Source organism: Lytechinus pictus, chromosome 17, assembly GCF_037042905.1.
Source record: "Lytechinus pictus isolate F3 Inbred chromosome 17, Lp3.0, whole genome shotgun sequence".
Taxonomy (NCBI): Eukaryota; Metazoa; Echinodermata; class Echinoidea; order Temnopleuroida; family Toxopneustidae; genus Lytechinus; species Lytechinus pictus.
In genome coordinates this window covers 18,462,181-18,606,359 of record NC_087261.1, presented here as the reverse complement: position 1 = coordinate 18,606,359, position 144,179 = coordinate 18,462,181, and the positions used below count along the sequence as shown (strand labels likewise).

The 144,179-nt window shown below is 35.7% G+C and overlaps 2 protein-coding genes and 1 long non-coding RNA gene across 4 annotated transcripts; 1 reads left to right on the top strand and 2 right to left on the bottom strand.

Moving 5' to 3' along the window:
• Positions 1–35,616: 35,616 nt before the first annotated feature.
• On the bottom strand, positions 35,617–73,130 carry LOC129280965 (mitochondrial enolase superfamily member 1-like). Of its 2 annotated transcripts, none has more exons than XM_064111922.1 (15): positions 73,101–73,130; positions 66,666–66,798; positions 58,826–58,934; positions 58,050–58,165; positions 56,779–56,865; positions 55,936–55,962; positions 55,599–55,639; positions 54,807–54,877; positions 54,158–54,240; positions 52,459–52,581; positions 50,202–50,336; positions 48,315–48,486; positions 42,773–42,872; positions 40,849–40,930; positions 35,617–40,287 (listed from the first exon to the last, which is right to left on the bottom strand). In XM_064111922.1, exons 2-15 carry the CDS (start codon positions 66,762–66,764, stop codon positions 40,180–40,182), a joined length of 1,353 nt encoding a protein of 450 aa, XP_063967992.1. In that variant the 5' UTR covers positions 66,765–66,798; positions 73,101–73,130; the 3' UTR covers positions 35,617–40,179. The 2 variants fall into 2 exon arrangements, with proteins under 2 accessions (XP_063967992.1, XP_063967991.1); XM_064111921.1 differs by lacking the exon at positions 73,101–73,130 and adding an exon at positions 67,283–67,362.
• Positions 68,363–69,527, top strand: LOC135157165 (uncharacterized). Its single transcript, XR_010296213.1, has 2 exons — positions 68,363–68,448; positions 69,358–69,527. It is a non-coding gene; the product is annotated as an uncharacterized LOC135157165 (long non-coding RNA).
• Positions 73,131–80,221: 7,091 nt separating the features above from the next.
• Positions 80,222–137,680, bottom strand: LOC129280176 (plexin-B1-like). The gene is made up of 35 exons (XM_064112068.1): positions 137,472–137,680; positions 135,349–135,489; positions 134,859–134,980; positions 132,396–132,525; positions 131,262–131,415; positions 130,848–130,947; positions 127,651–127,765; positions 126,740–126,877; positions 125,952–126,050; positions 125,156–125,255; positions 124,630–124,820; positions 123,971–124,125; positions 115,364–115,478; positions 114,694–114,827; positions 114,090–114,266; positions 113,020–113,119; positions 112,117–112,353; positions 110,320–110,508; positions 109,351–109,576; positions 108,938–109,080; positions 108,283–108,404; positions 107,752–107,817; positions 107,121–107,195; positions 106,594–106,660; positions 100,506–100,652; positions 95,950–96,103; positions 95,127–95,239; positions 93,839–93,938; positions 88,767–88,858; positions 88,296–88,388; positions 87,532–87,695; positions 83,611–83,758; positions 82,983–83,123; positions 82,248–82,325; positions 80,222–81,394 (listed from the first exon to the last, which is right to left on the bottom strand). Exons 2-35 carry the CDS (start codon positions 135,412–135,414, stop codon positions 81,362–81,364), a joined length of 4,284 nt encoding a protein of 1,427 aa, XP_063968138.1. The 5' UTR covers positions 135,415–135,489; positions 137,472–137,680; the 3' UTR covers positions 80,222–81,361.
• Between the last annotated feature and the right edge of the window lie 6,499 nt (positions 137,681–144,179).

Sequence of the window (144,179 nt, the reverse complement as noted above, 5' to 3'; positions counted from 1 at the left end):
GCCCTGTGTTAAAGTCAATGGCAGAAATCAGACTAACCTTATTTGTCAGTTTTTACCAGTTTTCTCAGGTAAAAAGTTTTATGCAACAGGCCCCTGGTGTACTTGTCTAGTAGTTGTTTTGGCTTTCAATGTGTTCCATAAGGGGGATAACTATCACCATGCACGTGCGCTCATGAACTCTGACCGCACTCCGACGAACGCGCACATTTTCCCAGCATTCCCACGTTCTGCAACCCCCCCCCAACATCAAAATGCTGCGGTTGTTTTTGTTTTAAGCGTGTTTAAGCCTGCCTTCAGTAATGAACAGTCATTACAACCAATCCCCCACACAGCCCAGAGGTGTAAATATCCAAACCCGGCTGTTAAAACATTGCTATACACCTCAAGGAACGAGGCTGCAAAAGGGCACCTCCTTCGTCAATAAACCCGAAACCAGGGCCACTATTACTTTCTGCCATTCGACCAATATTTGTTTTCACTCGGCGAGGATGGTTTAATACTGAAGATACAGATTTAGGAGGGTGTAAAGCTTAAAGAAGACCTTTCAAGCCCAAAAGGGTATCTCAGATGACAGTTTGGGACGATGCTTGTACCGACTTGAATTTTCTTGACTGGGACTGTGATAGGCCCTCTCAGTTTACTACCTTTATTGTGCAGTGTTCGGGTTAAATCCATTCACGCTTGTGAAGTCTTTAACCCTATGCCCTAAGAGCACTCGCCCACAAACTATCGGCTTCATTCACCCTTTTCCGTTTTCCTGAAAGTCCATATTCGTCATCTCAATTTCTTACTCGCTCTCCTCTATCGTTCTTTCTTTCTCCTTTTATTATCTTGCTAACTCTCCCCTCAATATTCCTCCCACATTTTAGTTCTTTCTATGTTTCTCTCCTATAACTTTATAACAAGAATTGAATTGTTTATTCCTTCCTCCTTCCCCTTATTTGCCTCCACTTCTGACTTTCTTTCATCCATATCCCCCTCTCATTTAAAAACACGATAGCACATACAGTTTTATATCAATCCTCGTAAACGCTCCGCAGCATTCCACATCCCCCCAACACACACACCCTAACACACCCTCATATACAATAACCTTTTCTTCTCTATGTATAATCTTTTTTTTTGCTCCCGTCTCTCCCCCTTTTTTTTTCTCTCTTTCCCTCCTTATTCTGGTTTTCCCAATATGAGACGCAAAAAAAAAAGAATAAATAACTATGCGTTTAACCCGTCATATACACATGTACACAGACACCATTCCACCCCAGCACACCTCACATTTATTATATGTACATTTACTCCCCCTTCTTTCGTTCTTTCTCTTGTTCTCTTCTATTCCTCTTCCTCCCCTATACCAGTCCTGATTTTCCCAATATGTGTCGCCAAAATCCAATATGTGTACGGTAACAAGATCACCACTGTACACCCATAATCCCCCGCAGCTTCCGATTGTATTTATTTTGGGGATAAGTTGCTCACCTCAGCTGAGGGCTCGGGCGAACCCCCTCAGGGGGGCGTGAAATCTAAACCCCGAAACATGTTCACTGATTAAGGGGCACTTCGATAATGGGATTAAATGTCTCTTTATTTCAGGAGGAAGGAAAAAAAATAGGAGATGAAGAAATAAAATAGAATAAAGAAGACAACAACTAAAGAAATCTAGGGAGCTAAGTTCAACGACTATCCATTCCATCAAAATGAGCCGTGTATGTCGAATGCACCGGTATGCAGTTGTCGTGTGTTGCAGAATTAGCTGCTTAAACTCGACTCATTGTAAAAATTGAATATCTGTGCGACTAGGGATCGGATCACTTTCACTACTTTAACATAATAGTCAAATCATAGGATGGGTCATTTTGAGGGAACGAAAGGAAATTTTGCGAACAATTACCGAATAACATTAAAGATAACAATGTTATATTTTGTTTTGTTAAGGATATCTTATTCCATTCTAGGCCATTAATCTATTCTTTTATTTAGGTGATGGGGGTAACCAAACTAAAGATAAAAAATATTTTTTTAATGTTTTTTTTTTTTTTTTTACTTCATTTCGTTTTGTTATTTGTATTCGAATTTTAGTCTTTCATTGATTTATTATTTTATTTAGGGATGGGGGTTACAATTGAAATCTGTGATTGGTTGATTGATTACGTGTACTTATTTAAGCAATTGGTTTCAATCTAAAACATATTGTTCCCTTATTGATTTATTGATGCGTTTTTACCAAATGTATACATTGACTTGATGTAAAGTCTGTTTCAAGATTTTTTTCCGGTAAATCATATTAAAATATACCACTCTTTCAATTCATCACTACATTACGTGAACGCCTATTTTCTTGAACTGAAATAGCAAGGCTGAAATAAACAAAAATGAATATATATATATATATATATATAGGTGGGTGTATTTTCCGATTTTATAGAAACATCTATTTTTATCAGATGCTTGGCGTAAATACTTATATTTGATTATTGAGGTTCATAAAATATTCTCTTTGAGTCAGGTGGCTGACCCTCGGTTCATTTTAAAGGCGTCAGTGTCGACTTGAACGTATCAGGGGTGTAACCCGAACTCGTAACTGCTTCATAAACCACGAGATAAAATGATGTCATTGGGCTCTGTCGATATCAGTAGAATATGACCATGAATATCCGTCAAAAGTAAAATGGCGATTATATATGAGCATTGTTATGCAACTGCACGCAACACTTAATGTCAAGAATCTGGGGGGACATACAGTATTCAAGAAGGCGCGCAAGAGTCGATAACTTTTTTTCCCTGGGGGGGGGGGGGGGGGGTTGCCATATCCTTTCATTCTCAGGATGAAATGCAATATAAAAAAATTGAAAAAGTATAATTTCCGTTTATTTGTGATGTAAGAATATTAGTGACAAATGGCATCCATCAAACAATGATAATTATGCACATCGAATACTGAGTTATCGTTACCTGCATGAGAGATGAGCCAGGCTTTCTACTCGGTGATTGGAGATTGGAGTGATTGGAGGTATGGTTAATAGCGCCTATTATGATTATGATTATATTTATTATATTAAAATACTATGTGCGCACTGTAAGTATAATGTTATCAGTATTATGACACTTTGTTTCTTTAGCAAATATTATTATTCCCCTATTTTTGTACTGCAGGCACTCCTTTGGGAATATACTTTGTTTCATATTATGTAACACATTAACGTAAAATTAGTACAGTTGTGGAGAATAAAGGTAGATTGAGGTTTCAACCTTGGTTCACATAGGTAAAACTGCATGTCCTTCACATTCGCCCTCCTACATTCATTTATTCAGGCATGAATAATAGCATGGATGGTCTAATGTTAGCGCAGTGTTCGCTAGAGAGGGGCCCTCGCTTCGGTCCATGTAGCAGGGTAACACGCACGGATGATACCTCATTTGCATAGATGTAGTTTCTCTGACGTCAACGAAGCAGATACAGTGACAGCGAGTAGACGCTGAGACTGGTCTGTACGCAAGAGGGCAAGTCTTCAGGAGTTGAGAGAACGATGGTTGGGTTTCTTCAGGCAAAAAAAAATGCAGAAAATAAGATAATAATAATAATTCTTGGAACCCTTCATTTATCTGCATCTATGTTGCGTTTGGTGTTGCTTGCAAATGGAATAGGCACATATAGAGATAATGAAGAAATAGTGGAGTATAAAACGAAGAGGGTATCTAAAATGATCCCTTAGTATTATTGGATACTCTCCCCTCTTAAATTTGAAAAACCTTATACAAATCAAATAGGAATTCAGATGATAAGAGAATTTTAGAGAGTTGTTTTGTGTTTATGTGTGTGACAGAAACATAAATGTAGAAAAGACAGAAAGACATAAAGAGAGGTTTAGAGAGAGAGAGAAAGAGAGAAAGAGAGGAGAAATTAAGACAGAGTATGTATGGGAGGGAGGGTGTGTGTGCGTGCGTGTGTGTGTGTATAAATGTGAGAGCGTCTCACATGAATGAGTTGTTAATAGCTACTTTCTCTCTCTTTCAAACTGTTACTGATAACGAATAAAATAGGCAGATAGACGGATAAAATCAGATCAGGAAAATCTGGTCAGAGAGATGCATACTCCCCTGCCTGCCCCCTCTTTCTCTCTCTCTCTCTATATATATTTTTTTGTCAAATCGTTTCCTTCTGGCCACCAGGGACAACGGAACTTGAATTTTTTAACGTTCAACACCGACGAAGTTTTTTATCTGTTTATGAAAACGAAAAACTGAGGAATTCATTACACAATTTGTCAGTTTTCAATTCGCATGCACTTTGTATGATGATAATGAAGACAGTCACTTTTTCCATAGGCAAGTCATTAGCATCAAGATAGTTTAAAAGGAAAACCAACTTTAATGAGGGTGATTGTTTTACCAGCCATTCAAAGGTCACACACACTAAGCATCATGAGTAAAATATTGAAACATTCTAGGTTTACTTGTGAATTTTACTTTCACATTCGTATCTTTTCGATCTCCTTCCGTCTCTTTACTTATCCCCCTCTCTAAATCTCTGTCTATTTCCCACTCATTCCCCCTCTTTATCTTTCTCTAGTCCTTGATCTCTCCTATTTTCCCCTTCTCTCCATCCATCCCTCTCTCTCTCCCTCTCCTCTTCTCTCTCGCAAGGATAAGTGCGTGCGCATATGAAGTTCCCATATTACACTCATAAAGCTGGATAAACACGATCATTACATCGCCATCGTAATCATCATGGTGCTGTGATGAGCTGATGATCGGCAAGGACATCGGAGAATGTCATGCCGATGATGAGACAAACAAGAGAGTTTTCGACGTCGACCGTTGTCGGAAAAAAGAGTCTCCGAGACACGTCGGCGTGATGGCTTCAAAGCTATGGATGTCGCGCGTTGCGGCGAACTTGATCAACTCGGAGGAAGTATTCGGCGTACTTGCTTGACGAGTTCGAAGGGTGTTATAGCCCGGGTGGGATGTTCTTTGGGAGTTTCCTCTTACATGATGCAGGACTGTCATTACTTTAAAGCAATGTGGAGGTAAACCAAATCAAATATGGCAAAAGAGAGAAGGGGCAAAGTTAGAAGCGAATACAATTTCGTTGTTTTATTTTCCTTATACGATTGCCAATAGACACTGATATGATTAGAGGACAAGTCCACCCCAACAAAGAGTTCAAATAAAAAGAGAAAAATCCAACAGGCATAACACAAAAAAAATTCATCAAATTCGGATGTAAAATAAGAAAGTTATGACATACCTGATCGGTATGCAAATGAGGGGACTGATGACGTCACCCACTCACTATTTCTTTTGTATTTTATTATATGAAATATGAAATGTTCCTAATTTTCTCCTCATGGTAATGTGAAAGAAGTTTTAGTTTTCCCTGAATAGGTGGAATTACCATTGTTTTAACAATTTATGGTTCAGTCAAGTTTGTTATTATTATCAAATTTGTAAAAATTAAAATATTGTATAATTCAAACAATAAAAACAAAAGAAATATTGAGTGAGGGACATCATCAATTATCTCATTTGCATGTCACTGAGTTATGCATATATTCATTTTGTGAAAAATAAGCGAAACTTTAAAATGTCATAACTTTCTTTATACATCCGATTTTGATGAAGTTTTCAATATTATGCTTGTTGGATTTTTCTCTATTGTTTCAAATCAACATTTTTTTTGGGGGGGGTAAGACTTGAACTTTATGGGATAACAGATGTTAAATAATAGGGGTCGCTATGGTTTTATGATGTTAAAATTATGACATTTCTCATAATTATGTTTTACCCTTGCTCATCACTGCTGCAGTCTTTAAAGTGGCAGACCCTGTTTGTAAGCTTCAGAATAGTACCCGATTATAATTATCCTGGACCTAGGTTCATGATTATGAAGCATGTCCAGTGTCACAAACAGTGGCACGTCAAACAAAACAAACGCTGACAACTGAAAAGCGAAGTATATAATGCATATAGCACGATCCTGTCCTTTATTCTCTTTTTTTACATCACTATCGATCACAAGCAGCTGCTAAATTAGGCAATTTTATCCCAAGTAGAGTACCAGACTTCCTTTTCGGCTCCGAAATACTGAAATGATACAAGAAAACACGCGTCCTATATATATAAAAATGAAGCTTCTTTGCAGAATAATTTCTATTACTGATGTCCTACGTCAATATTTGGAGGTCGACGGGAGTTCATATTTGTGTATGGCATTGCCAGGAAAATGAATAATACAGGCACAAGGTGGTCTTTTTCACATTGTAGTTTGAAGAATGAGCACCACGAAACATCCACATTGGAAATATAATTCCAAAGTTGATATAAAAAAATGTAAAGGCTTGTTTTATTTGTTTAAAGCTCATTTTGTATTTGTTCCCGATGTTAAGGAACGGATTTAAATGGATTTGATTATTTATGTTCAGTTTCGTATCAGTAAAAAAAAATGTAAAAAACGCTGTCTACTATGCACTTTTCAGTATTCGTTTAATAGTTTAGACAATCGTGCTTACTTTATTAAAGATTAATTATTCAAATTTAAACTTTATTATTTAACATTACAGTAGTCAAACAACTACTGTACAGTTTATATGGTAAACATGAAGCGCTGTGTAGTAACATAAATATTTGAATTTCGAGATCACTAATAATGTGGACATCTTATGTATAAATAACGCAAACAAAATGTTGTCAAACCTGTACAGCTTTCCAATATTATTACTTAAATTTCTACGTTATACTTAAATGCTCACAAGTCTATAAATATATTTTTTTCATGGAGGACATATAATATATATTTCATAAAATATCATGGACAAAAAGTTTGTACTATTATTAAAATATGTATGATTAGAAGTTTAGGGTTTATTTTAAGTACACAAACTGCGCACATGCACTCACTTTTAATGTATAGGTGAAATGTTAAATTACTTCACCATGGCAACTCGCATTGATACACAGAATGTTTTTTCATCCTGAGATAGCTTTGAAGCTGCTGAAAGGGATTACTCTTCAAGGTTCAAGTTGTACATGTACTTGTGTCACATCATAAATCCTGGTCGCAGTGCCAATGGGAGAATTTCCATAAAGTTAGTGATTTCGACATTTAGATGTTCATAGCTTTCTTATTATTTGTCCTAATCTTCTCAAACTCATTGATATTAATATTTCATTTTTTTTTCAGTTTTCATATAAGCTAGCAAATTATATGGGTTGCTTTCCTCTTCAATGTAAATATCTGCAGTGAACCACCTTATCATACAACTACATACAAGTGATTACTTTGGATATGAACCTTAAAGTTCAGAAACATTAAATCAGCACAAACCATCGATCAAGGCTTAGCATAAAAACACTTAACATCATAACAAGCGATTATCTAATTCCATTGTCTATGATATAATGGGAAGAAACCTTTGAGACCCATCTGCCCCCGATCTGTTGGTTTTTTGATAATGTTACATTACGATACAATATTGCCTTAATTACTACTGATTGTATATACTTATACCATGACTTTCTTATTCAGTTCCTGGAATGCAAATATTCAGCGGTACAAAGTAGCAATGTGGTTGTTTTATGGCCCTTGAATGCGCGCGTCTGCCTGCCATATTGCGGCAACATCCATCATGTGCGTGGAAATATGTAGGTAACGGCCAGATTTGGGCTCGGTAATACGAGCAATAAAGGGATAATGAGCGCGATAATCCCGCATCCATTTTGTCTATATGTCCCCCGCGAGAGAAGGAACTATATTAGGACGAAATCCTAGAGACAAAGAAGTAGAGAATGATAGGGAAAGAGTCAGAGAGAGAGAAAGGGAGAGAGAGTGAAAGATAAGGGGAGAGGGAGAGTGAACGAGAGATGGATAAAGTTTACTTTATAAGACTTGTGGTTGTTGTTTTTTTTACATCAAAATTTTCTCAAATCCAAAGACGCACTTTGGAATCCTCTAACTTCATATCTACCACTGATAGTTTTTTGTGTGTTCTGGCCATTTTACTTTATAATGGCACATAATGCCGTCTTTTGTCTGTGTTTTTAATAGTTGTTTCATTTCGAAATTTCCCCCATAAACTATTCGGTTTAAATGTTTATCATTCCGACAATTAAAAAATAGTACTGAAGAATCTAATTTCCGAGAATTTTGATAATTTCCGATAGTATATTGTTTTAGAAGAATCCCAATCGGATCCAAAAATACTTATAAAATGCTTACAAATACAAATGTTCAATTAGTTGGTTATCAAATTCAAATACGTTGATCAATGAAGAGAGGCTAATTGCTGTTTGATCGGAATACGTTCATATTTTAGATATTAAAAAAATGCACCTTGACTGCAGTAAATGTGGTAGAGAAATGCCAAACGGTCGCTCTATTAATATATGACCTGTCATAACTCTGTTAATACGAATTTGTTCTCTGAAAGTATTAATGTCTACATGTCAAAATAAATTATTAAAAACAATATTCTTCATACTGTCGAAATTTGAATTTGTAAAATTAAATCCCCCCCCTTTCATGATTGCATGGAAGTTTCACCAAGATTGCACAGTATGCACATCTCATGCTTGGATGAACCAACAACTTTGTTTTTTCGTTTTTCTTTGAATCTCTCACTGAATTGCTTCTACATTTAACCAGGTACCTAAGTGGCCGATCAATATTTACAAATTATGCACATTGCAAATTTTAGGAAAAAATATAAAATGTAATTTTAGTAACTTTTTGTCAGCTGTTAGATGACAGGTCACACATTTACTTATCTAACAATGTAAGAGTGTAAAACAACATATGCATCATCTTATCTCCCCCCCCAAAAAAAAAATTAATATATATATATTGTGAAATCATTTTAAAGTCAAATAAAAATGTTCGTCTTCCTTCAGTAAGTATCTCTTTAGCACTATTCGTAGGAGGTCATATGCCTGATAATATTATTTTCTTTATGATGACGTTACCTTTTTTCTGCAAAAAACCCATCCCCTTCATCGTATCTACTCCATCTTCTTCAATACTCATCAGTTAGACTCCCGAATTAGCGTTGCCCGAAGATCGTTAGCAGACGACGCGGCGTTGCATGACGGGACAGATTGAAAAGTAAATTCGGCGCGAAACCCTGATGCACGTTGCAGGTTAACGAGTACAGGTGGTCGAAAGATGACATGCGGCGTTTACAACTTTGCCTGGCTTGATGTCAATGCATGCTCTCAGGCACTGTAATCATTTTTCTTCGCCTGTACTTTAATAGCATTTGTCCGTTGAAAATTGCAGTGGATGTGCGTTGCTTAGATGATAGCAGAATAAAGTTGTGTGAACTTGCTGCGATGTCTTTTTCATAATCGCAAATAATTGAAAAGCTGCATTATACATTTGCAGGTGATCGGTAGTTGAAATGCCATTAACCCCCCCCCCTTCGAGGTCTTCTTAAAAGTAGCAATGTTCTCAAAACTACAACATAGCTCCTTTAACCCCTATTATTTTCAATATTCTAAAACGTAAGGAAAGAAGGAAATGTATGTTATAGACTTACAACCTCGACCGAAAAGCAAATTAGACACTTTCTATTGTTTTTTTTATCTCGGCATATTTCTATTTGAAAGAAGATTTTTTTTTAATCAATACAGGAATGTAAGTAATAAAAATTACTTACGCAGCCATGATACTGCGCATATGCAATGTTCATGCTCGGGGCGGCTATGGTGTTTGCCCTATCTCTCTTGACATTAAAAAAATAAGTTAACATATCTATCAGTATTATTAGCACTGAATTTATCAATATATCGCTCTTTTCCAAGACACATTGCTTTACCATAATAAAGAAATGTTTACTGCTTTCAGTAGATTGGTACAAGGCTAGGATTTTGGAGGCAGGTGATGCATGAATATAAAGAAACATGGGAAAGAAATACCCGAGATACAGACGATAAAGGAAAGACGAACAAACAAAGGAGAAGAAGAAAAGAAGATTAGATTCAAAATTGGGGCTTGAAGTTCAATAGTATTGACATCGCCTTGAGCAAAAGACAAACAACCCGAGACGGCAGAACTTCGAAAACATCTGATGAAAACCCGAAATCGAATCCATTATTGGCATCGGTGATATTGTCAGGAGCAACAAATCACAAAGTCAACAGAACATTGCCACCAATATTCAACAAATCAGAAGATAAGATGCAAACTTGTTAAGTTTCCTTCTGGTTAAAATACAAAGCAATTTCATTTCGCTCGTGTAATTCTAGGTAAAGTCCCATTGATGCCTTTTGGTGTTGGGTAAGAGATGCGATCAAGGTATAGCTGGTAGAGTGAGAATGGAGAGAGGGTGGGCGGGCTAAACTCCGTAAATGAGGATAGAATTTCTGGCGCGAGGGGAAATTCAAACGGAAGTTGCAATCTCTTTTCCAATTTCCATTGTATATTAACTGGAGGCGTGTCGTTAGCCTTAATTCAAGATGGTCGTATCAATGTACGATCAATCTAAACACACACACACACACACACACAATAAAACTAAATCATACGGGGGGGGGGGGGCAATGGTGAATACATTGAGTATAAGGTGATCACCACCTTTGTTTGCAGTGTACAGCCACAGTGAAAAGCATGACCTTCAAAAGCATTTTCCCTTTAAGAAGACTAGCATCGACCCAAAATTCATATACGCATAAGTAATGATAATAATAATAATAACTCACCTGCAATTGGCCTGTTAAGTTTTGAGTTCAAGTACAAAATGTACACAGATAGAAATAAATTGGTATTTTCAGCATTGTTCCTTATCTATTGCTTAGTTTTCGTAAACTTTTTTCATTTGTCTCTCTTGGAATGGGGGAGGGGGATGCGACAAAAAACACATGGAAACCCATCGCACATTTTCGATTGAAGCTTGTTTTTTATTGTTGCAAGAATAAAGCTGGAAGTAAATCAACAGAAGGAGAGCTTTATAACAGAAACAAGTTTTTCTTTTAGTCATCCTCAGGTACAAGTCGGTGGTAATTTCTCCCTTTTGTATATTCTTGTTGTCTTTTTGCCTGGAAAATAAATAAATAAACATAAGAAAAATAACCCTTGTAGTTTCATATTGATATAGGAGCCTTGTTTTAACATACAACCCATTGACGCAGTTGCCAATTTGAAGGAATTCGGTTGTTCAATTAGTTCTTTCCATGCAAACAACCCGTGATGTGGACGATGATGAAATTGACTAGGAAACCGAATCGCCTTAGCTACTCCTCCTGTTCTTCAAACCAACACCGCGTGGGGGAATTCTAGGCGGGACAGGGATAGCTGGTTTGAGTACAAATAACGTTCAGCACGGACAAATTTCTCAATCAGCGCACTGTCATTAAAGACCAAGAACAAGGAAAGGAGAAAGATAAGATGCACGGTAGATGGATAGAAGGTTGGGAGAGGAAGACTTGGAGATAGAATGAGAGAGGGATAAGTCTTTAAATGAAAGATGCTGTAAGCGCTCGGGGAGAAACGGGAGATGAGGAACGAAGCCGGGGAGAAGCGTCGCCCATGCGCGCTCCCGTACGCGATCGATAAGCACGCCGGTGAATTACTCCAGTCCCGTCTCTCTCTGCGCTAAAACACCTGCCGCAGTGGCCAAGATATGGCCACTGAAATACAAGTAGTGGTTTCCCGTTACGAAGATGGGTAGAATTAATCCACGCACTATGTTTGATTTCGTTTAAAGGATTAGATGAAACATCAAATATTCAGTGCCACCGAGAGAATAGTGAGGATGGCCAAATAATATAGCTCAGACTGTTCTTCCACTTTGTATTCTCTGACGTTGTTCATGGATCTTTAAAAGAAATCTGTCTCGACCGACTAACTTTTGCTAAGTCTTCTGCCCGTTATCATAACATTTTCTTCCATAATGTTTTTTTTTTTAATACATTTTTTCTCTCCCTTTGGCCCAATAATGGCTTAGAATCTTTCCCCATCAGTTTCTGCTGCTCTTGTTCATCCCATATCTCTCAATATGCCTTTATCCCTCTTCTATCTCTCAAACTGAATCCTCTGAAAACAATTCTCATTTTCAGAATATCAAACTTTACCTCCTACATCGCGCACTCTCTCGTTTTCTTTTTAATTCATATATCTGCTTTCTTTATATATTTCTTTCTTTCCCTACCTTGTTTCTTTTTTATTTTTATTATTCACTCCCTTTCTTCCTTTTTCTACCCCTTCTCTCTTACTCCCTCTTCTAATTTCTTTCCCAAATTTACTTCCTACATCCACTGCACTTTGGTTTTACCATTTCCTTTTGTCATTATATTGATTTTTTGTAATGCTTTGATTGATTTTTCATTGTTTACATAGTGTAGGTATTCTTGTACCTTTTTAATGGATGTGAATAAAGTGAATTTGAATTCGAATTTCTATAGTGACTGTCAGTTGATAACAAACGGGAGCCAGCTGAGTGCGTGACGCTTCCATCCATGCAAATATATGAACGGCATATATTACACACATAGACATGAAAGGATACATATATATCATGCACATCCTTACAGTTTATACATTCGCCTCCTGGTCCACTGCTAGAATCGCACTCATCTGGGGGCCATTTCCAAAGTGATGCAATTGAACGCAACTCCAAAAGTCAACCACAGCTTGATTTTCAACCAATCAAAAGCTCGCATTCGCGACTTGCGCTTGATTTTTTTGACTTGCGTTTAAACGCAACTCTGTATGCAACGTACCCCAGATGGATCTTCACATAAACATGACAACATGGTACCAGTTTGTAAATCATTCGTTGTGGTATGAAAATGAACAAGTGATGAGCACAATGGTAGCGAATATTTCCACACACTGCAGGGAGCACAAGCCCACAATCTGGAAACGTCGTGTTGGGTAAGATTATTCCTACGTTCCTCCATGAAGCCCCTATAGTAGCACCCCCCCCCGAAAAGATAACGATGGTGATGACGGTAATGATGATGATGATAATAATAATTATGATAATAATACTAACAACAATAATAACATAATATGGGAATAATTATAACAACAGTAATGACAACATTAACAATAATAATAATGATAATAATATAATATTTAATAATAATGATAATAACAAAAATAATAATATAATATAGGAATAATCATAACAACAGTAATGACAACATTAACAATGATAATAATGATAATTATGATAATAATAATAACAATAATGATGAATCAAAATAATAACTGTAAAATTTTTCGAATGTCTTTAGTTTTAACAAATACTTTAAGATGATATTATAACGAAATGAATAATTATGCCCTGTCCCACAATCCCAATAACCTCGACTAAAATACAATGTACTAACAAGTGGTATTTTCCTTTCTGCTTATTCTAAAACTTTGATTTCAATAATTGCTAGTCAATTTGAAATGCAACCGATACGAACCTTGTGAGTATGATTCAGTATGCCGAAAAATTAGCAATTGGAAAGCAAAAATAGACATGTGTGCCGTTTCATAAAGATTTATTGAAATAACAAATGAACGACCTTTTTATAACAGGTTTACTATCAGCCAATCATATAGAAGGATTTCAGTAGCTTTTAACTGTAATTGCAAAGTTGTTATTATTTCAAGTCTTATGGAACGGGGTCCTGGTCCATGCCCCAAAGCCCCCCCCCCCCCCCCGTACGCCGGTGATATTAAGACTTGTTATATATTACATGCATTCAATGAAAGACAATCCAGTGTTGGTCAGTTCACACCCCCCTTTAACAATAAAGCATAACCTCTTTGATCAACACTTACTGGAAAACAAGCCAACAAATAAGTCTATTTGAAGAGCTTGATTCCAAAAGGGGCTAAATCCACTTTTGACAAAAATTGATTTGTTGATATAAATATATGTATCTTAGACGTGGGAATCAAAGGCACCATATCGCATTTGATTTTTTTTTTAAGGTTAGTAAAAAATTTATTGGAAAGTTTTATTCCAAAAGGAGCTAAATCCAAAACAGTTTTATCCCAAAAGGAGCTAAATCCACTATGTGGTTATTTAAACTTGGTTAATTTTGCTACATGCTGTGGATACAATTTCAAACCATCAGTGCAATTTTTGATGAAAATAACAGAATTTTACTTTTTTAAGAATATTTTTGGATTTAGCTCCTTTTGGAATTAGATATCAAAACGTTACTGATCATAGAAAAGATGAAACAGATTTTTTTTTCTTTTTGTAATTTTCAATGGACAAACGTTAGAAAAGATGTGGAATGTACTCTGCTGGCAATATTTATGTGTTTCGTGTTCATTTTTCAGTATTAAGCATGCTTAAATTGGCAAAATGACATTCTACTAAAGTTTTGATAAAAAAGGAGCTAATTTCATGAAAAATTAAATTTACAAAAAAATCTTTAAAGATGATAACATATGCTAGATAAAAAAAAAAACATGATTTGATTAATCTAAGATCATAACGCTATCATATCTATAAAAAGAAAGCAGTAATTAAGGGAAAGTGGTGAATAAAAAAAAATTGATTTACAGAAAAATGCCAAAAGTGGATTTAGCTCCTTTTGGAACAAAACTCTTCATTTCTTGCTCATTAGCTGTATCCCTTATCTATATTATTTTGTTACGAGGGATTAAAATAGATGGAGGGCGAAGCGTGTAATAGCTCAAATTGCATCTTCGTTGTTTTAAAGAAAATACATAGCGATACCATCGATGTTTCTCTAAATCGTCTTGTGTTTCAAGATGAAAATTGTTTGCACCTGGAAAAAGATAAGCAGCACAAGAATCTATAAACAGCCGCGTTGCAACCGGGCTAGGTAAATATTGTCTTTCATTTAAGGTTTCAAATATTAGTTTGTACGATATCGCCTTGGTGTAATTGAATGCGTTATTGTCGCCCATGGCAGTCCATGGGCACGAGCTTAATATTGAAACAGCCCCCCTGCATGAGGAAAAAGATATACGAAAAATGAGAGAGAGATGAGAGGGAGAGATAAACGGGGAGAGTTTGATATATACAATGAAAGAGATAGAGAAATGCTTCTAGAGAGAGAGAGAGAGAGAGAGATAGAGAGGAAAGGGAATAGTGAGAAGAGAGAAAGAGATGGAGGGAGGGTGTGGAAAATAGAGATAAAAAGTGTGGAGGGTGGGGAAATGTAGTGTGTGTGTATGCATGTATAATGTATGTATATATACATGTATATATATATATGTATATATATATATAATATCTTAGAAACGATAAGCATAATTTGTGTACTTTTATATCACAAAACAATTGAAAATAAGCAAATAAAAGTGGTACTTAACATATGGATCTAACGGATGGATTAAAAAAATAAGTTTGGACAATTTTAACAACAGAATTGTAAATACAGCTCGTTTCATCATGAAAATGAATTATAGTGTAAAAATCAAATACTTGAAATTATGTCCAACATTAAAAAATAACACCCTTGCCCGACATTTATGAAAGAACCCTGCCCTTGCCTGACCAGAGATAAACGTCATGGAAATCGTTGACACGCTATATGACAGGCTGTAAAACACAAAACACTATATAGGCTACATATATCTATCTTGGATTCTTACAATCTTTCAAGTCAGGTTCAAATAGATTAATATGATAAATAATATACATTTATGCAATTTAATTCACCTCATTCTGAAGCCCAATAATACTAAAAATATTATAATACATTGGTATTGGTATTTATTTTCCATACCAGAATGTAAAAAAGAGAGATACACACATGGATAAAATAATGAAATGGCTGAATAAACCCATTCAGCTTTGTAAATATAACAGCGCTGTTCTTCCCTGGGGTATAGAACATAACGGTGAGGGATTTAGTTTACCTGATTGCTAGGAAAGCATGAATGCTTGTAAGCAAGCATCCAAAGGACCCACGGCTTAAGGTCCTCTCCGAAGTACCTGGTAACGGGGATTAATGACAAACGGTACTATAGTGCACCAAGTGAAATAAAACCCGGTTAACCGGAATACAAAACCCCCGCTCTACCGAATGAGCTGTACATGACAGAAAATAAAGTTACACATCCAAGTAAGATAACTGACATAAGCATGACAAACATTAATTTAAGAAATAACAACAACCATGCAAGAGAATACACCGATAAATCAAACTTGAAAAATGCAAAACTGATAATGAATCAAACTTGAAAAATGCAAAACTGATAATGAATACTTCATGGTTTTTTTTTCATTTCAAATATATTGTGCGTTGTTGCTCTGAACGTTTGCCGAGGAGGGTGGAATGGGTTTTATCAGCTTGATTTTAAGACAATTTAAGGTAGGTCTAATAAGTCAATCATAATCACGGACATTTTTTTTTGGATCTGAAAACATGTGAGATGAAACGCCCCTTACTCATGCAACCTGCCCTCTCTCTTCCTCCCTAACCTCATTCCTCCAAACCAAATTCAATTGCCTTCTTATGATAATTTCCATCTGCAGCAACAATTAGAGCGAAACGATGTAATGTCAGTTTGGCAGTTGTGACGTAAATGTAACGCAATGACACCTTTTCAATATTTCAAAATGACAGGAATGATCATTATTTCGACATATTGTACAGTGACAATTTAAATTTTGTTACAATTATGAATTTCTGTCACTCTAACGATTCCTCAATTAAGTATTTCCACCTCTTTTCCACTATTTTAATTCTAAAATTCAAATTGTTATGAATTTTCTTGTGAATTCAAATTATCTTCTTTCTGTATTAAGGGATAATTACAAGTTATCCATCTGTCGATAGTCTACCTTTATACAGTTCCCGTCTCTATTTATCTGTGTATTTGTCAATCCTTCTTCTTAGCCCTCTTCTTCTTTTTCTTTTTCTTCTTCTTCCTCTTGTTCTTTTTTCTTCTTCTTCTTTTTGTTCTTCTTCTTCCTCTTCTCCATCTTCTTCTTTTCTTATATTTCCTCTTCTTATCACCTTTTTTCCTTCTTTTCCCTATTCTTTTCTTCTCTTTTCTTCTTCTTCGTCGTCGTTGTCTTCTTTTTGGATATCATATTAACATGATTTCAGACACTATTAGTTTTCCGTGTCGTAAAAAAAAGGAACGTATCTCTTTAATAACAAAATGGGCTCCTTTGTAAACTTGTTCGCTTGGCCCAGTTCTTTCTCTCCATCTCTCCCCCTCACTCTCTCTTTCTTACTCCCCCTCTATATCTGTAGTCCCCTCTCCCTCTTTCCGACTCTGTCCTCATCAACCCTCTCTCTCTCCCCCTCTCACTCACTACCTGACTAACCAGACATTACACAAACGATAACACCTTAAACAATAACATCATATCCCCCATCTTGGATCACACCTTTTAATTCGATAAAACCCGGCTCCTACAAATTGCGCTTACTAATAAACAGGCCTAAATTAAGTTTTGAAGGAGAGAGGGCTGAGGTAGCGTCCTCCGCCGCGAGCAAGCGAGCGTCTATCGGATACCACCGCCACTGCTCCGGCGCGACTTGGGTGTCGACAGCCCGTTGAAGTTGCCAACAAGGCTTTTGGCACGGGGGAGACATTGTATTGGACTTAAAATAAGGAAAATGTAAGGTACAATATTTCAGAAATTCAATCAAAAATTAATATTAGCACTCTTGATACGATTGCATAAAATCCTGATGGTTGCCAAACTATGGCAAAGATCTCGGTTTATTGTAGAAGTAAGATTCTTAGCCCTTCAAGCCCCATCCCCTAACATGTCGAAGTATGACAAGATTATTTAAGCAAATTTTATTCCTTAGCCCTACAATTAAACATGAATTTACATTCTAGATGTTAAGTAATATTACCGCATAGTATATGGAACTAAATAATGCTTCATACTTCCACTGATGTGACATTGTTGTGATAATTGCATGAGAAAGAAAAAAAAAATCCTCCAATGGAGGGCTTATTATGATCTAAGTTAGATGTGAAACGATTATGACATACGGGACTCACTAACTGCTGACGTGTTTGATAATAGCCTATCCGAATTATATTAGTATGTTTTGTTCCAAATTCTTGATGCTCAGTGATGTTTATCTTGCAATAAAAAAACGAGGGCTTACATAATTGCAAGTCACGCAGTTTCAACTTGTACATGTACGTGAAAGGGTGAAATTCTCTCCAAAACGAGTCAAAGTCACCCGGAAAGTCACCCGTGGCCTAATCTAGTGAGTTAACTACCTCCGATGACTGAACAATTCACTTGATTTCTTCAAGAGAGTAGGATTTTGCATTAAATAACGACGCAAGTAAGGTTTGTTTTAGATGTCATTAAACAATAATAATGCTGACAAGTTAGCCTATTTTTTTACAGGTTCTAATCATTTGCCCGAAATATAAAATTCACATAAATCTCCCTAAGTCTAAAAGACTTGGGTTATGGTTGTGTTCGAGAAAAAACAGGATTTTTTTTAGAATTCAAATCAGTCATGGAAGAGGGAACAAGAGAGAAGAAAAAAAAATTCGGGGGGGGGGGGGGATTGATGTTGGATCCACATTCTCCTCCAGGTATAATGTGAACGGTTTACTTTGTTTCAATATTGAAAATTAACAAATGTCTCCACCTCATTGCTAATAATACAACAAAGGCCTTACCAACAGTATTTAAGCATAGTCTTCAAGCTTTTCTTTCGTCAAAAATGATTATTGTAGTCTTCTTCTTTTTAAAAAATAGTTTTATTATACCCGGAAGACACATATACGCCCTCTCTACAGGCCACCGCACACCATACGACTGATCTGCGACTCGATTTTGGAATAAAACGTTGTAAATTTTGATGCGAATATTGAGACATGGAAAATCTCACTGTGTGAAGATCTAAATCAAATACGTTTGATCAAATCTACCATCCTTATTAGAATAAAATCGAATTTAAAATCTAGTCAGAATGACGTCATGACAATCGTACGAGTGGCTACGATTTTAAACCAATTAAGCCTTTATTCCAAATAAAAGTTTTCAGTCATTCAAAAAAATTATATTAGTATTCTTTCAAAAGGGTAATTTTTCCTATTTCAGGACATACGCAAAATTCGATTTGTTCCAAAATCAGATCGATGACCAGTCGTAAGGTGTGCGGTGGCCTTAACGCACACATGCACACACCCACCCTCGCACACCCACCCACGCAAACATGAGCTGCTGAGCACACATATGCTTTGCCAAGTACACAGTTACTATGATGAATACTCACTGTATATCCATTGGATATTTATTTATTTATTTATTTATTGATGTATTCATATTCCACAATCATCAAAGTACATTTCGTAATAAATCATGTTTACAATGAAAAAAAAATGCATAACACATGCAGGATTGAAACTTACCAATGAAATGAAAAAAGGTGGAGGGGCCTACTAAAAAGCAAAGCTTGTAAAATGTAGACCCCCTATCAACATTTTATACAAGGGTAATATCATAGAAGTAGAGTAAAATAATCAGCAAAATTCTATAAAATTATATAGATATAAACACTGTAACACAAATGTATATACACTATATACAAAATTAAATATTGACTAAAAATAATCAATACTACCGTGGATAAGTATGAAGTTCACAAAATATTTGATTGAATCAAATATAACAGATGTCGTAGCTATATTATCTACATTAGATATTAAATAATAATATATAACCAGTGATGTCTTAATAAAAGTATTCGTAAATTATCAACAGCTTTGCGTTTGATTGCCAAACTTCAATACATCGAATCATTTTGAGAGTAAAACAGTATCTCGGAATGAAAACAATGTTACACAGTGTGATCATAGTGTATTCCCTTAGTGAACTACATGTATGTGGAAATATTACAACAATGTTAAAATGATCATATTCAACAGTGTGAAAATATCTCCACACCATGGACACATCGACAGTGTGACTGCTCACAGCATGTTCACATGGTCGACTATTCAAATGTGTGATTCAAACTGTTGAAATGCTTAATTTTGACAGTGTGAAGGTGATGTCAAATTGTGTTCCACACTGTCAACACACTGTGGGAAACTGTGGTTTTTCAGTAGGGAGTAGACTATGGTAAGACGTGATTCATTCCAATTCTCCAATTTAACAGTGTGAACAGAAATTCACACTGTGGACACGTCTACACAGTATGTTCTGTTTGGATCATATGAACATGCTATTACCGCTATTAAAAATGCTCAAATTTGAAAATAACATATCGTGTTCCACACTGTGTCCTTTTTCCGCTAGAGTGATCTCAAGTTGCGGACCGATCATTATGACCTTTAGGTCACAAGGGTCAGATATTTCCGAAGCTCTGAAGGATAATGTCTGCCCTTTGGGAATCTTAAGTCCCTCTACGTTGAACCACTTAAGAGAGTGTGAACTTAAAACTACAAGCGTAGCTCATCTTGCTGTTATAATACTATCGAATTTCTCTGCTACGAGAGCATATTAATGATAATAGGCCCTATAGCATAAGAGTCGCTTAGCGTTCATTCCAGACGTTTTTAAGGAATTGGTATCACCTGACAAATTTTTGCAATTAATTAACTTTTTGTTTATTTATTTATTTATTGTTATTAATTTATTTATTCTATTTTATTTTACGTTCGGAGTTACAACTTCAATAACACAGGTTTGTTTATGGGTTACTACAGAATATTGAAATTTTAACTATGAAAGTCTTAAAATGTTACTTCGTTATATTTAATGAACCAAAGCAAACTATGATATTACTGTCTTTGGTCCGTATTCCGAACACAGGCTTAATTTAAAGTAGTTGTTCTACTATGGAGAGCCAAATGCTTAACAATTCTATAAAAGTGCAGGTTCAATCAGGTAATTTGAAACTAAACATGCTAAACAGTTCTGTGAACAATGACTGAACAGAAAATTTCTTCACCATTAATGCATTTCTGCTCCCATTATGTGGCCTAAACTAAATGGATTTAAGATTACAAGAATGCGTTTTATCCAAATGGCCTATACACTCACGATAGTAAAAAAAACAGGGGCGACGGAATGTTTTTTTTTTTTTGGGGGGGGGGGGCAAAAGGGCTTCTATATTTATGTCAAAAGGGACACTGGTTTCAAACATTTTTTTTCTTTTTTACCGTCAGATTCATATGTTTCCTGCCTGAGGTTGCTGTGTGTGTCTTGGTCGTGTTGGTAATGTGAGTTTAGCAAAACATTTCCCTTTTTAAGGGAATTTCTTATTATAACAACGAAACATGAAATATACTTTAACGTGTTGGTGAGATTAAAACTAGGAACGAGGCTACAAACAAGGTTCGAAATTACTGAAAGAGGGGGTGCTATTATTTACACACCTTCTCTAGGAGTGGCATATGAGTTGAAGTGCAGGAGTGTTTGGAAGGTCTAATCGGCGTATCACAGAAGAGGTGGCGATGTTCAGCGCGATCGGGGCAAACATGGAGAAGAGATTGGAGGGTGCATGCCGGAGGTTTCATCAGTGATGATGTTGATGATGAGGAGGAGGTTGATAATGAGGATGAGCATGATGATGAGGAGGAGGATGATCATGATCATTAAGGAGGATGGTGCTTATAATGGTGAGGAGGAGGATGATGATGAGGAGGAGGAAGATGATGATGAGGGGGATGAGGATGAGGGTAAGGAAGATGATGCTAGTCGAGGGAGGGGTGCAGTCACTCCAATGAATCTGACTATACAACCCTATTAATTACGTTATGTTCAAACAGTGTATATATATAAATACATATAAATATATATATATGTTACATAACATTACGATATGTTCAAACAGTGTATATATATATATATATATATATATATATATATATATATATATATATATATATATATATATATATACACTGTTTGAACATATCGTAATGTTATGTAACATATATGTATATATATATATATATATATATATATATATATATGTGTGTGTGTGTGTGTGTATGTGTGTGTGTGTGTGTGTGTGTTTTTTTAGGAGCCATTGATGAGCTGGGGAGCAAGCTTATGAAAATATTGCAATAGATCAATGGTAGCTGACTGGGTGATACATGGATTTAAGAGTGCATAATGCTTACTGTGCCTACTAGCCTTTTGGTAATATTTGTGATATACTTTGGACCAAAAATTGAGATATATATATCACAATTGCGTTTTGAACTGAATAGTGTAAATCCCCCAGATCTGGCAGTAAAACTTATGTATCAAGTTGCCAAAAATTCACATCATTCTTTTCAGTGGGTCTTATTATAGTTACTTTGTTTAGCACTTATAAACAGAAAGCAGTGGTGGATGATAATGTTGGTGATAATGATTTTGTCGATGATGATGATGATGATGAAGATGATGATGGTGATGATGATGAAGATGATGATGAAGATGATAATGAAGAAGAAGATGATAATGATGTGGATGATGATGAAGATGATAATGATGACGATGATTATGATGAAGACGATGGATGGCATTAGAGATGATGATCACGGTGACGATAATGACAATAATGATTATGATCATGATCATGATCAAGACGATACGATAACACAAAAATAATAAATAAGACCAAAAGAAAAAAATATGAAACACAAAAATACAAAGGAAGAAACATTGGAAGACTGATAGGAAGAAGGAAATTACGAATTGATTTATAAAGGATGGGAGTTGAAAAGATGAGTCATGCTGACCAACTTAACACAAAAACTTATTCGGTGATCAAAGCCAACAAAAATATCTTAAATAACGCTAACCTTATCTGGCTACAGTAGGTTTGCACTGACCTAATAACACACCATTAAAATCCTAAACCTTGAAATAAATAGGCCTACCAACGAGAATAGCTCGGCTCCATCAAATCAGAATACGTATATATATCTTGAAATGTAAATAAACGGAGAGCAACTAACATAGACAACCGGAAAGAGGGAATATACGATGCGGAACGATTCGTCGAGAAGAGGGACTTAAAAATGGACGGGAATGCTAAGAAAATTATTCAATCTTTAATCAATCCATTAGACCGAGAAATAACAGCGTTTCAGGTTCTTTGCTTCCAATCTCCTTCCGTAATGAAAAACGCAATTTTGCTCATTCACGCGATAGAATTACAGTTCAACGACGCCAAATAGAGCCTTTCTTTAAAAGTTTGGGCCTCATTTTTCAACCATGGAGGCAAATGATTATTGCGACAGAGATTTAAGGCACAAAGGCAAGGTCGAATAAGACCCACTTCGGGAACTAAACACATAATAAAGCCTACAGAATCTGTATCACTTATTTACTACAGAATTGCCATAATAAACTATAACAATCCGCTCGCATTAGGATGGTTTGTACCTGTATATTGATTTTAATCTTTATGTTTCATTTTATCGTCGATATACTCATCCTGACAAATGCAATTGTGTGGTGTTTTGAGTGCATGCTCTACTTAATACACATTTGAACTGGATTTTCAATCGCTGTCTGAAAAATGATCATAAACTGAAGAGACAAAATATAACAAATACTACACTGATATGATTTATCGTCACTAGAGGTATCCCATCATTCCACAACTTTTCTATGGCAAAGTCTTTGCTCCCTTGTCACACTGACGACTCATCTAACCAAACGAAGGCAAAGCTTTTTATCATTTCAATGCCAGACATTCAATCGGTATGGCGTGTGCGTGTTATCGACTTCTCGATATGACTGGCCCTCCCCCTTTATATCACAATCATGTTTATCACAATAGCGATACAAGAATACAACATGCCGCTTTATTGCGAATGACCAGATTACAATTTCTTGAACAGGTCGCCATAAATGTCAGATTATCATAGAAACGAGAAAAATTTTGATGTTGGAAAATAAAATCTTGATCTACATGTACATTTCTATACTCAGGTCACCACACAAGCGTTACGGATACCTATGCCTATATTGATTATATGTTTACCCACAAGTCAGATTAGTGACAAATAAGTTTATTGGCCAGTACATTTTTCGAAGCAAAGTATGAAGAACTTATCTTCCCTACTGGAAAGAACACAGTTCCCCACAGTGTGTATTACAGTGTGTTCACAGTGTGGAACACCATATGGAATCACCTTCACACTGCTAAATTTGAGCATTTCAACAGTGTGAATCACATGTGAACACGCTGTGAACCGTCACATTATCGAGGTGCCACAATGCGAACATTTCTTCACCATGTGGAATTTTAGCATTTTAACAGTGTTAATAACATTTTCAAATAGTTTACTATGTGCAAACACTGTGAACACATTAGGTGATACTGTGTTTCTACCAGCAGGGTTATTACAGGAACTAAAACAAAACAGGACAAAACCAAAAACGCCCCATCAACAAAACTAGCACGGAGGTATATGGAAATATATTTTTTCTCAACTTTTAGGAAATGGTTTATATTAGATTACTATCCTTTATGATGATTTTCCACTAATCGAATTCTCTTATCATTAATCTTAGCAAGCAGGAGTAATTATACCCCATCATTTAATCTATTTCGTTCTTCTATCAGAGACGGGAAAGCTAAAGAGAGAAAAAAAAAAGAAATCGCGAGATCTACGCGTTGAGCTTTCTTACTTTCAATTACTAATCCATGTAATGACGTCATCGCTTGATATACTGACGTCACGGGGCGTAGAGTTCGTTTTGGGCGGTTGACCCGTTGGTCTATATACGACGCTAAAGTTCACTGCGAACGAAATCAACATTAGTAGGAAATAAATCACATTCATGTCTGATATTGGCAATAAAAAAGTCATTCCATATCAATTTAAGAGACAGGGCTGAATAATTACACAAACCTTTCATTCACTTATATACGGTCACAATAAATCAGCTTAAAAAAGTATTTGATGCACATGAAATTGTGAAATACTGGATATGGTGCTGTTGATCTAAATGACCGCGTACATGGAACGTCATAACTTTGATTATTACCTGTGTTAAGCTTTTTATACTGTCTCGGCTTTGAAAGTACAGATCTAAATTTTGCGGTAAGGCCGTCATTTTCATTATGTAGGCCTAAATAATGCAAATGAAATGAAAGGTTGACTACAATACTAATCAGAGATAATTATCTAACTTTAATTGCATTGTATATACGTCTTTGCAGTACCACTGATGTCCGAAGATAATAAATTGGAAGGCCGGGCTGGGTGGGGGGGGGGGGGGGGTAAATCATACTTCTCATCTCAATGACGTATGAAAATATTGAAACAGACGGAAAACACTCGATCGGAACGTTAATATAGTTAGTTTCTTTGAAATGCCATCTATTCATTTTTTTCCTCATTTCCAAGCTTGCAAGAAGTAAAGATACTTACACAATGCTCAAATGTTGAAAATACACTGATTGATGTTAAATTTGTCTGCAGTTATTATTATTTTTTTATCTTTTAGTTTGGTATGCCATTTCAAGAATGTTTGATTTTTAACCCACCATCCAAACATGTTAAACAACAACAGCAAATGTTACTAATTCGTATATATATATACATGACTTTGGTACTTTATCTCTTAAATCTGTCTGTTTCTGCCATTCCTTCTCTCCACCTTCCTGCTCGCCACGTGTCTCTCTATCTCTCTCTCTCACACACACACACACACATCATTACCCTCACACACATATCGACATACGGTCTCTCTCTCTCTCTTTGTATCATCCCCCCTTCTCTCTATCTGTTACTCTCTTTCTACCCACTCCCTTCTGTCTTTCTCTCCAACTTCTTTCGATTCAGGTTGGATATCTTCGCTATAATACACAGTCACACCAACGAAACCGACTCCACACCCGAACAAAACCTTTACCCTATTACCATTGGATATCCTCTCTCGAACTGGTGTCAGCTTGGTTATTGTGACTGCGGTGTTAGAGGGGTCGTGTGTTGAGTATTACTGATCATTCGCTGACGACATATCGATTAAAACACACCCACCTGTGTTGCCTGCCATCGATCATCTCCGGGCAAAAATTTCGATGGTGTTTTTTTTCTTCTTTTTTGTTTTCTCATTAAGTTTTTCTCCTTTTCCATTAACTGTGGAACTTGCAATTATTGCTTTTCGACTCTCTAGCATTCTGACTTGTCCCCATCCACAAACCATCTCTGTCTCCCTCATTAAAAAAAAATCATTTTCATTTGTATTTCTCTTTTCTCGACCACCTTCCTACCCACTGCTCTTACCCCCTCCCTACCCGACTGTCCAGGATGGTGGGGGTCGGGGGGGGGGGGGGTGGTTCTGGGGCAACCGCGTTTGTAAGTAGTGAAAGGGGGAGAAAGAAAGAAAAGTATTGAAAATTTAAGGTAGGCCAACATTCCAAATTGTATAGTACCCCTGTTATTCAATTGCAATTGAGAAAAAAAGGGGAACTCTATCGGGTTTTGTACTAGCCACTCATGCGTCTATCTATCTATCTATCTATCTATCTATCTATCTATCTATCTATCTATCTATCTATTTATCTACATATCAATCGATTCATCTATTTAATTGTCAATCCTTCTTTTCTTCTTCTTCTTCTTCATCTTTTTTTGTCTGAATTATTTTATGATATTCTTTCTCCTCTTCCCCTTCCTCCCCTCCTCCTCAGTATATCAATTCATCACAAACACCTTCACACCCATTCACGTTTCAATTTTCTTCGATACTCCACTGAAGTCATTGAAGCAAGAAAAAAATGTATAGATGTCAGAGGAAGGATATCATCTTAATGTATCTGGGTCACGAGCATGGTACTGAAAGCATAATGTAGTTCCGGTGTCACATCGAGGCAGGATGTACAAGATGGATGGATAATTCCGTCATTGTGACGTCATAATGCTCCCGGATTCCTTCGAGCCATAAGAATACTTTCCCGTCAATTTTCATCGCGAGAAGTCGAGTATGACCTTTAAACTAGGAGCAACCACAAACAGAAAATCGACACAGTATGCAAAGAGAAAAACATATATTGCAAATGGTTTTTCATTTCTGTTGCCTTTTTACTCTCCATGAAATTATTTAGATGGATTCTACTTAATATTTTCACTTTTCATTTAAAATGTTTCTTAAGTTACAATATTTTGTAAGTCACACTATCAGCTCAACGATAATTTGTCGAAACAAGCGAGTAAAACTGCATGGGTGTATTGTTAGCCCTCTAGAGGTTCGCATCACTTGTACATTAAATACCAAATTCAAGGGGATGCACCAACCTTGCATTCAAATGTACTACTTAGTAACCCATTGCTATCTTCAATACGAAGATTGCCGACATGCGTGCATGGACACGCCATCAGCTGTAGGCAAAAATGAGATCGGTTCTAAAATTTCTGAAACGGTTAACAAAATCGCTCCCTCAAATGATAATTGAACCTTTTTTTTGTCGGAGGTGGTCCTATTCGCAGGCTGCAAAAAAAAAGAAAAATTAAGAAGAAGGCGAAGAGGAGAACCAGAAAAGGAAAAGAAAGATAATGAAAAAGAAGGATTAAAAAATACGAGTTGAGGTGTTTATAAACGAAAGAGCAGTAAAAAGAAACTTGCTGACGATGGACAAGACCCGAAAAGGAGGATAGAGGTTTCAAAATTGAAAATCTAGATAATACAATAACAACAAGACATCACACCAGACGGGTTTTGGACAACAAAAACACATCCATCATATTTATGTGTTCGGGAATGTTTAGCGAGTAGTGCATAAATGAAAAACACATTTATATGACATTCTCATCGCTATGTAGGCCCCACCGGATCATGCAAGTCCCAGTCATGCACTGTGGGAATTAATGTGACTCTTTTGCAAAGGCTATTAATCGTAAGTGTCATACCGAAAGGATCTTTGAAAGATACACTTGTGTTTTGAATGCTAATATACAGACTTTGAAGTAAATATCATACATATTTCTTTAAAACCTAAGTTTTACGTGGTGTTATAAAAAAAATCCTTTTACCATGTTTACTAATGTTTAAGTTTTGTTAAAATATTTGGATGAGCTAGCATTCGTCATGCTGTTTCCAAATGCCAAGACATTCTCGATGTATCGCTTGATGTGTACATTCCCCACGACAATATCCCACAGCATCAATGCACGATGAAAAGCGCCCTCTATATTCATGATGCATCGTGCCTTTAAAGGCAAAATATGAAGTTCGCATGAGGGTTAAGAATAAAATCTGATTTTCTAATAGTAGAAAATGATAGAAATAGGGAGCTGAAAATTTCAAAGCAAAACATTATTCACTAAAAGTAAAGTATTCTATCTAATTGATGGAAAACCTGGATATTTCGTCTGCCCAAGTTGACAAAGCCGACACTGTACACGTCGGACTCCTACGGATTGTCCTAGCTCGCAGCACTGGGCTTCGTTGATATGCAGGGCACACACGGGCAACTGGCTCGGGTGTCGCCATTAATATTCCAATGCTGCGATCCTAAGAAAAATCAATCAATTAAATTCATGGCTGCGGGTCGGGCTTGGTGGCACGATGATTGGTTAGACTACAGGGATTTGGATACTAAATCTTCCACAACGCGGACAACTCAGCTGATAGAGGGGAAGAAGAACTTGGAAAGTAGTTGGTTAGCATGGTAAGGGGGCTGCGAGGTGCAGTGTGTATGTATAGGAGTACAATAGAACCGGGACAATAGATGCCTGTAGAGCAAGGATATAATAAGTAGGTTCAGACTATGTGGATTTAACTGCATGGTAACCATGGTAACACTGAGACTGACAGTTTCCAAAATAGAAAAAACTGTATATATATATATATATAAAAGGGACAAAAGAAAGGGAGAGGGGGTGGAAGGGTGATGGGGTGGGTCCGAGGATATAGCCAAAAAGCAAAGCTGTGCAAAACGGAAACAATTCGCTGTTTCGTAGCCGTTTCATGTACTTACGTCAGTGGATAAATTCAAACTGACACAATTTGCCGTTGTAAGGCCGTTTTCTTAATGGGCTATACAAAACAGCTACCTTCGGCTATGGAATGGAAAGCGAAAAAAAAGGCCAAAAAATGGAGAGAAAACGGCAAGTTACAGGCATAAAGAGCTTTTTATCAACGTATATAATTTATTAAATATCATTGAAACTTTGGTGGAGGGTGTGATGCGATATAGTTACAGTTAAGATATTAATACGCATGACATAGTTGCGGTAAGAGAAACAAAGTAATTAGACAGACACTGGAAAAGAGACAGGGGAGACGGGCCGGATAGAGAGAGAGAGAAATGGTGTGGATGGGTGCGTGTGTGTATGTGAGAAGAAGAGAGGGTGAGTGTTGGTGGTGCGTTTGTGTGTGTGTGTGCGCGACAGAGGAACTTAGAGAGGGGGCGGGGGTGGGAGAGATGAAGAGAAAGCGATGGGGGTGGGGGATAGAAGATGATGGAGAGAAAATATGACGAACATTCAAAGTAAAAAAAAAAAACACGCACACACACACACACACGCGCGAAGACACGAATGGAGAAGAGCGCGTCTGATAAACGCATCCTAGAAATTATGGGATAAACAGAAGCGGATAAAAGCAGGATAATTAACAGAAGGGAAACAAATAGAAAGAATACAAAATACACGAAAGGTTAGCGCATATATGCATTAGCATCGCACATGGTCGTTGAGTGATTGATTAGATGGCAGCTTGCATGTGATGAATCATTGGCCCAGAGACCTGGAAAAGAAGGAAGAAAGGAAGATAAGAAGATGGTGATTACGATGGGGGCACGACATCACGTCTTAGTGAATACGATTATGAGTGGAAGCCTTTCGCGTAAAAAAAAAATGTATATATCATATACAAGCTGGAATTTTGTTTCAAGACTAGTATGTGGTTTATGTTTCTACCAAAAAATTTAGTTGCGGTATTTATTTCATTCCATGGACATGATCATCTTAATAATTTGTACCATCATCACCATCATCATCATCATCATCATCATCATCATCATCATCATCACCACCACCACCGCCACTACTACCAGCACCACCACCACCATCATCATAAACTCTTAACAATGTTGGTCAACATACTGTCCACACAACAAGTGTTGAAACTTTATCCAATTCTGGATAGTTTAAAACCAATAATGAGTGCTTTGGTTGAAATCTAAACAGTATTGGTTAAAAACTACCCAGAGTTGGATAAATTTTTAAGCCAATTGTTGTGTGGACAGTATGTTGCCCACGTTTTTAAGAGCGCGATAACCATTATCGTCACCATTACCACCACCACAATTCTTCTCATCGCCACCACAATCACCACCACAAACAATATTTCTAGGTATATATATTTTTTTCTCCTAAGTTTAACATTTTGTTCGGTGGATTTCAAATAACAGGTAAAACAAACTGAATAGTGTAATAGGTTAATATCTAATGGAGATGTATATTTTCTATGTATATTATATATAATTTCCTGCCTACCGTCGTGCTCATAGATGTCACAGTCATCATCATCAGCAGGGCAATCTTCTCTAATCACCATTAAAATCATCATCATGTACATCTGCATCATTATAATCACCATCATCATCATACATCATCATTATTATCATAAGAATCACCATCAACATCACTACCATCACAATCATCATCATCATTGCTATCATCATCATAATTCCATGATCATCTTTTGCCTCGTTGACGTGATCATTATCCTTAGCCCCACACCCTTAAGAAAATATTTTCTTTGATTCGTTTATTGTGGAAGGTATACATAAATTTCATAAATTGATGATGACGATGATGATGCTAATGTTGATGGCAATGATAATTTTAATAATAGTTATAATAATTATAGTAATAAATGACATAATAATAATTAATTGGATAGAAATGATGATGATAATAGGTAATTTGTATTTAGCGCACATTTTCACCTAGATATGCTCAAGGTGCTCCTATATTATCCTAGTTAATAAACTAGGCTAACAATTTATGTGATTATTGCTATTACAGGCATCAAAACTAGGATCCTGTAACACTAAGGTTAACGAATAATCGTAAGCTTGATTTTCTTGATTGATTGTACATTGAAGCTAATCATGATGTAATTAATCGTAGCTCAAATGTTATCCGATCATTGCTAAGCTTTGTGTTACGGGCCACAGGGCACTATACGTGATAGTTTCATATCTCATTGAGATATATATCATTTTATTTTAATGAAATTGCGCAGAATATTGAAGCATTTAAACAAAACGGAAACGACAGTCTCGAATCAGTGTATCTGAAATATGCAACATTTGTGTTCTTTTTAATTTGATTGTAATCTTCTGTGTAACAGGTCCGAAATGGGCTAGGCGCACAACTATATATGCATTTGAAATTAATCAATCGAGATGATATATCTATTAAGGATTAAAGGGGGTGAAAAGCAAAAAAATCTTGCATTGCCCTTAATAGACAGCATAATTATCATCACATAAGTAAATAGTAAGACACTCATCTACTTCTTGAAAAAAAAATAATAAACGCGAACATAGCGAATAGACTATGTTAATATAACATGTTCATGGTCGTACGCAGAATATTTCCAGTCACATAAACATAAAAGCCCGAAGCGAAGCAACCAAGCTTACCACTGAGGCGTTTTAGCATTTTATTAAGTGAAAATTAAATAAATTCATGCACTACTTTGGTGAATTTTATGAATTCTCCATTAAAAAATCTAACTTAAATGATAAACAATTAAATTGTTGACCACGACCATGTTCGTTGCACAAATCAACCCGCCCCATTTTTATTGGATATCGGGGGGGGGGGGGAGGGGGGGGGGGCTTTGAGTTATCAGAGGGGTTCTCATAAAAAGAGCAGTCCGTTTTTATTACGACCCAATGTATAATCTATAATGACATCTAACTAGATCAATATATTCTTGGCACAGTTTATCTAATGCATATACATCCCAAATGATTTTAGGAATAAAGACATTAAGATCCACCTCACTGTCCCTCACGTATACCGGCTTAGATATCGCCAACGGCGTTTTTAAGTAAGTGGGACTAAAGTAGAAAGTAGAATAATTCGGACACGATCTAATCAGCAAGAATGGGGGGGGGGGCAATGAGGGGTTTAATGATCGATAGCTACCCCGCAGGACTATCTTGCTAAAATGAAAATCAAACGCAGGTAGTGTAAACGCTCAGAACGAAACTTAAGAATGGTGGTAAAGTTAGTTTGGGTTCGATCAACAAAATCAGGGGCCCGTCATACAAAGAGTTGCGATTGATTCGATCAATCACAACTATGGAAAGCCAGCAAAGTCAACATATAAAATGCATGTTTGTTTTAAAAAAATCCATCTATGACTGTATATCAATATATTCATTGATTTCTTGACAATTTGATGTGATCTCCTTTGTTTACAAAGGACATTTTGCATATTTCCCGTAAAAAAAATTATGACACTCATGAATTTCCATAGAGTTACGATTGATCCAATCAATCGTAACTCTTTGTAAGACGGAGCCCTCCTTGGCAATTCAATTTCGACGGCTTGATAGAGGCGTTTTATCTTTTAAAGAAATGAAATAGTCTGAAAGAAACGCGGAATGCTCTTTGATTTTGCTTCGAATATGCCGATTCGTTTATGTTATTTGTCAATTATAATTGTATTATGAATGTTTATGAATAATGTTAGGAAGATAATATTGTAGGAGCATAATATTATTTCTATTTCTAATTTATAATGTCGGAGCAGACAGTAAAAAATTACAGAGGAGATATGTATATTTTTGTATTCCCAAAAATAGATATATCCTTGTAAACAGAATTCCTGGAATTATCACTGTTAGAAAAAGGGAAAGAAACACTCTGGAAAAACAGCAAAAGAGGAGGCATATTTTCCCCTTATCACAATCAGGCCGCCCTATTACAATATTTATCATGTTCATGTTAAAACATTGGGGGAACGGTATCGCATAATAGATTGGGTTTTGGGAATCATCTCAAATTCTGACGTCAAATTGAATCAAATCTTTTTAGTGACCCCCCCCCCCTTCCCCTTCCTGTGTACAACTACATAATGAGCCTGGTAAATACGAATTGCCTTTTAAGAGTAGAAAATATATGTGGGCCACTCGATAGGTGCTGTCACTGCTGCGTATGTGATCCAATTTCTGATGAGTTTTTTTATCCACCTTCCTGATGAAAGAATTTCCGAATAATTAAATAAAAATGTTCCCAAGAGCCGCGTTGCACAAGTTACCACATCAGTACTTTTACGCAAAACGGGACCACCGTATACGGACCCACATTTCAGTCAACTGCCTTCCCCTTAGTGATCGCAGATGGAGCTATTCACAGTTAAACAGCGATCACTGCCTATCATTAATGTCCCATCTCTATCAGGTCTAGCTACTCCACATTCACCTTACTTATATATAACATGTTTTTCATACTAAAAAAGTGTGTGCATGTAATTTAAATTTAATCCATGAAATAATTATTGAATATTGAAATTTAATGGAAGAAATGCATTGATGTAAAAGTAAGTAAAAATAATGATTTTTAATGAACATAATTGTTTTATATTTTATTTCATTTTTAAAAAATCAGATATCTACTTTGGTTAAATGAATATTTATCTTTATTGATGACGTAAATAGTGATATGAATAAAGGCATCGAAAAAAGCGCATCCAAAGTAACACAAAAAAGGGTGAGCGATTAGAATACTCAACGTAAATCTGAGGTTCTTGGATTGGACTTTAACCATGTCTCAATTTTTGTTACAGCAATTTTACTTTATATTCGTAAAAAGAGAAGAGAGAGAATGGGAGGTGGAGAGAGAGAAAGATAAAATATAGAGAGGGGGAGGGATGCTCTATATAAGCCTAACTGCTTCAGTTCTAGTATAGATTATTGACCCCACCCCATCCCCCCCAAAAAATGGTCGCAAAGAAATCTAAAAAATATATCCTTATACTTTTCAATAAGGAACAAATACTTCATATTTATTCATATAAGCTGCGAAATAATAATCTAAAAAAAAAGAACAAATTGGACGCTTTCTACATGTTCTAGAAAGAATCTAGAACAAGGGTTTCGTAAATTCGAAAGACCTATTTTCTCTTATAAATATATTCTATTGGCCCAGGCATCCCAGCATATACCAAACTGTTTTATTTTGCTCACGTTCAGAGTCACGTTGTATTATTGTTTATGCTATATCCAAGTTCATAAAGATATATTATTATTATACTCCCGAGGCCTGGGGCCCCCCTGCATTTGACGAAATTGATATGAAATTACATGTACTTCAAAAATGCAATTTACGAGAATGTATTGCTAAAAGAAAATGGTCTAAACCAATTACGGGAGACATCTGAAAGGTCAAATGTACACGCACTTCGGATGCCCCGGCCCTGTATCATTCTCTCTTCCCCATTCTCATCTTCTTCTCTCCCCCATTCTCATCTTCTTCTCTCCACTCCCAATCTCTCCAGTCCACTCCCATGCATTCCTAGAGCATCTGTATTGCAATAACATGCAGCGAATGGAAAATGAATTACCCAACGCAAAATTTATTTCGAAAATGAAAGATTTGTACAGGCAAACGTCACTTTTCATAAGGCACAGGTATATATCTTTTCTCCCTTCCCTAGTTTATATAAGTCAAGGCATCTTTTATTCCCTGGATATATCTATATCTAGCTACTAGGATAATTGAAATTTATCATATTGAGAGCGTGAGTCATGAGATGAATTTTGATATTAGAACAAGGGGAACAAGATATTCTCCATCCAAAGACACACAGAAAAAAAAAATATACCGTGTACGTGTATTAACAATAAGTGAAATAAAAACATACCATGTCTTTTGAGTCAAACCCAGAATTATTTTTTTGTGCTGGGTTAACAATCAAACCCCTATTTGTGAAGTAATCGCCAACCCCCCCCCCCCGAAAAAAAGAGAAAGAAATAAATAAATAAAATAAATAAATAAAATAAAGAATGAAATAACATAAGAAATGAAATAATATACACAAATATATATTGAAAAAATGGATTAAAAAAATAAGTAAAAATATAATCTTATTTTCATGTTAACAAATAAAGTTTCAATTCTCGCTAATATAATTATTAATCCTGGCATAAGATAAAAGACATTTTCACATTTTGATCGAATGCAGTTAGCTGTGATTCATACCATGTCTGAGCTTTGGTAAAAGGTCTGTAATTAAATGAATATTCCAATCATATTCAAATAGTATCTAACATTGCAATCTTACACAAAAGTAATGGACATCGCTTAGTCTTTATAAAAATATCACTATGTTCCTTTTTTAATATCAGCCTCATCTCTTGGCAATGTTTTTATTTTCCTTTGAACATCGTCTTGAAGAGCCATCTTACAAATTTACTTATTGGATTTCAGATCGCTACCAACTAATACAAATTAGACCCTGAAAGGTTCAGCCCATTCATTGTATAAGAAATGCTTAAATAATTTTTGTTTTATACTCTCCATCATATCTGATTTTGACGGGGGTGGGGGATTCAGAGACGTCCTAATGGAGACGTCATTTTGTGTTGAATTAAATAATACGGTACATTATTTTTCATCATTTCCCATTTCTTGTATTAGTTGAATAATTTTGTGGATCACAAGTGCTTCACAGAAAAATTTAATGAGGAAAAACACACACATTACATATAAAACAGAACCAAGAAATGTTATTACCATGATATAGTTCCCATGGTTTTTATTTTCAAATATGTATTAAACTTGAATATATATTTCTATATAAAATATTTTCTTGGCACTTCATCATAAAAACACAAAAATTACAAAACAAAATGAAAAACATGCAATATACAACATTAGACATAATAGTTTTTCTCATGTAATACGTAACTTAAAAATCACACTTACAGAACAAATTCATTCCAAAAAAAGAAGAGAAAACTTAATCTCTCCTGACATTTGACAAGTAGTTTCTCTTCATAGCTAAACTTAAGTGAAGGGAACATAATTTGTTAAATATGCACACAGTTAAGCATATCAAAGTACTGTTTTACTTCACAAGCAACACAATTTGTGAATGAGCAGTTTCTTATTTTTTCTACAGAATAATGATATATCATTTTCTATTTTTTGGAATGTTTAGTATCTTGTATTTCCGAGAAATGACAGGGCATCTCTTCAGCAGTCACAGAATGTTAAGTATACATATTTTTATGAAAAATAATGATATATCTAAATAGGATTGAACTCAATGTAATACTCTGTATCAAAGCTCAACTCAATACAACTATATTGATGTCATACATTATACAATCTTCATGATCTTAAATCAATTAATAAAAATCATAACCCGAAATTATCTGGCATTCATTAATGGTATCCATAGAAATATCTCAAGATAAGTTTGTTCAAGTCACAGCAATGTTTTAAACCAGATTATGAAAAACATGTCAATTTTCTTTCTTATGTTTCATTATATGAAATGTATTATGTTTGATAATTCATGTAAGCATTGCATCCAATTGCCTCTTCGTACGACTTATGAAACTTTTTTTTTTAAATAGAAAATCGTAAGCTAAGAGAGAAAAAAAAAGGAATGCTGGAATATGGTAGCAACAATGCAATACGTGTAATTTTACCAAACACATAATGGTTGGTAGTATCTGCATTAGCCTATTTTGCCACTCTCCACCCAGGTGTGAAAACAGTAGGTACTAGTAAACTTCCATTTTTTTCAATGCTAAAATGCACTTAGCTATCAAGCTGAGGTTAATGTTCAAGGAACTAGTGCATTTCTTTTCTAGTTAAAAGTTGCATAATCAAATGATAAAACTAGCACATCAATGATGTGGAGCTCATCCGGCATCTCGCAACAAAATTTAACACAATTTTAATTTCAGCCCAGTTGACAATGTAGTGAATTATATTGGTGACATAAACTGAGGATAGAGAATTGAAATTGATAATAAAATGACAAAGAAGCATTTTTTGTGATCTATGAATAAATTTCATATAAATTAAGCATAAATGATTTTCTAGTCAAAATTTCTATGCAGAACCTTGGTGAAACTCATGTAGCTCTCAGATGGAAAAATTATCAAAATTCAACAAATAAAAAAGTTTTTTTTGTGAGTTTTGAAAATATATGAATAAATTAGCATATTCAATGAGTTTCAAAATTATGTGTTGAAAATTTGTATCACCACCTTGATCTATCATATAAAGCAAACAAAATTGAAATTGATCAACAAATGAAGAAAAAACATTTTTTTTAATTTCTGAATAAATTTTGCATAAATTAGCATAAATAATTTTCTAGACAAAATTTCAAAATTTTGTGTAAGTTTGGTGAACATCAGGCAGCTCTACCAGATGGAAGAAAAAAAATCATAATCGGTCAACAAATAAAGCAGAGGCATTTTCTGTGATTTATAAATAAATTTCGCATAAATTAGCATAAATAATTTTCTGCTGAAAATTTCAAAATTCTGCGTAGAAGTTTGGTGAACCTCATGAAGTTCTACCAGATGGAAGGAAAAAAAAAATCAAATTTGGTCAACAATCAAAGAAGCATTTTATGTGAATTTTTAAAAATATGCATAAATTAGCATATCTAATGAGTTTCAAAATTCTGTGTAGAGGTTTTGAATACCCCACCTAATGCTATCATATAAAGCAAACAGAATTGAAATCAGACTTGAAATGACAATGAAGAAGCATTTTGAAATTCAGTCAACAAACAAGAGGCATTTTCTGTGATTTATGAATTTTGCATAAATTAGCATAATTTTCCATTCCAAATTTAAAAATTCTGTGTAGAAGTTTGGTGAACCTCATGAAGCTCTACCATATGAAAGAAAAAAAATCAAAATCGGTCAACAAATAAAGAAGAAGAAGCATTTTATGTGAATTTCTAAAAATATGCATAGATCAATTTCGCATAAATTAGCATAAAAATTGTTCTAGTCAAAATTTCTAAATTCTGTGTAGAAGTTTGGTAAACCTCATGAAGCTCTACCAGATGGAAGTAAAAAATTCAAAATCGGTCAACAAATAAGAAGCATTTTATGTAGATTTTGAAAAATGCTCATAAATTAGCATATTTAATGAGTTTCAATATTCTGTGTAGAAGTTTTGAATCCCCCACCTAGTGCTATCATATAAAGCAAACAAAATTGAAATTGGACCTGAAATGGCGAAGAAGAAGCATTTTGAAATTGTGGATGGACGACAGACGATGGACACCACGCCACAGCATAAGATCATCAGGCCCTTCGGGCCGGATGAGCTAAAAACCCAAACCAAAAAGCCTTCTATTTCTTTAGTTTTCATGCAGCATATTATGCTGCATAAAAAGATACAGTAACTCAATCCTTGGCAAAGATAAACATTTCTATACAATTTTATCTACAATAATGTCTCTGTTTTTCCCCGCATATACATTCCTTTCCTCTCTATAATAAAGATAAGTTTCTTGATAACAATTTTTTTTGCATACATAAACAAGCAAAAACATAACAAAACAAAACAAAACACATTCAACTCAAACTTCACTTTCATACATAAAATAAACACAGATTCACAAGAATACATATACATGTACAATGTACATTACTAAATTTCAATAAAATCTTATATTCATCTTAATATTTTCATGATTAAAAACTATCAAAAACTGTTTGAACAATCATATTGTATAATGTTTGAGCATATAAATTTCAGTTTAAAATTAGCAAATTTTTTTTAACAGTCCTAAAGTGTCTTTTTTGGGAGGGGGAGGGGGGGTTGGAGGCCACCAGCCCCACCCTCAATATTTGCCACATCACCTACTATCACTGACTTGGCACTACTCCAATTTTGAAAGAAGATTCATTGCCTGCTCCAAGAAATACAACTGTTCTCCTGAATATAACACAATTACTTGGAAGACCAAAATGAGTTATCTAATACTGTGTTGTATGTGTGCACGCCTGTAATTGATTTTTTTTTATAGACAATGCATCGATCCGGCATTCATTTAAAATCTTGGTCTGAGGGAGATATTCATTGTCACCATCCGGAAGACATGACCAGAGCTTGAACCTTAAAACCTTTAAATCAATTTGTAACTGCTCCAATGTAGCTAAGAGTACATGAGGACACTACAATGTAGATTTGTCAAACAGATAAGAGACATTGCATGAGAATACATCTAACTCAACCCCCCACACACACACACAGATATAGCAATTTATAAATACATGTATACACCATTTTGTGATATTATTTTGTTTTATGGTCCCACTTAAATATAACACAAATATGGAATTTATTTCACTTAGTGTTGTAATATTTCCCTACAGCCCAAAGCAGGCTAATCATCTTAACAAAAAAGGCCATGCTGTGTCTCAACTTTTTATGTACTGTATGTTACTTGCCATCATATTCTGATACCTTTTACCCTTATTAAATTTTACCATTATTAAACTTGAAAAATGTTGCCACTACGCCGATGCGCACAATTTTTTTACCGCGCCGCTCGCTGACTTTTTACTTTCAAGTCTTGCGCATCTTTTGGGACCACATTTACGATGCCCCCGAAAGTGGTTCTGAAATTAAGCAATATTTTGTAAGCGCATGTTGGTCCCAAAATTGCTCAAAAAACGTGATTACGTGTACAAGGTCAAAGCAAATTGTGTTTTTGAACTAAAAATCATAAATTTAAGATTGTTTTTATTTTTGTTGGTTTAGATGGATTTATTTTATGTTATTTATGATCGCAAAAGGGTCCCCGACAAAGTTCATCGAAAAAAACAATAAAAAACAAAGGTTTAAAAAAACATAGAAATATATAAGAATTTAAAAAACAATAAAATACATAGGAAATTAATAATTTTTCGGCAATTTTGGGGAGACTTTTTTTGAAATGTACAAATCTGTATGTTCACCAAAATTAGCATTCTACTAGCTATATAAATTGAGTTAAAGGCAAAAACATACACAAAAAAACAAATTAGGGCAAATTTCATATTCTTATTTGCATATTTAGTTAATAAAAAATATAAGCAATTAATTTTTTGAAAATTTTACTATACAGTCTTATAGTTTACATCTGGCTGTACGCGCATGCAAATTTTCGCGATGACCGCGCAATCAACGGCCGAGATCTGAGGGGGGGGGGGTCAATTTGACCCCCCAGTATATGTTGGTCTGAAATAGCCCTGTTAAGATAGAATTAACACTGCTAATTCAAATGTTACCAATCTGGCAAACTTGACAATCGTTGCTTACAACTTGACCTTGCCTTCCTTAGCAAGTTGCTGCCACATTCGCCCCTCCGGGTAGACATAGTCATCTAAGCTGGCTTGCTTGAGTTCTGTTGAATACCCTGGGATCTATTAGATTCAAAGACATTACAAAATCTTGATTATAAGTACTGTTAGAAATGGTAATAAACACAATAAGAGGAAACAAAATGAAATAAAATGAATTGATTACATGTCCATCACAATGACCCCTAAAATATTAATTTCAAGACTGTGAACTGAAAATGTAGGTACATGTGTACGTGTAAACTGCCCAACTTGAAATTTTAAAATACTAATTGCTCTTGATTAAAATTAATATCAACTATTAAAAGCAAGAACAATATGACACAAAGACAACAGAGAAACATGATAAACTACATAGAAAGACCACTTGAAAAGAAAGAAAAGTAAATAAAACAATGAATCAAACCACTGAAATTATTGATTTTTGGATCCACCATTTCCACAGATACTGATAATGTGTATATAACTTGCTCTTATATTTTGTTTTGTTTACTCATGAGAAATATATTATGGATATATTTAAATTTATATTGTTTGTATGATTATGTGATTTGCATTTATTTTCATATTTTATGTTGGATATGAATTAAACAAATAAATTTAAAAATAAAAAGGTACACTCACCTTCTGTGGCATGTAGGAAGCATTCTTGATGATAGAAGGGTACTTGAAATGCTCCCTCAAATGATCTACAAATTCAATCACCCTGTGGAAATTAATCGGATAAACACACATATGAAAATAAATTGCATATTCATTGATTATGTTCTCACGTGCACGTTCACTACCTTGAAACAAGAAACCTTTTTTTGTATTTTTGACACCCATTTTTTTCTACTTCAATCCATGAACGTTTCAACCCATCACAGCCTTAGAACATTACATTCTTCCTATACTGTGCATATATAATTTTTTTTTAAATGGTAAGGCAAAAAATGAACTTTTTACAACCAACTGCCTAAATCTGCAACATTGAATAAGCTTTAACATTGCAGTAAATAGGGATTTTCAAGGGCTCCCCTTTTTTTAGTTTCAAGGGCTCTTTTGAGCATTTTGGGGGCTAAATCACCCCAGCCCCGTGTATTTTTTTCTTGAAAAAAGTATTCCAATTAGTGAGGGTTAATATTAAAAGATTATTAAATTTTATGTTTTAATTTAAAAAAAGAAAGAGCAAGTCTTCAGTGTTTTATTTATACTCCACTTGTACCTCTTATACCACTCATCAATCAACTAGTTGATGCCGAAAACATCAGGTACGAATTATATTTTTTTCTCCAAGTATTGGCAAGTTTGAACGAGATGAAATTTGACTGATGCCTTGATTGCTTTTTAGCCTATTTTCCATTTTAATTTCCAGTAAGGCTATCCGCTTGGTCTTACACCACCTAGTCATTATGATTAAGTGATCTGCTTACAAACAATATTTAACTTCATTATGTGAAACAGAATAAGCAGTTAATTTGGAAATGAAATTAAACCATGTTGGCATTAGACAAAATGAAAATTATTAGACTAGGTGTAAGTGAAGATCGAATGGCAATAGACCAAATCGATAGTTAACCTGGTGGGTGTTTCATAAAGCTGTTCGTAAGTCAAGAGTGACTTTAAGAGCAACTGGTGATCCTTTCTTATGGTAAATGGTATATTCATTGGAGATGGTTTAGCGCGTAAGAAAGGATCACCAGTCGTTCTTAAAGTCGCTCTTAACTTACAAATAGCTTTATGAAACACCAACCAGATGGGTTTATATGGTATTACATTAAATGGACTGTATTCCAAAAACCGGTTACATTTAGGCCATGGTCTAACTCTAGGATAAAATTACAGGAAGCCAAAAATTTGAAATTGCATTATTAATATATGTTTCCTATCTTTACTTGATTTTTTTCCTCATGTTTTCATGATGGAGAGAACCATTTCAGAAATTCTTCCCAGTCAGTTATGAATGATTTGAGTGTCGAATGAGCTGACAAATTAAACTTGCACTGTCACAGATACCTGTCACAATCTGCTATCCATAGGTTAATCATAACTTTAGTCAAGAGTTTAAATGAAACCCGAGTTTATAATACCGACCAATGAGAAATAGACCAACCGTTTGTAAACCAAAGGCGGTGCTGCACCAGCCCGAGTTTGCTCCATCTCAAGATTTTAGACCGATCAGCCCTCTTTGCGATTAATCTCGAGATTCAGGAAACCCCGTCTCCACCATCGCAAGAAGAGTGGTTCGTGCTCGAGCGAGGCATCAATGCATTATGGTGTGACGCCATGAATAAATAATCCCGAATGCGTCTGATCCTGCGAATTAGCAGGATGTTTTGTAAATTTTTGCAAATAATCCCAACTTGACTTGGGATTGTTATCTCAAGATTAATCCAGCAAACTAGCGTGAAATTTGTGTCTCCATTACAAATAATCTCTAGACTGTTCAGATCGGGATAGTTTGCCGGATCAGAAATAGCACGCTAATTTGAAAACTCGGCTGGTGCAGACACCCTCAAGTAAGCATAAACCATGTGCAAAATACAAATTGAAGACTGGTACCTACCTTCCTTCTTTAGTTCCTGATACACATACATAGTCAAACATACTGAGATGATGCACCAGCTCACATAGCAACACTCCACCAGCATGTGGGCATACAGGTACTGCCAAGGGAAATAAAGATCAAGAGTTTAAATGATTAGAGACTAAAAATAAAATAGGGTGTACATCAGTGCATGACATTGGCACTGGTCCGACAGTCCCAGACCAGTAAAAATTGCTGTCGGGCCAGTAACTTTTCAGAAATAGCCAGATTTACTGGTCCAATATGACCAGTAAGAAATATATCAAACTGATACAAATGATATTTTCTCCTCTTTTGTGAATTAAAAAATGGCTCTGTTATTGAGAAATGGCGCTTGTGAAATATATTATGTGAGTGTACTGATTGTACTGGTATGTTTTTTTTTTTTTTTGGGGGGGGGGGGGCAATAAAATTAAGAGAGCAAAATAAACTCAAGTCTTTTTTATGTTTTTCTTTATTTTGGGGGACTAGTATATTTCAGGTTCGGACTAGTAAGAAATGGAAAAACTGGGAATCTACTGGTCCGACATGAATTTGTTGGACCAGTAAAAAAAAAGGGTTAGTGTGGAGCCCTGTCAGTACAAGTACATGTATACCAGTGACATGCATTGTAACATACATGTACATGAAGTTCACAACAGTGTTATATGTAAATGCATAATGTGCGTAATATAGAAAGTTCTAAACAGTGTTATGCAGTAGAATGTTAAGTGACCACTGGGAAAGTTTGATACTGTAGATACAATTTCTGGCTTGCAACCAGGAAATAAGATCGCATATTAATCGATCTAAAATGAAAATAAGTCCACAAAATCTTGGAACCAGAGGGATTCAAACCTGTCATCCGATCTACTCCTTGTTGGCCATCGACTCTGGGCCATCACTGATCCATCGCACAGTTATGATGAAATATGAACAAATACCTCACCTCCTTTGATTTCTAATCCTACTTGCATTTTTAATCTGATACACCTTGGGCAGTGGAATGGAATGTTAACTCTTTATGTGCCACTTAAAAAACTTGCCTGTGCCACATTATTTCAGGGATGCGCATTTTTGGTAGATCGTTCTCAAGACTCATAAATCAACTTGCTTGAACTCTTTACTGCTTGATCATAACAAAAATATTGTGTAGCAAAGTTTTAGAGTAGAAAATAATCTTTCTATGATACCTCACTTGTTATACATGTATTTGGAGTTATCGCATTTGAAATAATATTTACTATATATTGCAATTTTTTTCTTCTCTGGAATGTCTTGTTTATCAGTGAGAAAATGTTTTAAAACCAAGACTACATGTATGAGGAAAATGTTATAACCTTTCTTTTGATACCCCATACTCTCATGCTGACGATGAAAAGTCTTAGATATTGAAAAAAAAAAGTTTAAAAGAGAAGAAACATCAAAGTATCCCAATTAGTCATCCTCAACAATGGGTATAATCTCTCCCATTGAAATCACTCCACTGGTCAGCCCACCTTCACAATGGGGTCACCTTCCCCATTGAAATCCACCATGATCTGGTCATTATCAACATCCTGCTTTGCAGCTTTATAGCTGGGAGTGAAAGGGAAAATCTTGGGTGTGTTCATTTTTCTTTTGTTGCCCTATTAGACAGCCTTATAGAATGAAGAGCTCTTTATTGATTTTTTCTTTCAACAATGTACTGTTTACTGTTATGCATATCAGACATACATGTACCAGTACATGGACATGTTGATTGTATTATATTTTTTAATAGCTTGACATTTACTTTATGTGTGTTGACCACCGTAAGCTCTATCTTTTTGCTCATGTCCCCCCCCCCCAAAAAAAAAATGTATTTTGAATATGACGCGACGGTTTTCATATACATTAAGGTAAATCTTGAAATATAATATGTGAATTAGATGATCTTTGTAGGTTTGCATGGTGGAGTTTATAACGTGGAGAAGGTTTACAGTTCACCATGTGTAATGTGAAGGGAAGGAAATACAGGCAGAAAGATTGAAATTAAAAGACGAGATAGGATGAAAAGAGGAAATTAGAAGTATTCTTTCGTGAAAGTGAGTGAAGTCCTGAAAAGGACTAAACCAGATGAGATGAGCTGAATATGGCTTGAATAGCGATGGTTTGAGTAGTAGCAGGATGAAGTGAAGGAAAACGAGCGCGGTGTATATTTGGCGAGAATGCGGACGTCGGAGGAATCGGTGGCCGGTCGGGTCGGCGGCAGGGCTGTCGGTGGTGGCGCTGTGACTCCGAGAAGTTCGTGGGTGTGAGTGCGGACGTCGGATGGATTGGCGGTGGGTCGGGTCGGCTGTGAAGTTCCTTGGTGTATGTTTGGTAGGCGTGGGCGGAGATTATAGCGGCATTGTTTTCTCGGCGGTGCGGCGATTTCAGGTGTGGGGGATGTGGCGGTTTGGGTTGTGGTGGGCTTGGTCGTCGGCGGAGCTGCAGGCTTGGGTGTCGGCGGAGCGGCGGTCTTGGTTGTCGGCGGTAGCATTTTTCCTCTTTTCATCCTATCTTGTCTACCTCGTCTTTCAATTTCAATCTTTCTGCCTGTATTTCCTTCCCTTCTTCACATTACATATGATGAACCGTAAACCTTCTCCACGTAATATGTGAATTGTTGTCAGTGTACATTATTTTGAAAGAGCTTCATAATTGAAATGAATAGAAAATGGATTAATACATGAGGAAAGAGAGAAAGATTCTAACATTTTTTTTTAATTCTTCAGTGACATAATTCTGGCATGTTTATACATCTGTATTCATCCGTTTTATCCTCATTTTCATTCATTCTTAGAGACTTAGTATATAACTTGTATCACTGTTTACTATCTTTGTCATCACCACCTCAAACTCTTCTCTTGTATTCATGGTTAGGGCTACATTTCTGCCACTATAAGTCATGGGAATGTGATAGAGTGCAGTTATGTAAACAATGCAAAACTTGTGGTACATGTTGCAAAGGGATAGATGGCAAAACAAGGCACATTGATGGAAGAAAACAACATCAAGTTTATAATAAAAAATCGCAACCCCCCCCCCCCCCCGAATAAAGCTCAATACATCTTCAGGGTTCCCAGCTTTTCAAGAAAACAAAATTCCCTGATTTTTCCCTGATGAAGTTTAAAAATTCCCTGATAATCATTTAAACCCATTCCCAGTTTTCGCATGTTTTCTTAGTTGTTGCAGTGAATTACATGTATTTTCAGTATAAAAACAATGTAAAACTAATTAGTAAACACTAAAAAACCACCATAACCAGTCATTCAATGGATGTTGTTTTGATGTGCAACAAAATATAAACAAGAGTCTGACTGACAACCGTGTTTTCGACTTTTGGGCTGATGAAAATTCTCTGATTTTTTCCTCATTTGAGGCATTTTCCCCTGATTTGAGGTATTTTTTCTCAAATTCCCTAATTTTTCCCTGACAGGAAAAAAGTAAAATAATTTTCCCTGATTTCTCTCATGGGCTGGGAACCCTGTATCTTGCTCTCATAAATAATTCTCTACGTTTCCATGCAGACTCTTCCTTTCTCTCATCTTATGAATCTTTTCCTTCACGTTCCCGCTATATTTCATCAATTTTATAAATCTTTTTTCTTCCCACCTGCTCTTTCCCTCATTTTATGAATCTTTTCCTTCATCCTTCAAAGCATGAGAAGTAAACACAGTATAAAATAGTGCACACAATGAATTGCTGCCCGCTATGATCTGTAATAACAATGCCTCATTGCGAAGACGGCATTTGTGCGAACCAGTGGCGTAGCTAGGATTTTTTTCCTGGGGGGGCACTGGGGGGTCCTTGCTTTTTCAGGGGGGGGGGGCACCATTTTTTCCGGTGTGTGTGTATGTGTCACAAGGGCGGATCCCACTTTCGCCAATAGGGGACGGGGCCCGAAATTATATTCACCTATATTTCCCCGATCAGTCACTTCTTAGTTTTATTCTTATAAAACAACATAAACATGAAATAATTTCATAAGCCTTATAAAAAGTGCGAGCGCGAAGCGCGAGCGATTTTTTTTTTTAACGTTCATGTATTTTGTCCTGAAAATTTAATATTCTGGGCAATGTTATGTGTGATCCAAGATTCGTACGTAACTAGATGGTTACTGCGAATGCCAAGCGCGAGCAGAAATTTTTATTAACTGTTCTAGCATTATCGAAAAGGGACCTGACTGCTTACAGTTACCCACGAAGACGGTATATATTTCAATAATGCGAGCGCGAAGCGCGAGCAATTTTTATTGACATTCCGACCTAAAAAATTGTCATTCTAAGCACTTTTTGTATCAATAAATGGGATAGGTATGTAACTAAACAATTGATGCAAGCGCGAAGCGCGAGGGGAAGAAAATTGAGATTTTAGACCTAAAAGCGGGACACTCTATTCATATTTTGTAAATCATAAATGGGATATAGTTAATTGGGTATCATTAATAATGCGATCGTGAAGCGTGAGCAGACAATTATTGATATTCTGATGTGAAACTGGATAATCTAATTACATTTTAAATAAAGAACATGCAGGCTATCGCGCATGTTTTAGATTTAGACCTGGGCATTCTGAATACATTTGTTTAATGGAACATTATGGAATACACGTAGACAATATGAACTTGGCAAATCAAACAATGTGACCAAGCAGCGTGAGCTTAAAATGCTGATAATATTTAGACCATAAAACAGACATTTTACAGAGCACTTAAATTTGTAAATGAAAAAAAATAATGAAAGCTCGATGTTTGAGCGAAAATATGCTTTGTATATTGACTTCAAAACTAGCTCCATATCAGCCTATTGGGCAAGATATGAATCTCATCGAACAGGCAATTCTGGCGCGAAGCGCAAGCAAAAATATTATATAGTAACATGAAAGATTTTGTTGTTGCAAGTCTTCCCCTCACATTATTTCATTCACTCGTCTTCCTCCTCTTATTTTCCTCTTCTCTTTTTTCTTCTGTCTTTCTTCTTCTTTTCCTTTTTTCTTTTCTTCTTTCTCCCTTTTTTTTTTTTTTTGCTCTGCCAATTTTTTCAGGGGGGGCACCTGGGGGGGCACACCAAATCTCAGGGGGGGCACGTGCCCCCCCAAGCCCCCCCGTAGCTACGCCACTGGACTGCGAACGTGGTGTACAAAGAGTTAAATTCTTGCTGGGGAAGTTCAATGCTGTAAATACAATTTCTAGCATGCACCCAGAAAAAAAGATCGCATATCCATTGTGAAAATATGTTAATATGCAGTTGATCTTGGACTTGTTCTACATATCACTGGATTGTTATTTCCATCATTTTGTCATGTTTATCATGTGGACTTTGCTTCCTTCTATATCATATAGATTAGCCTCAATATCCATGTCAACTGATTTGATGATACTTTGTGCCTTTTTTCCTGCATGTGCCTCATAAAAAGTGGCCATGCCCCCCCCCCTCCTCAAAATTTAGGGCCTAATCTTGCAACATTGAAAACCAACTTGTAATACTTTACTACATGTACTTCCCATATGTTAATAATATAAGGTAATATCACAAACCTCCAAATTTCTTTGCCATGAGGATCACAGCGAGTAGTTCGTTGACCCCTCCGATACGACAGCTGTCTATCTGAAGGACCTGAAGAGCTTTGGCCTGGAGGAACTGCTTGAACATTACACGGTTCTGACACTGTTCTCCAGTCGCCACCTTGATGCCTAATGGGTTTAGTGCCTGTTGAAAGAAATAATAATAATAGAGACATTATACTCATAATGGGATAGGCGCTGTACTATAACTATTTTCATAATTCAATTATCCAAGAAATGCTTTTCACATTTAAGTAGCGATTTATTTCATTTATATATTGAAAACGTTACATGAACACAGTAATCAGGGATGCCACTAGGTGTCCTCCAAAAATACTGAAACTTATCGCGGGCCGGAACAGTGTCCAAGAAAGAAAAAAATTTAGGGGGGTCCACCTTAAGTTTTGGATGGACACAGGTAAAAAATTGGACAAGCAAAAAAAAAAAAAAAAAAAATTAGGAGGGGGGGTTCCGCCCCCACCTTAAATTCAGGGGAGGGGGGAGGACCAAGTGGCTTCTTACCTTGTTGTGATCGATGACTTTGAAGTCAATTAGGTTTGAAAAACTGAAGGTAGTTGGGTGTTTCTCATAGAACGCTAGACCAAAAGCTTCAGTCTCTGTATTTTGGTTGTTCAGCTGAACCGCGTTGGCTCCACTCACCAATACATAGACTGAAGAGTTGTTGGCCCGTACATAAAGACAACGTATCAGCTAACCCAGGGTGCTCCGGCTCACTTTCCGGGCCGGAGCTCCCTGGGTTCCGTATCAGCATGCAGCAGTAACGTTAGATCTAACATTCAGCGGAAACCCGATCTTCGGATCGTTTTTGGTACATAAAATGTCACATTATAAAAAAATAATTACATTGAAACTTACGAGAAAATATATAAAATTCAGAAACATCGTACCTTAGACCGCAGTTACCGCTAATTCCTTTCAAATTATGATCAAAACTTAGTCATCCACGATTCCTTCGTTGGTCATCGTAAGTTGCCATCTTGGATGACGTCATCATCTTTACAGACGTATTTACCAGTCGCTATTATACCGCGATTCATGCTGCTGCTTTGCGCTTGTCTATGTGCGTGCGTTCGGAACTTGTTGCTCGCATTGATTGGCCAGGATTTATTATAATCAGAAAGCCTCGATAAAAGCATAACTCAATGAACGTAGTGGGTAGTGCGCGCGTTTATAATAATAGCAAATATCTCAGGGAAATATCTCTCACTCGGTCGATCGACATGCATGAGAGTGAGGGGGGAAAAAGGAGGACTTTCCGGTTTTTAATACACAGAAAACAGGAAGAAAAGTCGGTAATACGGAAATAAGACAGATAGCAGGGAAAAAGCCGGAATTCCGTATAAAGACGGAAAAGTGGCATCCCTGAGTAATAGAATGCATTCTTACAAATAGGAATTGAGCTGCTTCTTACGAATCAGGGTAAACTAATAATATCACAGATACTTTTGGTCTTTTGTTCATGATATCTGATGATTTGTGCAGCAGTATCACACCAAGCATCTTGAGTTATTGTCAAGAGAGTACAAATGATTACTCCAGTGTTTACTATGTTAAAAAATATTAAATCTGTTTCTTCTTATTCTTCAAAGGGCTCCGCAACCTTGAAGATAAAATTGAATTTTTGATGCACCTCATGAAGAGCGAAGGGAATTTTCCTAATGGTTTTGTAGGAGATAAAGGAAGCTGTCAAGTGCAACTGCATCTACTAGTACTACATGTACTTGACAGAGGGAATTTATTTCATTCAGGGACAGAATAGCAACAGCTTCTAGAATATGAACTTATAAATGAAAATGAGCTGGATGTGGCTGGATGAAAAAAATTAAAGTCTGACCTTACCTTAGCAATTGCTGCATGTCCAAGCACATCGTCAGGTGAAATCGGTTCCTCGATCCAGTATGGTTTGAATTCAGCTAGGCTTTTCATCCAGTCTATGGCTTGTGATACTTCCCATCTCTGATTACAGTCCATCATCTGAGTACATAATGAATGAAGACAATGGATAAGACAATTAATCACATTGTCGAACACATTATCCAACACAAAATTTGAAAATGTAACTAGAAGAAATAGCAATTAGACCAAGTGATGATTAGACCATATAATTGATACTCCTTATGGTAACTAGACCAGTAAGATAAAAACGAGACATCGAAAGAGCCTGTCATGCAGAGTAATAATAGACCTGGGCCCCGTCTTACAAAGAGTTACCATTGATCTGATCAACCAAAACTATGGAAAGCGTGCAACGTCAACATCTGTTATGCATGTTTGTTCAAAAAATTTTTATCTATGATGTATATTCATGCATTTATTTTTTCCTTGAAAATTCACTGTGCTTCTTTTTGTTTTCAAAGGACATTGTGCAAATTTCTTGGAGAATTTATTTTGTTGAAATTGTTGGATTTCGATATATAGTTTAAGATGATAAGATCAATCGTAATTCTTTGTATTTAAAGACAGGGCCCTGGGGCCCATTTCCTAACACTTGTTATCATTACAATTTCACAATATCTATAACAAGTTTAACATCACCCAATCAGATGACTGATTTCATTTGTTTATAGCTTTCAACTGTTATTGTGTATTTTTTATATGACAAGTATTTATGGGATGGGACACAGGTTGGTGTTTCATAAGGATGTTGTATTAGGTTTACTCCAAGCTGGCGAAACTCTACTGGGTAGTAGATGCAAAACAGATTCTCAATCATTTGTATTCCCAATCAGCTTCATTGAAAACTGTTATTTGTAGACTGAAATTCTCAAGTGAACAAGCATCTACATGTAAATAGAAAATAAAATACACTGTATTCTTATGAAATCTTAAGGCCTGGTACCCCTGGCTAATGGACACAAAAGGTATTAAGGACAGAGCGGACGAGCAAAATTTTGGGAGTGGCTCCGTTTTCATCCACTCCAGAAAACATAACAGAAAAGAACGGATGTGGGTAGTATGTAGAGCAGATGTTAAACGGATGTTCATCGGAAACCTAGCAGATGAAAATGGATGGAAGCAAATGACAGCTCTGAAGGGGTTACCGTGGGTTTTGAATAATACATTTACTGGATGCATACGCTTACATCCTTTCTATTTCCGTGCTACTAACGCTGTATAGACGTTCTATGTACCTTATCTTTCCTTCCTCTTTCTGTTGTTCAGCTTCAGTGGATCTGAGTTGCGAGGATGCCCAGAGGATGCAGAGAGGATACAGTGGATGTTTAACGGATGATAATGGACATGGAATATTTGTTTGTTGCTCGTATATGGTGCAAATTTACATCGTACACCGCGAAAAGTTCTAAAAAATTTGAGCTGCACAAAACTTTTGGAACGGATGAAATCACAAATAACGGATGCTCGGTGGAGAGAGCGTATGAAGCACGTATGCAAAGAGTACACAACAGATGCATAGCGTTTTCCGATGGATGGCACAATTTTTTTTCTGTTTTACATCCTCTTCGCATCTGTATTGTGGGACTGGGCCTTTAATCAGAATGTTAGGATTGCATTCTAACAAGAACCACTGTTATTACTAAAAGGTATTTCATAACCGGGGTATTAGCTATGTTGGTAGAGCGTCCGTCTCACAACTGGGAGGTTAGGAGTTCAAGCCTCGGCAGCGTCAGACCAAAAGACGTTAACAAAAAGATGAGAGTTACTACTACCCTGTTGGGTGTTTAAGATTTGGCGCTGCACACTGTGCACAGTGGCTGCTGGGCCCATGATCAGTAGGGAAAAATTAAATTTTCATAGCATTTCTATTTCAGATTCTATTTTGAAAAATAAAATATGGATATAGTAAAAGAAAGGGTCAGCAGTCATGTGTACAGTTCTGCTTAAGTCAAAAACATCTACAATGGTGATAAAAAGTTAAAGAACCCCACCAGAAAACGAATAGGGGATTTTCGTGAGTAATTTTTGTTATTTTCCAGGGCTCTTGAGCCTATCGGGGGCAATATTGCCTTTGACCTGAGCCCCCATGCATTTCTTTCCCTGCTATGCACAAAAAATATGGAACTAGAGAGTACGAAAGAAACATATTCATAGGAGAAAAATCCTGAGATAAGCAAAACTATTGGACAAAAATCCTCACCAAGATGTTGTCATCTCCAATCTCCGACCTGATGATCTTAGCTCTCCTGATATCATCCTCTAAACTGGCTCCTATCTTCATCTTAAACCAGGTCCAACCGTCTTTGAGCGCAGCCTTGCATCTCTGAAGTGGATAAAATCAATATCAGTTAGCAGAAGATATACTAGGTGATGTGTTTTTTTTTTTGTTTATGTAGATTTGCCAGTCTACATTGGCTTAATGATAAATTTACACTGCTTGCTGCAGCTTTGGGGCTCGTTTCATATAGGACTTGCAATTGTTTTAACTTTGCCATAATGGCAACTACCATGGTAACAGGGCTCAGCAGCCAATCATAATCAAGGTATGATGGTAGTTGACATAATGGCAAAGTTACAACAGTTGCAAGAAACAGGCCCCTGATCCATCTACATCACAATAGAAAAAAAACAGGTCTATGCATATACACATAAACAAAAAAAATTCAGCTGATAAACACTATAAATTGACATTAGCTCTTTGAACACAACACCATTATAAACCTGAGGTGACGTCAAACCTGCAATATACTGTAACAAATACAATTCTGTAGTCATGTCAGGCACGTATCCATCATCAGCTCCTACAAGGCATTTCATAGACCCAATTGTTTGGGGAAATAGTGAATCTATTATGCTTGTGCATCAGCATGGGCTCATACATTTCTTTGTCATAGTTAATACTGGATACATTATTGCATGTGATGGCTATTTGACCTACCACTGATTTGGATCTATAGAAATATGTAGGCCTAATATATGTAATAAACATGTATCAAATTATTCAATATATACATGTACAAAGATCCTTGACAGCTGATTCGATGAATGTGCGTCACAGGACATTCAGAGGAATCAGCTCTAGAATGCCAACGCACGAAAGCTGTGCAATAGACACATCTTGCACACTACAGCAAGACAACCAGCAGTTGTATAGAATAGATCCAAACCTCAATAGTGCGTATTCTGAAGTTGGGTTTAACTTAGACCATGGTCTAGCTCTGAGCTAAAATCATGGGAAGCCAAATGTTTCAACATTTCGTTTACAGTGAATGCTTCTCATGTTTACTGTGCTCTTTAGTACTCAATTCTTGAATGGTGAAGACAACTGTCATACTTATCCTTCCCAGGCACTAAATAATGTTTTGGGAGTCAAATGAGCTTATACATTGAACCTCTACTGTTAAAAGATTTATGTAATTACTTGCTTTCTATAGTTAAACCACAACTTAAAACCAGAGTTTAAATTAAACCTGACTTCAGAATACGGGCCAATAAATGTAACGGCCTTATCATGGCCTGTGCCTCCTCGATAACTGCATGCACCTACCAGCATCACTGTGCTTCATACACACACACAGGTAAAATGATATTCAGCAAAATAAAAGGCAAAATTTACGCCCGAGCAGATCTAGTCCTGCAGTATTCCCATTCCTCCATAGGCCTCACGTTCGATCTGATTTGATTATTTGGTCTAGTCAGACTATCTATAAAATGTGTGTTGTATAAAACAAATATCCAATGCTTTATCATTCGTGCGACCATTAAAATATAACATTCGCATTCATAAACACTGTATATTAATATTGCACCCTGGGTAAGGATCATATTGGCAGATTGTCTTTAAACATAACCTTCTTGTGGAAACATGTTAGTTTCATTACACATATCCACATGTTCACCTTTTTCAAAGTTTCATCAGAATATCCCAGCCAAGCAGTCGATGTGGTGTACGCCGGGAAACCATTCTTCATCAACTCTGCTTCTGTATTATGATGAAAGGAATGGAGTTGAAGCACGAATAAGAACTATTACCTTACAAATAAGCTAATTTTACTATTTTTACTTCTTGAAGACCAACTTATCATTCTGGCAAATAATAGAGAACCTTCCCTTGCGACTTACATGTGTATTGTTATTTTTCGTAGTGGCAGGTCATAGTAATTCTCCTTCACTGCCAAAATTTGAAGTAAAGTTGAATAGAAAACAACAGTTTTTTAAAAACAGTTTTGGAAGCTCTGGCTGGATTACTTCTGCATTCAATCAAGAACTTGTGAGGTTTATTGTTGATCAATTTTGACAAGTAACATCATTTTAAAGCTTAGGATGTGCTGCACCTTGGGCACCTATCAAGGTGGATACATGGGCTAGACAAACACCCTACTTTATTATATTGTTAAAACTCAATGAAAATCTCAAAAAATATTCATGGCAACTCATATTTGGTTTTGAGGTGGTAGGTTGCATAGTTTTGCCAACTACTGTACCACACATGTACAAACAAAAGACATAGCCAAGTAAAGGTACATGCATAAGTGGGCATTTTCCTACCTCTTTCAGCTTTTGTTGATTCATTGGCTTTCAGAATCTGTAGGGCCTCTTCTTTTGTCAGTGCATCAGTTCTGGAAATACATGAAAAATGGTTGACACAAACGTCATTAGAGAATCATTTATAATTCAAGGAGGTGATTGCATGCAAAAATAGCTGAAATTGCAAAAGCTTAGACATCTTTGCACATATACTGAACAGTGCACAAAAAGCTGAAAATAGAATGAAAATTTCAATAGAAATGCTCAAATCAGGTCAACTCTCACATCACTGACGATTGAAACACAGTTTGGAGGTCTGTACGTTGATAACGAAAACAGTTGCCTAATACCCGAGTAATCATGAAAAGAATGATTTTTACTCAGTATAACATAATAAGAGTGATTTCAATGAAATGGCAAGGTTCATCAAGTGAAAGGTCTGAATAGTTTTCAAGTAGGTTGCCTAGGTAAAGTTGTGGGCCCTACAAGGTGTCACAGTCAGTGCATGCAATTCTGTTTCAAGAGGAAACACTGAAAATCTATTTCATGAGCATCATTAAATGCTCCATAATATCAAAGTGACTAGACTGGACGCTATACTGTAGTCATCATCACAGCAATTGAGCGACCAATTAGCTTAGAAATCTGTGGTGATTCCTGTCTGACCTGAAGGTATCCAATTATGATTAAAGCATTAGCTCTGCCAGAGAGAAACAATTTTTTTTTTAGATCCTGATGAATTTAAATGATCTCTTTTGATCCTATCACTTAAATCAATGCACAGACTTTTTTTGCATAAATCAGGAAACTCACATGTATCTGAAGTCTATCACGCTTAGCAGTTGCTCAGGGCTCTAAGGAATGAAGAGCAGAAAGAAATAAGAGGGTAATACTAAGCATATACATTGTACAATACATTATTCATTGAATAATAGGTACCTTGACACAAGTAAGTTTTCCAGACACTGTAATACTAATCATTTTCATAGGTGTCTTTACATGTATATCCCCATAATCGTCAGCAACACTATTACCACCACCACCCTCATCATGACCACCTTCCTCATCACGATCTTCATCATTCAAATCTTCATCATCATCTTCATCACCATCATCATTATTATCAAAAGATTATAAGAAAAAAACTTACCATATCTACAAGCAACTTCCAAAGTGGCTGTAATGCATAATGCCAGAAAGAAATATGCTTTTATAGTGGTTTATACATATCGGAACAAAATCTCTTAAACAGCTTCACAAATATATTATTATCTCGGTCATTGGATTGCAGCTTACTGGCAAACAATTGTAAGAACTTTCTCCACCAGCGTAGGAAATTTGTGAGAGCGATGGGTGGTTTCGCCCTCATGACGGCCCAAATTGCCCCAAAATTCCCCCAAATGCATACTTTTCTAGAGTTGCCCCAATATTCAAGATTATTTTATAGAAAATCAATATTCTATATGTGGCAGAATAATAATATTTGCCTTTACTGCACAATTACTTTTTACCCCTAAAAGTAGCCCTTCAACTGACAGAAATAGCCCCTAAAATTCTAAAATCGCCTCAGTGTGGAAAAAAATAGCCCCAAAGAAATAAAAATTATTTCCTACCCTGTTCTTCACTCCCTGAATCATTTCACTTTATAGGAGTGACCATGAGATCTGATCCCAAGAGGTATGAAATTTTCCAAAATGCTGAAACAATACATTTGTCACCAAGCCTCATCTCAAATTTTATCTAAAAAGTACAAGTATCTAAAACTAAATTGCATCAAATGTACTTCCTTAGTATGTGTGACATTCTGATATTTTATTGAGTCTTTTCTGTATATTGCTAAAAATTGATGCAATATGAAAATATAGCTTCAAACCTATGCTATATTGTACAAGAAATTGAACATGGTCGTTTTTAATATGTGTCATCCCATAGAGACAATATCTCTCAATGGCTTTAGACTGAAATGTACTAAGTCATTTACCCTCATACGTACCTTTCCCGCCATTTTTGCCCACAGATCCCAGAGAGCATTCATCACTGCACATGTGGCCAGATGGATAACTCCTTTCTCTGGTCCTATCTGAAAGATACAAGGTTTTCACATCTATAGCTCACATATATTCAAAGAGAAATCAATGAACAAGATTAGCCATGGCTATCAAGTATTGGTGACCTAAGAATAAGGAAAGAAATTTATCTACACTGTGCTGCACTTGACCCAGGTGAGGTGAATGGGTACCCGGCAGGATTAATTCCTTGAATGCTTGAGCGCCTAGGCAGCCCAGCTAAAGCCGGGGTAATAATAGCAGGGCCCGCTGGGAGAACAGTTTTCGGAACTGAAGTGGTACCCTGGGTAAATATACCGCTATTATTATTATTATTATTAAGGCTGGTAAGTGAAATTGTTGCTTTTCATGCCTCTATGAAATTCTTTTTATGCCTTATATCCATATGAAAAAAAAAGAACTTAACTGTGATATCAGTGCTTGTACTATTTCCTGTACAAACAAACAGTACACAATTATCATTCCCGGGAGGGGGTGGTGGGGGGGACACTTGCATACATTGGTGGTACAAGGACGTGCCGCTTTGAAGACCCTCTTTTTCATACCTAATTTTCAGTGCCCTAGATACTCTGAATGACAAAAGTTCCGCTCAGAAGCTGCCCCGCTTACAAGATCCCTGTTATGAAACATCTCCATTCCCTAGCCCTGCATAAATTGTCCAGTGCTAGCAGCGCAAAGCCAGCTGCATGCACGGCTTAAGGAAGGAACGTCCTTAGAGTAGACCCCCATTTCAGGGTTTTGTGAGGCACATCCCCATCAAAATATAATTTGAGTGCCCCCCCCCTGATCCTTTCGCTCCAGATTATTGAATTTAAAAGGCCACCCTCTCTGATGGTCAGTATTAACCTCAAGGAACAAAAGTTATAAGAACTTTGAATCATTTGCGTTTGGCACCTTGTCATAGGCCAGGGCATTTCTTTCCCTCAGGAATCCTGCAAGGAATTTTTTATTATAAATCATCACAGTCACCATCGAGAAAACAATGGGGACTCACTGCAGGAAAGCTACAGCAAAAAGACGCATAGCATCCTTATAATGAGGATTCCTGCTTAAAGGAAAACAGACAGTTGCCTTCATTTCTCCTGCATAAACCAATAATAAATGTGTCAAACACAACTCACGCCATCATTCTGAATATATGCAAATATGTTTCAATCCGTCCAAAGTCAACCTGGTTTAATGAAAGAGTAATAATTACCCATCTGAGTTGGGATTCACTTGTTAACTTCCGCCAGAAAGTCGCAAAATCACCATAGATTTCTGCCAGCTTGCAGCCAACCACATACGGGATGAGAGCCTTAACTCCTGCCACAACTGGTCAAAAGAAAAGAAATTTATAAAAAAGGAATAAATACTGTAGAACTTGAAATCTATCAAAGTAGACTATGCTTTTTCCTCGTTCACTCTAAAACATTAAATATACAGAATGCACATTCAATAAAATACAAAATGGAAGTGACAGAGAATTTTATTCATCAAATACCCTCCCCCCAAAAAAAGTGAAGAGGAATAAGAAATAAGTAGATAAGTCTGTCATTCAGGAATGAATGACTAAAAAGAGAGCTTAAAAAAATAGGCAGATAACAAAGGTTGAAGTTCAGGGTTCATTCAAGCATGAGATCACTGTGCAACCTCCGGAAAACTTTCAAGAAGTCTAGAAAAGATGTTGTAAAAACCACTCCTGGATTGTATCTCAAACTTTGAAAATACAAAGAATTAGTCTTTCAGATAAGGTAATTTTCAAATTTACTTTTCAACGACCAAATTTATGCTATTTATTCTAACTGTCCATGGCAACGTTATGTTGAGTTTGAGTTGGTTGGTCATAGTAAAACTCTCAAAACTTATCTTGGTGTCAGATACACACATGTATGCTCATTAGTAATGCTAGTATGTGCTCTTTCAAATTTTGCCTATCATTATGAGTTTAGCAACACTTGGCTAAAAGTTTGGTAAGTATCTGATGAAACTCACCAATCTCTGTGCCCCTGCCAATAGTAAAGGTTGGACCGTGACCCTCTAGTCCATCTCCAGCATCTGTTCTGATGATGACGTAGGCACAGGAATAGTCGGGATCAGTGTGCTTGAAGAGAAAATAAATAAATAAATAAAGTGTTTACTTTTATCATCAAATTGTTGAGTATATGCCTATTTAAGGCTCCCATAAAAGTAAACACTTTACTAACAAGAATATATATAAATATGATATATATTGCTGAACATCAAATGCCTAAACAGATACCTATTCATGAGCATAAATGTTTAATGTTTCATTTGTGAACTGATGAACTTAATTTATTTTCATGTGCATGCATACTGTAACTTAAGATTGGAAGATATCATGTAACTGGTAAACACTTTACTAACATGAATATGAGTATGTGGGACTGGAGTGAAATTTCGTGGTATCTTTGGAAGAGTTTTAAAAGGTGAAGAAATAAAATATCATCATTGATTTTAAAATGTTTTGTCAATATCATACTAATAATTAACATACACGAAAATCAAGTTAAAAAATTATTTGTCCGGGGGTCAAACTCAAGGTCAAAGTAAAGGTCAAAGGTCACAACCTTTCATGAAAATTGGTCAACACGTTACGGCGCAGTGGCCATTGAAAGTTGAAGGTCACGCCCATTTTTGTCAAAACAAGGAGAAAAGGGCGGGCCACAGCGTGAGAACCGACGGACCAATTGGACTTATTTTTTGGGTTTTGTGCGTGGGCCATGGTGAATTTTATGCGTACCAATTTACAACAAATTCCGAGAAGGTCGGGTGCAAAATTACACATTCATTGGGTGAATTGGCATGGAATGACCCTTATAAAAAGTGATTTTAAACGCTTTAATACCTCAAAATCTCAGCCAAGATACTCCGTCCGATCCTTAATACTGCGGTGGAAATTACGCAAACAGCAATCGAAATGCGAATTTTTCCTATCGAACAGTCTAGATTCAAGTCGTCGGCATATAATAGGAAATTGTACCAAAAAATCAACAGGTTGCATCTCAGGTAAAATCGCTGATGGCGCTACATCATAAAATAACGCTGAACAGCAAAAAAAAAATGTGGAGCGCCTAGAACGCAACCAGCAGTACAGCTGATCTGACGTACACAACGTAAACAAGCAAGTTTATTAAATAATATCGCGCGCCCTCTCTGCGCGTATATAGAGAAAACTAGCAAATTAGGTCCATGGCCATGCCTTCTTCGACATCAAGAAAAGTCATCGATATAAAGTACCAGAAAGACAGAGACTGAGAGAGGAAATGAAATTGGCTTCATATCGTTTGGTAAGTTTCATATCCAAAGCTTATCTAATTTAATATATCTATCTATTTCTAATTTTAACAAAATAGCCATAAACTTTTGCAAGTGCCGTGCCAGTGGTTATCCGAATCAGGGACAACTCGGACCACGGGACAACTCGGACCGCGGGCCGAGTTGTCCCACCCATTACGAGATTTTTTTTTCACAAATTTGCGTCTATTTTTCCGTCATTTCGTAATTTCTTGTAAAGATTTTCTAGAGATATGGTCTGATGGTAATGTTCTTCACTTTCTATTGCTTTTTTTTTCGCTGAAATTAAAAAAAAGTGTAATTTTAGGCGTTTTTCGTCAGCTCGCGATTCCCATAGGCGCGCGTGTATTAACTGTGTCGGTGCTCGGCTCGGCCCCGCTCAACAACTGACTTGATTTTGTGATCATTTCTCCTCAAGTTACCACTTTTATCGCAGAAGATGGACTTTCTTGTATTCCATTAACTCCATTTTCTCATCACAAGAATAAAATTTGGTGCATTTGCACGATTTTGTTAAAGTTTTTCACCTTTTCTCTCTGGTCGCAAGAAGCGAACAACCGATGAACGGTCCGCTGCTCTTCATCGCAATTCTACGTAGCTCGGCCGCCTAAACTGGCGGGGTGGGATTCAGCCCGAATCCCCAAATGGAAGTGGGCGTGCACAGTCAAAGAGCTGAGCTTGACTGAGTGAGAGAGAGTGAACTAGAGCTTGAAGCTTGGCAGTGTCGTATAGGCTCTGCCTTTTTTTGGTAAATATTTATATATATATTTTTTTTTTCTATTTTTATTTTCCCTGGTGTAGAGCTTTAAGATAATAATTTAATATACTTCAATTTCTTTGACTGAGTGTGACTGTGGTGTGGATGTTTGAGTCGCACAAAAAATACTTTTACGAGGGTGGGGGCTCGGGGCGATTTCACTCCTGCCCCCGAAATGTGAAAAAATATTCGCAGTGTAGATGTGTGGGCATGCCGGGCTGAGGGTAGCCATCAATACTAAATGTTTATTTGGGGGCTTAATTTTTAACTTAAAATTGATTATTTTTAGGCCTATTTTTTTTTTCATTTTATTTTATTTTTTTATATTGAGTTTCCCTGGTGTAGAGAGCTGAGTTTTAAGTTGCAATAATTAATATGCTTCAATTTCTTTGACTTTGAGTGTGACTGTGGTGTGGATGTTTGAGTCGCAAAAAAAATACTTTTACGTTGGTGGGGGCTCAGGGCGATTTCACTCCTGCCCCCGAAATGTGAAAAAATAAATATTCGGGGTGTAGCTGTGTGGGCATGCCGGGATGAGGGTAGCCATCAATAAAAAATGTTTTATTTGGGGGCTTAATTTGAAATTAAATTAAGTATTATTTTTTATTTTTTACAGGATTTAAAACAAAATGATGTAATTTATTGTGCCCCTTTCCATTCCTCGTTTTTTCCCTGATTTACTTTCTTTAATTTCATTTCTTGGTCTTAAGGGTGGATGTCAGGCTGCCGGGGTGGAATTCAGCCGGAATTGCCAATGGAAGTGGACGTACCTGCACAGTCGTGAGCTTGGAGACTGAAGCCTTGCCCTATACAGTTGTGAACATTTTTTTCAATCAAGTTTTAGGGCAACTCAGTGTTATTCCCATTTGAAATATAATCAGGGGCGGATCCAACATTTCCCTACAGGGCCAGGGGGGCATTTTGTATAGGAATTTTTTGACAAAAGGTCTTCACTGCCAAATCATAGTAATTTGTTTCCCCCAGGAAAAATTTGACAAGCAAAGAAAAAAAAAAGGTTCTCAGTTGCCTTTTGATTACCTCTCAAGGGGGAGAGGCCGAATGTGCAACCCCCCCCCCCCTGATTCGCCACTGGAACTAATGTCCATTTCATTTAGTTTGTAATTTTTTACAGGAGGAAAGAATGGAGTAAGAAGTTTTGTGTTTTGTATTTTTACCAATTATTGTTTATTCAAAGTTAAACGTATTTAAGTTAGTATTGTTCCAAAATGCTTCACTAATCTTAATTAACTTGTTTAAATTTAAAATGTAAGCCTGAATAATAATGAATTGTGAACTTTGAATAAATAGAAATATACATGTATATGTCATATTCTGTGAATTGTAATATTTTCAAATCATATTTTATCTCCATTCTTATCTAATCATTGTCTCCCTTTCTCATTATGTTCATCACTCTTCAATTAAATTTATATTCTATTACTGGTATAAAAAAAGCCAACAATACTAAACACTGATACATCGATCAATAGAAAAAACAAAGAAAAAGAGGGAAAATACAAAGAAATGACAGGTACATGGAGGGCCCAGGCCGGGGGTAACAACAAATCATGCTTGTCTGGGTATTAAAAACAGGAGAAGGGTGGTCAATACAATATTGCAAATAGAAACTATGAAGTGGGTTTTGTTTTTATCAAATAATATTTGCAGTTCCTTTGGAGTGATGTTGTTTTTGTTTTTCTTTAATAGAATATCACCCATTCTAGAAAACTGAACTTTGTATCTAACACTAAGTTGCCCTAGTGTTGTTTTCCAATCTACATTTTCTAGTTCCTGGTATCATGATTATGGATGTAATCATTTAAGGTGTACCAGTTAGAAATTTTTTGACTTTTTGTATATATTTACATAAATTATGCAAGTTGCAGGTCACGTAGTTGATAAATTGTTGACACAAGCATTAGCTCTATGATCACCTTCTCAATGACTCTTAAGACAAGCTTCTGTAACAATAAAATTATTGTATTTACTAGATAATTTGAACAACTTGAACAAATTGTGGCAATATTATTTAATAAGTTATATATCAGTGATAATGGGATACTCCAGGCTGAAAATGATATGATTTGAACAAAGAAAACATTAAAAATTTGATCAAAATCGGATAAGGAATAACAAAATTATCGCTGCATTTTAAAGAATGATTTGCATTATTCTGGTGAAACAGGTCTGGCGCGTCTTCATGGATATTCAATAAGCAAGCTTATGATGTCACATCCTCACTTTTATTATATGAAATTAGATTGATTAATTTTTAAACGTTAAATTCAATAACCCCGCTATTTGATGTCAGATTTTAATGAAATAAGCACTTTGATATGTGAATGTTACTATATCAAAGTGCTTATTTCATTAAATATTTTCATTAAATATTTTCATCCCGGAGCATCCCTTTAAATGATTTATTTATTATTTCTGTTTTCTCAAGAAAGAGTGGTCTCTTTAATAAAAAAAACTGAGTTAAGTAGAGAGCCCTGTAATGATACAACAAGTGGAACGTCACTGGCAGTCTCACCTGACACCTGCATTACACGATTCAATATAGCAGCAGTGCCCGGGAGCAGTGCTGACTTTGAAAACTACTACAAAATAGTTATTCAAAATTAGTTATTCAACAAATACCCCCACATGGCCAAAGTTCATTGACATTGAATGACCATTGACCTTGGTCATGTGACCTGAAACTCGCTGCAGGATGTTAAGTGATACTTGATTAATCTTATGTCCAAGTTTCATGAACTATGTCCAAATACTTTCTAAGTTATGCTGTCATTTCAGAAACTTATTCGGTTAAGATTTGATGTTGACGCTGCCGTCGGAAAAGCGGCGCCTATAGTCTCACTCTGCTATCCAGGTGAGACAAAAATCATGACACACTGATGAAAAATAAAGTAAAATAAATTTAATAAAAAAGAAAAACCACATGCTATATAAAAGAAATGAAATTCAAAATCATAAATTCGTCATTTTTATTGAATGAAGAATTTAATTTATTGATAATTTAACCAAAATACTTGTAGGGCCTAGTGTGATTTTCATCACATAACATGATTTAGAACAAAAATCTAGCCATATTTTTGGGTTATCATGTGGGACAGAATCTTCATGACTGCATTCGTCGGACGGAATTTTCCTCTTAAATCCATCTCTGCCGGCTTTTCACCTTCCCTCCCCATCATCCTCATCCCTATCATCATCCCCATGGGCGGAAATCTGTCCCCAGGGGGGACCCGGGGCTGGAAAATTTGACAAGCATTAAAAAAAAAGGTTATCGCCCAAAATGTAGGGTCATTTTATAACCCAAAAATAATTGACAAGAAAAAAAAGGGGGTTTTCAAAAATATAAGGTCATTAATTTAGTCCTAAATACATGTATTATTTCGATTGTGAATGATGTATTATTTTGTTCTCCATCATACAAGAAGAAAAATAGTAGGGTGGACATTTGATATTGTGTCCCTTTACTATTTTTGGTAGGGGGACACGTCCCCCCTGGGATTTCCTCCCATAATCATCCCCATCCCTCACACCCTTGTCCCTCTCCATGCACCCCTCTCATCATCCCCATCCCTCTCATCAAGAGTCATCATCCCCATCCCTCTTATCATTGCCATCCCTCACCCCCTCGTCCCTCTCATCATCAAGGCCCATCCCTCATCATCGCCATCCCTCACATCCTCGTCCGTTTCATCATCCTCATCTCCATCTCTTTCATTACCTTCATCCCTCTCATCACCCCCCCCCCTCTCATTAAGAGTCATCAAAAATTATCATCCCTCTCATCATCACCATCTCTCACCTCCTCGCCCCTCTCACCATCTCCAAAACTCGGCTCTCTACACCAGGGAAACTCAATATAAAAAATAAAAATGAAATTGGCATGCCCACACAGATACACCTAGAACATTTTCACATTTCGGGGGCAGGAGTGAAGAGGCTCCGAGCCCCCATCCACGTATAAGTATTTTTTGAGCGACTCAAACATCCACACCACAGTCGCACTCAAAGTCAAAGAAATTGAAGCATATTGATTGTTGCAACTTAAAACTCGGCTCTCTACACCAGGGAAACTCAATATTAAAAAAAAAAAAAAAAAAATAGGCCTAAAAATAATAAATTTGAAGTTAAAAATTAAGCCCCCAAATAAAACATTTATTATTGATGGCTACCCTCAGCCCGGCATGCCAACACATCTACACTGCGAATAATTTTTCACATTTCGGGGGCAGGAGTGAAATCGCCCCGAGCCCCCATCAACGTAAAAGTATTTTTTTTGCGACTCAAACATCCACACCACAGTCACACTCAGTCAAAGAAATTGAAGTATATTAAATTATTATCTTAAAGCTCTACACCAGGGAAAATAAAAATAGAAAAAATAAAAAAATATATATAAATATTTACAAAAAAAAGGCAGAGCCTATACGACACTGCCAAGCTTCAAGCTCTAGTTCACTCTCTCTCACTCAGTCGAGTCAGTCAAGCTCAGCTCTTTGACTGTGCACGCCCACTTCCATTGGGGATTCGGGCTGAATCCCACCCCGCCAGTTTAGGCGGCCGAGCTACGTAGAATTGCGATGAAGAGCAGCGGACCGTTCATCGGTTGTTCGCTTCTTGCGACCAGAGAGAAAAGGTGAAAAACTTTAACAAAATCGTGCAAATGCACCAAATTTTATTCTTGTGATGAGAAAATGGAGTTAATGGAATACAAGAAAGTCCATCTTCTGCGATAAAAGTGGTAACTTGAGGAGAAATGATCACAAAATCAAGTCAGTTGTTGAGTGGGGCCGAGCCGAGCACCGACACAGTTAATACACGCGCGCCAATGGGAATCGCGAGCTGTCGAAAAACGCCTAAAATTACACTTTTTTTTAATTTCAGCGAAAAAAAAAGCAATAGAAAGTGAAGAACATTACCATCAGACCTTATCTCTAGAAAATCTTTACAAGAAATTTCGAAATGACGGAAAAATAGACGCAGATTTGTGAAAAAAAAATCTCGTAATGGGTGGGACAACTCGGCCCGCGGTCCGAGATGTCCCGTGGTCCGAGTTGACCCGACCCCGGTTATCCTGTGCACGCCGGCGGTAATGTACCCATGGGTGCTCAGAGTCAGACTCTGCATCAGCTAGCCTTAGCCTTGACACACACAAAAAAGACAATCATGAATTACATAAATTACATAGGGTCTAGCTGAAATCGGTTTACAGATATTTCTGAGATTTAAATCCACTATTTAGTTAAATAGTGGATTTAAATCTTATTCTTAGTTTGATTGAAATTCTGTAAACTGATTTCACAGAATTTCAGCTATTTATTTAATTCATGACTGTTTTTTTTTGTGTGTGTACCGTATCTTTTATTTTATATTACCGGCACGTCAAATGAGGACTGTAATAACGTTAGAGTCTACTGTCTCGTCACGAAACTGTGCTGTCTGTGAGTGTGACTATGGTAGTGACTAGTGTATAGTGCTGCGACTACGGTAAACGGCAACGCCCCCATCACGGCACTAAACGTTGAAGGTCAATGCAATTCATGAACCAGCAGCAACCGTTTGAAAATCAGCGCCATACTTTCGGGGTATCAGCAAAGAGTGTCCCGATGAGTTCACCTGCTGCTGCTGCGCGCAGTTCCTGCGAATCACGGGCTTATTAATAAAAATGTTATGTTCATACCACTAGAAATCAATATGTTTCGACAAATCATTCCCTCAGAACAAGAATTCAATATTTCATATTACCATTGCATCTGATCCATGGCCCTCGAGTGATGTTGGGAAGCGAACATCTTTTACTTCGATACTGACAATTTTCGTGTTTACTGCCATTTTGCCTAACATCCCAGCTGATTTGGCGTAGTATCATCAACAGTACCTTTAATTTTAATAACATTACTCGAATCAAACAACAATACAAGATGATGAATAAAATTGTCAATTGCAATTGAAATAGGAACTGTGATGTCATGCTTATCGAAGTTAAATTTCATCTGAAGCAATTTTCTTATTTCCTTGATAAAATCAATAGTTTCAAAATCAAACGTTTCACTGCTAATAGAAAAAAAGTCTGTAAAATTAGACTAAATGAAAGTTGATACGTGTTTGGGTGTATACATAGAGATATATCTTCTTCTTCTTCTTATGTTGGTTTGAGTGGCGATTAGTCATATTTGACTATTGTCGCCATTGACATTATTAATAAAAAATCTCACTTCTCACATAATAATATTATTACCAATATGATGTATACATATATAAAATATTTTTTTTGTATCCTTCTGATATGAAAGAGGATAATTATGATATGTACAAAAGTTTGCAGTAACTCTTGTCAAAATGGCATATAAACCAAACTTCACCAAAAACAAACCGCTATCTTCAGCTCAGTTCCAACTAGTTGCGCTTGCCCTGCCCTTTCAAAGATGCAATCATACCGGTCAGCACGGTACATTGTGCCGATTTTTCGGACATAAATGCCTAGGTCACCCATGCATAGACGAGGGGGCGCTAGTGTACCTGTGCTTACAGATGGGTTAAACATTAAAATAATTTGTTTCTTTTTTTTAAACAACAACAACAACAAGGCGAAAACACTTGTGGGCTTTGTTAGTTATATGTGCAGAATATATCATATTGTATATATTATATCATACATTATTATGTATATATATATATTTTTTCTTCTTTTCACATTAGACTTGTACAAGCATATCCATTCATATCTCTTATAGACAATACAATATTAAAATAGTACATCACTCCTTACTAAAACGTTTCGTTCTTGAAACGAAACGTAAAAATGCTTTCTGTATCCCTGGGTCATCTTTTTTTAAATACTCCATTATTTGTCCTGGCTGTGATTCATTCAATTCTACAAGGAGCATTGATCTTTCAATTATATATTTTGGACAATGTAAAAGATAATGTCTGACAGTTTCTACCTCAGGACATCTATCACAAAACCCTGTTGGATGGATCCCTAATCTTAGTAGATCTTGGTTAAGACCAGCGACTCCAAAACGGAGACGATGGAGTACAGTTTCCTGTCTTCCTAGATTACATTTATATGTGGATAGCACTGATGGTTGCAATTCTTTCAGTGCTGAGTTAGTTTTATTCCATCTTTCTTGCCAAATTATCTTACAACTTTTTGAAATAAGTTGCATAATTTCTGATAATGTTATTTGATTATGAATTTCTATTTTGTTTGATAAAGCTTTTTTTGCGCAGGAGTCTGCTATTTCATTTCCTTTTATTCCACAGTGACCAGGGATCCACTCCAGGTATACCTCTATACCTTTATATTTGAGTCTTGTACTAATAGTTAGAATTTCTGTAATGATAGGATCGTCTTTCCGATTCTGTAAAGATAAAAGTGCACTTAATGAATCACTGAAAATAACAACACCTGTATATATATCTAAATATTCTATCCATTCCAGTGCGAGAACAATCGCAATTAATTCAGCCCTATAGGAGGACGTGAAATTCGATAGTCTTTTGCCTTGGTAACAGGAAAAATAAGGTACATAAAAAGCAGCTGAGCTAATCCCCTTTTCAGGGGCTTTGGATCCATCAGTGTATATATGGAGTTGGTGTGACCATTTTGTATGTATCAATTCCAAACTCAATTGTTGTAATTGTATTGGATGATCCGATTTCTTGATTTGTGAACTCAATTCAGTAGATACAACTGGTGGACAAAATAACCAAGGTGGAAAGGATGGAGAAATAATATTTTCGATACTAATTTCTTTTCCTATCTTGGATTGGAGCCTGTAACCAAACGGTTTACTAACATTCTTACCTTTAAGATAATCGAACTGCCAGCATGGTTTGATTCGTGTTATTAATGGGTGATTATTATGTCTTTCTATATTTTGTCTATACTTGCTTGATAACATTTGCCTTCTTAAATCTAAAGGGGGTTCTCCCATTTCCACCTGCAGTGAAACTAACGATGTTAATGGCAGCCCACCAGCACATATTCTGAGTGCCTGATATTGCACCGAGTCTAACAATTTTTTTGTAGTTACTGGAGCACTATCATAAGCTTGACAACCATAATCAAAAATTGATCTAATAATTGCCCTGTAAACCATAAGTAAGGACTTAGATGAACTTCCCCATTTAGTTCCTGTTAAACTTCGCAATATATTTAATTTCCTTTTACTTCTTGAAACTACGTTCTCTATATGGGGATGCCAAGACAATTTACTATCAAATATCATTCCAAGGAAACGGTGATTATTTTTATAAGTGAGTATACTCCCTTCAAACTTGATTGTTGGAGGGGTAACGTTTGAAAGCTTAGTAAAAAATACCGGAACAGTCTTCTCAATAGAAAAATTGAAGCCCCAGTCTTTAAACCAGGTACATAATACATCTAGATAAGTTTGTATCCTTAATCTAATATTCTCTACATTTTTTCCAGAAAACCATACTGCACAATCATCAGCATATATGGATAATGTCACTTCAGGATCAATTGGAATATCTCTCATCATGACATTATATAGAAGGGGACTCAGAACACTCCCCTGGGGGAGTCCGTTATGGATTTGAAATGTTCTGGATTCAGTATTTGTAACTCTTACCTGAAAGGTACGTTCTGTTAGATAATTTTCTAAAAAATGTAACATTTTTCCTCCTATACCACATTGAGTGAGTTTGTACAGTAATCCATCAATCCAAAGACTGTCATAAGCCTTTTCGACATCCAAAAATACTGCAAGAGTGTGCTCACTGCAATTGATAGATTTTTTAATGTCATTTTCTAATAAAACAATATTGTCAGTAGTACTACGACCTTTTCTAAAACCACTGATGAAATTAGGCAATAAGTTATTTTTATCCATGTACCATTGCAATCTGTCTTTTATCATACGCTCTATAACTTTGGCAAAACAAGATGTAAGTGATATTGGTCTATAGGAGATAACATTTTTTGAGTCCTTACCAGATTTCAAGATTGGTACTAAAATTGAGTGTTTTAGAGAACTCGGGATATCCCCGGATTCCCATATTCTATTAATAATGGTCAACATAATTTCTTTTGTGCTTTTTGGCATATTTTCGTATACAATGTATGGAATATTATCTTTTCCTGGAGCAGCAAATTTACTAGATATAACTGCTTTCTCAAATTCATTCATCGAGAAAGGTTCATTAATAACATGTTCATTTTGGTAGAAAGAATTTTGTACTTCCTTGGTTAATGTTTTATTGGAATCTTTATTTTTTTGTCCTAAGGATTGGAAATAAGTTCCAAAAATCTCTACTCTCTCTGTTAAGGACGTAATGGCTTTACCTTTCTCAATCAAAATAGGCATATTTTGTGATTTTTTGACAGGTACACCATTTAAACGTTTTATACATGACCATATCTTTGTCTCTGGCATGAATCTGTCTAGTCTTCTGCAAAAAGCTTGCCAATATTCTCTTTCCGCTTTCCGGAGAACTCGTTGGGCTTCTGCCTTCTTTTTTTTGTATTCGTTAATTCTATCAAGTGTGATTTTTCTTGATAGGTGGTTTCTTATTCTATTTCTTTCTTTAATCTTTTCAGTACATTCCTTGTTCCACCATGGGACAGGATTTTTCCCCGTCTTTCTTTTTTTCGGGACTGCTTCATGAATACATTCCTTCAAGCGTTCCATAAATGAATAAAAAATGTTCTTAATACCATCTTCAGATTTAATTATTTCATTTTTTATGATATTTTCACATTTGTATGCAAATATGGGCCAGTTAACATTCTTGAAAGAAATATGTTCATGAGGCATGTTATCTTTGGCCTGATTACTTAGATTTTCATGATTTTTACCTTTCTTTCCAAGTGTTATTTGTATAATAATTGGAAAATGATCGCTCCCAAAGGAATCTTCCATAACCTTCCATATCGCCTTACCGGCCAGTGATGGGGAGGACATACATAGATCTAAGCACGAAAGCTTTCCAGTACAAGGATCAAGTCTAGTTCCTGTTTTATCATTCAATACTATTAAGTTATTCTCATATATAAATTGCTCAATGGCTTGTCCATTTCTGTCGGTTTTGTCACTGCCCCAGAGGGTACTATGAGCGTTGAAATCACCTAAGATTATTAGGTTATCTGTTTCATTAACATTCTTCAACAATGTGTTTAGAATTGATTCGTTTAATTTTTTGCATGGATTATAAAAGTTGATGATAGATATTTTTTTATTGGTGACATATATGTTCACATGTTGTAATTCTAGACTTGAATCATTGATTGGATCTTCGTACTTAATCCTATCATGAATATATATTGCACAACCCCCTCTTCGTTGACCTTCCCTATTTCTTGGGAGGCATGTATAATTTGGAATACAAAGTGAACTATTATCATAAAACCACGTTTCTTGAACACAAATTAAATCATATTCTTTATTTATTTTTAGATGATTAAGTAGCTCTTGTCCGTGCCCTAATAAGCCCTGAGAATTCCATTGAAGAATGGAAAGTAGGGCAAGGAAAGCGTTAGTTCCTGCGTTGTTGAGTTATGATTTCCTTTTTTTGTTGCCGCAATCTTCTTGCAGCGGTTAAAATTAAAGCATTTATTTCTTCTTCTTCTCTCCCTTCAGTTAATGACATAATCAATTGACATATAAAAACAACAATTTGCTCATCACTAGCTAGACTTATGAAATTAGGTGTGGTGTTCTTTGCCGATGTACCGGCTGACCTGGTAGCCTGGTCTTTAACTGCAGACAGTGGCGTATCCCTTTGTTGGGTGTCGACAGGGAGGTTAGTCTCCATAGGTAGTTCACTTGAAACTGTTTCTACCTGTGTATTTGTAACTTTACTCTGGTCATCTGTTGAGTTGGTTTTTTCTCTTAACTTAGGTACTGATTGGGAACATTCTTTAGCATCTTCAGTGACTGTCTGTGTGACCCTTTTTTCACTTTGTGTTTTCCAGACCTGGGATGCTTCAGCATATGTTAGCTTTCTTATTATCTTTATTTCTTGTACTTCTTTTGCTTTTTTTGCCTGCTGGCATCCTTTAAATGCAGCGGAGTGTTCACCTCCACAATTGGCACATATTGGTGTCAATTTCTTTGGGCATTGATCAAAATTATGGTGATCTCCACATCTAACACATCTAATCTGAGATCTACATATATCAGCAGTGTGACCATACCTTTGACACTTAAAACATCTGAATACAGGAGGGATATATGGTTTTACTATAAACATCTGGTAGCCTAGATTGACATTCTGAGGGAGATCTGCCCGACTAAAAGTAAGAATCACACTCCTCAAGGGAATAAAAGTAGGCTGATTGATATCAACATCTTCTCTTTCTTTGTCATTTTTGTTTCTCTGATATTTCTTTACTATTCTTTTTACTGCTGTCACTTTCTGGTCCCTCAATTCTTCAAGAATATCCTCTTCTGATGTTTCAGTTGGGACACCATATATCACTCCTTTAATTCCCGACCTACTTTCCGTGACCTTTACTGGTATATTACCAATGTTTTGCATCTGTGCGATGGATTTCATTTGCTTTAGGTTGATACACTTTACCAGCAACCCAGTGCTAATTGGTTTGATAAACTCTACTGGTTGTGAACTCACGTCTCTGATCGCTCTTTTAACTTTTAAGGGATCAATATTCCTTAAATTCAATTTCTTCTGTCTATCTATAGGTGCTATAAATAGCTTGAAATCAGACAATCTTTTGGTCGAAGTAAAACCTGGAGTACGATATGATGTATTCGAGTCAGAGTCTGACGATGCATTTTGATTAATATTTTCAATTGTAATCTCGTCACTCTTTTCTCTTTTTCTTTTTTCTGGTTGGTACGAAGTGCTTTTTTTTCGACGTGGTCTTTGTATCATCCAAATATTATCTTCATCCGTACTCGTTATTGTGTGGTCCGGCTCGGATGCCGCCGGCCCAGTCGCCATGATTGGCCTTTGGTAAAAGGGCGGGAAATTTGAATGTTAGTACGGTGCGTATATAGGTGCGACCTGCGACATAAAGTAAGTGTGAAGTGCTTAAAAAGCCCACAAATGTTCGCTTACCCTGTCACTTGACCATATAGCGATGTTCCAAATGCACAATTTAGACTAACAACGCGGTATTGGTATAATTTACAGAATTTTCCTGATATTTTCCTGATTTTTTCAGAGAAAGTGAATTGCACGTCCTACTATTGCCACGTAGGTACAACGAGCTCCAAATATATTACTAGTTTGCGTTATTAGTATCTATGGTGTATCGCAACAAACCAAAGCAGAATAATAATAAAAATCAATAACAAAAATGATAATAATAATAATAATAACAAATAATGGGAGTGTTCGGAAGGGGGGGGGGATCTGCATATAGTGTGCATTGGTGTACTTTTTGGTTTGGAATAAATATACAAACATCAAAATTATACACAAATTAATACTGTTTCGACTGATAGGTGCATGGCCGTAAACTTTTTTTAATGAAGAGTTTAGTTGCAAAAGGGGTTAGGTCCACTTTGGACCATTCCAAGAAAAAACATGTTTTTTTATTTTCACTCATTGCAATATTCTTATGAGAAACTAAATTGTTATGATGTACTACCCTATCATGTGAACATAAAATTGGGTTTAAAAGATTTTTTTTTTCTATATATTAAAAAAAATATATCATTTTTGGCCTAACCCCTTTTGCAAGTAAACTGAAATTAATCCAATCTCTTTTGATTAAAAAATTATTTTTCTTCGCCACTTTCATTCACGTTTTCATTTGAATTTAATATTTTCTTTGGTATCATCTTAGTGACTAAAAATTTAGAGGTTTAGAGACAGAAAACAAAACAAAAATATGAAAAATTGACCTAACCCCTTTTGACAAATGAGTTCCTTAGAAGAGTTTTGTTAATTGCAAAAGGGGTTAGGTCCACTCCAAGAAAACCATTTTTTAAATTCTCCCATATTGCAATATTCTTATGCGAAACTGAATTTTCATGATACCCTACCATGAGAACATAAAATTTGGTATAAAAGAAATCTACCTGTCTTCATATTTTTTTATGATATTCTTTTCCAAAAAAAAAATCTGTGTGGACCTAACCCTTTTTGCAACTAAACTGAAATGGACCTAACCCCTTTTGAAAAAAAAAGTGATTTTTCTTTGTCATTGTAGTTCACTTTTTAATAGGAATTTCAACTTTTCTTTGGTATCATCTTATTGAGCTACTAAAAATCTATACATTGAGACATAAAAGTCAAATTTGATGAAAAATTGACCTAACCCCTTTTGCAAGTGAGCTCTTCAAATATGATATTTGTTATTTCATTTTATTATCTTTTTTAGGCCAATGCAGTCACCAATCTATATCCTCAAAATATCAAGTTGCTAGCAATGTACGGACATCCACAAATAGAGACAAGATCTCCATCAGTGAATGAATTCGTCTGAGTTATTGTTATTATTATTAGGCCCTATTATAATAATTATTCAGGTTATCATTAAGCATGATAATCGATATGATTATTATAACGTCGTTAGTGATATCTGAATTAACTATTCATTAATTGACTAACTGAGGCCTTTTTGCCATTTATCTTAGTTCTTATCTTATGCACACCGGGGAACTCCTCACTCCTTTGCTCACATTCTCGTCTCTACAGCTTCTATAGAGGATTAATTCTCTCTTCATAAAGTTTGTGCCAGGGGCCCCAGGGGTGGTGGAACGTGTACTTTCATCGGGGATGGAGTCGAAAAAGGGGCACTGATATGTAAAAATAGGCATTAGGGTGCAAAATATATTTTCACCATCAGATTAGGTTTTCTTAAGTGTTTCGTGGTAATTAACTTGTGCAAAACCCCTCATGACATTCAGTGGCGTACGCAGGGGGAGGGGGGATTACATGGGTTCCGACCCCCCCCCCCAGTTTTTTTGCTTGAAGTCCCTTTTTTTGCTCGCTAAATTTTTTGGTGTACGAAACGATCTCTAATTTTTGATGTGTGAAGACCTTTTTTTTGTGCTTGTCATTTTTTTTTTGGTTTGTACGAAATGACCGACATTTTTTTTCTGTTTTTGCTTGTCAATTTTTCATTCAGCTTGAACCCCCCCCCCCCCCCTCCAAAAATCCTGCGTATACGCTACTGATGAAATTCATATTTCGGTTCTATCTATTACGCGAGCGAGCGGATTTGAACACTTGCAGCAAAACTTGCTTTATAGTCAGTTCTAAGACCGATCATAAAGGGGCATCCTTCCCCTTGTAAGGATTTTGTTTGTTGATGAAATTAATGACCATTGATTTTGTTTGTTGATAAAATGACCATTATTAAAAAGAACATAGACAATGCAGGGGCGGATCTAGATCTTGTCAATGGGGGGGGGGGTCGATTTTTTTCGATTGGCGGCTAAAAGCTGAATTCTGTTGATGCTTCAATATGAGGGGATAATAACTAAAGACACGTGTTTTAAGTACATGTTATAGTTTTATTCCTAAGTTAAGGCTAAATTCATATTGTGAGCGCGAAAAGCGAGCTTAAACTTGTGAATATTTTATGTATTAGAACTGAAAATTTAACATTCTATACTCTTTTTTTTTTATCATCAACAATAATTTTATCTGGCTGAAGGATAAAGCGAAGTGCGAGCTGATTAAAAAAAATGAAGAAAAATACATTAGATACAAATAGAAATATATCATTTTCAATCAGTATATCAAAATATACTGTTCATCAAAAAAGACTTCAGGATGTTTTCTATTACATATGAATTATGATATCCATAAGATACGTCCGACCCCCTATATGAGGGACCTTCATGAAATTGTCTTCCTTTGAATTCTTGTTCTTTTGACAGTCTGTAGTGTTGTCAAATGACCATGACTTGGGTCAGTTTATGAAGTGAAGTAAGAATCGAGAAAAACGGTGGTCGGACGTATAAAAAGGTTGATTATATTTTTCGGAATTGCCCATTTCAGACCAATCGAATAATGCGAACCCGGAGCGCGAGATGAAAAATTTTGTTATTCCGACATGAAAACTGGACATTAATATTTGTAACAATAAACAAAATAAGTATCTAAATAAATAATTGATGCGAACGCGAGCCCCCCCCCCCCAAAAAAAAAAAAAAATAAAAAAATAAAATACTTGAAATGTATTACTACACAACGGTTATTTCATTAAAAAAAAGGCACATTTCATTCTGAAAAAGGGCATTATTTCCTACGGGATTTTTTTTTTTTTTGGGGGGGGAGGGGGGGGGAGTACCTCCCTTCTTACATGTATATATGCGGCCCAAGAATAAATAGATAAACAAAACCAAATAGATGTCTTCTCTGTCTGTGTACCCTGCATGTCGGTTATCTTGACGAATATTTTTTGTGTTTGTTCAGTTATTGTTTGTAATTAACTCTTATTGATGTATTTCATGTCTGTTTTTGCAGGATCCACAAGTGCTTAGTTCTCTGACGGGTTTACCCCGTGTCGATAAAACAAAGTATATGAGTAAATACATAGTTTAGAAAAAAAGGAAGCAAGAGAAGTGAATGAAATAATTACTGGAGGAGATCGGAAAACAGTCAAACTCCTATTTAAAAAAAATGCACTTCGCGCTCGTATTACCTATTGAGACAGATAATTCTCTGCTTAAATGGAAAACATGGAAGTTTTCAAGTTAATATCAATGCGAGTATTTATTATTGTGTTTTTTTTTTTGCGTGTGAGATGCACATCTTGTTCGCGTTGTTCATCTTAAACAAAGCACTAGAGAAAGAAAAATCAGCTCGATTTTTGTATTAGTATAGGATGCGTATCCTTTTCATTTATTCCAAATACAATGCTGATTTTCCATTCCGATTGCCGAAACCGATACCGAATAGGCCCATCGGTAACTATTCAAGATAAAATAAATGAAGCACTGAAAAATATTATTTGCCAGTAGCTGGATATAATCAATATTTTATTATTCTACACCATTTTTACCTGCAAAACAATTCAAATCGCTAGAATACACATTTTATTTAATTCCATATTATGCAAAAAATTATATAAAAAAAAAAAAAAAAAAATGCCATAAGTTGACCAAGATTACAGTGGTTATAAATTGACAAACCATGGTTTTACATCAAGAGAAGTAGATGGTTTTACAACTTTGGGAGGACGTTCAAACACTAAATTATATCAATAAAAAGGTTAAAACTATTTCAAACATTAACCAGGTGCTGACGTGGTTTTATTGTAACACTTGTCAATATTTTGGCCTATAAACGTTAAAAATCATGCAGAAAAGCAGCGGAAGTACAATATCAGCAACATCCCACTTAGAAACAACGAATCAGATTTACTTTAAACCCTAAACGTTATATGGTTTAGTTTCAACTCTTATTAATGATACTAATTATTTTGTAAAGTAATTCATAATCCCCTCAAAATATATGACAGAGGCTGGGTAAACAGGTGTTTACAATTAAAAACTAAAATCATGAATCTGAATACTTGTCTTAATCAATAAGTAAGCGTTTTTTGAAGACATAAGTAGTATCTCTGAATACACATCACCCAATTATTGTTTCTGAATAAACATAACAATATTTCTGAGTATAAAACGATCCATAAATCCCTATTATATTGAAATACGCAACAAACACAAGCCAGTCATAAATGAAAGTAACAAAAAAAAGTGACAAATCTATACAGGTAACAGTATATATGCTTTAAGTGATTATCGCAGAAATTATCAACTGTAAATTAGTAAATACTAAACATACTCGTTACATACGCGTTTGGGGGTTGGAGGGGAGCTCGGAAAAGTAAAAATCACATTCGGAAATATAAACAGGTAGCTCATGTGCATGGAACAGTTAGTTAAAATTTGTATTCATGTTTTATTTTTTTTGAGCTGCGCATAGTTTTAGGTTGCAAAATGAATGTCGCCAATGAATGCGTAAAACAACATGGCGTTTAATTCGCTCACCACAAAGGTGACGTTAATTGATATTCGATGGGGCTATATTATAAAAAAAGTTTTTTTTTATCCTCACGTCCAGAAAGGGGAAGGGGGTGCTGGGGCACTCCATAATACAGGGTACTTTGTAAAAATGGGAAACAAGTTCTTCTATATAGGTCTGAAAAGGGGCTCATCAGAAATATACGTCTTGCAGAGCTGCCAAGTTGTATTTTGCATTTTCAGTATTCTTATCCACCCAAAATCAGTATTTTGACAAAAAAATAAGTATTTTTACCGTGTGAGATAAATATTTTGTATTTTTCCCCAAAAAAGTGTATTTCATAATAAAATGCTTGGCGCACTCGCCCATCACGGCACTCAAGCTGGATGCAAGCTAAAATGCGCACTGCTCTTGAAGATGAAAAAAAAAAACCCATTGAAACTTGTGTATATCTCACCCTGGTTTTTACAAAATGATTTTAAAAAAAGTTACCTGAAATTACATTGATCTCATAACCATATTTGTGTAGGTTTTTTTTTTTTATTTATTTTTTTTACAAAAACGTATTTTTAAAAGAAAAAACGTACTGCCGTATTTTGGTTGCAAAAACGTACTAAATACGGCTAAAACGTATTGGTTGGCAGGTCTTGTCACTATTATTCAGGATTTTGATGAGCAAATTGTTCGGAGTAAGATTGATAATAGTGGCGCGAAACCATTAGGCCTATGACATTTTAGATAAAAAGGAACTTGTGGTAAAGATTGGCCTATGTGGAGCAAATCTTTTTTTTTTTTACTCAGTTTGCCCGTGTCAGTTTGCAGATTATAAAAGATGCATCGAGTCAGTTACTTTCTCCAGGTTATTAGAACATAAATGAACACACAAAAAACAATAATCTAACTCAACCGAAATTTGAAGGAACCAGTTGCAATTTCCATCGAATAGCGTTAATATCAAATAATAACATATTCCTTGGTTATTAAGACGTATAACATGACTTATACAAGATAAACAATATAAAAGCTCTTTGAAATATGGCCTATATATATACTAGTAAAATAATGAATATATTTCATTTTTATGAAACTCTCTGATTATACCATAATTCACATATAATTATTGAATATTAAGTAATTCATAACCCCTAAGACTTTGGCTACGGATTTTTTTAAATTTCTTTTTAAACGCACTACAAAGTTTACTCATACTACGCATTGAGAGAGAGAGAGAGAGAGTTAAAATGAATTTAGACATGAATCTACAAAGATCTTTAGTAAAACTTACATTTAACCTTACTTTACGAATACAATACTCTATAGTAATAACCGAATGCTGCAGATGAAACACATAACAAGATCATTTAAGTGAATAATGTAGTTTTACATAAAAGTGTAGCAACTCCACATCGCATAAAACTATTTTTAAAAGTCCATTCACCTTTGTAAAGCGCATGTTTTCGAATATATCTGTAAGCGTAGAAATATTTTCCGTTTTGTGGTACTTTCTGTACTTTTTACGCGTACGCGCATTCCAAAGCTTGCACGCCGAATTGATTTTCTGAACACTGAACCAATTATTTTCTGTACAAACTACCGACGAATGACAGCTTTTGTTGATGGACAATAAACTTTGGTTCAACCAATCATTTTATCAATCATTTTTATTTCAATCATTTTATTTCAAGGTTTGGCTTAATTTGCCCCACTTCTTCTTGTGATCTCGAGGAGTAAACTTCTTGATTGCAAGACATAGGAGATACATGTAAATAACTAACCTCGTGGTTTACACACTTGAAACACTTTTGGATTTTCATATTCGGAGTTCTAACGTTACTTCTATCTTGGATGATACTCTGGAATAGCATATGTGGACACATATACATGTGGATTATTTTATTCGTTCTTGGGTGCCATAGTAAAATTTTCGTTTGTTATTCATCGCCGACAAGATAACACAAGTTTAATTTTCATGGGATTTGTGCAATAACTTTTCATCCAGGAGTTAAAAAGAGCCAGCTCGAAGTTAAAATTTTGCGTCGCGATCCGCGCGGTATAGTATTATCAAAGACTCCTTCGTTCAGTTAATATAGCTGTTAGATATTCGATCCGAACTTCAGTGGAGTTTTGACTTTTATGGATACATTGTGGATAAAATTGAAGCATGAGGCACATGCGTCGGCGAGTATACCAAGTAGAGAATTAATTTTTCATCATAGAACACACATTAATGATAATCAATATCCTAAACATAAATTTCATCACATTTTGGAGAAATCAAGTTCGTTCAATTGAAAACCAAAAGTAATACACTTAATTTAGCAATATTGACATGATAGACGAAAACGTCTAGATTAATCAACATTTTTTTTTTTTTTTTTTTTTGGGGGGGATACAACGCTGAGAATATTTGAAATAAATTTGAATGAATACAATGGCGCCGCTTAAACAAACCAAATATATGTATACGATAAGACATGTTATCATTAAACACATCGTTTCAAGATTAATACCTCAGTCACATTTGCTGTACGGCGGCCGTATGGCGAGTAAAAAAACAACCGGTTTTTTTTTCTTCATTCAAACCACCTATATGTATATAGCTGGTACAGAAATGTTAATGACTGAGGTATTAATTTGGTATTTCACATAATATGTAATAGAAATGGGGAGCCTAAATGCAACGCTCGTTTATATTATGTGAAATATGGTAGGTTATGAGATAAATTTCTGAGTATGATTGTAATATAACGCTGAGAATATTTGAAATAAATTTGAATGAATATACTGGCGCCGCTTAAACAAACCAAATATATGTATACTATAAGACATGTTATCATTAAACACAGCGTTTCAAGATTAATACCTCAGTCACATTTGCTGTACGGCGGCCGTATGGCGAGTAAAAAAACAGCCGTTTTTTTTCTTCATTCAAACCACCTATATGTATATAGCTGGTACAGAAATGTTGATGACTGAGGTATTAATTTGGTATTTCACATAATATGTAATAGAAATGGGGAGCCTAAATGCAACGCTCGTTTATATTATGCGAAATATGGTAGGTTATGAGATACATTTCTGAGTATGATTGTAATATAACGCTGAGAATATTTGAAATGAATTTGAATGAATATACTGGCGCCGCTTAAACAAACCAAATATATGTATACTATAAGACATGTTATCATTAAACACAGCGTTTCAAGATTAATACCTCAGTCATATTTTCTCTACGGCGGCCGTACTGCGAGTCGAAAACAGCCGGGTTTTTTCATCCAAACCACCTATATGTATATAGCTGGTACAAAAAGGTATTAATTAGGTATTTCACATATAGAAATGGGGAGCCTAAATGCAACGCTTGATTGTATTATGTAAAATATGCTAGGTTATGAGATACATTTCTGAGTATGATTGTAATATCACAAAAATCATAATATCAATATTGACTCTAAATATTATCGTTGACATCAATACTAGTAATATCTGCAGATCGAGATGAGCCATGCCAACAGCTATCCCTAGTTTGGCATCTTTTCTGTGACCGAATCCAACTGTATAACAAAGAGAAAAAAGTATAGATTCACTTTTCATATAAACTGTGTAATTGCTTTATACACACATTGTAATAAGAAACGGGGTGAAAGTGGGCCGATCACACTGTTAGAAAATCTATCCTTAAACTAAAAGAAGTTCCTGCAGCAGAGTCTCGAGAACACCTGTAATCTTACCAGAATCTTACATTATATCATGTAAATTATTGGTATTTGGTGTATGGAACCTTACAAATTTCCTTTAATAAAACACCTTTTTTCCCCTTTTTAAACAGACCTGCTCTGTTGAATTGCAGAAAAATTCCTGTTTTATGAATTTACAGAATGATTCTGTTATTGCTTTCTGCAAAATCGTCTTTTTTTCTGTAAAATCGGTTTTTTTTAACAGTGCATCATATCCCACTCGTGTTTACAATGATCTTTGGAAAGCGGACTTATAATAAATGACAATTTCTATCTTCTAAAAAATGCTGCAAACTATTGAATCTATCACTACTGACAATGTATTACTTTTATTGAAAATAAAGGTTTTGGGAAATTTCTGCCACTTTGGAAAGCTGGCTTTTTAATCAATGACGATTATTCATCTGATCTGTCAAATGTTGCCAACTCTTTAATCAAACACTGCTGATAATGTTTTACTTTTTATTAAAATATTAAATGTGCTGGGAAGTTTCTGCCATTCATGCTCTTGTAGAATGAAACTCGTTTAACTTGGAATTACTACCAAAATTAATAATTATGAAGTAACACATGCAAGTGTCATAAAAAGCTACCACAGCACTCATTTGACCTAAATTGATTATTTTGCACAAATAATAATGAATTCGAATTTGCTACTAAACCGACTTACTAGAGAGCCTGCATCATTAGCGGTGAAGTCGTACAACTTTTTAAGGGTTGCTACTCGACTGAACAGACCAGAAAAATCCTACGAGATGGAATGGAAACAATTTTTTTAAACAATGCTTACGCAAGGATGAAAACACACATAGGGTAGCCCTATATTCCTTTGGAATATTAGTAGAAAAATAGTCAGGCTGAAAGTTAAAAAAATATTTTTCACATATTTCTATGGAAATATGATTTATATCTCTATTGTTCTTTTTCATGTATACTCGAAAATTAATACACAGTAACAAAATATTGATTAGACAGATTCCGGTAATTTCAGATTTCATTAAACACAATGATACCCACAATAAGGAAGTGATTAATAATGTCACAATTTTCATTGTAATTTATTATTATTGCCAAGTTTATCATTGTCAGTTATTTCATCACATTATCATTAATATAATCGTTATTGATATCGCTGTTGTTATTTTTTCATCGAATTGTCATTATCCCCAATTACCAATTTAACAGGATTATAAATTCGGATGACTCATGTTTGTTATTATTAGTCGATAACTCTGCGTATCTTCTTTACATATTGAAACCAAAGCAAAATTGGATACGAAAATTAGACTTTAATTCTAGTTCTTCTTTCGATAGCGGAGGAACCATTTTCGTGTTTGCAAAGTCATTTTCCATTTTAGTTTCAGTATTAGGGATTATAATAGAACACTAATAAATGTAAAATTACATTTGCGGTGGTTTGGAATTCATCTTGGAGTTCTTCTGCCGTTGGTGGCGTCAGTCCTTTAATGCTCTCATAGTAATCGCCAATGGTAGCGATGTATCCAGGTAGATCCTTGTAAAAAAGTACTCGATTGAGTGCAGAATCCTGAAAAAAAATCAAAATCAAATAGTGATATAACTTAACAATTAGACTTGACTTGATCTGCTCACCTGATCCTCATCGGAAGAGCAGTCCAGAAAGAGAGAGAATAGGCTTACTTTTGTCCTAGATTTGAATTAGTCGTTTACTTAGTACAACTTTAGCTGTTTATTACTGGAGCAACAAGTTTGGTAATGGTCAAATGAACGGTGGAGAAGAGCCTCTTCGAAATAATAAAGATATTGAAGGAAATTCGAGTTCCTTCCATTTGAAACAATCACATCATCGACTTTCTATTATTATTCCAATCAATCAATCTAATAATTAAATTAGCTAATTCATGTCATTTCCAAGTTATTTAGACTTATTTTTCTTGACGCCAAATGTCTTTCCATGCTCTGTTTATTTTCATCCGATTTTATGCAATCGACGCCCGAAACTTCACTTTGAGTATTAATGTAGCATTACCTTTCTCTCTTCTCTAAGTACTGACCTTGGTATTTTCAGATCGGATCTTCTTGCATGCATTGTCCAGCATGTTAGCCAGGACCGATACACTCTGATCAGCAGACCTCGACTGACGCATGTCGAAGACGTAAGATGGGTGGGTCAAAGTGGTCATCCAGTAGTGCAGTGGTAGACTGGAATTAGAGATATAACATGAAAGATATTATGACCATGTATAATAAAGAGTCATTCTGACTTGAAACGTTACTTAAACAGTTCTCTGAATTGTGTTTCTAACTGGTCAATTCTATAAAACATAAAATCGCATATGTATATAGCCAATAGCTGACGTATAACGGAACATGCAGCCTGTATTTTCAACATACATGAATACAGGGGCGGAAATATCTCCTTGAAGGTAGAGGGACACAATTGAGTTTTCTGTTTTTATGTTCTACAGTATTACTAACTCAAACACACACACACCCATACATTCATATATATATATAAACCCCTCAAAACAGTTTGGAAATCTGAATTTGGCCATTAATTTCTCCCATTTCCCAATTTGACATAATTTAAAAGATAATTTAATTTTCTTTAAAATGATACCATGCTTGTTATGATCATGCCATTACGAAAAGAGCAGGATTCAAAAGTGTTGGCTGAAGTCTGAATTGAAAAGCTGCAAACCGAGCAAAAAAAGTTTGGAAATCTGAGTTTGGCCATTATTTTCTCCTAACTCCAAATTTTACACAATGCATATTTCATATCATTTAAAAGATCATTTAATTCTCTTTAAAATGATATCATGCTTGTTATGATCATGCCATCATGACAAGAGCAGGGTTCAAAAGTGTTGGATGAGTTCTGAATTAAAAAGCTGCAAAACGAGCAGAAATAGTCATGAATGGTCAATACAGAACATGATTCTTTTGTTTGGTGTCAATAGAGATGAAAATCCATTCAAATCAAGCCCCTGCTTCTTCATTTTTTTTTGTTTTGTTGTGGTTTATGTAGTGATGGTCTGTTTGTTTGTTATGTGTTTGCTTGTGCAGAGGTGTGTTTGATTCCATGTTAATGTTGATGTTAAGGTGCATAAAAACAATAAAAAAAAAACCGCTGAGAAACTCACTCATCACCACGGAAAAAGAACAGTGACTTTCAATATTGTGTCATTTTGCAACTTTTGAATTTTGACCTTGCCCCACATTTCAAGGTACTGCACCTCCATGTGGACCACAATCATATCCTGTAAAGTATCATTTTAAAGAAAATTAAATTATCTATTCATTGATATTAATTACACATTGATATTCAATAAAACCGATAAGGGATTATCGATCAAAGTCAGATTTCCAAACTTTTTTTGAAGAGTTTATATGTGTATGTATATATATATATAAGAGGGGAGGTATTTCTAACTAAAGATGAAAGGCCTCAATAAATAATGCGAGCGCGAGCCCAAATATGTTGATGTTTCATAAATTGTGACCTGGAAATTAAACATTCTGAACATTTTTTGTGATCATGAACTAGATTCGAACCTACCTTAACCATTAATGCGAGCGCAAAGCGCGAACTGAAGATTTTTGATTTTCCGACCTAAAAACTGGACATTCGTAACACTTTTTCAAATCATGAACAGGATAGGAATTTAAGTAAATAATAGATGCGAGCGCGAGCTGAAAGTTTTCGATTTTCCAACCTAAAAACTGGACATTCTTAGCCCTTAATAATCAACCGAATATGAATCTAAACAATGAATGCGAGCGCGAAGCCCGAGCTGAAAGTTTTTCATTTTCCAACCTAAAAACTAGACATTCATAGCACCTTAAAAAAGAATATGAACAGGATAGGAATCTAATCAATTAATGCGAGCGCGAAGCAAGAGGTGAAAGTTTTTGATTTTTCAACCTAAAAACTGGACATTCGTAACACTTTTCAAATCATGAACAGGATAGGAATTTAACTAAATAATAGATGCGAGCGCGAGCTGAAAGTTTTTCATTTTCCAACCTAAAAACTGGACATTCATAGCACCTTAAAAAAGAATATGAACAGGATAGGAATCTTATCAATTAATGCGAGCGCGAAGCAAGAGGTGAAAGTTTTTGATTTTCCAACCTTTAAATACTAGACATTCTTAGCACAAAAAAAAAAAATTATTAACAGGATAGGAATCTAAACAATTAATGCGAGCGCGAAGCAAGAGGTGGAATTTTTTTTTTTCATTTTACAACCTAATTACTGGACATCCTTAGTACTTAAAAAAACACAATATGAACAGGATAGGAATCTAAACAATTAATGCGAGCGCGAAGCGTGAGCTGAAAGTTTTGTACTTTCCAACCTTAAAACTGGACAATCGTAACACTTTTTCAAATCATGAACAGGATAGGAATTTTACTAAACAATATTAGATTCGAGCGCGAACTTTGTGCTGAAGATATGTCATTTCCGGCCTAATAGCACCTTATAGCAATAAACAAGATAGTATCCGACTCAACCATATTACTGATGCGAGCACGAAGCGCGAAATGATTTTTTTTACTCAGATCTGAAAACTGGATCTTTCAAGCACTTTTGAAATATAGAACAACCATTTTATCTCAAACAATGCGAGCGAAAAGCGCGAGTGAATTTGTTTTTGAGATTTAAACCTACAAATTATGAAAAAGATGGATATCTTCCTAAATAAATGATTTGATTTTATATATTGCGATCTAAAAAGTGAAAAAGTTTTAAGCATGTTTTGAAATAAAGAGATGGCTGTGTATTAATGCAAAGCGCGAGCGAATTTTTTAAATCTTTATACAATGACCTGAAAGTTATCCTTTTTCCAATTATCCTTCCTCGTCCTTTCTTTCTGTTTCTTCTCACCTTCCTATTTTGCGCCGCCAATGGGGGGGGGGGGGGGGGGGCGGGCCGCCGCTTCGCCCCCCTTGACCTACCTATGATGACCTCTCCAACGGCAGGAATTTTGTGTAAAAATGGAATATAAAAGTCTCGTTAATATAGTATTTTAAAACAAATTTTGGGGGATTAAACGTAGTTAAAATTCACTGCGAAGGATTAGTAATAACTCATGAAAACAATTCTTTTTCCTGAGTACGCGAACAATGAAAATATTCTTAAATTCCAAGTAAATTTGGAATAAAGGGAAAATGAATTGGTTTAACAAAGGTATGTTTTTACGGAGTATGGAACATTCTAGTCTACAATCTATGCACTAAAATTTACTTATAAGTATCCAGAGGCGATTTTCTTTTTTCGTCATTTTTATTAGTTATGAAATTGACAATGGCAATCGATGCCATCAATGTCATCACTCTTTGGCTGGCATATAGGGCTAGATGCGAGTTCGAGAATAGTCGGGCCGGTATGCCTTTTCTTTTCCTATCCAAGTTCTTAACAAAAACTGTTTTATATATATTTCGAAAATCGAGGATACATGTGTATAATTTCGATTTTGAATTATGTATTTTTTCCATAATAAAAGACCACAAATAGTAGGGGGGACATTTGATATTATGTCCCCCTTTCCAAAATGGTAGGGGGGACACGTCCCCCTGGGATTTCCGCCCATGCATGAATAGCATTGCAGCAGCTGGCAGGAATATCAGAGCTAAGATTTAAAACTATCGTCACCCTCTAGTCCAAAATGATTACCCCTAGAGTAGTCTTCTAACTGATTATTTTAGTTGCCTTGTTATTTAGGACAAGACATAGTGGAATGTCAAGGATATTTTTTTACTAGTTTCTTACGTCTGACGTCACAAATTGATGGGAATAAAATCAACAAACCCTCTCATAACCTCTATAAAGCTTCGTCAAGTAAAAATTGTCGACCGGAGAAGGAAATAAGAGGCATGCCTTTGATTAAAATTGCAAATGACCTGTAACAATTTGTCCTGTGTGCAATTAAGTGACCAAAAGAGCGCGAGACTGTGATAGTCCTGATTACCTGCTGCTCTTCCAAGCTTCTGCAATCTCCTCTGGCTTCTCGTCGCAGTACTTGTCCGCCATCTTATCAAAGAAGTCAAAGAGATGCTTGATGGTGAGTGGTGTTTCGGCCGGCTTCTTGAAGACGCATGTTAGGAACCCGTCAAGGCGCGGTTGGATTGTTTTCTGCTCAATAAATGTTATATAACAATAACAGTAATAATGATAATATTAATAATAATATTAACATAATAATGATGATAATAGTAATACTAATACTAATAATATTAATGATATAATAATAATAATAACAATAATAATAATATTGATAATAATAACAACTCTTATTTACCAAGGGTAGCCACTTTCAGCTATGAGGTGTTCTTCCAGCGGGCCCTGCAGAACATAATATGTTTATTATTACCCTTCTCCATTATCATACGTCGAGCTTGAGACAAGTAGGCAGAAGGTCCTATTTTTAAAGTCTTTGGTATATGACTCGGCCGGGGATCGGACCCACGACCCCCGTTCATGAGGCAGTCGCTCTACCACTGAGCCACCACATGACACTTTGTTAGAGTTCATTTGGGCCAATATGTTTTCGTTGTGTCATATAAAGGTAGTCCTATATCATTGAATATTGGTCGGTTAATACTAATGCCACTCTCACAGCTCTCAATACTTTAATCTATGATTTCAGATGGTACATGTACACTTTATACAATGTGAAATGAGGACGGCACAATATAATTTTGGAAAATGGAGTAGTAAATGATTATTGCTAACCTTGGTGACAAGCAAACGAGGTGCCAAGAATTCACGATCAAGTTTAGTCTTGGATTTACTGCTGCTGTCCGTAGGAACTTGGTTCTCAGGAACCTAGAATGTAAATAATCAAAGACAATGAAAAAAAAAATCGTATTTTCTCTGAGACAGTCCTTATACAGTATATGCGAACCTGTAATTGGCGAAAAGGGGGATGGTACGTTCAACCAGGGACGTCCCTGGTTTAACGGATCGTTTTGTACAAAAAGGGGGACAGAATGATGATTTCATCTTTTGAGTTACACTAGGCGATTTCGATGATTAATTTGATTGATGTCGCAAACATTTTCTTTACCTGTTCGGATAGAACTGTTTCTGAGCTAGTGCCAAAGGCTTTTCTGGACGCCGATGAGAGCGATCTGTACCGTACTATCATTATTACAAAATCTGTATTAACAGTTATCTTAATTGTTATAAAAACAAATTCCTTACTAAGTGGATGAGACGTTGTCCGCTGGCATCCATCGTACGGACTCGCACGTAGTCTCTGCTGGGAATATCATCGGTTCCTGTTTCCTCAACATCTTAGTAAAACAATAAAGGAGATTAATGATTAACAATACAATTTTGATTAATGTACGTGGTGAATGTGTAATATTTATACTAGATAGCTTATAAGCACAAACAGCTGACTTCTCGATGGATTTAAATTAAAGCTTTCGTTGGTTTGTCCATCTAATAAAATTGCATTATGCAATTGAATAATGACTGATTGATTAATCTCTTTATTCATTTTTTAACTTTAATCCGAAAAAGTGAAACATCAAGCAAGTTAAATAGCGGAGTCTGCGATGTTGTCTCAGATGCCCCTACCCCGTGTTCTATCGTCATATTCCCATTATATTTAACCCTTTGACATAAGTTATAAAGACGATTTGCATTGATATTTTTCCTTGTGAGTTATAAAGACGATTTTCATATATATTTTTTCCTTGTGACCCCCTCGGACCCCGGGGGCCACTTACATTGTTTGTTTGTTTGTTTGTATTTATTTCCATAAAAAGATAAAATATATACATGCTCAATTTAACATAACATACAGATCATATGGAGGATGGCCCATTTCAGCGGTATTAATAAAATACCGCTGTTCTTCCATGGGGTCCTTTAAAACATAAATACATGCATATAAAGCAAATATACAAAAATATACACAAAACTTCAAAACTTAATTTAGTGCATGAAAAGAAAGAAACTTCACTACAAAGAAAGCAACAGGCAAAATGATTATGGAAAACCGAGATACAATTGAAGATTTGATTTAAAGGACTGAATCGTTGAACTAGACGATAAATTAATTGGTAATTTGTTATAAAGTGTAGCCCCCCTATACAAAAATGTCCGTTTACAGCTGTTTGACTTTGGTTTTGGGAGACTGAGATGATTTTCAGTACGCAGAGAGTAAGGGTATGTTTTACGAGAAAATTGTGTTTTCATATAATCAGGTGCAAAATTATTCAAAACTTTAAACATCATTACGTACATATGTTCCTTTTGCCGGGTATTTAAAGTCTTCCATTTCAAGATATCATGGATGTATGAGGATGAAGTATGCAAATATGGATCGATTTTTAGAATAATTCTTCCTGCACGATTTTGTAGCTTTTGCAATAAATCCAAATACTTTTTCGATGCAGATTGCCAAACAATATCAGCATAATCAAAGTGTGGAAGGATAACCGAAGAATATATTAAATTTAAACTAGATTCATTAACAAATCGCCTAAGTCTGCCAAGGAAACCAATCATTTTACCGATTTTTGAACACATGTGATCAAAATGAACATTCCATTTAAGTTCCCTATCTATAAAAACTCCAAGATATTTAACACTTTCTACCATTTGAATATCTGTTTCGCGAATGCGTAAGTGAAGATTTTTATGTTTTGCCAACATATGCCGAGTACCTAAAAACATACTTACGGTTTTATTACAGTTAAGTTTTAATCGATTTTTGCTCATCCAATTTGCAACATTTTTCAGTTCATTATTAAGTGTTCTTTCAACTACAAGTGGATTTTTGTCCGAGAAATATAAAACAGAGTCATCGGCATATAAATGAAAAGAACATTTATGAAGAGAGCATGACAAATCATTTATGAATATGACAAAAAGAAGCGGACCCAATATAGACCCCTGGGGTACACCATTTGAAATTACATATTCATAAGAAAAGACATTATTCAAACAAGTTTTAATTTTGCGATCGGAAAGATAGCTTAAGAACCAATCGAGTGATTTACCAGTAACTCCAAGAAGAGAGAGTTTAGATAAAAGAATTTGGTGATTGACTAGGTCAAAGGCTTTTTGTAAGTCTAAAAAGACGGCTCCCGTATAATCCCCATTATCCATGGCAAGAAGCCATTCATCAGTAACCTTTGATAGTGCTGTCGTAGTTGAGTGTTTAGGTCTAAATCCTGATTGTTCAGAAATGAGGATTTGGTTTTTATTCAGATAATGCAATAGCTGTTTTTGAATGACCCTTTCAAGTAACTTAGAAACACATGGGAGTAATGAAATTGGTCTAAAATTATCAGGATTCGATTTGTCCCCCTTTTTGTGTAAAGGTATTATCTTGGCAACTTTCCATTTACCTGGTACTTTTCCTTCAACAATAGATTTATTTATTAAATAGGTTATTGAGGGGACTAATTCATTTGCACAAGTCTTAAGAATAAATGTAGATATACCATCAACTCCAACAGACTTTTTGTTTTTAAGTGTATTGATTTCTTTCAAAATATCACTTTCTTGTATCTTGTTTAAAGTAAATATATCATCAATATCAAGTACTTGGGGAAAATCTGTTAAACCTTGCGTTTCATCAATAGATACGTTGTTAGCAACACTTGCAAAATGTAGATTAAATTTGTTAGCAGTATCGAAAGCGTCACCAGTGCATGAATGGTTAGCAGATGATACATTACGATTTGATATAAATGATTTTAATACTTTCCAAGACTCATTTCTAGTTTGATTTTGACATAATTTTTCATAATAATATTTCTTTTTTTCTTTTTTAATTTCATAGGTGACTTTATTTCTTAAGCGCCTATACTCTACCCATAACCTTTCCTCTTGTTTCGATTTAGCTTTACGTTTAATTCGATCTCTCTGTTTCATTAAGTTGAAGAGATGTTCATTAAGCCAGGGAGAGTGTTTATTCTTTACACGTTTAGTTTTAAATGGCATATGTTTATCCACAACCTCTAGCAAAAGTTCTTCCCACCTTTTTACCGCATCATTTATATCATCAAAATTTTCTATCTCATTCCAATTTTGGTTTTTAACATCAGACTTAAAACGATTGATATCAATATTTCTACACTTCCTGAAGGTAATATATTTTTCATGGGTACCTATTGAATGTGATTTCCAAATGAGAAAACTCATAGCATGATCACTAAGCCCATTATCGATTACACCAAAAGACCTCACTTTATTTATAGAATTTGTAAGCATATGATCAATTAGTGTTGCGGAACCGCCCACTATTCGTGTATATTTAGAAGTATTAATTTGTTCTAGCGAATAAATACTATTGATTTGATTGTATTTCAAAGTCTGTGAATTACTCGGGCGTTTTAGATCAAAATTTGCATCTCCCATTATTATTATTGAATAGTTAAATCCACTAACAAAAGATAACATTTGTTCATAGTAATCGAGAACCGCACTATGGGAATTAGGAGGTCTGTACCAATTAACAAATATAATAGGTTGAGTGTTTTTTAAATGAGTAACAATCGCTATTGCTTCTATCGAGGACAAAGAATCATGTTCTAATAGCGTAAATTTCAAAGTTTCGTGGATGTAAATTGCAACTCCACCTCCTACTCTATTTCTATCTTTACGGATTATTTCATAATTTGGTATAAGTACCTCACCATCATTGATGCTATCATCTAATCTCGTTTCATTAAGTGCAAATATGTGAATTTGATTGTCAATGAGAATTGAACGTATTTCATCAATATTCCTCAATAAGCTTACAACATTTAACTGCGCAAAACGTAATCCCTTTAATGATAACTCCCGATATTTACAATTTCTTTCGTCATGTCCAACAAATGGTTCACTATAAATCGGTAGGTTTAAAGTATCAGAAGTATCATTATAAAAAGGTAATTCTTTCATTATACATTTTGGACATTTCCAATCTAAGAAAAGTTCTGAATCATCATTATAAATCCTCAAAGCAATGTTGACACAAGAAATATGAACCCATAAATTGCAAGATGTACAAAGTAGCCCCTTTTGGTTATTTTTCACGCTGTTGTTACATATAGCACAAGGAAAACGCCTATTCATTAACAATGATATAGAAGAAAACAAAGAAAAGAAAAAACAAAAAACAAAAAACAAAAACACTAAAAGAAACCTCAAGAATCCCCAGACTACAATTACATAAAATACAATAGTAATAATAATGAATGGATTGAATGAAAGTTAAAATAAAAGTATCTTGGTAAGCGAAATGTCGTTTTTTCCCCCTACCCTTGCCAAGTGTAGTATAAAAATATTTCTTATTAAAAGTTGTTATCATTGTCCAATGAGAGTAAAAGACAAAAGTCCTCCATAAGACTGTATCTCAATAGATACTCTTTGCCATTACAGAATAAGACTGAATAGAACAGAGATATCGTCATGCATGTTGAACGTCATCAGATAATAGGATGACCTATAAGCATGTTCAAAACGTTTACGAAGAGGTAATGAACTCTATCTAAGTAGGTCAAGTAACAAATACCCATTATGAACATCATATAGATGGTTAAACAATCTGATTTGGAATCTAGATGGACGGTATTATCATTGTCCAATGAGAGTAAAAGACAAAAGTCCTCCATACGACTGTACCTCAATAGATTATAACTACGTGGAACATAATGATAAATACCGCCATGCATGTTAAACATGGCAAAAATGATGACCTATATCAGTTCAAAACGAATTTAGAGGTCTATAACTTCTGATCAAACATTGTCAAAAACCAATGAACATTCTGAACATCAAAAGATGGTTTAAAATTCTTGACGAGATATCGTCATGCATGTTGAACATCATGAGATAATAGGATGACCTATAAGCAGGTTCAAAAACGTTTACGAAGATGTAATGAACTCTATCTAAGTCAAGGAACAAATACCCATTAAGAACATCATAAAAGATGGCTAAACAATCTTATTTGGACTTTAAAATAGACAGCAGTACCATTATCCCAAATTACATTGACGAGTGGATACCATGCGCGACCAAACAACCACGTAAAAAGGATGTCTTTTTCAAGATTTAGGGGTTCATTTCAGGGAATACTTGCCGATAGTATCGTTTTGTTTCCAATACCTGTTAAGGGTAGGGTTTCACATGCCAATACTTGTCAAGGGGTGCATTTTCAGAATATGGAAAATACGTGTTTAGGGTGCTTTTTGAGATCTCATGGTCGCGCATATAATCCACTCATGAATGGAAGTGGCCCCCCGGGCCTCGGACCCATATTTTACATTGTTGGAAGAGTTGCACCCCTGGGGTCACAGGCTCGTATACCCGTGCGTCATTGGTGGATGACTTGGTAATAAGGGCCACTCTGCTACTGTCTGGAACCTGCACAAATTGATAATATCAAAGGAACGATTTATTTTCATGATACTATGAAGAGCAAAATGAACATCATACATATAAGAGCGATAACAATTAGGCCTACTACAAAAAAATGAATGACCATTCATAATAATGAAATGAGAGAAACATACCTACCTTTCAAGTATATTCCAGGGAATTAGGAATATCTCGAATCACAAAATTTATTTGCTTCAACCACAACCAACGGTAATTTCTTAATGATATTTGTTTTAAGGCCACACAATTTTTTTTAAGGAAGTGATTGCTGTTTTGTGTGTGTGTTTGTGGTCAATCCGATAAACTGATAATTCAGTACGCTAATACAAGCCTGTAGCTATTTACAGAATAATTGGAACGCATTGTGGAGATTATTTGTACTACAGTGTCCCGGTGGGGGGGGGGGGGGCACTTACATTGACGATTGGATACCATGCACGATCCCCCCCAAAACACGTAAAAAGGATGTCTTTTTGAAGAAAGGGCACGTGGCGTACGTAACGTAATAAGGGTGTCAAAACACTAAAATAATGAAAAAAGGGTATTTATTTTGCTAGGAAGCAACGTGTTTAGGGTCAAATTTTCGATGGTATAAAACAATTAAAATGACTTATAAAGGATGTACTTTTTGCCCCAACAGTCAACACTACGTGTTTAGAGTCCGATTTGCGAAATGTGTGAGAGGTGAGACCGTAATGATGTACATGTAGGTAAAGGTAAAACCGACGTCCATGACATATAACAATTAAAATATCTCTGTACTTGTTTAGGGGTTCAATTCAAGGAATACTTGCCAAGAGTATCGTTTTGTTTCCAATACTTGTTAAGGGTAGGGTTTCACACGCCAATACTTGTCAAGGGGTGCATTTTCAGAATATGAAAAATACTTGTATAGGGTACTATTCGAGACCCCATGGTCGCGCATGGTATCCACTCGTCAATGGAAGTGTCCCCCCCCCCCCCCCGGTACAGTGTATAAAGGTAACCTGTGCATTTTTTCCCCTCCCATAGATTCATACTTCTGGATGAAGCAGTGACCCAACCTAGACGGGAATTGCTTGCAGCGATCATGCTTGATGCGAGGGTATAGAGGTAAGTGGTATATACTTTTTTGTAATACGCGCAACCCTCCAGCCACTAAAACTATCGTTATGCATGTCATTACCAACTCACCGCATATGTCTTGATGGTATTGATGTAACATGCGCCTTTGGAGTTCTCTACAAGTTTGTTGAATTCATCTTGATCTTTCAAGACCCTCTCTTCCCCACCAGGATGATACCACACTGACAATAGAGTAAAGGAAGAAAAAGATTGTCAATTGTATGCAAACCAAGGCAAACCACAATTTGCTCCATCTTCTTGATGAATGCCAAAACAACAGCAAAACGTTTACGGAAACTGCAAAGTCGATCGACGTGCGCACTTGCTTTCATTTTCAAACTCAATTTATGAATGTATTTAAAGGTGCACGATCCGCGGCGCCGTTGGACGGATTTGTACATACATAGATCTACGTAACCTATGTAGCATGCAGCTGTCAATTATCAGCCAGTCGCGTGCACACATGCACAGTACACATGTGTGTGTGTGTGTGTGGGGGGGGGGGTTACCATGCAAACAATCACAATCATATGGTCATTTTTACGTTTTTGTACGTTTTTGTGTGTGTGGGGGGGGGGGGGGGCTGAAGCCTCCAGCACCTCCTCCCACCCCCGCTTTCGCTGCCCCTGCATACGATGGGTTGATTTTGGCAACATCGGCTATGGCCCAAACATGTGCTGACGTCACTTCACAAATGAGGAGGAGGAGCCAACCAGCCATAAACTTCGAACAGCAGCTGTAGCGTACGATTGGGCATTTGGAATATGGTATCTGCGTTCGCGTCGTATATTATGCGTAGCGTGCATCGTCCGCACTACTATTACCTGCGCGCTCCGAATCTTTGGATCGTGCACCTTTAAACCAACCATATTAAGCAGATATAAGTTCTTACGGAGATCCATCTCGTGAGCCCTGTTTTGCTGTATGATGTGGCTGTTTCTGTACGCAGCGTCCAGTATCTTCTGTTTTACTTGAGTCATGCAATCAACATCAAGAACCTTGACGTAGTACAGGTGTCTTTTGTCTCTGCCAACAACCGATAAGGTCTGTAAAAATAAGAAAGAGTAATTGCTGCAACCACTGCCACCTTTTTAAAATATTTCTTTTGGCATGATTGATATTGAGTCCATGTTTCATTTTATAAAGAAAACATAAGAGACTGCATTTATGCTATTTACATTACTACTTCTTTTCGCAAGTTTCTGTTATTCTAATTCCCATAGGAACTCGGCAAAGCAGCTTTCTGTTGTATCAACGCCAGGCTAGTACATAATCAATTAATATTCAAGATATTACGTTAAGGTTAATCAGTCAGAGGGGCTGACCTTTATAGACAACAAAATTACTCTTTTTTTTTTTGGGGGGGGGGGGGGGTGGGGTTTAAGTGGAGATAACGGCAGAGCTGAGATTTGAACTCACAACCTTTCAATCATAAGTCCAATGTTCTAACCACTAGACCACACGACTTGCGACTAGACCACACTATCACAACCGTCTTTATCCATATTATCAACACCAAACACTTTAAAAACACTGTATACAAATTTCAGCAAGTTGTTTAAGCCCATCAATCCACCAACAAGTTATTTAACAGTGTTTAAACTTTTAAATAGTTATTAAAACTTTCTTACATTAATTTTACCAACTCATTTTAAAAGGACGTGCTTGAAATAAAAAAGGACCCTTTTTCCAAGCAAAGACTGCAATATCTTTCTTACAGGTGCTCACCATTATACGTAGATTGCTATCATCACATTCCATCTTCATCATTCATTGGTCCAAGTCAACTTTCACTTTGATCATAATCATGATAATGAATATGAAATATCACCATCAATTATACCACCACCAACGTTACCGATACCATAGCTATTGTTCTCTAACATTTTGTAAGGTTCAATTATGACCATGGCCATCCTCACCATCGCCACCTTTGCAATTAGCATCAGTGGCAACTGTTGCTTCACTTATAAACATTGGCTACCTGTTTCTGATAGAATCCATTATCCAATACTTGTTGAAACCTTTTAATCTCTGTCAACCACACTTCCTTCCTCCCGTTATTCATTATTTCGGCAACAAAGGTCTACATACTCTTTTCGTTCTGCAGCTGCTCCTTCCTATGTCATTCCAAAATCCAGAAAAAAAATCCGCTTCAACCTTTTTCATCTCTTCCCCCCCCCCCTGTCTCTGGAACAAGCTTCTTCCATCTCTCCAAAACCGCTCTTCTCTTGACCTCTTCAAAAACATCTTAAAATCACACCATGAACCTTCACTTGTCTTTTGCCATCGCTTTGTATCCTCTGGAAAAAGCGCTAAATAAATGCAATTATTGTCATTATTATCATTATATTGGTTGTTCAATCAAAACTGACCTCGGACCTAGCAATACCCCCACTAGAAAAAAAAGAATGAATACACTAAAATAACGTCTTAAGTTCCCAACTTTAAATTTCATTGTTACGACACCAGACAATAGTTTTTGTTTTTAATGTTTACATATTAACTTGGTCATGGTCCTTCACACATGCGTACCTTTTTTTATTATTTTTTTTTTGCTGTTTTCATATATATCCACCTATAATCATACGATTAAATCTGTGTAGAATATATCGTATTTCTACTTCTTGTGCAATCAGTATTAGCAAACTTGTGAATATGACGAAGTTATGGAATTTGTTTGAGTGAGACCTAATTATTTTGTGTGTACTCTGTAGGAACTATACTGCACCATAGTCCCGTTTGTACAATACTGTGCTGGTCTTCTTTGATCGTCGCAATAAACTTCTTCAATCATAACACAGGATAAACTCGTTTGTATCCTGTTTATTTTATGTGGATGGTATTTTACTCCGTATGTTTGTTGGAATCATCAACCTGGAATTTGTTTAGTTCCTTGGAATAATCAATATTGCGTGATATTATACAGCCTTATGTTCCGGAAGGATTATGGCACCTAGTGTTACCACAAACAAATGCAAAGGCAACCCAGGTACAAACTCATTCTCATTCAAACTTCCTAAAGGAATAACAATTTCGAGCATTGGTTTTGCTATAAAGCTTATTTATGACTCAGGATTGCCCGGCAGTGATTCAGACATAGACAATGAAATTGTTGAAAATAACCTGGTGAAAGTTTACCCTAACTTGAATCGTACAATCTGCCGCCATTTGCCAGTGGCAAAGCGATGGGATGTGATATGATACCAATGAAACTTATAAAGATAGCGATACCATGTATAACTGAACCCTTGGCACATATTATAAATGTGTCTATTTCTACTGCATGTGTACCTACGGAGTGGAAAAAGGCAAGAGTTAGTGCCTTACATAAAGGCGGTGCAAATGAACCTTCTAATTTCAGGCCAATTTCGATATTACCTATTTTATCTAAGCTACTAGAACGTATAGTGTTTGATCAATTGTATGAATACTTGAACAGGAACAATTTGATTAATGACTACCAATCTGGCTTTCGGCCATTACATTCTACAGCAACGGCATTACTCAATACAACAGATGAATGGCTAAAAAGCTTTGATGAAGGCAAATTAGTATGCTCTGTCATGCTAGACTTAAAAAAAGCATTCGACACGGTTGATTTCGAATTGCTTATCCAGAAATTAAAGCAATATGGAATTGGGGATCACTCAATTGAATGGTTTGCAAGTTACTTATATGGAAGATGCCAGAAAACGACAGTGCATGGTATATCATCTGATTTATTACCCATTAAATCTGGAATCCGTCAAGGGTCCATTTTAGGGCCGCTTCTTTTCATTTTACATATTAATGATGTACCTTTAGTTCTTAGAAATTGCAAAATAAGTATGTATGCAGATGACACTATTTTATATTATGCAAGTAACAACTACTCTGATCTAGAAAACAAAATCAATGAAGATTTGCAAAATGTGAAACGATGGCTTGATCACAATAAGCTTAGTTTGAATATAGAAAAACTGAATATATTGTCCTAGGAACTAGAAATCGACTGAAACTATTCAAAGATGAATCGCTAAATATTCACATTGATGGAACCCCCCTAACAAGAGTTACCCAGTGTAAACATTTAGGAGTAATTTTAGATGAAAATCTGTCATGGGGAAAACACATTCAAAATGTGCAGAAGAAATGTAGTAGCGGTTTGTTTATGCTAAAATCGATACGAAGTATGGTTGACAAGGATACAATGATTCTAGTCTATAACGCCCTGATTTCATCTCATTTGTCATATTGTGATATAGTATGGGGAAATTGCGGCAAATGTTTAAAAGATAACCTCCAAAAGATTCAAAATCGGGCAGCTCGCGTTATCAATAATACCGCCTGGGATTCATCGGGAAACGAAAATCTAAATGAACTAAATTGGGATACACTTGAAAAGAAAAGGAATGAAAGTGTTGCAATAATGATGTTTAACATACTCAATAACTTAGCCCCTTCATATCTAATCAATAGATTTTCCCTTAAAGAAAGATCACATAACACAAGAAGTGGGAATCTCAATTTGGAAATAATGCAAATAAAGTCTGAATCTGCAAAGCGCATGTTTATGTACAGAGGCGCCAGTATGTGGAACTCATTACCCACTAATATTCAAGCGGCACAAACGAAACATAATTTCAAAACAGGTCTAAAGAGATTATCTGTGTGATATGGATCACAATGACTATTTTTCTGTTTAATTTTCTGTCCCCAGTACATGTATTATTTTCCAACCATTTCATATGTTTTGCTTTTATATGGCATGAGTATTAACTATATAAGTTTTATAATTAATTTCAGTGCATGTTTAGTTATGTTTAGTTATCATAAATTTTCCAGACATTTTTGTATGTTTAGTTTTTATCATTGATAAATCATGACTTGTATTAATTTTCTTGTACTTGTTTGTCCATTATAGAAACATGTATTTACTTTGACATTTTACTTTACCATGTACACATTTACTATTACCATGTATGCACCGCTTTGTTCCAATTTACCGATAGATATTTCATGTTGTAAATTATTGATGTTTTTGAAAACGGTATATAATTTCTTCGTCTTTTTCTTACTATCATTATTATTCTTTTTCTTCTTCTGTTATCTTCTCTGTTGTCTTTTCTCTTTTTCGTCTCCCTCTCACTTTTCCCTTCTTCTTCTTCCTTTTTTTTTTTCCTTCTCCTCCCCTCCTCTTCACGTTTCAATGATTGTCTTGTAATATTTCATTGATGTTCCTTTTCCATATATATTGTTCGTTATACACTGATTTTAAAATGTTTACTTTGTCAATTGCATGTTCCACACGGCCCCAATGGAAATCAGTCTGTGAACTGTTTGGGCTTTTTAACCGTGTATAAATAAAATAAATCTTATCTTATCTTAATCTTACAATGAAACATATATATTATTCTCGATCATCACTGTTTGCAAGGCACATGAATGGGAATAAAAGTAGAATACCTGTTCGTTGAATTCCACTTCTTCTTCCAAGAGGCATTCAAAGTTCAATGAGAAGACAGACTGTCCTGTAGTGATATCAATTGGTCCTTTCTCAACCTGTATCTTGATGGACTGGTAAAGCAAGTACAGAGGTTCGGCCGCATGACGCTGTTTGGAAAATTAAATGATTGGGGTAATTTGATCATTAGTTCGATTAAATAAAATGTTCCTGATTATGTAGGTTTATATAAATTATGTAACGATAACAGAGGGGGGGGGGGGGGGAGATATCACAAAAAAATTACAGAGTGTGGAATATAAAAGTGAATCAAGGGCGTAAACTGGGAAGGTGCACGTGCGCTCTCCTGCTTGGGAAGAGGAGATCCGAAAGCAAAACGAAATTTGTAGCCCTTCTGCTTTCAACAGCTGATTTTCCAAACATTAATTCCACCTCCCCAAGATGTGCACCCCATACCATTTTAGTTCCACCTACCCTCAAACCAGCCTACGCCCTTATGAATAAACTCTAAACAGTTGCAGCTCTTCGATATAATATCTTTGGAAAATTGCGGGGCAGAACAGCGTGTGCTATGTGGTCTTGGAGATGCAAGTAATGGCTGTACTAAGCATTCATCACATCAACATGGAGAATTGTTTAATGTAATATACTTAATAGGATTTTAATTATCACTGAAAAGAAAGGATTAGATATGAAATTAATAAATGCGTAAGGGAAAAATATAAAGGAAACAAAGACATATTCTTTGTGTACTCGATATCTTTCTTCTGAGTTAAGACATCGCCTACATTTCTCTCATATACAGATAGCAATTCAGGTAGGAGGTATTAGTTTTTTATCACATGGTAGTGATAATATAACTTATACAAGATCTGATATCTGTAAACCGAAGTCTGAAATGATTGGGGGGGGGGGGGGGGGTGTTGCACCCACAAATGTAATAACGCCCACAAATGTAATAACGCCCACAAATGTAATAACACTTTACCCACAAATGTAATAACGCCCACAAATGTAATAACACTTTACCCACAAATGTAATAATTTCACCCACAAATGTAATAATGCACTTTACCCACAAATGTAATAATTTTTGATCGCCCACAAATGTAATAATGACTTTACCCACAAATGTAATAAATTTGAAGGGATTTTGGGCGAATCCGTTCTAAACTAAAATCCTATAGTAATGCGTTCATATAGCACAAAAGTACAAAGTCTTTTTTCCAGACCCAGTTAATTAAACATTATAGTACAAGTCCAAAGTCTTTTTCCAGACCCGGTTGTTTGAAATTATGATATACGTCCAAAGTCTTTTTTCCTGACCCGGTTAATTCAAAATTATAATATACGTCCAAAGTCTTTTTTTCAGACCCGGTCAATTAGAAAATTATAATGCAAGTCCAAAGTTTTTTTTTCAGACCCGGTTGTTTCAAAAATTATAATATAAGTTCAAAGTCTTTTTTCCAGACCCGGTTGTTTCAAAAATTATAATATAAGTTCAAAGTCTTTTTTCCAGACCCAGTTGTTTAAAAAATTAAAATATACGTCCAAAGTCTTTTTTCCAGTGTCTTTTTTCCTTAGTACAAACTAAGTTACGTTAATGGTATTCCAGAAAAAAAATGAGAATCGAGCTTAGTCTTTTCTCCAGACCCAGTTAATTAAAACTGGTGGAATTAATGTATTTGTTGTTGTTTTAACTTATACAGCGTATATTGTGAATATATGCGCTAAGAGTAAATTGAGAATCAAGCGTAGTCTTTTCTCCAGACCCGATTACTTAAAACTAAAACCTAAACCCTATAGCAATGCGTTCATATAGCAAAAAAGTGCAAAGTCTTTATTCCAGACCCGGATAATTAAGCGATTACAATATAAGTCCAAAGTCTTTCCTCCAGACCCGGCTATTAAAAAATGAATAAAAAAACTTCAAATCTAAGACCAATTTTCTAAAGTTTCACCCAGTAAAAAAAATATGTCTTTACCCCACACCCAGTTTTTTTTTTTTAATAATACTACGACCCCTACAAAACATTGTAATAATGCATGGGTAAAGCAAACATCCTTTCTCCAGACTTGGCTATTATTTGAAAAAAATAAAATAGTTTTTACAAATATTCTAAAACGAATACTCAATAATCTAATTACTGTGGAATAACATGAAGACCGACTGTCGAAGATCGACTTTCCTCCAGACACAATTTTTTCAAGACTGAAACAATCAATAGAACCCAACCCCCAAAAACGAATCTTAGAACCAACAATCCTCCAAATTAAGACCATGTATGTAGAAAAGCACATGTTTAGAGCGTTGTCTTTATTCCAGACCCAGTAATCTAAAAATGATATAAACAATCTTAAAAACAAAAGACTTTGTCATATTTTTAGTCTTGTGGAATAACACGAGTATTATGCTTAGTCTTTCGTCTAGACCCGATTATTTAAAAGATAAACAAATATTGATAAGAAATCACAGCTAAGACCAATCTTCAAAATTTAAACCCACTTAAAATGCTTGTGCTTAGAGTGTTGTCTTTACCCCTCACCCAGTTCTCTTTAAAATACAAATTAAGCGAAACATTAATCTTAAAACTTAGACCCAGCATATTCCAAGCTATAAAACCCTTGTGATAACGCATACTTAATTTGACCAGACCAGTTTATGAAAAAAAAAGAACAAAAAAAAATTAACCCTCTTCCAGCCTAACATCCTGTAATAAATGATGTAATTGAACATTCATTTTTTCTTCCAGGCAAAGAAATTTATAATAAAAAAAACCAACATCAACACTTAGAGCCTGGGGAGCATTTCATGAAAGGAGTTGTTGACTGACGTTTTATCCGACACTGGTAGCACTGCTTCTTAGCCAATCAAAATCAAGAACAGTTGTCAGATCTGACAACTTGTCGGACATAAATGTTGATGAAATACTCCCCCAATCATCTTATTCATGTTGAACAGGCACAAGAATATAATTGAGTCTTAGTTATGAGGATTTAATTTATCTTATTTTTGAAATGACAAGTTCTGGAATAAAGAACACTCTCTAAACTTATAAATTTGTTGAAGGTTCTTAGTTTGAAGGATAGTTGGGCCTTAGATTCTGTTATTCTTTTTTAATGATTTTGGTTATTTTGAAATAATTGTGTCTGGATGAAAGACTACACCATATTTCCATGTTATTCAATGTTGATAAGATTGCAGGGTCTTTGTTTTGTTGTTGTTATTGTTGTGTTTTAAATGACTTTTATAACTGGGTCTGGAGGAAAGACTACGCTATATTCCATGTTTTTCAACATAAAGAGGATCGTGGGTCTTTGTTTGCTTTTTTTTATTATTACTAATTTATTATTATTGTACATCATTTCTTATTTGAAAGATCTGGGTCTGGAGGAAAGACTACGCTATATTTCCATGTTATTCAACATAAATAGGATCGTGGGTCTTTGTTTGCTTTTTTATTATTACTAATTTATTATTATTATTAATTTGTTATTTGAAAGATCTGGGCCTGGAGGAAAGACTACGCTATATTTCCATGGTATTCAACAAAAAGAGGATCGTGGGTCTTTGTTTGCTTTTTTTATTATTACTAATTTATTATTATTATTATTATTATTCATTTCTTATTTGAAAGATCTGGGTCTGGAGGAAAGACTGCGCTATATTTCCGTGTTATTTAACATTTACAAGAGAGTTGGGGTCTTTGTTACTTTTCCACCAGTTTTAATTAACTGGGTCTGGAGAAAAGACTAAGCTCGATTCTCATTTTTATTCCACTAGAATATCATTATCGTATCTTAGTTTGGACTTATAATAATTTTGAAAATAGCAGGTCTGGAAAAAGACTTTAGAAGTATATTATAATTTTTGAATTAACCGGGTCTGGAAAAAAGACTTTGGACTTGCATTATAATTCTTTAATTAACTGGGTCTGGAAAAAAGACTTTGGACTTGCATTATAATTTTTGAATTAACCGGGTCTGGAAAAAAGACTTTGGACGTATATTATAATTTTTGAAACAACCGAGTCTGGAAAAAGACTTTGGAATTGTACTTTAATGTTTTATTAACCGGGTCTGGAAAAAAGACTTTGCACTTTTGTGCTATATGAACGCATTACTATAGGATTTTAGATTAGAACAGATTCGCCAAAAATCCCTTCAAATTTATTACATTTGTGGGTAAAGTCATTATTACATTTGTGGGCGATCAAAACTTATTACATTTGTGGGTAAAGTGCATTATTACATTTGTGGGTGAAATTATTACATTTGTGGGTAAAGTGTTATTACATTTGTGGGCGTTATTACATTTGTGGGTAAAGTGTTATTACATTTGTGGGCGTTATTACATTTGTGGGCGATTATTACATTTGTGGGTGTAACAGGGGGGATAGCGCATTAATATACCACAGTCTCTTGCATATATATTTTTCTCGAGATTTGAAAACGAGGAAGAAGTAGACAATTATTTACGATGTCTCTGAAACATTTTTTATCCACTTCCATCGTTTAGGCCTAGAGTATTAGGTCAAAATTAGGCCTTAAAAGGGAAATTTCTAGTAACAAGCTGATTTTTTTTCAGGATAGGTCCAGAAATATGTTTAAAATAACATACTAGAAGTTCTCATAAATCCTCTTTTGGGGGTTTTCCGTAATCCAAGATGGCGTCCTAATGGCTGCCATTCACGTAAAGCCATGGATTAGATATCAGAATCATATATCTCAGGCAGATATCAAATGAATTATGTCTATTTGTAAGTAAAAGCACTCATTTTAGACTCCATGAAGTCTACATGGAAGCCATCTTGGATTTTGGGACATATTTGACCACTGACTGTCCTTGTAACTTGTGCTTATGTACTACTTGACCATTAAAATCATTGAATAGAAGCAAAATGAAAAAGACATTACAATAAGAAATAGATGAATTGTTGATTTTTAGGCTTTAGCAGCCATTTTGGACGCCATCTTAGATTTTTAAGTACTCTGGTTTGCTGATTTTGATTCCAACCTGTATCACCAGATCTTTTTACCCCTCTAACCCTAAAAGTGCTGGGCTATTTGAGATGTATTGAGGACTGGGGGCATTATACCCCCCCCCCTTCCGATCTCGGCCGCCGTTCGCGCCGAAACATGGCACGCACATTCTTTACCATATAAACTACAAGCTAGCATAGAAAAAATTCTGAAAATTATTATTTTTCATTATGAATGCAAAATGCATATTTATTCATGAAAAACATTATTTGCATATTTAACACCCAATTTCACTTCAAATTTCCTTCTTTTTTTGCTGATATCATCTTTTTAATCTAATTAAAATGTTTTCCACAAAAGACTCAAATTTGGAAAGCCATTCTTTCCTTATGTATTTCTTTATTTTTAGAATTTCTTATGGATTTCTATGTTTTTTAATCGTTTGTTTTTCATTTTTTTTCAATGGAAATTACTACAGACCAGTTAACAAAATTAAACCTAAATTGATTATGCAGACGAATTAGAACGAAAAATAATCACCCTATTATGAATTTCATCTCTCTTAGAATTTGTACACAAAGTATAAAAATGAGCCATTTCTGGCATGGCACTGTTTCGTAAAAAGCCACGTGACGTCCCGATGCTATACCCGTATGTCACGAAATTGGTCTCAAAAGTTGCACGAAATTTAAAAGTAAAAAGTCGTAAGATTTTGCGGAGCTATCTTTTTGCGTTTTGGAAATATCGCTCAGAGTCGAGGGGAGGGGGGGGGGGGGCGGGGGCATCATGGCCTTCCAGTCCTTTTCAGGGTTAAACCATAAAACATGCACCAAATTTGATGTCTAGTGCGAATAATGATTGAGTTATGTCCATTTTCGCTGAATGGCGGCCATTTTAGACGCCATCTCGAATTACGGAAACCCCCTCAAAAGGATTTTCGAGGACTTTTAGTATGTTATTCTCAGCACATTCCTGGACCTATCCTGAAAAAAAATCAGCTTGTTACCTAAGATTTCCATGTCTTGGCCTAGTTTGAAAACGTTCAAAATCCAATTTATAAACGACCACGTTTTAATTCATTTTAATAATGTTGTTTATTGTAACTACCTTGAGGTATCGATACATGCAGATGGCTATCCAGTTGGAGAGGAGTTTTTCAACGATCGTCTCATTCCTGAAAAAAAAAACTCAGTAAAATGTTTTAACCAATTCCTTTTTGTAAGATAATATATTCATGTACATCATCGATTATGTACTCCTCTGTAAAGAGTTTTTTCCTTCTTCACTTATTTTGTTTTTCGAAGTGCGTAGAGACGTGATGTTATCACTGTGATTTGCGCTTTAAGCAATGTTTATCATCATCATCATCATTAGGGAACAGAAAACTCCTTAATGGTAAATCATATTATGATGATTCAAATAGGCGATCTTGCATGGCCTTTCTGCTTTTACATCTCTTGATTGAACATTTTACGTGTTTCGAAATAATAACGCTTACTGTTGGGCAACAGATAAAGGGATTATCTGAAAATTATTATAAAAACACATAATTTGAATATTAGTTAGATTCAAATTAACGTATTGAGTGAATACCGTTCTATTCATTAAAAATAATGCATTGCAGTGTTTCAAACCTCCTAAAGAGCGATTTAGCTCTTCCGCTCTCTGCACCCTCCTCGATGCATTCTTCCAACAACTTGAAGAGAGTTCTGAAAGGCAATACACCAATAAATAGGTTATCATTTTGTAGAAGGGAAATAAGCCTTTAGTTCAAACAGAAACCGCCAAACAAGTGTTCTTATTGTATTTCTCACAAGTTATTAAATGATCATGAATTAATGTACTCGTCACAGCAAATACTTCCCCGATTATTGATTGTAGCACGGTTGTTTCTAAATCTTACAAAGTCTTTAAATATTTCTTTGCAATTTATCTGTTAATTCTATTTTTACCAGGATTAAACAAATGTACGTTGTTCATTCGAGTATAATTCGAATAGAAGAAAAATGCAAAACTTTACATTTATAATGCTTTACACTATTAATTAGCATATCTCGATACACGTTAACACCTTATTTTTCGATATCAATTTTGTTTTCTCATTCTTTATGGGTTATCTACTGAAATGATTAAAACAAAACTGGTGGGAAAAGAATAGTTTTCGTTTGTTTAAATATTCTTTTTATTTCTACCGGATATTCCGGAGGGACAGTCATACCCTTTTCAAAGCAATAAGTAAGGATCTGATACTTATAACACACTCACTCCGTGAGATATCCAAACTTTCCTTCTGTAATCAGTACGGTGGTTATTAGAGAGGCAATGTTGACCCTACGGTAGATCAGAAGATGAAGAAAAAAGGAATATACGTATAGATGTCGTACAGTTGTAACAGTATGTTTGCATCGTTTGTTGTTGTTGTTTTTTATTACTTTGAGGAACCTTAACAGCGAACAACATATCAGTAAATACTCTTGTTAAAAAACATCACATGTATTTGTATATGCTCTTTTGTGCATATTTCATAAGCAAAGCTTTGTACAAAGTTTGTTAATAAAGACATGGACAAAGATTTAAATCTGCATTGCAATTCGTGCCTCTTTATCAGTTTAATGCAGGATAAACACCATTACAATCTACATCTATGCCAGCTTTTATATCAACCGTTATGTTTACATGTGTATGCTTGAAAATCTTTAAATACTATCTTTTATATACTTTTTCCGAGAGTTCAATATGGTTCACGTTCTACACTGTGTTTTGGGGAAAATTCATTGGATATCATATATTTCGAACCTATCTCTTCGCTGCGTTTTCCTTTGTTCCTCAAGATGTTTGATGTAGTTGATCAAGAAATCTGGATTACTAAGGTGCCTTGAGAACATGATCATCGCTGTCTCAAGATCAGAGTTCAAATACTATAGAAAGAAAGTCGACATAATCTAATATCATAATGTGAAATAATTTCTTGGAAGACTTTTGATTACTGTTTTATGTACATTGTTACGATAAGATAATCTTGCACATTGTGAACATGGAGACTGAGTCATTCGTAACCATGTCAACAGTTTACTTCAGAATCTGCTGTTGCAAGGACTGCCACTATCATATGATAAATCATCTGCATATGAGCATGTTAACGTTTACGATCCATATATGAACTTAACGACCAATGCCCCCATTTACCCCCATGACTGTGAAACACTGTTTTTATATCCTCACTCTTTTCGTAAGGTAATCTGTAGACAATGTTAGCCAACCACTTTAAGACACCTGAACACGTTAAAGACTTCCCTCGCTACTGTTAAATACCAATGATATAATTATTGTTTTAGGAAGTGTTCCACAGCTGAGTTAATCAAACTTCTGACGTTTGAAATCTCACTGCAACGGAAGTCATGTCTACAACAATACTATTATGATAAATAATATATTGTCTGACATGTTTTACCTCAGGGTCTGTGGTTGGTGGAAGAATAGCCAAGCCTGCAAAGAGCATATTCTTCAAGTAATCCAGTGCATTCGCAAATGGTACACCTAGATGGCCGATTTGCTCCTCCACTTCAGACATGTCGGTCTGTAGTTCATGAAACGCTAGACATTGAGAATAAACGAATATGATCAATACGATTATATGACTCCTATTATATGCAACTTATCATATCAATTATACAACCATGTTTTTATAGGGGTAAGTCAGGTTGAAATGACATGTATTGAATAAAAAGAGGGGAAATACATGGTCAAATCTAATGGAAGCGGAGGAAGGTAAAGAGATTTTGTTGAATTGAAAAACATTTCCACCATTTTAGAAAAGATACATATATTAAACAACGCAATGTATTCTTCAAAGACGCCTTGTACCTGTTTGCACTCGACCTTGGATCTTCTTCTCTAACATCTCAATCTCACGGACTTGTTTGCTTATTTTCTGGTGACTTCGTCTGTAGAGGATGACGCCTACGACGACGAGGACAATGATGACGAACACAGCAACACCAAGTACAATACCGACAATGAGACCAACGTCAATGGTTGTCGTCGAGTAATTTACGTAGCCAGGGTAGAATACCAAATTTCCATGGAATACCTGTACTTGATTAGACAAAAAATATTTGTTCTCTTTTAGATTTCATATTTTGTAGTCTTCTAATATTTGAATCTTGTGATAAATGTATGCATGCATAAACCGATAAGGTTTATACGTGCCATGTTTACAGCCGAGAATTTTAGATATATAACGAGAATTTGGCATGCTTGATTATTCGTTTCATTAAGAAATATATTAATAATCATGCATGCTTATCTGTCATTCAATGAACTGTATGGCAAAACACAATCAGCTTAAAAAGAAAGGAAAATAGTGTTGAAGCTGCAATGCTGCTGCTATGATAATGATATACTATGCTACAACGGCCTCCTACACCATGTACAAGCTGCTGATAGGGGCATGAAAGTACTTTTTGCGTTGCATATATACTTTTCCGCTTCTGATGATGATCCACAGCGCCATATATCTCTTAAAACATTCATAGGCGCAGGCTTATCCAACAAGTTAATTACTACACATCTGCTGTAATAAGTACTTTTGGAGGGACGGTTTAAAAAGTCTTGACTGTATTATTAATCATGATGTTTTGCTATCTAGTCTGTCCTCGAGATATGTTTTACAGGTCAATTTCAGTTAAGTATGTGGTCTGAGGGAAAACTCTGATTCGTTACATTTAGGACATTAGAAATATAAAGTCAGTAGCGCAACGTGACATTATAGGGTAAACTGCCTTTTGAATGCAAACGTGTAACATGTGGGACTGCCTAAAAGTAACGACATACCGTGACAGCTGGTAACCCTTGAGTAGGTCCGGGTTCAACTGTTCCATTGATGTTACCAGGTTGAGGCTTCTTCTCCGGTAGCTGACATCGTAACACATCCGTCTCAAGATCATCCACATCACAGACACCATCAGGACCTATCAAAACTGTAACATCATCTTCCGTGCTGGCTAAGTTAAGGTTCATTCCCTAAAAGGAATAAAATATGTGAACAGTGCGTTAATGATCAATTTCTGTTGCTGATCAATTTCTAATATAAACGCAATGAGTAAAATGACGCACAGATAGATGTACATTATGTAGTAAAAAAAAAGCGATTTTGGATCTTAATATACAAATAATTATGTTTATCCATGGTTGGTCTGGCAATTACTATTTTTTCGCGTGGAGCGAAGCCCCAACATGCCCAACGGAAAAGTGGTCGCATTCACGTCACTGAGGTGACCACAGTTTCACCAAGCCTCCGATCGAAGGCCGTGTATATTTGGTAAATTTTCGTCATCGGTATTATCATTAAATACAACAGATATTATAGAAAGGGTGTCATGCATAGTATTGACGCATGACCAGCCATGAATCCGGTAAAATTGCCAAGCGCCCGGTAATTACTTATGCATAGTAAATTTACCGGATGCATGGCAAGTAATGATTCGGTAATTACTTGTTGATTATGCATGTTGTAAAAAAAAAATGATTAGCCTTAAAAATTCTACCATTCTATAAAACAAATGATATATAAGTTCGTTTGTTCATCGGTATGATTAGTGAGCATTCGGTAACTAGTCTAAATCCAATCGATCGTGGGTTTTATCAGTTCCATAGTTTCCGTATTTGCCACAAAACATATTGATGAACTCACACCTGTGTATCGTTTGTATAATAAAAAAAAAGATGATGCCGGTCTTCAAGTGTGATATTTTAAATATTATTTAATAAATTTGATAGCTTACTGCGTGTACGCGGACACTGTTACAAGATCTTCACGAGAATGACTTTTAATAAGCCACGCCAACCAAGTAAATGTTTTTTTTTTCATTTACAGCTCGGGTACTATTCCTGGCTTTACGGCATGAAGTCGCGATTCTTCGCATTTTTTGAAAATTTTGTGACATGCGTTGGAAGTATATTTTGTGACATGACGAGGTTTAGACCAATCACTGGTTTAGATTATTGTTATGACGAATATAACAAAAGATATCGAGGTCTGACGTCACGCAAAAGCATAGTTAAAATATTTTTGGTCACATGATTCGATTTGAACCAATCACTATAAGAGGATATAATACATGTAGGATGTAATTTACTATATCGAGCAGTTGGCCTAGATTCCAGTCAATTAGCTTGCAAATAGTCGCTGTTCATTTGGGACAATTGTTATTTCTTCATGTATGTGTTTGACCTGTTTATCTAATATACCGCGCAGAGCGATTGCATGGTTGTGTCGAGTATCTGCAAACTGTACCTCAGTTCTCTTTAAAGTTGTGTGCAGATTGATGACCGAAATGATTTGGCAATCATCAAGAAACTTTTCATTTTAATACCTCATATATATTTAACCGAATATCAAAGAACTTGGATGCGGGACAGTTCTCATAAGAGGTCTCCAAGTTTAGAGCCATCGAAACTAATCCTTAGTGGAAAGAGCATTATCATTGTCTTGTGAACAGTGTGACTTCAGTGGAGCCATTGGAAACTCGGCACAACCAAAAACAGTGGCCATTCTATTAGAAATTTGTAACGATCTATTGATATTGGCTTATCCATGTTATAGAAAGTTCCCAAGAAGGTCAGACTCACTTCGATCTCAAGTCGACTGTTGCCGCTTTCATAGATTCTGTCTGATCCACCAAAGCTGTAATAGAGAGGGTCTGGATAGTATTCAATGAGGCCGCCATCGATGAGGTATCCATCGAAGTCAAAGGCCAGATTTGCCTCTATTGTGTCATTTACTGCTCGTCTTCTTCTGTTAGGTATGACGTCATCAGGGAAACTTGGAGTAGGACAAACAAGAAGAATATCTGTTCCATTGCACTCCTGTGTGATAAAAAAAAAAAAAAAAAACCCATAAAGTTTGATTGATAACCGGAGCAAATTGCCATGATCTAATTTAATGTTTCGCAATCGTTCACTGCTTGACAGTAGTGTTTCTAGGAATATCCACGGGGGGAGGGGGCAAAATCGCAAAAAATTGACAAGCAAAAAAAAAGGTCTTCAACTTCAAAGGAGGGGGGCCACTGGCTCGTCAGGGATAAGTTGTCAGATGTGACTTGTCAGGAGGGGGGGGGGGGGGCAGGTATACGTCCCTTGCATGGGTTGTAACTCGTCAGGGGGGCAGTCTGCCCCCCTGTCCCCCCAAAAGGTACGCTAGTGCTGCTTGGTCGCGATTGCCATAAAAAGGAAATTTTGAATCGTTATAGAAACCTCAACAATATTATGGCAACAACATACACACATGTCCAGCAATAGAGTCATTCAACGAAAGGTTGACGTACCGCGAGAAAACAAGAGCATGGATAAGTCTGAATTGTTGAATAATACGGACGATTTTTTTAGTTTTCCTTTCTACTTTTATTTCTTGACTTATATTGGGAGTTGAGACGTGTGGATCACTGTGATTTCTCTCCAAGCACATGAGCTGTGAAGCTTAACAAAATATTAACACACACACAAATCTATTTTATGCTTGCTTGCGTAATATACCTCGGATCTGGTGGCATTCGTCGTGAGTGAAGTAACGAGAACCCTAGGCTCCTGGATCAGATCAAATCCGTCTCCCGTTACTTCGATATCAATGCCTCCTCTGTATTAAGCCAAAGGAGGGAGAGAGAGAGAGAAAAAAAAAACACACACAAATCATCTACATATCTTATCAGGTAAGGTTTGTAATCATTTTATCTGTGTGCATGAAATAAAATGGAAGCACTTTAGAACGAGTGCAATTACTTGTGCGCTTGACTGAAGAAGATGATTGTCATGGTAACACTACGATAAAAGAAGATGAATTCCTGGCAATATTTCCAGTAGAAATTACATAGTGATGCTGAAAATTATTTATCTTTCTATTAATCATTTATCTCTTTAGTTGTTACTTGCACTACCTTTTGTATTAACAAGAAATTACGTTTTATCTTTATAAATACATGCATATTTGTAAAAAGGAAACTTACATCAGTAAAATCAAAATGTAAAAAAAAATCAAATGTCTTCATTTTTTGTATTAACGAAATTAACGGATTTTTAAAGTTCATGTGTCATAATTTCTTATTTTATCATTTCAATCTAGGTATCACACATTCATTTCTAAGATTATTCTTTATAATACATGTAATCATTTTACTATCATTTTTCCAAATCTTCGTTTTGAATGTTGTATATTTTACTCATTGTCGGATATATGAATGATGGAGAAACTACTCTAAAAATAGAATCGAATCAAATGAAAATATATACATTATTATTATTAATCTATTTTTATTGTTATTGTTATGTGTTATCAAATGTGATTATTGTTAGTATTATTGTCATCATTATTTTCAAATAATAATAATAACCAGATAATAATAATGGTAATAGTCATTTCTTGTATAGCGCATACCACATTATGAATAACGTCTCTATTCCAACGGACTTGGATATTATTACCCTGGCTTTAGCTCAAGCAGCCTTTCCAGCGCTCGGCATTTCAAGGAATAAATTCCTGTCAGGTACATATTCATTATTATAATCATTATTGCGAAAAATATATAAAAGACCACGGAATATATACTTACGACAAAATGGATTTGGACGTGCCTATATTCCTTATTATCGGGTTTATTTTGTAGGTAAAGCTGTAATCCTCAAACGTTCTTTCCACTCCATCAAATGACATGATCAATTTGGCAGAGATTTCTTCATTATTGGTTATGCCGCTTGTAATACAAGTCGTCGTCGAATTTTCGAACATCCTGAAAGATTGGAGCAAATCGGTAAGGTAATAAGTCGTAAAAATTACTTTGTTCCAGTCTGAAAAGTAAGGTATTAAGTATTTTGCTGGTAAGAGGTAAAGGTTATTGAATTTCGAAGATAATTTCAACTTCACTATCCAAGAAAGCAACTTTGTTGATCAACTTTGGAATGCCAGAGTGCCTACGGTTCTTTCAGCTTGGTGGGCGTGGAAGAGGGGTATGTCTGAAGTTTGAACGAAGGAGTGTGTTTGGGCGTGTGTGTATATTTGAGGGTGGGTGCGTGTGTGCGTGTGATAAAAAGAAAAAAACGGAGACAATAAACTAATTTTCCGAACTTCAGTTTCGCATTATTTTAGAACATACAGTGACTGTATTACAGTCTCAAGCATTGTTTTGTCATAATATTTAAGATTATAATGACACTCACAATTCGTTGCATTGTGCTGCTCCGAATCTCGCTTCGATGATTCTTCCTGTACGTAGGTACATTCCTGCAATGGTGACCCGGGTTCCTCCCGCTGCCTGTCCCTCAGTGGGGCTAAACCCCGAGATCATAGGATCCTGTAAACAAAAACATTAGTGGAGGTTTATTTATCCATGGGTTGCGAACATTTATGTTTAGAACAGAAACAAACAAAACAAAATGGTCTCCAACAACTGTGTTGGAGCAGTAGGACATGTAGGAGATGACCGACGTGTTGTTGCATCTTTATGCACAGTTAGATAAGTTAGTTATTCCCAAGTGGCGTCCCATAATATTATACCTTATTATTTTGCCATTTTTTACAATGAGCATGAATGGCATTTCCTTAATCCATTGAGGAATTTTGTATGGCACCCCAGATAAAAAATGTAGACCTATTATGCAAAATAGAAAATGTACATATTAAGCTTGATTTAAAGTATTGTGTGGTTGAAAACAAAAATCATTAAATTGGAATGCTATGAATCTAGTTGATTTAATGTTTCTTTTTTAGCTCCATCGAATTGTTTATAATAACTGCCCAACATGTGATTTCGTAAGACAAAATTTATCAAAGCGTTTAGTATGCTTAGTCTTATGAACAAATGATTATAGTTCTTTTGAATGTACACACCCTATAGTGGAACTGTTCTTCACTGTTTCCGGTCCTAGTCTCTTCACCAGACCATATCTTAATCGCGATGTGTCCTGATGTTACCGCGGGAGATAACCCAGTTAGGCAACTTACACTGAAAAGAGAGACGGTGTGTCATTTGATAACTTATTTACAGATGAAACTGATATGTGTACTCAATAATAATATTGCATATATTCTTTTATACTATGTTTAATGAATCATGAATCAGTGAAAGAACTAGAGATGAAACGCACAATGGCAATTAACCAATGACGTGCAGCGGCGTAACAGGGGTCGGTGGCCAGGGGGGGGGGGGGGGGTGGGGCAAGAGCAAACAATTTCCCCGCCATATCATGGGATGAACTGGCATATAATGGTGTAATGAGGCTACTATTTTGAGAAGGCCAGATATTGCGTATCGGGCAGAATTTATCTTTAAAAAAAAAGTTGCGAGCGAGCAAAAATTTTGACCTTTTTTTAAATAAAAAAATCAAATTTTGTGATAAATTTTGACATGATATCCAAAGAATTAAGTATTTCATCCTTCTCTCTTTAGATTCCATTTTTTTGTGGTCTGTACACCACTGTGAACAGGATTCTTTGCGGTAGTAGCGAGAGGAGTAACCCCCCCCCCTTAAAAAAAAAACGAGGGGCGACATGTACTGTGCTAAAAAGCTGCTTTATATAAGTCCTAAGCGAGCGAAGCGAGCGAGAAAAAAATCACCTTTTAATGAGAATCTAACTTTGAGCTATTTTTTTACATTATATTAAGTAAATAAAATCATATCCTACACTTTTCCTTTGCTTTTCTTTCCTCCTTTTTTTTTGGTTCTTGTTTGTAGAACTTTTTGGGGTCATGGTCCAGCCCTTCCATACGCAGTGCTGTGCGGTTGGGATCCGGGGCGGAGCACCGGGAACTTCTTGATATAAAAGCCATTTAAACCTCGCAGATTGCCGCTATTTTAATCAAATCGCGGGCATATACAGAATATAGCTTTTACACAACACATTTATTAAACCCAGTTGCGTAATGATCCAAATATCACGAGGGGGCAAAACATAGCAATGTGGGAAAAAATTGTAAAAAGTCGCCAGCGTGCAAAGCGAGCTCGAAAAAAGCCTATTGAAATTAAATTCTAATTATGTGATAGATTTGTCCATTATATTCAGCAAATAACACATTTCAATATTTCCATTCATTTCATTATACGTTGTCTCCTAAAATTTCGTTTATTTCCTCTTGGGTATGGAACCAAGACCCCCCCCCCCCCCCCCGCGCCTGTATGCCAGTGATTGAACGTGATTGAAGGGGGGCATTTGAAGGATATAAATGATTATCACCCGTATCAGACATCTGAGCTGGTCATTTACAAAACCGTATTGCCCTACATTTTCTGAATATCGGGAGGAAGGGTAGGTATATTGTTTGTATTTTCCTCGGTCTCAATGCGCGTATTTACTTTGCATGCAGAGACGACGCAAAATATACCTTTGTATTTTCCCTGGTCTCACATCCGGGCATTTATGGATGCGTATAAAGAGATACGCTTCATAACTCTAGTTTTAAAAGAAATATCCCCATTATCATGATTTTTGCTCTAGATATCTAATTTGGATGATAATAAAAATATTGACTGGCTCTTCTTTCGGGGAACATCAAATATATTGCCCTTAAATGACCCATATTGCCCTCGTCTAAAGACTCGGGCCAATATGATTCTTTTGCTGGCAATATATTTGATGTTCCCCTCAAGGCCAGTCAATATTATATAAAGAGCCCCTACTGCGCTTATTTGCATAAAATTTAGCAGGCTTATGGGGTGTTGCAAGAAAGTTACGTTGCGATTGATTGCAAATCGACTGCAACTTTGCAGCCGATTCCGATTGACTGCAACTAGCAATCAATCGCCAATTTGCGTTGCAAGAAAAAGGCTTGCGATTGAACGCAAGTTGCAGCTGATCTGCAGACGATTTGCAGCTGTAAACAGGGTCTGCATCACAAGACTAGCCGAAAAAGAAAAATAATGGCTTGCAACAATCCTGTTTGTGGAAGAGAGTAAGTAGAAAATATTCATTTTTCAGACAATTCTTTCTCCATTATGTATGTTTTTAGAGAATTTATATATTTTAGACCTATGCCAGGGAAAAAAATTATTTTGAAAAAAGTGAAAATGGGTCTTTATCGCCGGTCGAAATTTCACCTTCAACAAATTTTCTACCGTACAATTTCAATCCCAGTCCCACACTTGACTTTTTGTGTCGGTAATGCACGGTTGTATTGAACAACACGGCAGGTCATTGCCGTTGCAGTGCTGATAAAAATCACCCAGAAGCAAGTAAATGTGTAGGCTCTAATTATGTATTGAACATCGAAAATGACCTTTAAAGATTATTTTTGTTCCTATTTCAAATGATTTTTTAAGTTATATCGGTTTCAACGGCGAATAGCCATCCAGTAAATAGAAATTAAAGACTTCCATTTACAGTCTAGATGCTAGACATTTCCACAAAAAAAAGATTCCTCTCCATTTGTCTCTCTTTTTTTAAGAGTCTGTCTAACGTTACCTCGAGCGAAGTTCGTGCAGGCCCTACTCCACTTCACTACCGCTACACTACGCTCCACCTACCCGAACTTCGAGACTGAACTCTATCTGATATTCCGGGGGGAAAATATAAAATTCATGCAACATCACGATCTTTAAAAACAATTAAAACTAATATTCTTACTTTACACCAAGTTTCACTTTTCCATGCTTCTATCAGTCTCAAAATTGGTGATTTAGAGCCAACATGACGTTCCTCACACAAATAAATAATTCGCTGCAGTATCGCGCGTGCATGCAATGTTTTGAAATTGGCAGCGAATTATTTATACGTGTGAGGAACTTCATGTTGGCTCTAAATCACCCATTTTTAGTCTGATAGAAGCATGGAAAAGAAGTGAAACTTGGTGTAAAGTAAGAATATTAAATTTAATTGTTTTTAAAGATCGTGATGTTGCATGAATTTTATATTTTCCCTCCATAAAATCCCATCTTTGTCACTCGGAATATCAGATAGAGTTCACGGTCTCGAAGTTCGGGTAGGTGGAGCGTAGTGTAGCGGTAGTGAAGTGGAGCCTGCACGAACTTCCATAGAGGTACCGTTAACCTCCCTTTTTATGACTTTCCTTGGCCTGGCCTGGGATAAAGTGAAAATTTTGCGGTTTCGACTTTTGTCTTTGGAGGATTAAAAAAAATTTTATTTATTATTATTATTATTTTTTTTTTATTTGGGGGGGGGGGGGGGGTTCTCCAGACGCTGTACATCTCGCCAGACAAGAAAAAAAAAAAAGAGTCTACATGTATTGGGCTACTTTTCAGAATCTATTGGCCACATCTGCCTCATTCTTGGGGAAGTTTTAACATTGAATAGGATGTTGCCCGCCCAGGGCTCTTTTTTAAATTTCTTACGGGCAGATTGCACAAGAGGTTCTTTGCAAGGACAGTCTATGTGCCGTATGAGTCACAGTTTTAATATCCATCTCATATAAATATAAAAAGATATACATGTAAATAGATTTATTTTTTAGATTCAATATGTAGATCTACTATGCCGGGGGGGGGGGTACTTAGATTTGGTTTGGACAAAGGTGTGCGGCTGAAAGTTCGAAACCCGTACCCATATTTACAGGTCATTTTGGCTAAAAAGGTACCCATTATTAGGGATTCATTACAGGGGCGGATCCAGGATTTCCAAAGGGGGTGGGGGAAAATTTTCGCCTGGAAAAACTTGACAAGCAAAAAAAAAAAAAAGGTTATCGCCCAAAATGTAAGGTCATTTTGTATTTGCACCTAAGACATTGGAGTAGAATATGGACCCATGTTTAAGGACATTATCTAAAAATTGGGCCATGCTTAGGGATTTTCCAGCATAAAACCATACGCCATGTTTAGGGATTTCTTCAAAAAAGGCGACCCATTCCTGCGGCATATCCCCATATGCCTTATCTCGTGAGTACCCCCCCCCCCCGGGCTACTATGTAGCTGACTCTTGATTTTTATGCAAGCACATGAGGTGCTATATAGATGACAGATTTTTTTTTCACTTTAAATTGTTTAATGGATGATTACAATGCTTTTCCAGGTGCTTTCAGTTAAAGGGTGTCTCATATGGTGCATCATTATTAATATTGAATGCATAATCATGATTTTTTTTTTACATCAAGCACAATACTCGGGGGGGGGGGGGGCATATGGTCCCCCTTGACATTTTTCAGAATAAATCTGCCACTCAAAATTTTATTACCGCACCGCTGACTGACGTTTTACTTTCAAGTCTCACACAACTTTTGATACTAAATTTGCCATTCCCAGGTACAGGGTCAGGAAATTTTGCAACATTATGTTTGTTTAAGTACATGTCAGACAAAAACATGATTACATGTAAAAAGTCAATATTCATAACTGGGTAATTTTTTTTTATTGACAATAGTAATTTAATGTCACTGATGAACTTTGTCTTGAAAATAACAATAAAATTTTTTTTAAAGAAGTTAAGAAAAAATATTTAAAAAAAACCATGAATTGAAAGGAATTTATTTTGATACCAGATTTTTTAAAGTAAAGTTGTTAGGATTGCTCTAGAAAGGAATATGTACACCAAAGTTTGGCATTCTATTACGAGCTTTTTTTAGTAAATTAAAGCAAAAGGTATGATTTCATAATTTTTTTTATTGCGCCGCCCATGGCTGAGGAACCATAGTGCCCCTCCCCAGGCCAGAAGTGACTTTAATCAAAACACCCTTGGACTACTATAATGATTAACACACTGGCAACTGAGCTTAAAGAGAAATTCCAGTATTTGCAGTAAACACTGATTTCATGAGAAAGTCTGTAAAACAAGGCTTAATTGTCAGTATATCATCGAGGATCTAGATCTGGTACAGTTACATAAACTGAACTTTGTGAAATCTTGAAATCTACGCTGAAAAATGTTCACACTGAAGATCACCAACACAGATAGGCACACGTGGGACAGTGTATTATTATTGCTAAAATAAAGACCCGACGGAAGTGACCGAATCCGCGCTTATTTTGCTCATTTCTCAGCAATTACACAATTTCTTCCAGAATCCTTTGGCACATATTTTTTATTCATACAAACAGACACTTAGGTGGTCATTATATTAGATTCTGTAAAAAGTCATTTTTAGATCGTTACCAAAACTGGAATTTATCTTTAACTTGTATATTAATTTTATGAATATGTTTTATCTCTTTGCTTTTTGCTTTTAATTGCTTACTACAGTTATGACAAAGAAGTCTGGAACCTCAGAACCACCATAACTGTGTCTGCTACAATGTGTGTTCTTGCAACCAGCTGATTGATTCATTTTATCAACTCTTAAATGGTAGGTTACATGTAAACTGTATTATTATTAATAATTCACCATGATGCGGATGGGGGTGAAATCTGTACACATTGACCCAAGGATAATGCAAAATGAAAAAGGCTAACACAAATCTCTATCTTGACTGGACTTCTCAGCAATGAAGACATCCCATTGATGGGGGGGGGGGGAGGGGAGGGGGTGGTTGTGCTCATCCAAGGTGTACTGTATGAAAGTGTGTATTTTGCTTTCATTGATTTAATTTATTGCATATTTTAATTTCCATGATTCTTTTATTTGGGGAAAAACAATAAGTTCACACTTTTTTAGATTACATCATGGCAAATTGCCAATTACTATGGTCTCAGGAGTAAGCCACTATCCCTCTATCATATCATCATTTGGGTGCAAACAACGCCCTTACCAGCAGACATAGGGGCATTTCTGCACCGATGGGTGCACAAAAATGGTTTGCTAAGGGCGTTCTTGCACTGAAAGGACAAAATTTGAACTAACCCAAGCTATGTATAGTTATGGGCTTGCATTATTTCCCATATTATTTTTTTATGAACAGGTTGATTATCAGAACTGAATTCAGAGCTGCTCCTGTCTGTAGTAACATCATTATAAGAGTGGACTACAGAATGAGGGCGTTGCTTGTTTAAAAACTTCACTCCATGGAGCTCTCCAAATTCATCGCAAATTAGACTGCTTCTGGAAACCAGATTTGTTCCTTTAAGCAGAGATGCTTGTGGCTTTCCTGACTGGACTTCTATGGATTCTTCATGCCAACCTTAAGAACTGTGGTCTTCTGCATGATATACATCAATTTCAAACAAGACATTCTGTGGTAAAACACTTGATGCAGATGAAATGAAATTTTATTACTGAATCTCAGAAGTGATTCCTTGGGAGCAAGAAATAATGAAAAATAAAAATGAAAGGTCCATCAATAATGAATGTCTTGAGCAGTGTTCTTTTTTGTGCACAGATCAATGGATCTTTTCAAGTCCAAGCAGGGATGTAGTCAATGGTGAATGCTGACCTCGAGGCAACATTTTGCTGGCCTTGGTCCGAGTCACTGTACAGAATCTATGGAAAGTTCTCTCAAGCTGCCTCATGACTCGGAAGAATCAGCCTCGACCTCATCCCTGTATGCAAGTGTGATATATATCTACGATGCAATGTCATGATTAAAGAGAGAGAAACAAGAGAGCTTCAGATTTTGAAGTGTAGCAATCTCCTGAAATGTATGTTTTATTTGAGGCATGTTATTCATTATGATATGTATGAATGAAAGCATTTAAGCATTTTAGTGCTCTTGCAAAACATATTCTGAGTTGTATTTACTGCAAACGCTCAGAAATATTGATAAGCATTTGCCAGTGCATGAAGTGTTTTAATAAAGAGTGGCTTTTGTGCCTATGGAGAGTTATTATTTCTTCAACATTTCTTCATACAAATTATTTCAGAAATCACAATTTGAATATTCCATGACCTCTGATAACAAGAGCAGAATATTTTTGGTGATTGACACACTTTAAAATGATATTAGGAGAGAATGTACTGAAATTGTGTGAAAATAATGGCATAATTGCTGAAGAGGTCTATAAAGATTGAAAATAACATTATTTCAAGTTTTTCTTGAAAAAAACCCATGGAAAATTGAAAATGGCATAATTTACACAAGTTTTCAAAACAAACTACAAAAAAAAAATTTTTGCAGAATTTTTAGTACACAAGCCTATGGACAATCAATTGAACGTAAATCGAACGCAAATTTTGCGCATCCTCCAAAATCTTACATAAGTTGCGTTCGATTTGCAATCAATTGCAAAGCTTGCGCTTGATCTACGTTCAATTGATCAAACGCAACTTCTTCTTGCAACAGGATTGAACGTAACTTGCGTTCAATTGCAGATTTGCGTTTAATCGGAGGACTTACGCTCAATTTTGGGAGTTGCGTTCGATTTGCGTTCAATCGCAAGTTTCTTGCAACACCCCATTATAGTACAATGTTGTATGCAGTCCATCTTTCTTCCCGCTCTTAAATTTCAATCATCGGCAGCCCGGTCGTGTTATCATTTTTTTCTTGTTCCTTTTCTTTGTTTTTTTATTAATTACATTCTACCTTCGTTTCCCGCTATTGTTGCCATTTTGTCATCATTTCCCACCGTACTATTGCATTACATAGGCCTATTTCGGAGTGATTTGTTCTTTCTCAAATGTCCTTCTATCGTACATTTTCCCGCTTTCCTTCCTTTTCCATTAAAAAAAGGTTTTTTCTTCGTTTTCTTTTCCCTCTTCCCTTTCCTTTCCTCCTTCCTTTCCCCTTTCCTTCCCCTTTCCCCTTCTTTTCCCTCCTTTTTTTCTTTTTCCCGTTTTTCTTTTAGTTTCCCGGTGAAATCCGCCAGGGAGGGGCAACTTGCCCCCCCTGACCCCCCCCCCCCCCGCCTGTTACGCCACCAATGACTTGCACACATTGAGGACTGAATGACATTTAATGCATACTCAAAAACTGCCACGTACTAGGAAGACTGTAGCAATACGAAATACAAACTTAAAGAGAAATTCCAGTAGTTGCAGTAAACACTGATTTCACGAGAAAGTCTGTAAAACAAGGCTTAATTGTCAGTATATCATCGAGGATCTAGATCTGGTACAGTTACATAAACTAAACTTCGTGAAATCTTGAAATTTGCGCTGAAAAATGTTCAGGTTGAAGATGGGACAGTGTGTAATTATTGCTTTGAATGTCGGGCCCGACGCTCTACCCGAATCCTGTGCTTATTTGCTGATTTCTCAGCAATTACAAAATTTCTTCCAGAATCCTTTGGCACATACGTTTTATTTATACAAACAGACACTTAGGTGGTCATTTCATTGGATTCTGTACGAACTCATTTTGATATCGTTACCAAAACTAGCATTTACCTTTAAGTTGAATACGTGCATAGCTGCATGTTCTTGGAGTTTGATGTAATAAAGATATCACAAAAAAAATCATGATTATTCAATTTCTTACATTGATGTAAACAATCATGTCTTCTTCGGCCATTTGCTAGCGGTATGATAGCACCGCAGATGAGCTCTAAAATCACACATCGCAGACCTTCTAACTTCTGATGATGACGGCGACTGCGTTTTATTTGTCTACGATATTAAATATGTTATCCATGGCCCTGCAAGGGCCTTGTCCCCCCCCCCCCACCCTCCCGATACGACACCTTTACCTCTGCCCTGGTTGATAGTAGGAATCCGTGTCAGTCAGGCTACACACCAAGTCTCCTATTGTAACATTTAGTACATCATTAAATGCCACTCCAAGGTCGGTTCCGATGATTTCCAATCTTGTAATGCCATTAATTGGACCTGATATGGGATAAAACTATAGAAAAGAAAGATTTGTTTTGGTCTTTTTGCCTTTCACATTTATTACAAAGATCATTGATAATTCATAATAATAATAAATAGCAACGGCATAGACCTTAACCATATTGGGCAGAAGGTAATGCTTATCACTTGACTATGTATTATTTTTTTACATCTTGTTTTGGTCTGGAAAGCAAATGATGAAACCATAATATGATTAAAAAAAATTATGCCTGCCGATATCTAATATTGTTAAATACAGCAAGAAAATACCCTAAAGACACCCTGTCAAAATTCAGAGAAACATCTTACCCAAAAACAATCTTGCAAACCGCTTTTCATAAAGAAAATCATCACAGTAATCATAAACAAAACATTGGGGACTGCAGGAAAGCTGCAATAAAAAGCACATAGCATCCTAGGCTTACAGCGGAAATTCTGGTATAAAAGACGCGAGGCAGACCTTTGACAAGTTGACTCTTATTACTTAAAAAACCCATGAAGTATAATATCATCTTACTTCAGTTATGACTGGTGCTGAACAAAGATTGGTCTCATTCTGATTGACAAATCGATTGCTCTGACAAACATCACTCTCAATGACATTACAGTCGTTCCCACACCAACCGCAGTTTAGAAACGAAGGTGTTGCTTCCGGAGATAGACACCGGCTGCAGCTTCCATCGTTGGCTGAACACTTGTACAGAGTCACTTTAAGACAAAAGAAAATTTGTTCGTATTACAAGATATTTTTGCATACCGAAATACAAGCCCCTCACATTTTATTTTTCTCAAAAATTGGTTCAGCACATCTTTTAACATTGTGGGCAATTTATCAAAAGTTTAAAAAATGATAAATCGTCGTTACTTTTTTATACTGATAATAAAGAATTCAACACTTTAGGTGTTGATCACAGAAGTTGAAATAAAGCACATACTTAAGTTACTACACAGAAAAAAAACTTAGTTAATACGTTAATGTTTTAAGAAGTTTCAAATTAGAAGATAGATAAAGAAAAAAACTACTGCGGATACTTTTGTCATACCATATGCATCATTAGGGTCATCTACATAGTGTTGGTCATTCCATTGAACGGAGACGCTCACATTGTTTTGAAGGATGTCGTCAGCATACATGTACATGTACTGTAAAAATGTTAATGATTAAAATAAAGATCTAGGCTAGACAGCTGCTAGAGTATACTTTATCCATTTGAATATTTAGTATTTGCTTCCCAAGAGGGTTGGAAGATAGATATGTAGGGAAATACTCGTACATAATCTAATTTCTTGTTAGCGGATTCTGTTTGGTCTAATTAAGCCTCCCCATTGAACTGTCCATAATAATTGCTATTAACTGTCATTGGTAATGACATGGAGCTACTAATTGTTAGTAACTCTATGGAAATAAAGTCAAAAGTACTTTGTGTACATGTACCAACCTCACTCTTGTATTAAAGAGATGTGCTAATCGGTAGGAGACGTGGGCGAGATATAACTGTAATATAGGTGTTTATTGATAAAGTAAAGCTAAGACATAATATATATGGGAGAGTCAATGTTCGCATAGGAATAGCTCGACAAGGATGCAGTTGAGAATTACACGTTTACTTTGCGATTCTGTGATTTCAATTTGTCAAATATATTGAATTTAGTATGTGAAGCATGATATTTGCGCTTTAGATATTAAAAAACCGATGGTGTACATCAGCTGGTATGAATTTAGAAATTATTTTGAAAGTAATTTAATACTTTTAGTTAGTAAATTATAGAATATCTGTATTTCACAGGATAATGATGCTACACGATATGACTTGAATACTGTAAATAGGTAATGTTTACCTCTTTAGCCCCACACAGAACATAACTTTCATTGACGAATGCAGTTTTTACTCGTGTCTCATCTCCATCAATAAGAAGAATGCAATCGAATGACTGGATCTGTGCACAATGAATGAAAAAAGATCATCAAATACACATTTTGTCATCAACAATATTATAACAATTAGATTCTTATCAAGAGCAAAAATTCGCTACGTTCAATACTTAATAATAACATTGATACGAGTAATAAATTGATTATGGTTTTATTCAATCACTGTGATTTAAAGTCTGCATGCTAATTAGTCTAGCCGTGTCAGTACAGCATTAGGTATATAGGCCTATTTGTAGATTCATTTGTGATTATGCAGTCAAATAAAACCATTCAGATAAACTAAGTGTGGCAGCAACAACAGTCGCATCAGCAATATTAACTGCAGTAGAGGTAACTATGGGTAGTATAGCCAAAAAAAGTACGACTAGTACGATACAGCAGCAGCGGATCCGGCAGTAGGCCCTACCCTTATACATGTAATAGCAGTAACGGTAGTAAGTAGATAATGGAGGTATGGTATGATACACTTTAAAAACTGAAAGGACGGAACGGGTAAATCATGCAACTGACTGAAACGTGACATCGTTCTTGATAAGTGTGGACAACACTGTTTCGTCACCGCTCAACCCCTTTCTACCCTTTTCGCCTTTTGTTTTTGAAGTGTATTCCAATGAGTGACAGTGGGCTAAATGTCGTGAATGTAAGGGTAAATTTAAACGTTTAAGTTACAACTGTCATTATATCACATCAATACCTTTGTTTGATCTGTAGGAATATTTCTCGCCACAAGTGAGAAACTTGAAGGAATATTCACTGGTATGAAGAAGGTTTCTGATGTACCAACCAGCTGAGGACAGTAAATCTGTCCTTTGTGTCCAGAACCTATGGGATTCTAAATGTCGGAGCGGGTATAATCAGTTATGTGTTTCTTATGACATTTGTTAACCAAATTTAAATGAAGAGCTTAATATGTTTTCAAATATGAAATGTTGAATCATAAGGGTAATGTTGGTAATGATAATATTCATGACATGATGACATTGGACATGACTACATTATAATAGATGCTTTGGTAGTAGTCGGAGTAGTCGTGGCGACTAGAGGTAACTATGGGTAGTATTAAACGGTTAATATTACTACTAATAACACCAACAAAGCAAACATAGTAGAAATAATTATAACGAACTATGATACATGATGATCAATTAAAAAAATGAAGATGATAATTAGTTATGCCAATAAAATCATGATGAAGGTACTAGTATATCAAAGATGTTGAACATGATACTCCATGTATTACAATGCTGAAAAGGATCAATCAAATAGGGTACATTTACGTTCTAAGTTTTAAAATTCAATTCGCCTGAAGTAACTTGAATAAAACCAACAATTAAACTATAAATCTTAAAGTTATTCTGATTAATTAAAATTACGAAAATTCTCATTAAAAATTAATATTAATTTTAGGACGGAGAAGAAAAAATTATATTAATTTCATTCAGCGATATTATTTTTATAATATACCAATATCGTATTTGATTCAGCGACTTGCAAAAATATTACATTAAACCTCTTTCGATACAAAAACTAAATAAATCACGTATCCCGGGGTCATAGGTGGAAAGTGTTAAGGCAGGCCTATGTTTTCACTGATGAAATGCTTACATTTTCTCCAATCACCACTGTTTCACCGTCCTGGCATGAGCTGCTAACATGCGTACACATGTTGTCATAAACACACCAGTCACATGGCCATGGACTCGAGACACAAGACGAACAACTGAAAAATAAAACTCAGTTATATTCCTTTTAATACTACAGTGATTTTTTTTCAAAAGACACTTTACTTATTTTATACCGGTCCAGATCCAGTGGCCTATCCAGCATTCGCCTGTAGGGGATGGAGACGGTTTTTTTCCAACCCACTTTTCGCCGATCGGCCGCTCAAAGTTGGTTTTTGTTTGTTGCTTTGAAGGGATAGTCCTAACAGTTACTTATTACTTGTATTCTTTTAGAACAACATGAATATGTAATAATCTCATAAACAACATTTAAATAGTGCGAAAGCGAAGCGCGAGAATTTCTTTGAAATTTCATTTGTTTTTTGGTCCTGAATATTAAACTTTCAAGACAATGTTTGTAATCCTGTTCAAGATGCGTATGTAACTAGATAATTACTGCGAGCGCGAAACGCAAGCATAAATTCTTAATATACGTTTTGGCCTGATCGGAAAGGGACATGTAAGGAGTGTTTGCAGTTAGCCATTAAAACGATACATATTTCAACAATTCAATAATGCGAGCACGAAGTGCGAACTGAAAATATTTGACATTCCGACCTAAAATATGGACATTCTGAGCACTTTTTTAAATCATGAAGGGAATGTAACTAATTGATGCGAGCACGAAGTGCAAGCGAAAAAAATACCGAGATTTCAGAAAAAAAAAAGAAGGACACTTTATTCATGTTTTTATATCATGAAAAGGATGGTTATCTACCTGCATTAATAATGCGAGTGCGAAGCCCCAGCAGAAAAAATGATATTCTGATCTGAAAGTGGATCATTTAAGCACGTTTTGAATAAATTACAAGCTACGAATCTTAATAAACATGCCTGCGCGTATTTTAAATTTAGACCTAGATTCTAGGCATTCTGAATAATTCAGTTTTATCATGAAAATTAAAAATGCGAGCGCGAGCTGTAAGTATTTGATGTTCCAATCAGAAAAAGGGTCAATTTAATATTTTTTTAAGCACTGAGTAGGAAAATTATGGAGCGGATGTGTAATGCACTTAATGAAGTATGCGAACGCGAAGCGCGAGGTAATATTTTTAAATTATTATTTTGACCTAGGACTGGGACATGCTACAGGCATTTTGTCATTATATGGAAATGATGACCATCTTCCTATTCCTCTTCCTAGGCGTGATATGAAACTTGTCGATATTCCATTCTGAAAAAGGGGATAATTGAGTTATTATGGATTGATGAAAAGATATTGTGATTAATCTAATAAGCCAAATGAGAGCGTGACAATTGTTGATATTAAAGCTTGAAACTGGACATTTCAAGCATTTTTGTAATTATGAATAGGATGCATTGGTTAATATATTTTAAAAATTAATGCGAGTGCAAATCGCGAGCCAGAATTTTTGATAACTTTCATGAAAAGTCGATTTCAAGTAGTTTTGTTATAGAATTAATATAGAACTATGCGAGCGCTTAACACTTGCTGATAGGCCTACGTTTTTACAATCATACCTGAAAAGGGATATTTTGCGAAATTTATGGAATGCATAAAGACAGTAAGTATTTAGGCAAATAAAATAATTCCAGCGCAAGTTGAAAATGTTTAAATTCTGACCATAAAATGGACATTTTACCGAGCACTTAAAAAAAAATTAATTTGTAAATCAAACAAAAGAAAGTTCGATTTTTGTACTGAAATATATTGTGTATACTGACTTCAAAACTTGATTTAAAAAAGCCCCATATCAGCCTACTGAGCAAGAAATGCAATGCTAGCGCGAGGCGCGAGAGAAAATTGTATAGTTACATGAAAGATTAAAAAAATATATATTTTCTAATTCTTTCCGTCAACTTATTTCATTTACTCGTCTTCTTCCTCTTATTTTTCTTTTCCTTTTTTTCCTCCTCTCTTTCCCTTTTTTTTCTTTCTCCGCCCTTTTTTTGCTCCACCAACGGAGGGGGGGGGGGGGGGCCTTAGGCCCCTGGATGCGCCAATTCAGATCTAGAAAATTCCCAAATTCATACACATGTTCAGAGATAAACTTTGGTTTAATATTATTATACCTTAAACTTAATAATAATACCAATGACTGGCCGATAAATTTCAGATAAGACAAGTTTTAGTCGAAAGCAATCATAACGTGATTAGGATAGCCATTGTAATTGCAATAATGAAATACTAATAGATATAGTGAGGATCTGGGTGGGTGTGCGTGTGGGTGTCCGATGTGTCTGTTTAAGCATTAGAAGCATTATGCTAGATATGATCAAGCCTGGATATTATAATAAGTCTACGTTCAATAGTTAAGATATTCTTCTAAGCTTGGACTGGCAAGAGTCTCACATAATTACCATCAATAAACGTTGGAAAAACATTGAGGGGCCTGATACCAATTTATGATCTGAAGCATTTACTCGTTCATTAATTGAAGTTAAAGTCCGCACCGTGTTACATTTTCTTTGGCATTAGAGAGATCTGAAACTCATTTCAGTTTATATTTTAAGTCAACAATGAAAACAAATTTGATCAATAGACGTGTGTATAAGTATATACTAGAGACTTGTCTCTAGATAAGTTGAGTCATATGGGAACGACTTAAACAGCTGAATATTCCTCCGAAAAAATACCTTATGGACCATGATTACCTGTACAGTCAATGGTGAATGTGTCTTGCTTGACAACCTCACCTGCACAACTTCCTTAAAATATAATCGCGATTACAATTTTCTTTTAATAAATCAAACATAATATGTAACATGTGTAATGTGTTATTATTACGTATGAGTATAAGCAAGAATGAACTCAGAGAAATGTAAAGCACAAGGCCAGAGTAACATCCTTTTCTTTACTGCATATTAAGTGAATTACTTGCAAGTTCTTAGTCGTAACGAAGTGTCAGATTCTTTAAGGAAATACACGATAGGTGCCAGAACGTATAAGTTCGTATTTCCAAGATGCTCCTTAAATTTCTCTAGGCAAATGGGGCATGGCAAAATTTATCACATAGAGGGAAAGCAACATTATACATAGAAAATAAAATGTGCAATTATTACATTCATACAATATCATAAAGCGCTGTGTTAAAATAACCAGTGAAATTTGTTACTTACGATTTATGATGGCTGCAGTCAAACATGATTAAATCCGTGCTTATGAAGTAAACTGTGGTCTCCGTTGAAACAATGGAAAGAATCAAATTCTTATGGTCATCTGGTGGTTGAAACAAAATAAAACAAACAACAACAAACGATACTAATCAACATTATCTTCCAAGGGACGTCAACGACATGGTTATTGAAAAAAAAAATCGCTTCCAGTATATTGCCAATGGATCCTCATTCGTAAGTTGCAAAAGAATGGGTGATTTTCAAATGCTTAAAATACGTATGTTTAATGAAAGTTCCAGTCATTAATCCGGGGAAATAAACTGGGTTTTCAAGTTCTTAAAGATATATCAAATAGCTTTACATGTAATAATGGTAAAGCCATAAGAGCCTCGATGAGACTAAAAGTTTTTGCCTCACCTTCCTCAGGGATTGTAGGCAATTCGTCCACAGGAGGAGTTGTACACACTACTGTATCAGAAGTTGTAACAGCACTGACCACGGAAGAGTCGAAGGCACACTTGTATTGGTGGTTGTCTTTCAGGATTGGAAGCTGCTGTACAGTAATGATGATCTAGAGTCGGTAAAAATGGTAAAGAAAAAAGATAAGCTTTGAAAACAAATTGTTTTAGATAACTGAATGACCTCTTGTTTACCTATTGATGACGATATAAAAATATGTTCCGATTGTGTTTTAAGAGTGGACTTTTCAATGTTTCATACTTAAACCTAGACATGCAAGATGACTATATAATGCACCTAAATTGAAACAAAATATATTCATTTTTACTGAAAACAATACATTAATCATTATTATTTTGTTTTATTAAACACACGTATAAGGCCAGTGATCAGTAGGCCCAGACGTTAGTCAAGTTAGTTGAACAAGGTGTATTTAGCACACTGAGTTCGTTCCCAATGGATAGCTTAGAAGACCCACAGCTTACGTTTCTACTGCAGATTCTAAACAAGTTTCCAAGATTTCTGGGCCACGTTGTACAAAGAGTTACGATTGATCCAATCAATCGCAACTATGGAAAGCCAGCAAAGTCAACATATGAAATGCATGTTTGTTAAAAAAAAATTGTAGATATGAATCCATATCCATAAATTCATTGATTTCTTGACAATTTGGAGTGTTCTCCTTTGATTACAAAGGCCATTTTGCAAATTTCCTGTAGAAAAAATTATGACACTGATGGATTTCCATAGAGTTACGTTTGATCGGATCAATCGTAACTCTTTGTACAACGGGGCCCTGGTAACATGCCGTGTGTTTTCCCCACCTTAACGTTTGTGGTTAATTTTAGTATTTTAATGATTCAACAGTATTTTCACGGTTTAATCGAACCCTTCGTTTTACGTTATTTTCGATGTAAAATCTGGCTGGATTTTTTTTCTTTTTTTACTGTAAATTTCCATTAAATTATACAAAAAACTCTTTGTTAAAAAAGTGCCATAACCCTCACTAGGAAACTTTAAGGCCATGGCCGAACTTGAGATCACCCAAAAGCATTCTACTCCAAAAACTTCTTGTCTGAGAACACCACAAACCTCTTGTGTAATTTGATATGGTAGTCTATGATCAGGCTGGACATCTGAGATGGATACACATTGGATGGCATTGTAAGACAGCCACCGAGTAGATTCATCGGGAGAAGGACATTCTTCGTATCGGGTACAACTTGTGGAGGAAAGGATATATATGAAAGTGGATTAGGAAGCATATCAATTATTTGAGAAACATAAAAACAAAACTATTTTATTTTGGACCTAAAAAGGCCTTTGATAATTAAAAGTTCATAGCAATTTTCTTTATAGAGCCCTTGCAAATTTCAATTTTGGTAAAAAAAAAATCATTAATTATATAAAAGCTAATATGCAGATGCACAGAGTTGTAACATGAATTTAAATTGGCAGTAAGTTTATTTCCCTCTAACTAGATGAGTGAGAAAAGATTGTCTCTGCCATGTTATTATCAGTAGTTGAAAAAAAAAAATTATCAATTGATTTGAATAAGTATGATAACGTTTAAGGTATTAGTTTGAAGGATAATGCTAATAATTCAGTTAAGGTCAAGATTAGACGCAGGATATTCGCCAATGACATCACAGTATTTGTAGCTGGAATGAGTCAAAATGTTATGTAATGTTGCTGGACCATCGTTCAATATTTCGAAGAGATAAGGTTTAAGTTTTTGAACTTTTATCAATAATCTTTGAAAAACTTTAATTGGAAAGTATATTTATAAAGACGCTAGGGGTGTATTTCAGTAGAAATATGTTTAATGCTTACGAAAAAATTGGATTGAAAAAGTGAAAAAAAAGAAAACCAAGTAATATTGTGAAAATTCCAATATTTAAACTTTTCGGAAAAAGTTACCATATTAAAATCCTTCTTTTTCCGCTAATTCTTTTAAATTAAAACATCACCTATTTAACGACTGTATTTCCCATGCTTGATCATGTTAATAAAAAAAGTTAAACAAATTATATTCCACTTAACATGGAAAGGGAGAAATAATATAAACAAGAAAAACACTCTTTGGTGAAACTGAAAAAGAAAGAATAAATATGCCTGATTTGTTTTATAATGTAACGCTCTAAAATTCTTTGGCTAAAAAAACTCAAAAAACTCAAAAAAAAAGGATCATATATGATAATATTCGATGGAAATTCCTTCCTAAACTACACCTCAATTACTTTGGACCGAATTCACTTGTTCTTAAGATGTCTTTTGAAAATTAAATGTCAAATGCCTGAAATTGATCAACTTTCATTATTTTTTCGTCAAAGTATAACGGCTTGGAAATTGTGAAATGACAAATCTTATTTTGATAATACAGGTTAAGATATTAAGCAGCAGTTGTCATGGGGTAATGAAAAACATTCTATGAATAAGTGTTTTTTGTGGAAGCATTGGGTATGCTCAGACAGTCTTGTTATTGGAGATATTGTAAATAACGATAGATCATTAGTTATACTGTGTGTTCATGCTAAGTTAAAGAAAAAAAATATATATATTTTATTCGAAATTAATCTGGAGTTGTATACCTTAAAATGAAAAAAAAATATTTGGTTTAAGATAAACATTGCTCAAATTATTTAACTGTTGGCTACTTTCGATTAAAGGACCATGATCCTGTTTTACATGTAAAACCGAGTAAACATGTATCTGGTAAGCTTTCTAAAACGTTTAACAATTATTTATTGGATTAAGAGTTTATAATTGGTCACTTTATTTGAAAGAAAATTTAATTCTAACAATATTTGGAAATAAAAAGTTACTTATATTGAAAAAAATTGTTTAGCTGAATTAAACTTTAAATTTTGTATAGATATTGATGTCAAATGGATATATGTTACGATTTATTAGCAAAATCTCCACTTAGATTTACGTGTAAATCTGTTGGTAATTGTTATCACTTATTTTAAGATTGTCATCATTCTAGACTCTTTTGGGTAAAATTCAGTGATATTTTTGTTAACATTAATCTGAACATTGAGATTGTTGATACAAGAATAAAAAGCCATTATTGTTGGTAGACACGGTGGTGATGGACACAGTATCGTATCCTTTTTAATGCATTGCGTAATTTAGCTCCTCATTCAATTTCTCAAAAAAACGGAAATCAAATTTTAAAGAAATATTTGAAATATTCTTATAAAAAATAAAATGGAGAGCAAAGAGTGTGCATGTTTTGCAAAAAAATGCAAAAAGAAGATTGAAATAAAATATTGCTTACTATTCAATATGTATCTAATATTCTATCTTCTTATACCTATAAAATGTTTTTTTTTTTTAATGTTAAATTTCATTGTATAACATGCAGTTCTTTGGTTCATTGCACAGTCACGATGTAAATAAGAACATAAAAAAGGGAGATACTCAAAAAGTAAAAATAATAGAATAATAATTGGGAAAAGGGGATATGAAAGTTATCTAAGTCCAATGATTATCATTTGGGCCTATGCCAATTATCGGGAGGGGAAGAAAGTAAATACACTTCAAGCTTACCTTGCCTCTAGAGTACACCATCCACAGTAAGGATCTCCATCATTTCCACCATCCTCACCAATGCACTCCTCACAGGTCTGGTACTGTCCACAGTTGACTATACTGATTGTAATAACCCGGTTCTTCACATTATTGTAAAAAAGGGAAACAATTATTGTACTGGGGTTCTTTTAATGAATTACAATAATGGCTTATTCCACAACTCATAATGGTATACAAAAGTCTGTTTCATGTTGATAACACGCGGTGTCCGTCTCCATATCACAGAAAATTCTTCTCAAAGCTGTAGGAAACAGAGATTACCACTTTCATGTAATACCAAAGCTATAATTTATCATGTCATTCGCTGTTCCTCATTCATTTAGTTAAATCCTTACCAAATGCACTATAATGCAAAATTTAACTTCTCTCACCTCACATGTGTATTATTTAGTAGTTAAATTCTTATTTCGATTAATTTCAAATTAAGCTTGTATAATAAAATTCTCACCTGCGTCGAGTTTCGGTCTGAGCTTGTAGCAAGTGTAATTCGCCCTTTTGATTCATCGAGAAACATCTCTTGTAGAACAGATCCACCTCCAAGGAAGACATCTTCATAAACGTACCCGAATGAGCTGTTTACTATGTTTAACTATGTTGGTAAAACACAACAATTGAAATCCCCTTTTAAAAGGTGTTCTTTTTTATTGTTTGTAACAATTTAGACAGCGGTAAAAAATTATTAAAGAAAATCAACACACATAGCACTACAAAACAAAATTCTAGAAATACAAGAAAATAAACATAGGATGACATTTTTTTAAATCTACTGCAAAAATTTAACGAGTGTACCAAAGGTTGTTTTAGCAAAAATCCTAGCTTCTACTAAAGACAGGGCCCCCGTCATTTGGCGTGTAAGTACTTTTGGTATAAAACCACTTCAAATCACATATTGAATTGGACAAAAGGCTCAAAATGCAGCATAACTTCTTTATACACAGTAGCCCAATAAAGATACATATCAATCGGATTTGTTAAAACTTCTTTAGAAATGAATCTAACAAGACACAGCGCTGATTTAATATCAAACACTGAATTTGAAGCTTTCCAGACGAATAAATGCATGAACAATGCTTATTTTTCATCCCGTAAACCTGACATACGTAATCTGTTTCAACCATAAAGAAACGAGTACAAATATATCTTAAGTCCACATAATAAATTGTTCTCCTGATAAATTAAATTCCATTCCAGCCTCCTCCTCCTCCTAGTAAACACGGTAAATTGCCAATTTGTCCACTCACACCACATGGTCTACCTTCATTCCGTTCATCAAAATTTCGTCTAACAACCATTTGGTTCAATAACCAGTTGGTCCAATCATCACTTCGTCTAATCACCAGTTGGTCTAATATCCATTTCCTTTTCCTTCATTTTGCACAATGAACACTTTAGTTTAATCAGACCAAATGGTATATGAACTAAATGGCTATTGGACAACTTGTCATTAGACGGAATGGCATTAGACTAAATGAAAGTAGGCCTTGTGGTGAGTGGACGAACTGATGGTAGACCAATTAATAGTAGACGAGTTGGCAATTGGATGAATTGGAAATAAACCCATTAAAAAGTGAAAAAAATGCAAACAATTTTTTTTATTTAAGGGTTATGTCCATTTTAGTTTGGTTGCAAAAAGGGTTAGGTCCACAAATATTTTTTTTGGAAAAATAATATTTCAAAAAATATGAAGACAGGTAGATTTCTTTTATACCCATTTTTATGTTCACATGGTAGGTATCATGAAAATGTTGTTTCACATAAGAATATTGCAATATGGGAGAATAACTAAAAAGTATGTTCTTAGAGTGGACCTAATTCCTTTGCACCCAAACACTTCTGAAGAGCTCATTTGTCAAAAGGGGTTAGGTCAATTTTTCATATTATTTTTTGCCTCAAAACCTAAATATTTCTGGTCGCTCTGATGATACCAAAGAAAATTTGAAATTCATATTAAAGTGTGAAAAAAGTGGCAAAGAAAAATCACCTTTATTCAAAAGAGATTGGATTCATTTCAGTTTGCTTGCTTGCTAAAGGGGTAAGGTCCGCAATGGTAATTTTTGAAAAAAATATTAAAAAGATGAAGACAGGTAGATTTCTTTTATACGCAATTTTATGCTCAAATGATAGGGTAGTACATCATGACAATTTAGTTTCTCATAAGAATATTGCAATAAGTGAGAATAAAAAAATATGAGTTTTCTCAGAATGATCCAAAGTGGACCTAACCCCTTTTGCAACCAAACTCTGTGTGGGTGCGTATATGTTTGGCGGTGTGTATTTAAATGGCGAAAAAGTAGCACGTTGGGTATGGATGAAGACAACGGGTACATTTTCATCTCTTTACATATACTTCGGGAGGTTCGATGTACACCCGTATTCTACCAAATAATCAATTGTTTACCCAGGTGAGTAACCCCACTTTGTCTTGGCATTCTCATGTTAATCATGAATTACATTCCATCCCAGTTTTCATGCTCTAATCATTTCTGAAACTTTTTTTTAAAAGTCTAATCAAGTGTATTAGCACGTCGAGACTGTGAGCACATGTGTGTGGAGGGGGACAAGGTACTCTACCTTATGAAAATATCCCTCTGTATCTCCTACAAATGCTACTGTGTGGTGTCTTTCTACGGTTGTCAAAATCGACGTTGATATCGCACCAGGGATGGTGACGATGGGTGAGACAGAGAGGGGATTCGTTGCACTGACATACCTATACAACAAGTAGTCATCTGGAAGTCTACCTGTACATCGGAACGGGTCCGATGGCAGGACACCGTTAGCATACTGTAGGTTGAAAATTAAAATAATTACTTTTACTATTAAACTAAGGAACGTAGAGTGTTAGCAACACTTTGCGGTATTGCTTTTAGGAAGGTCCACTTCGCTCGGATTTTGTAACTACTTTTCTCTCAGAGAACAATTTTGATAGATTATAGAGTTGATTTTTTCGTTCGTTCAATTCTATTATTTCTATGGATAATGACTCCAAGAAAGAATGTTGAATAATGTTTTCAGAATGATTATGTATTAAAAACAAGTAAGACAAAAAGTAATCATGATTCTTGTAGTTTGCACATCAATATAAATGCAGAGACTGATGTCATTGTGCTACCGTTCTCCTGCTAAATTTCGCTGCCCCTACACAATCTACACAAGCCAAACAGCAGAGCGAAGACATCGACCTTCTGGCCTGGCCACCCCGAAACTTCCATGGTCACATATCAGTGCGCGTACTGCGCGAGTGTTATTGCTGGCCGCACTGCACTGGCAGGATTATCTCTACACGACCAAGCTAGATACTTGGTCTGACATTGTTGCGACACTACGGCAGTTGAGCAACGATAAATGTTCAATGATATAATTTTAATTTTCACTTTCAGTCAAGCCTGGAGTCTGAAAATAAAAATACAATATGTTATATCCACAGATCCGACCCAGCTATTTGCAATCCATTAGCCAGAGAGCCACTACACTAGCGAAGCCAAATCAGTCTAACGTTAGACCTACATGTATCATTAGACCGAAATTATCTGGTCCTGTAGCAAGTCATGCATATTCTGACGGGTCTTGACTTGCGAACTATCAAGAGGCGAAGGTCTATATCACAGTTATTATTTTCATTATATAATTTTACACAAATTTGTGTTAGCATGAATGCAGAATTGCAGATACCAGCCAACTGTGAACTGTATACCCTACCTACGCATCGACTGACCGAGGCGCCGGGTGCGGTCAAATCCTGGGCTTGGTTGTGTAGGCGAATTAATGTGATGCAGCGAAATTTAGATGAATGTATCAATCTCACGTATCTTTATCATAAGTGATATGCAAAGTCATATATTAAATCGTTATCATCACCACGTGATATCTTAGGAAAAATACAAATCTTAATATTTTATATATTTCAAGGGATGGTCCGGACTGAAAATATTAATATCTTAATACGTAAAGTAGAATTCACTGAGCAAAATGCCGAAAATTTCATCAAAATCGGATATCAAATAATAAAATTATTGAAGTTTAAAGTTTAGCAATATTTCGTGAAAACAGTCGTCATGAATATTCATAAGGTGGGCTGATGATGTCACATCTCCACTTTCCGTTTTCCTATGTTATTACATAAAATCATATTTTTTTCATTAATTCATACTTGTGTGAATAATATGTCTCCCTTATAATGAAGTAAGTTGCAGCAATAAATATCTAATGCACTTAATTAGTTGTCAATCCAATTTTTTCTAGTTCTTGGAGGAAAAACTTGAATAAACCTAATTTCATATAATAAAATACAAAAAAAAAGTGGAGATGTGACATCTTCAGCTCACCTAATGAATATCCAGTTGCTGAAAGGCAGCTCGATCTAAAGCCGCGGTAATAAAAAGAAACAATGCGCCTCAGAATAGATTATTTCTAGATGGATGACGCTGTATAAATGACTATTATTACATTCATGCTTAAAATGTTCGATTTTCAGATCAAAATACATGAAATCCCCCCCCCCCAAAAAAAAAAAAAAAAAAAATATGCTCGTGCTTCGTTCTCGCAATATTTATTTATATATCTATGGTCTTTTATAAGAGTAAAGCTAAGAAGAGACTTTCATATTTATATATACAGTATTAGTTTGCGCCCTCATACGCTTGTATATTTATGGCCATGTTTGAAGAACAATTTCTTTCCAACAGAAACCTACTATGTATATCAAATACATTGATGACATATTCATGATTTGGCCGCATAGTGAGCTCGCACTTGATTCTTTCTTTAGTCGCTTCAATAAAGAACTTTCTGGTATCAAATTCACTATCGAGAAATCTAAAGAAAGAATTAACTTTCTCGATGTCACTATCATTAATGAGGAAGGTAAGCTTTCTACCACAGTGTACAATAAACCTACAGACAGTTTCTCCTATCTCCAATACGATAGTTTTCATCCGGACCATTTGAAGGGCTCAATAGTATACAGTCAGATGTTACATTACAGGCGAATTATTTCGGACCATGAAAAGTTTGCTCAAGAATCGCTTCAACTGGCGCGTCACTTCATTCGGAATGAATGGACCATACTACAGAATGATCCTGAATTGGCGTCTAAATTTGACCAACCACCTCTGCATGCACAAAGGCTTATTAAATTCACTCGCGTTCGTAATCACTCGCGTCGCGTTGCTAATCACACGCGTTTTTTATTTTTGGCGATTTTTTTTTTATTTCGGTGCGATTTTTTTCTAACGGTGTCTTCAATGGGACAAACGTACTGGAAAAATAAAATGAAATTGAAATTCGAGTTTCGTTTTAAACCGGCAAGTGCCTTAAAGTTAAATAAGATGTAGGCCTACTCGACTACTGTTTTAACATAACAAACAAGCAAATCAGCCATGTGGCTCAACTAACTTAGAATAGATCAGGACTTCTACTGTGTCTTATACGAGGACTCCGATTCGGAACTTGCCATATCTGCCACATCGATATTACATCGTATCATTCCCATATGCGGACATGCCTGCATGCAATGGGCCCAAGGCGGCCGGACCCGGCCGCGGTCGGACACGACGTGCATCGGTAGCATGGAGCAAGATAGTCACATTAGGTTTCCTCCTCGAAATGACCTGGGAACTTAGAGTCACCAAATATCTGAGCATCTGACATGAGTCCTTTCCACCAAAATCAATCCATATGAACTTACAATCCATGTCCACCATAGCCAGAAGTAATATTGAGAATAAGTTCATATACAGGCTATCGGTGTGGGGTTGGTTCTTGATTGCGATCTAGGGCTCCGACAACGAAAGGGATATATCATTTCTGTTTGAACCGGTAGAGATTCGCTGTCCAGAAGAACCCAAAATATGTTCCACTTCCGGAACCATCTTTGAGATTCTTGACATTCCATACTTAAAGCATACGCAAAAGACTAATATACACGTTATATATCTCCATTGGCCAGGTCTCAAAGTAACTGGCAATTTGAGACCAGGTGGAAGGGCCTGTCTAAAATGTTCTTTCCTAGTTAATGGGGCCATCCTCTGTAAGACTTCACCGGAGAGCTGTGGTGTAAAGTTAAATTTGTGTAATTCTGGAATGCTATACCCGACCTTCACGAGCCCGGAGGACTTGTAAAATATGTTCTCTTTCTGCCATGGACAATCCCAAAACTGCCTGACTGCTGACCTCCTGACTTTCTGTGGTTGGTGTTGGGTTGTCTTGCTGTTCCTAGTCTTCTTGTCCACCGGAGACAATGTTTAATGTATAATCTTAAATGATCCACGCTCTACAGCTCTACAAGCAGTGTTTATGTAATCCATCTATACACTGTAGTTCATTTGTAATTCTATTTCATTTGTATTTGCTTGTATGATGGATGTTTGGTATGTTTGATATTAATTTGTTTATAATGTTAATGATGGAAATGGAAAAAAATCTACTTGAAACATACAGAAATCTGTCTCTATCTATACTTCTGCCATTATGAATTGTTGTAGGTCATAATATTCATTTACTCTATGTAAGGTGAAGAAAAGAATGAAGTGTGTGGCCACTTGGACTTTATTAATATTAGTCAGCCTCTTGTTGTAGCGCAATTCGTGAAAACTTTTGATCCCAGTCCGCATTAATTTCGGAACAAACCACAACGTTTCGTAATGGTCGTATCCGAACGTGCATGCACGTACCAGGTAGTCCTAAATTAAGTATCTGATCGTGATGTTCGTATCAGATCTTTACCTAACAGCGTACCAAATCGGGAAAATCCCATCAGAATGTATTTGATCATATCTAAACGGGATACCAGATGCCGTGGCCGAGTGGTCTAAGGGGCCTGGCTATACATAGAAAGTCCGGGGTTCGATCCCTGGCCGCGGCACTTATGCCCGTGAGCAAGGCATTTAATGTACAATGCTCTTTTATCCTGCTTTCAAATAAATGGAAATGCTATATGCATTATTGGTAACTAGGTGTGCACTTGTTTAAACAAAAAAAAGATCGTGGCACCTGAAAATGACCAATCGTGACCCTATCCCATCCACGCGCATTAAAAAAATGAAAGTTATGACATTTTAAATTTTCGCTTATTTTTCACAAAACAGTGATGTGCACAACTCTGTGACATGCAAATGAGACAGTCGATGATTTCCCTCACTCACCATTCCTTTTGTTTTTTATTGTTTGAATTATATAATATTTCATTTTTTACTGATTTGACAATAAGGACCAACTTGATTGAACCATATAGTATTAAACAATGTTAATTGCACATGTTCAGGGAGTAATAAATCATTGTTTCACACGACAATAGGGAATTTTTTTTTAATATTTCATATTTCCCTTAATAAAATACAAAAGAAATAGTGAGTGAGTAATGTCATCAGTCTCCTCATTTGCATACCGACAAGAATGTGAATATAACTGTTTTGTGAAATCAAGGGAAACTTTAAAATATCATAGCTTTCTTATTTTACATCCAATTTTGATGAAATTTTCAATGTTATGCTGTTGGATTTTTCTCTTTTTATTTGAATCAACTTTTGTTGGGGTGGACTTGTCCTTTAACTATGTATTTACCATGGGGTAAATAAAGAATACTATGACCTACAACCATTTATAATGGCAAGTGGATATATTGAAAGATTACAGATGACTCTATGCTAAACATTGTCTCCATTAAAGAAGAAAACTAGCAAGACAGCAAGACGAACCCCGACACCAACGACAGAAAGTCGGGAGATCTGCAGCCAGGAAGTTTTTGGGTTCTCCATGGCACAAAGATAACATTTTAGCCAGTCATCCAGGCTCTTAAAGGTCGGCAAGCATTCCAAAATTACACAAGTTTAAGACCACAGCTCTTTGGTGAGGTCTTACAGAGAGTGGCCCCATTAATTACGGAAAACATTTTAGACAGGCCCTTTCACATGCACCTGGTCTAAAATTGCCAATTGCGCTGAGAACTTGGTCACTGGAGACATATATCATATTTCTATTAGTCTTTTTGCGTAGGCTTTTTAGGTATGGAATGTCCAGCATCTCAAAGATGGTTGCGGAAGTGTAACATGTAATATTGTGCAAGCGTAAATATATTTGGGGTTGCGTAAAGTCTGGACAGCCAATGTCTTCTGGTTTAAGCAGAAATGATATATCGCATACGTTGTCAGAGCTCTGGATCGCAACCAAGAACCAACCCCACACCTGCAGCCTGCACAAGGACTTATTTTTTTATATTACTTCTGGCTATGGTGGACATGGATTGTAAGTTCAAGTGGATTGAACTTGGTGGAAAGGACTCATGTCAGATGCTCAAATATTTGGCGACTCTGAGCTGTTCACAGGTTTCGAAGAGGAAACCCGACAGGACTCTCTCCACCCTGCATTCTTACTAAAAGTCCTGATGATCACCAAAACATAACCTTCTTTAAACCCTGGGCATGTTGGGATGAAGCCTTCGCATTGCATCTCAGGAAGCCATAGATGAGGGTTGTCCAGAGAGGAGAAGATTTTGAATTATCGAATCTCCAGAGGGAGGAGAGTAGTTGACAATATATTCGCTTCGGGATACTTGCCAGCTGATTCAGGTGTCCCCTCAGGACTCCAAATCAAAAGGCAAACAATGAAAAGGATTCTGTGAAAGATTCAGTCCTGTTGAAGAACATACTGCATAGAGTATTGGGACATTTCTGCACATAGGTGGCGCGGCCGGGAATCGAACCCCGGACCTGTCATGTATAGTCAGGCGCCTTAGACCACTCGGCCACGGCAACTCCACTTGCGAGATCTGATACGATCACCACGATTACTCCAAGATTTAGACCGCGATTTCGATCGTGGCGCAAATCGTGACAGTGGGAACTACGTATAAGTATATCAAAAATTTCAGCTCACAACTCCTGCTTGCACCAATTGCTATATACGCATCGTGGGAGTACTTCTCCCTGAAATTGTTCGACTGCAGGTCTAAATATCAATAATTTTCATTTCGCATGCTTAGAATTTTTACGCAAAAAAATTTATGTTGTGTCAAATGACTTAAAAACCTAAACTTTTCGTGAGTAACCTTTATTCTGGCTCAAGTGTGGTATGAAGTGCGTTAAATCTGACTCAGTATAAATACCTTCATGAGGCAAATTCAAACCGACTCACTAACAAAATATCGCTGGTGAGTCAAGCTACCCTGGTAGCTTATCTGTATGCCTTTCCTTTGGCAGTGTAAATACGTGATGGGGTGAACTACTTGAGGATAGCTGGGTAAAAATGTCCTGGTCTTTATTCCTGTGGTGGGGACTGTGATGC

Excerpts from the sequence above, each read along its gene's own strand:
- LOC129280965 (XM_064111922.1), bottom strand. The coding sequence starts at position 66,764 with ATGTTAGGCAAAATGGCAGTAAACACGAAAATTGTCAGTATCGAAGTA. Across the intron at positions 58,166-58,825 it reads TGGCAGGGGCACAGAGATTG|TTGTGGCAGGAGTTAAGGCT; the intron begins GTGAGTTTCATC and ends TCTTTTGACCAG. Across the intron at positions 55,963-56,778 it reads GGGCAAAAATGGCGGGAAAG|CCACTTTGGAAGTTGCTTGT; the intron begins GTACGTATGAGG and ends TATGCATTACAG.
- LOC129280176 (XM_064112068.1), bottom strand. The coding sequence starts at position 135,414 with ATGTTTCTCGATGAATCAAAAGGGCGAATTACACTTGCTACAAGCTCA. Across the intron at positions 127,766-130,847 it reads GACTGCAGCCATCATAAATC|TTGTTCGTCTTGTGTCTCGA; the intron begins GTAAGTAACAAA and ends TTTATTTTTCAG. Across the intron at positions 125,256-125,951 it reads TTCTGTGTGGGGCTAAAGAG|TACATGTACATGTATGCTGA; the intron begins GTAAACATTACC and ends ACATTTTTACAG.